Source organism: Schistocerca piceifrons, chromosome 1 (genome assembly GCF_021461385.2).
Source record: "Schistocerca piceifrons isolate TAMUIC-IGC-003096 chromosome 1, iqSchPice1.1, whole genome shotgun sequence".
NCBI lineage: Eukaryota > Metazoa > Arthropoda > Insecta > Orthoptera > Acrididae > Schistocerca > Schistocerca piceifrons.
Window position 1 is genome coordinate 1,241,211,834 of NC_060138.1, and position 144,179 is coordinate 1,241,356,012.

Consider the following 144,179-nt stretch of genomic DNA (forward strand, 5'->3'; position numbering starts at 1 on the left):
AAAGGAATACATCATATATCAAACGTTAAAATTTTGTGGAATGACATACTTGTGAAAAACTAACAGCTAGATGTAAACACGCAGAGAGTACAAGGATACCGCGCTGTGTTTTGGCGGCGGCACATACTCAAAGCAACAGTGAAGTCTGCGCGCCGCACAAGGCAGTCGTTGACCGCGAACAATTGCTTCCTACGTCACGCGCCTATAGCTGATCGAGCGCTCAGTGCGAATGCACTGACAGCCATAAACAAATACACAGTCTAATTTCTCCGACTAAATTCAGTATAAAGCTATAGTGACTTGATGAATTATGTTATTAACATTCAGTATTTTTCAGGATACGGTTCTATAAAATATTTAAGAACTTCAGGTAAATTCTGTGCGTGTCCGACGTTAAGACGACTTGCTATCGAGAAAATTTCAGGAAGAATGTAATTTCGAAGAAGAAACTAATTAACTAAAAAAGGGTAACTATTAATTGAGTTTATTTTTCAGGTAACATAAATTCACTTAGGTACGTACTTTAGACGTAATTTGCTGCTCGCGATTACGTGATTTATACTTTGTGCTAAATTTCATGTTCTATGAATTTACGTGTGAAGCGACGTGCTTGTGTACATTTACTGATTTTGACAATTATTGATTAATGAACAGGGTTGTTATTTGTATATACTATGCATCGCTTGGCTGCACTGCTTTTTCACTGATGTCATTTTTTTAATTATGTGCCTGCTGTGCTTATTTATTTAAATTATAATTGTAACCTGATTTATTGTGCTGACTGTGATTATGTATGTATGTTATACTTTGTGATTTATCTGCTTGCGCCTCCATGTTTACTTGCTAAGATTACATATGAACATTTATTTGCTTATGCTGATATGATGCTAATGACCTGTTTATTACGTAAGATATATGTTTGCTGCTTTTTGTATGGATTACATATTTACACATTTCTGTTTTGTTGCCATAACTACTCTTTAATTTAGTAGATAGAAATGCTGATATAAGGTGTACAAACATAGAGTTTAGGTCACACTACTGTATTAATTATAGATTGTTCGCTTGGCAGAGCCTCGTTGTAGGAATTGTGCTGCATCCACTTGTTGACATTCTGTTCTCTACTGGTATATTTAATCGCTATTGCAAGTTTTGCTTACGCTCAGTGCCTTATAGTTTTAAGATAAGAAAATTAACTGCTATAATTCGACGAACGACATTAGTACAAGAAAGTCATTGAAGTCACATGAGCTAAAGTTTTAGGGAAGCTGTATAAATTTATGCTAATAGGAAGGAAGCTAACGACGTGACAGACCAAAACTAGGTTTAGACCATTAACAATTATTAGACTGCATTTTTCGTAAGCAATTGAAATAGGAAGTGACACTTGACACAAGAAATACTCCACATGTTTGCTTCTGTTTGCCATAATTCTTGAAGTGGTGTACACACTGTGAAATATTATGATCATTCACACTCCGTAATCGTACTTAATTACTGAGAGTTATTCGAACTAAGTCTGTTAGAGGTCAGGTATGCATTTCTTTTATTTAATGATGGACAAGGAACCAAAATGTATCTTATAATTTATAATGAGTAGAAAATTTGGGTCAGATGGATTACACAGAGGTTGTGTGTGGACACTGTGTCTTCGGATTGTATGGGATGCTGAATTGAAGTTGCATTAGGATTTTATCTGTACTTGTTCGAGGAGACTGACTAGAGGAAAGAGTTGTTATGGAAGTGAAATGATATTGGTGCTGAGGTTTATATTTATCGACGTATTATTATAGGTATTGAGAGTATATGAAGTTGATGATTATTGGAGTTTTTGTGGACAAGAGATAAGGTAAATGATATTGATGATAAGAGTTATATGTATCGACGTATTGAAGAAGTATTAGTGACGTATTGAGATTATGTGATGCTGTTGATTATTGGAGTTTTGGTGGATAAGAGGTAAAGTAAGTGAGGAGCATATTTTTTTTGTTGGTCTTATGGAACAAGGAGGATGAAGATAGCAGACTAGAACATTAAAATAGAAGGAAGATAGTCTATACACATACTTTGTTAAATAACTAAGCAGTATATACTTTTTTTTGGAGAGAGGAAGTAATTGCATATCTTGGCTCACTGACAGTTGTTCAACAACAGTACATTTGATCTGGCTTGGCAAACATTGGTCTTGACATGATGACTATGACGTTGACTTAACTATTATTGACTGTTATACATTGCTGCCAGTACTACTTGATACACATGATGAACATCAGATTTAGACAGAATTTCATTTACACAATTAACACTATTCAGTTACACAGTAGTACTTAATGTGGATGAGAGATGAGTGAGTGTGTTCTGTGTGTTTTCCTTTCCTAATCCTACCCACCTATCTCCTAAATATTATTTTATTTGTTTGTAGTGGCTTGCACTGACACTTATAAATATTATAGGTTTTCTGATATTTGAGTATTTGTAATAGTTAATATGAAAATTATCTGACATCATTTGTGTGTTTGTTATGATTGATATGTTACTGTAAAAGCATTTGTATGTGCATTCAAACTATTGTTCATGCCTGAACTGTCTGATTAGTGAAGATAAATATTCTGAACTGTTACCTGCACTTTTCAACATGATGTGTGACATTTAGTCATGTTTAATTTCTGCTGATGAACTGTGTGATCAGTGATTGTAAAAAAAAAAAAAAATTATGGACTGTTACCTGTACCTTTTCTACATGATTGGTGCCACTAGGACATGTTTAATTTGTGCTCATAAACTCTGATGAACAGTGTGATCAGTGCTAGTGAGTTTGATCGAACTGCTTCTGCTGAGAGATGTGACTTTTTGCTGTCTGCACCTGCTCAATATTGCTGGGTGCAACTGATGGACTGCTTCTACTGAAATGATGTCACTTGTTGGTGTCTGCACCTGCTCTCAACATTGCTGGGTGCAACTGATGGACTGTTTCTACTGAAATGAAGTCACTTGTTGGTGTCTGCACCTACTCAACATTGCTGGGTGCCTCTGATGGACTGCTTCTACTGAACTAATGTGACTTGTTGCTGTGTGTACCTCTTGAACTTTACTGAGTGCCACTGTTAGAACTGTTTCTACTGAAATGATGTTACTTTTTGCTGTCTGCACCTACTCAACATTGCTGGGTGCCACAGATGGACTGTTTTTACTGAAATGGTATCACTTGTTGGTGTCTGCACCTGCTCTCAACATTGCTGGGTGCAACTGATGAACTGTTTCTACTGAAATGAAGTCACTTGTTGCTGTCTGCACCTACTCAACATTTCTGGGTGCAACTGATGAACTGCTTCTACTGAAATGATGTTACTTTTTGCTGTCTGCACCTACTCAACATTGCTGGGTGCAACTGATGAACTGTTTCTACTGAAATGAAGTCACTTGTTGCTGTCTGCACCTACTCAACATTGCTGGGAACCTCTGATGGACTGGTTCTACTGAACTAATGTGACTTGTTGCTGGGTGTACCTGCTAAACTTTACTGGGTGCAACTGATGGACTGCTTTTACTGAAAGGATGTCACCTGTTAGTATTTTTTTTTTGTATAAACTAATCATTGAAAGCATTTTATGTGAACATTTGTATAAACTGATTTTTTGTATATTGTGTAAACTATTATGTAAAGCCACGTGTATGAAAAGAATTTGTATTGCCTACTGTACTTTATATATTAGGTTAGTAAAAGGTCAGTGCAAAGCCAAAATTTTAACTAATTATGTGATATTTAGGTATTAATATTATCTTTTATTTTTGTCTGTATTTTGTGGACGAATTTGGTGGTATTTTCACCACCAATGCTGGCAAAAATACCATCAAATTCTGGCCTGTGGAGGAGGGGCATATGAAAGGTGGCTACACTGTGCCACTGCGCCAGAGATTGCGCCAAAGAGTACTATTAAGCCGCCTCCACAGTGCCTGTTTAGAGTTCGTAGTAGTCAGTGCTAGTTATGTGATCGTAGCAGTCAGTGGTTGTCGAGAGTTCATGGCAGAGTGATTGTCGAGAATTCATAGCAGTCAGTGCTAGTAGAGAGCTCGTAGAGGGCAGTGTGTGTTAAGAGTTCGTGCCGAGATGTGCTAGTGGGCACTGCTTGTCGTGAAGTCGGAGTAAGATGTTGTAGTAAAGAGTGTTGTTCCATGTTTTATGCAGTTATTTGATGGGAGAGATAGCAGATGTTATTGTGTGCATTTCGTCAATATATATGAAGGTAAAAACTACAATGTTCTTTTATTAATTGTGTGTCTGAAATAATGCGTCACTACAGGTTCAGTCAACAAAGCATCTGGCTTGTGTTCTTGGATTAGAGTGTAATTGTGATTCTCTTGAGTAATTATGGTATTTTTACTTTCTTTGATTAATTCAGTATAAATGTTAATTAAAAATTCTTGTCTTGTTGGAAAAGAACCGTGCCAGATGTGGACGTTGAGTCACACTCCCACATACAGAACAGTTACATTTGTGCTTGGATTTTGTAGGTTTTATAGTTGCTGGGGACTTAATTAATTAACTGTGTTTACGAAAATTTCCTTACATTGTTTGTTGCAGTCAGATTGCGTAATAATACTAGTCAGGGCCAACTGATTACGAGACATTGCGTAATCGGACATACAGCTACTAAAAAATCATTTTCAATCATATATATTAAATTAAGCCCCCATGCAATGTATGTTGTGGCAGTTACACAGAGATGAAGAGGTTTGCACAGGAAAGTCTAACGTGGAGTCTTCTGGCTGAAGACCGCAACAACAGCTACTACTGTGTGTTCTCCCACCGCTTCGCGTGTTTTTTTTTTTTTCAGATACTCGGGAATCTTGAGAAGAGCAATAGCGCTCCGGCAGTCCAGGGGCTGCGACGGGAGGAATTCGGGGGGCATTCTGGGCTGCCAGGTGAGGGCAGCTGCTATTTGTCCGTCACCCCGGGGGCTCGCTCATTGTGCGCGCCAGGCCGCCCCCGCACGTGTCTGTTTGGACCGCCGACCTCCCTCCGCCTCAGCTACCGATCAGCGCCCGGAGTAGCTGGGCCGGCTGAGGACACCCCTCGACCTGCACCACCGCTGGGTCCCACACTGGGAGAAGTGTGGAGGTTACTTCTAGCAGCAGGACACGGTACCAGCCAGCGAGAGTATTATGTCGTCCTCACACGGCACGTGATCAGACAAGTCAGATTTTTGCTTCATGAAGCGGAACGCGGCCAATTAGATGCAATACATTAAAGAAATACTCGAAGTAGGTATTAAAATCCATGGAGAAGAAATAAAAAATTTGAGGTTCGCCGATGACATTGTAATTCTGTCAGAGTCAGCAAAGGACTTGGAAGAGCAGTTGAACGGAATGGACAGTGTCTTCAAACGAGGATATCAGATGAACATCAACAAAAGCAAAACGAGGATAATGGAATGTAGTCGAATTCAAATGGCTCTGAGCACTATGGGACTTAACATCGTAGGTCATCAGTCCCCTAGAACTTAGAACTACTTAAACCTAACTAATCTAAGGACATCACACACATCCATGCCCGAGGCAGGATTCGAACCTGCGACCATAGCAGCCCCACGGTTCCGGACATCAGCGCCTAGAACCGCACGGCCACCGCGGCCGGCTATGTAGTCGAATTAAGCCGGGTGATGCTGAGGAAATTACATTAGGAAATGAGACACTTAAAGTACACTGCTGGCCACCGTAAATGCAACACCAAGAAAGACAAGAGGTAGCACAACAAAATTTATTTTGTAGATAACATGTTGACCAAGTGTCAAACGATTACGTTTACAGACGTCTGTGACATGTGGTTCCTGCCAGAATCAGTAGCCAGAGTAGCCGCCATTGTTGGAGATCACCACTGCCACACGTCTCGGCATTGAGTCAAAGAGACGTTGGATGTGTTCCTGGTGTACAGCAGCCCAAGCAGGTTCCACACGTTGCCAAAGATCATCTGGTGTGGCAGCTGGGGATGTAATCTGGGTCACTCGTTGAGCAACCATGGACCACATGTTTTCTATCGGCGAAAGATCCGGAGAGCGAGCCGGCCACGGAAGCACTTCAATCTGGTTATTAACGAAGAACCTTTGGACAATGCGTGCCACGTGTGGTCGAGCATTATCCTGTTGAAATACGGCTGTGGCCGAGCCCTGAAGGTAAGGAAGGACAACTGGCTCCAGCACCTCGGATATGTAGCGCCGGCTATTTAAAGTACCGGCAATGCGTACTAGAGGCGTGCGAGAGTAATATCCAATACCGCCTCATACCATAATACCCGGTGCAAGACCAGTGTGGCGGTGCATAATGCAGCTGTCCAGCATCCTCTCTCCACGGTGTCTCCACACTCGAATCCGACCATCGTGGTGCTGCAGACAGAAGCGTGCCTCGTCAGTAAAGACAACGTCATTCCATTCTGCCGTCCACATCCGTCTGTCATCACACCATTGGCGACGGAGACGTCTGTGGTTCTGCGTCAATGGTAAACGAAGCAATGGACGTCTTGCGGACAGACCACTCTGCTGTAAACGGCGTCGAACGGTACGCGCAGACACTGGATGATGCGTTACAGACGCAATGTGCTGTGCTATGGTTCGGGATGTCACTGAGCGATCCGTCACTGCCATGCGCACAATTTGCCTATCAGCACGTGCAGTGGTGCACCGAGGTGAATGTGATCGACCACGTCGGTCCGTCGTACCCTCCTGCATCCAACGGTCACATATCCGCATTACAGTTGTTTGGTTTCGTCCAACACGACTAGCGATTTCTCTGTATGATAATCCACAATCTCGGTAAGCCACTATCCTTCCTCAGTCGAACTCGGATACTTGATCAAAAGATGTTCGCTGTTGTCTACGAGGCATAACTGATCGTCCTGTGAAACAACCACAAGGTAAACACACGTGCCGAACGTACACTCGTCGAAATCGCCAAGCCTTAAATGGCGCTATGAGGTGGCGCCACAGGCGCGCGTGATGTGCGTCTGCGCTGAAATTCTAATCAGTTGCATATCTCATCGCTGCAAACCCATGGTGTAAATTTCACTTGATTCGGATGCTTCCTTCAGGGTGTTGCATTTACGGTGGCCAGCAGTGTAATAAAGGAGTTTTGCTAATTGGGGAGCAATATATTTGATGATTGTCGAAGTAGAGAAGATATAAAATGTAGACTGGCAATGGCAACGAAAGCGTTTCAGAAGAAGAGAAATTTGTTAACATCGAGTATAGATTTATGTGTCAGGAAGTCATTTCTGAAAGTATTTGTATGGAGTGTAGCCATGTATGAAAGTGAAACATGACGATAAATAGTCTAGATAAGAAGAGAATAGAAGACCCTCAGTAAAGTACACCTGTGGCAAAAAACAGTCAATACCGTCACTGCGCGATAGTGATGGAAATGTTACCGATGATGGTGCCACTAGAGCGGAGTTACTGAACACAGTTTTCCGTAATTCCTTCACGAAAGAAGGCCAAGTAAATATTCCAGAATTCGAAACCAGAACAGCTGTTAGCATGAGTGACATAAAAGTAGGTATCTTAGGTATTGCGAAACAACTCAAATTCCTTAAGAAAGGCAAGTCTTCCGGTCCAGATGGTATAGCAGTCAGGTTCCTTTCAGAGTATGCAGACACAATAGCGCCTTTCTTAGCAATCATATACAGCCGCTCACTTGGCGAAAGGTCTGTTCCTAAAGACTGGAAAGTAGCGCAGGTCACACCAATATTGAACAAAGGAAATAGGAGTAGCTCATTGAATTACAGACCCATATCACTGACCTCGATTTGCAGTAGGCTTTTGGAGCACACACTGTACTCGAACATTACTATTCACCGTGAAGAAAATGACTTATTGATACATAACCAACACGGTTTCAGAAAATATCGTTCTTGTGCAACACAGTTGGCTCCTTATACCCATGAAGTAATGAGTGCTGTCGACAAGGGATCTCACATCGATTCCATATTCCTAGATTTCCAGAAGGCTTTTGATACCGTCCCTCACAAGCGACTATTAATCAACTTGCGTGCATATGGAGTATCGTCTCAGTTGTGTGACTGGATTCGTGATTTCCTCTCAGAGAGGTCATAGCTCTTAGTGATAGACGGTAAATCATGGAGTAGAACAGAAGTAATATCTGGCGTTCCGCAAGGTAGTGTCATAAGCCCTCTGTTGTTCCTTCATAAATGATCTAGGTGATAATCTGATTGTTTGCAGGTGACTCTGTAAATTACCGTCTAGTAAAATCATCAGATGATAAATGCGAATTACAAAATGATCTAGAGAGAATTTCTGCATGGTGCGAAAAGTGGAAGTTGGTATTAAACAAAAAAAGAAGGCCATCCACATGGGTACTAAAAGAAATCCGATAAATTTTGGGTATACTATAAGTCGCACAAATCTAAGAGCTGTTAGTTCGTCTAAATACCTAGGAATTACAATTACGAGCAACTTAAATTGGAAAGAACATATAGATAATATTGTGGGGAAGGCGAAACAAAGACTGCGCTTTGTTGGCAGAACACTTAGAAGATGTGACAAACCCACTAAAGAGATAGCCTATATTACACCTGTCCGTCCTCTGCTGGAATATTGCTGCGCAGCCGGCCGCTGTGGCTGAGCGCTTCTAGGCGCTTCAGTCCGGAATCGCGCTGCTGCTACGGTCGCAGGTTCGAATCCTGCCTCGGGCATGGATGTGTGTGATGTCCTAGGTTAGTTAGGTTTAAGTAGTTCTAAGATCTACGGGACTGATGACCTCACATGTTACGTCGCATAGTGCTCAGAGCCATTTGCACCATTTGAACGGCTCCTGGCACCCGTAAAGCCTGCAGTGTCGCGTACTGTGACGTACGCAGTGCGGCCTGTCTTCCTGGTAGGCCTCGCTAACATCCCAAGTTAACCGCTTCTCGCCGCGCTCTCTAATGTACTGTAAAGGATTTTGCGTCTTCCTAATCTTAATTTTATTGCTTTCGTGACACATTTCAAAGGTTCCAAGAGGACTTGACATTTACAGACGTGTGTTCCCAACAAGACAAATGCCATACCTGGAAGCAGCAAGTTATTTGGGCTTTACAACTCCTGGACAAAGAATAGGCTTACATTGCGTGTAAACAGAAAGTCGACCAAATCCGAATAAGACTCGGGCACTGAGTGTTCTGTATATAGGGTGCGTCAAGAAAACGTATACACACTTTGAAGCGTCATAGAAAATTTATTTCCCGTTCTACAATGTTAAATTTCTGGAAATGGAAAGCTTGAAGTCCAATTGGAAAAATAAATGTACTTTGATGTGATTGATATTAAAACTGGTGGCCTTCAACATCAATACATTTCTGAGTACGAGTCACCACTGATTCCGTACATTATACCAAAGTGTCCAATGAGATTTCTGCACACGCCGCGTGAATCTCATTCCAAAGTGTGTCCAGGTTACGTGGTTTACGTTTGTACACCTCATATTTTACTGTGCCCATAAGAAGAAATCCAGTGGCGTGAGAACTAGAGAGCGTGCAGGAAACTCGATTTGTCGCCTGCGTCCTATCCACTGGGCTGGCACACTGTGCGGCGGGGCGCCATCTTGTTGGACATAAAACTCATCATTACCGTATAATGCACGAATGGCAGGGAATATGGAGTCTGCAAGCATTGTTAGGTGCGTTTCTCCAGTAACAGTACCTTCAAAGTGGAAAGGCCCAATGAGTCCCCTTGCAGACAAACCACACAACACATTTACACCAGACAAATTCACAGCCTTTTCAACTGTAATGTGAGGATTATCTTCAGCCCAGTACACACAATTGCGGCGATTGACAGTTCCATTGAGTTTGAATTAGGCTTCATCCGACCAAATTATGCTGCCCATAAATCTCAGTTCACGTCTCTCCATCTCCTGAACCAATTCACAAAATTCTAACCTTCGATCTGGATCGTCGTCACTTAGCTGTTGCACCAGACTTGCCTTTCTTCAGAATGCCTAGCACACTACTAGCACTTACATTACTCTCACGTGCCGCTTGCCTTGAAGATTTTTGAGGCGAACGCTGAAACAGTTCCAAGACCGCCGTTGTGGAATCATCACTTGTAGCTGTACGAGGTCGCCCTGATCGACCTTTATGCACAACACACACTGGTCCATGAATTTCGAATTTGTCTCGTAGACGTGTAATTGTTAACCTTGAAGGTGGTTCTGTACCGTACTCACTTCTCCACTGTCTTCGAACCGCATTTACATTCTCAAACTTCCAGTACCACTTAATTATCTGCTTCCGCGCTTCAAAACTCAAACGCACGTCCGACATGTTGCAGTTACTTCCTTGCCACTGCTTCCACCTGTTGAAGAAACATAACATTATTTTCTCACAGATATTTAACCTTGTAGAACGGGAAATAAATTGTCTATGACAGATACGTTTTTTTGACGCACCCTGTATAAACCAGGCGTGTTTTTTAAGTGGAGTCCATTGGAACACAAGTAAACAACGGAAGGTTATTTAAAAAAAGTAGATTTATTTTCAGAAAGTACATACTTCACTTTATTTTTCGATATAGTTGCCAAGTTTGTCCTAACACGTATCATAGCTCTCAACCAATTTTAAAATACCCTCTTCATAAAAACTTGTCGCCTGTTCCGATAACCAAGAGTTCACTGCCGTTTTCACGTCATCGTCATGACTCTAATGGCTCTGACCACTATGGGACTTCGCACGGTTCCAGAGTGAAGTGCCTAGGACCGCTCGGCCACTCCGGCCGGCATCGTGCAGTCATCAAGGGTACACGAGTCGGTCTTCAGCTCCGAAAGCCCACATCGATGATGTTTCCTTGAATGGTTGCACTTCTGTTACGTTGAACGATTTTCTTCAGTCGTCGTTGTTCCCGTTTTTGCAGGACCTTTTTTCGGCCGCCGCTGTGCTCCATCGTGCTTGCGCTGACTATAGCACCACGCTCAAACTCACTTAAATCTTGATAACCTGCCGCTGTAGCAGCAGTAAGCTATGTAACAAATGCGCCAGACACTTGTTGTCTTATACAGGTGTTGCCGATGGCAGCGCCGTATTCTGCATGTTGACGTATCTCTGTATTTGAACACGCTTGCCAATACCAGTTTCTTTGTCGCTTCGGTGTACAATTACTGTTTAACAAGTTTCAGGTATTTTGCTTTACGTTTTTATGTGATATAATTACAATTTAAAGCCGGCCGCGTGGCCGTGCGGTTCTAGGCGCTGCAGTCCGGAACCGCGGGACTGCTACGGTCGCAGATTCGAATCCTGCCTCGGGCATGGATGTGTGTGATGTCCTTAGGTTCGTTAGGTTTAAGTAGTTCTAAGTTCTAGGGGACTTGTGACCTCCCCCTCACTTATCGACCTTAATGACAGTGAAAAATTAAACCGCGTGTACCTAATGGAAATTTGGGAAAAGCAATCGTCACCGAAGTTAATCTGTCGGTAAAGAGGTAGGAAAGGGTTACATCTAAATGAAAGGAAAAATGCAAATGAAACTGGTGGAAATTAATTTTGAAAAGGGGTAAAGTTAATAAAGAAAGTAAATGTGCGGCCGTTACGTTAACAATTAACTAGCGGTAATTAGATATTTGAGATTTGGGGGAAATTACGGTCGCTAGTCCTATGGACAATTACTACAGTAACTGTAACTGTAAAAGAAAGGTTATTACACATATAATTAGCACTAGAAGCTTGGCAACTGAACACGTGTAGTGTGAAAACTGAAAGTTTGTCAGAAGTAATAAATTTCGCTACACTCTGACTTAATTTAGCAAAAGAATTAATAAAACCGAAAAATTGAAAGTTAATTTAGTGACTGAAATTAATAGTGAGATTTGTTTCTGAAGCACTACGAAATTCAATAAAATAAGGTTAGTCTTGGGCTACCTCAACAATCATTTCAAAAGCTACTTGAATCTACGCAACTTAGAAATAAGAAATTTAACTTTGAACTTGAATTAAATGATTCTGAACAATTAACAATAGTAACATTTAGTACGTACCAAGCTGAGCTGCAGTCACAGGCAAGCTAAAATATGGTAATAAAACCCGCACTTTTAATTTGTGCTTGTGTAATCTAAATATTGTAGCCAGCTATGAATACCTTAACTGAACTTTGAAATTAAAGCAGTGAAATGGAATGATATTACTTTACTGCTGGCGTCTGAATTTCAACGAGACTCGGGTTCATTTCGGAAAAGGAAGGGACCCTGCTTGGTAATGAAATTGGGACAATGAGCAACAAAGGTTCATGCTAAGTTGCTGTAATTTTGTGATGCAACAATTTTAAAAGCTGAGGGCTGCCATACAGTTCTAAAACTTTACGTGCTTCCAGTCTTCCTTGTTGGTTGATTGAAGGTTTGCAGTCGTCGATCGAGGAGGTGGCGACAGTCACTCATTGTCGGCCGTCGCTGTTGCAGAAGCTGGATGTTGGCGCGCCTTCTTCTCGACACGGTCACCAGGCGAAACGGGCTCTTGATGTGTGCCAGCTAATGCTTCCCGTCCGCGACACCGTGTCAGAAACTACGATAGCAAGTCGAGCGCAATTACATGCTGCCGAACCCCGAAAGCGCGGCAACTCGCGGGAGCGTCACATAACACACCTGCTCCACCGCCCTACCCCAGCCAGACTCTCTCTGCCCACGCTCCATGCGGCAGAGTTAACACTACCAAAGATCCTAAACACTTTGGTTCTCCACACGACTTATCGATGTATTCGTTCGACAGCATAGTTTTCCCTACGCCAGACCCAGCGTAAAAATACAAATAATCTTTATACAACAAACCAATCATACATCGACATAAATGCATATATATACAAATAGTAAAACAATTACAATATACAAAGACACAGAAACGTCATATCTTCAGGTAACAAAATAAGGAAAAAAAATTATAGTACAATAGATGGAAATAGGAGGATATGGATTTCCGGCGTTACAGACTGATGACCTAAGATGGTAAGTCCTATAGTGCTCAGAGCCAATTAACAATTTAACCTGTTTCAAATATTTTGCTTCAGTTGTACTTCTTGTCAAATTTTATGATTCGACGTTAACGGTAAGCACCCTACAGGTGTATATGAGTACGTTTGTGAGTGTCTAAATATGGGATATAAATGGCTATAGCTTCTGACTGGATTCACTCTGAAGCTTAAAATGTTTACACCTCCAGGGGATCCTAGACCTAGTACGTGACATGAATTCAAACTTGATACGTCCACCCCTTCCTGAGAAAAGGTTTTTTTAACAGTTTGACAGACAGACGGACGATAAAGCGATCCTGTAAGGGTTCCGTTTCTACCGAGTCAGGCATGGAACCCTAAAAATGTAAATAAGTTTAATTTTTTAAAATAAAAAGTTGTTTCAACAGTTAATACGCGAGCTGTGTTGAAGGAGAAAAACAGTTTCGATTGCTAGCGAAGAGTTCTCGGGCTTGCAGCCGGGTGGCGGTGTCTTTAAACTGCGACGTTTCAGTTGCTATTTTGTACTTAAAAAAAGACACGAATGATAAAGTAAAAAAGGGTGTACGTACTGCGTTTCATTTATTGTTTAATGTATTCGTGTAGAGGTGAAAGTCTATTTTTCATGTCTGTGTTTCTTCAGCAGATAAATATGTACTGAAAGAATTCCGGTTTGAGCAACCTTAATTATCTTCTATTTTCACCCGAACATGGTGCTGCACCATCATAAATGGATTCCATTTATTTTTGTGTGAAATAATAAGTAAAATGTTGCATGAGGGTACATATAGACTTAGCATTGTGGTCAGTATATTAAACACAGGCTAGAGGACAAATGTAAGGATGTAGAGGCCTATCTCACTAGGGGTAAGATAGATACCGCCTACAGGAAAATTAAAGAGACCTTTGGAGATAAGAGAACCACTTGTATGAATATCAAGAGCTCAGATGGAAACCCAGTTCTAAGCAAAGAAGGGAAAGCAGAAAGGTGGAAGGAGTATATAGAGGGTCTATACAAGGGCGATGTACTTGAGGACAATATTATGGAAATGGAGGAGGATGTAGATGAAGATGAAATGGGAGATACGATACTGCGTGAAGAGTTTGACAGAGCACTCAAAGACCTGAGTCGAAACAAGGCCCCTGGAGTAGACAATATTCCATTGGAACTACTGACGGCCGTGGGAGAGCCAGTCCTGACAAAACTCTACCACCTGGTGAGCAAGATGTATGAAACAGGCGAAATACCCTCAGACTTCAAGAAGAATATAATAATTCCAATCCCAAAGAAAGCAGGTGTTGACAGATGTGAAAATTACCGAACTATCAGCTTAATAAGTCACAGCTGCAAAATACTAACACGAATTCTTTACAGACGAATGGAAAAACTAGTAGAAGCCAACCTCGGGGAAGATCAGTTTGGATTCCGTAGAAACACTGGAACACGTGAGGCAATACTGACCTTACGACTTATCTTAGAAGAAAGATTAAGGAAAGGCAAACCTACGTTTCTAGCATTTGTAGACTTAGAGAAAGCTTTTGACAATGTTGACTGGAATACTCTCTTTCAAATTCTAAAGGTGGCAGGGGTAAAATACAGGGAGCGAAAGGCTATTTACAATTTGTACAGAAACCAGATGGCAGTTATAAGAGTCGAGGGACATGGAAGGGAAGCAGTGGTTGGGAAGGGAGTAAGACAGGGTTGTAGCCTCTCCCCGATGTTGTTCAATCTGTATATTGAGCAAGCAGTAAAGGAAACAAAAGAAAAATTCGGGGTAGGTATTAAAATTCATGGAGAAGAAATAAAAACTTTGAGGTTCGCCGATGACATTGTAATTCTGTCAGAGACAGCAAAGGACTTGGAAGAGCAGTTGAATGGAATGGACAGTGTCTTGAAAGGAGGATATAAGATGAACATCAACAAAAGCAAAACAAGGATAATGGAATGTAGTCTAATTAAGTCCGGTGATGCTGAGGGAATTAGATTAGGAAATGAGGCACTTAAAATAGTAAAGGAGTTTTGCTATTTGGGGAGCAAAATAACTGATGATGGTCGAAGTAGAGAGGATATAAAATGTAGGCTGGCAATGGCCAGGAAAGCGTTTCTGAAGAAGAGAAATTTGTTAACACCCAGTATTGATTTAAGTGTCAGGAAGTCATTTCTGAAAGTATTCGTATGGAGTGTAGCCATGTATGGAAGTGAAACATGGACGATAAATAGTTTGGACAAGAAGAGAATAGAAGCTTTCGAAATGTGGTGCTACAGAAGAATGCTGAAGATTAGATGGGTAGATCACATAAGTAATGAGGAGGTATTGAATAGGATTGGGGAGGAGAGAAGTTTGTGGCACAACTTGACCAGAAGAAGGGATCGGTTGGTAGGACATGTTCTGAGGCATCAAGGGATCACCAATTTAGTATTGGAGGGCAGCGTGGAGGGTAAAAATCGTAGAGGGAGACCAAGAGATGAATACACTAAACAGATTCAGAAGGATGTAGGTTGCAGTAGGTACTGGGAGATGAAAAAGCTTGCACAGGATAGAGTAGCATGGAGAGCTGCATCAAACCAGTCTCAGGACTGAAGACCACAACAACAACAACATATTAAACACAGTCTAACAGTCACAAACAGGTGTGTTACATGTGTCTTATTCCGTTGGTAATTATTTCCTGCTGCTAAGACTAAGTGTACCAAGTTCCGCTAAAGCCGTTCCCGAACTACGATGCAACATGTACACAAATCTGCACTTTTATGTAGATATACTTTACCAGTTTCAATCTAGACACGTTGATATTGTTATCCGAACATTGTTTTTAGCGAAGAGTTGTTAAGTACCTCCACGTAATTATTAGCTTTGGGTAATACAGTCGCGCATCTAATTTCAAAAGTTAAAAATTCATATAGAGAGAGCTTAATGCTTGGTTATTTTCCTGTCAGCGGCTCACGGGATATTAGTTAGCCCGCCCGCGTACATTTTCGCAGTGAAGTGCGCTATTCGTGGTAACGAGTGTCGTTTCGACCGCTCCATGCACCTGTTGCGCGCGCTGCACTCCGTCGATGCAGCTGCGAAGCCAGCGGTCCGCAGCCGTGTGTAATGTGATTCAGCTACTCCGATCACGAGAGCAGGGCGCAGACACCAATGCATTGCACTGACGAACATTCTACACTTGTGACAATCCGGTTCCATCTCGTAAAATGAAGAACAAACCGCCTTCAGTCACAAGTTGCGTTTATTTACTGCACTACGCATTTCGAGCCCTGGAGGCTCATCTTCGGGTGCTTTTTAGTGATTTGCATCAGGTTTTTTCAGTTGTTTGCCTGTTGATATTACATTTTTGTGTTACAACATGGGATATTGTAGATATAAGTTTAACAGCAAACTTGGATACCACCTGCCTCACACAGTGAACACAAACAAGCCAATAACACAACACGGTGGAATATATAAATTACAATGTAACAGTTGCCGTGCATTTTACATAGTAAAAACTGGAAGAACCTTCCACACACGGTATAAAGAACACATCGACGCCTCTCGACTAAACCACTTTGAAAAATCTACAATAGCTAACCACATGTATATTAATAAACACAGACTTGACAACATCCACAACAGCCTAACTGTACTTCACACAGAACCCAACAGTAAAAAACTTAATCTACTGGAACAGTTAGAAATAATGCTACACAAAGGAAAATATTCCGAAAGCTTGTTGAATTAACAGCAACAATTTTTTCTACATCTTTAAAAGTTTATTTTTTCCTGGGGAATCAAATCTAAAATAGTACAAACAGCTGACAACCTACAACATGGTGCCAAATAATTATTTTAATAATACCTGTGTACTAATAATACTGTATCATATTATCTTCTGTGAAACAAGAAAATCGATTATATTTGGAAGTAGAACACCTGTATGAACGAGAATCTTTGGCTTGTTTACGTTCTGCTACTACAATGTGTGAAAAAGTGTGTGACTATGTATATATCCCAGTATGTACTGCAAAATTAAAGATGTGTATTGTGTATACTAAGTGCACAACAGAAGCAGACATCATACAATGTTAAACTGTAAGTTATTTTCATATTATTAACGCTGTTAAACTTATATCTACAATATACCATGTTGTAACACAAAAACCTAATATCAACAGGCAAACAACTAAAAAAACCTGATGCAAATCACTAAAAAGCAGCCGGCCGTTGTGGCCAAACGGTTAAAGGCGCTACAGTCTGGAACCGCGAGACCGCTACGGTCGCAGGTTCGAATCCTGCCTCGGGCATGGATGTGTGTGATGTCCTTAGGTTAGTTAGGTTTAAGTAGTTCTACGTTCTATGGGACTGATGACCTTAGAAGTTAAGTCCCATAGTGCTCAGAGCTATTTGAACCATTTTGAACTAAAAAGCGTCTGAAGGTGAGCCTCTAGGGCTCGAAATGCATAGTGCAGTAAATAAACGCAACTTGTGACTGAATGCGATTTGTTCTTCATTTTACGAAAGTAAAACAGTCGTGGACGAAACACTGAAAAACAACAGATACAATTAAATCCGGTTCTCATTTTCAACAGTGAATCGTCACGAAGGCGCGTTCGTGAAGGGTGATGAGAATGGTCACAGGTTTGTCTGACAGTTGAACGATCGTGAGCAAATGGACGAGGACTTGGACAAAATTTCCTCTTGATGTAATGAATGGCGTCTCTGTTTAAATGTTAAGTAATGCTAGTTGCTTCATTTGGGGGAAGGCACCAAACAGCGAGGTCATCGGTCCCGCAGGATTAGGGAAGGATGGGGAAGGAAGTCGGCCGTGTCCTGTCAAAGGAAGCATCCCGGCATTTGCATGCAGCAGTTTAGGGAAATCACGGAAGACCTAACTCAAGATGGCCGGGCGTGGTTTGAACTTATGTCCTCCCGAATGCGAGTCCAGGTAAACCTAGGTAATACCTATAACAAAGAAGGAAGGGAACGAATCGTAAAGTACCAGACTGCAACAGTAATGATGGACATCTTGATCTCGTCGCATTGTAAAGGTACGAGGGCAGTTTAATAAGTAATGCAACACATTTTTTTTCTGAAACAGGGGTTGTTTTATTCGGCATTGAAATACACCAGGTTATTCCCCAATCTTTTAGCTACACAACACTATTTTTCAACGTAATCTCCATTCAATGCTACGGCCTTACGCCACCTTGAAATGAGGGCCTGTATGCCTGCACGGTACCATTTCACTGGTCGATGTCGAAGCCAACGTCGTACTGCATCAATAACTTCTTCATCATCCGCGTAGTGCCTCCCACGGATTGCGTCCTTCATTGGGCCAAACATATGGAAATCCGACGGTGCGAGATCGGGGCTGTAGGGTGCATGAGGAAGAACAGTCCACTGAAGTTTTGTGAGCTCCTCTCGGGTGCGAAGACTTGTGTGAGGTCTTGCGTTGTCATGAAGAAGGAGAAGTTCGTTCAGATTTTTGTGCCTACGAACACGCTGAAGTCGTTTCTTCAATTTCTGAAGAGTAGCACAATACACTTCAGAGTTGATCGTTTGACCATGGGGAAGGACATCGAACAGAATAATCCCTTCAGCGTCCCAGAAGACTGTAACCATGACTTTACCGGCTGAGGGTATGGCTTTAAACTTTTTCTTGGTAGGGGAGTGGGTGTGGCGCCACTCCATTGATTGCCGTTTTGTTTCAGGTTCGAAGTGATGAACCCATGTTTCATCGCCTGTAACAATCTTTGACAAGAAATTGTCACCCTCAGCCACATGACGAGCAAGCAATTGCGCACAGATGGTTCTCCCTTGGTCTTTATGGTGTTCGGTTAGACAACGAGGGACCCAGCGGGAACAAACCTTTGAATATCCCAACTGGTGAACAATTGTGACAGCACTACCAACAGAGATGTCAAGTTGAGCACTGAGTTGTTTGATGGTGATCCGTCGATCATCTCGAACGAGTGTGTTCGCACGCTCCGCCATTGCAGGAGTCACAGCTGTGCACGGCCGACCCGCACGCGGGAGATCAGTCTTGCTTGACCTTGCGGCGATGATGACACACGCTTTGCCCAACGACTCACCGTGCTTTTGTCCACTGCCGGATTACCGTAGACATTGTGCAAGCGCCTATGAATATCTGAGATGCCCTGGTTTTCCGCCAAAAGAAACTCGATCACTGCCCGTTGTTTGCAACGCACATCCGTTACAGACGCCATTTTAACAGCTCCGTACAGCGCTGCCACCTGTCGGAAGTCAATGAAACTATACGAGACGAAGCGGGAATGTTTGAAAATATTCCACAAGAAATTTCCGGTTTTTTCAACCAAAATTGGCCGAGAAAAAAAATGTGTTGCATTACTTATTGAACTGCCCTCGTAGTTAGCATTTTCGCGTAGATGGTCCTTCGTTGCCCTTTAAGGGCTTCTGTTAGACGGCGACGAACTCAGCAGGCACACACCTTTGAGTACCCCAACTGATGGACGAGCGTGTCAGCAGTACCAACACAGCAAATAAGTCCGCGAGGACTCCCAATTCGGTTCCACAAACAGTACTCTATGGCATCAGTCCCTTACATAGCATGCATTTTATATTTTATATTTTTGTATTGCATGAAGGGATGCTAGTGCTTTTTTGCACACTACAGTTACGTGTTCTGTCCTATTTAGATTTTCATCAATTATTACTCCCAAACTCTTCACTGAGGGAGAGAAGTTGATATTTGTTCCATTTAGGATTAGAGATGGTACGGATTCCCGATGTTTTGGGCTAATGAGCTTAGAGTGACCAACAAGTACCGCTTGGGTTTTATATGGGTTGAGTTTTAGTCCTATGTTCTGTGCCCATTTTGATAGTGCATCGAGGTCAGTGCTGAAATTTTCAATAGCTTTCTTAAGATTGATTGGTTTTGCACTTAGGTACAACTGAAGGTCATCAGCATACATGCGATATTTGCAGTAGGTCAGAATCGATCACACATCATTGACGTACAGAGAGAAGAGTGTAGGACCTAGTACTGAGCCTTGAGGAACGCCTGACACTACCTGCCGCCATTGTGATTTTATATTCCCGGACAGGACGTCATGTATGAGGGAAACCATTCCACTGCACTTGGAGAGAAATTTAGACCGCTAAGTTTGGCAAGTAAGATGTCGGAGTCGACAGTATCAAATGCTTTGCTGAAATCTAAGAAGCAAATGATATTCGCTTCTTGTCTATCCATGGCAAGTTTCAAGTCATCTGTCACCTTTATAAATGCGGATGTTGTGCTTCGATGATTATGGAAACCTGATTGGTATTCGTCTAGTAGGTTTCTAATAGTTAGGTAGTTGGTGAGATGGTTATAGATGATATATTCTAAGGTTTTCGATAGTGCAGGAAGAATGCAGATGTGGCGGTAGTCAGAGAGTGCTGTGGCAATGTCCTTTTTAGGCAGTAGCTTAATTTGTTTCAGTTTCCAGGCCTCAGGGAAAGCACTTGCAATTAAAGAATCGTTGAAAATGTCTGTTATAGAGGGCAGTAGTGGATCAGTAATAAGTTTTACCATCTGGACAGATCACAAATATCTTAACGCGTTTCCTGATTACTTGTGAATGGAACCATTCCATGGTCCTGTTGTAGTGGATGTTGGGTTTTCGTTTGACAATCTGACATCAACTGGCGGATCAGAGCACTCGAGCCACTGGTGGCCAGAGCAGAAGGGAGCGCGTGCGTTGTGCCGCGGCTGACTCACTGCCAGGGCTGAATTGTCTCACGCAGCCGTGTCGGCCGGCGGCTTATTTTCGATGCTGATGGCGGCGCTCGGCTCGGACACGCGGCCCAGAGCAGAGGCCAGCCCGGCCGGTGCTGTCATCGCGTCGCGCGACCTCAACAGCTGAGGCGGCTCGGCCGCGCCGCGGTGCGCGGAATCGATTTTCCGCGTCAAGGCGGTCCTCGGGAACCGGCTCCCAAAATTCCAGCTGACTTAATGCGGTGCGTGGGCGGTCGAGCCGCAGGTGACGGGAGGTGGCCCGCGGTCGCCTGCCTCCACAGCCGCTCTGCCGCTGAAGCACCTGACGCACGGTTTTGATCCGTACATTCTACATTTACACGATCGCTTGGCAGTTCACATTTAAGTGTGCTGTAGAGGTTCATATAACCATCTGTAGCGCTTAACTCTCGATTAGCATGGGGGAAAAATGAACACCTAAAACTTTCCGGTCGTCCCCCTTCAATCTTATACTACGTGGTCAAAAGTATCCGAACACCTGGATGAAAATGATTTATAAGTTTGTGGCGCTCTCCATCTGTAATGCTGGAATTCAGTATGGTGTTGGCCCGCCCTTGGCCCTTCGCCCGCCCTAATGACAGCTTCCAGTCTCGCAGGCATATGCTCAATCAGGTGCTGGAAGGTTTCTTGGAGAGTGGCAGCCCATTATTCACGGAGTGCTGCACTGAGGAGAGGTATCGATGTCGGTCGGGGAGGCCTGGCACGAAGTCCCCCTTCTAATAGCCGTGTACCGCAAGCCTCTAGAGGAACGGAAGGTTCGAAATGATTGGAAAAGAGCACAGGTAGTTCCAGTTCTCAAGAAGGGTCGTCGAGCAGATGCGCAAAACTATAGGCCTATGTCTCTGACATCGATCTATTGTAGAATTTTAGAACATGTTTCTTGCTCGCGTATCATGTCATTTCTGGAAACCCCGAATCTACTCTGTAGGAATCAACATGGATTCCGGAACCAGCGATCGTGTGAGACCCAATTCACATTTGTTCATGAGACCCAGAAAATATTAGATACAGGCTCCCAGGTAGATGCCATTTTCCTTGACTTCCGGAAGGCGTTCGATACAGTTCCGCACTGTCGCCTGACACACAAAGTAAGAGCCTACGGAATATCAGACCAGCTGTGTGGCTGGATTGAAGAGTTTTTAGCAAACAGAACACAGCATGTTGTTCTCAATGGAGAGACGTCTACAGACGTTAAAGTAACCTCTGGCGTGTCACAGGGGAGTGTTATGGGACCATTCCTTTTCACAATATATATAAATGACCTAGTAGACAGTGTCGGAAGTTCCATGCGGCTTTTCGCGGATGATGCTGTACTATACAGAAAAGTTGGAGCATTAGAAAATTGCATTGAAATGCAGGAAGATCTGCAGTGGATAGGCACTTGGTGCAGGGAGTGGTAACTGACCCTTAACATAGACAAATGTAATGCATTGCGAATACATAGAAAGAAGGATCCTTTATTGTATGATTATATGATAGCGGAACAAACACTGGTAGCAGTTACTTCTGTAAAATATCTGGGAGTATGCGTGCGGAACGATTTGAAGTGGAATGAACATATAAATTAATTGTTGGTAAGGCAGGAGCCACGTTGAGATTTATTGGGAGAGTCCTTAGAGAATGTAGTCCATCAACAAAGGAGGTGGCTTACAAAACACTCGTTCGGCCTATACTTGAGTACTGCTCATCAGTGTGGGATCCATACCAGGTCGGGTTGACAGAGGAGATAGAGAAGATCCAAAGAAGAACGGCGCGTTTCGTCACAGGGTTATTTGGTAAGCGTGATAGTGTTACGGAGATGTTTAGCAAACTCAAATGGCAGACTCTGCAAGAGAGGCGCTCTGCATCGCGGTGTAGCTTGTCCAGGTTTTCAGAGGGTGCGTTTCTGGATGAGGTATCGAATATATTGCTTCCCCCTACTTATACCTCCCGAGGAGATCACGAATGTAAAATTAGAGAGATTCGAGCGCGGACGGAGGCTTTCCGGCAGTCGTTCTTCCCGCGAACACGAACAGGAAAGGGAGGTAAGGACAGTGGCACGTAAAGTACCCTCCGCCACACACCGTTGGGTGGCTTGCGGAGTAAAAATGTAGATGTAGATGTAGAAGTCGGCGTTCCAAAACATCCCAAAGGCGTTCTGTAGGATTCATGTCAGGACTCTATGCAGGCCAGTCCATTAGAGGGATGATGTCGTGTAACCACTCCGCCACAGGCCGTGCATTACGAACGTTGCTAGATTGTGTTGAAAGATGCAGTCGCTATCCCCGAATTGCTCTTCAAGAGTGGGAAGCAAGAAGATGCTTAAAACATCAGTGTAGGCCTGTGCTGTGCTAGTGCCACGCAAAGAAACAAGGGTTACTAGCCCCCCTCCATGAAAAACACAACACCACCGTCTCCGAATTTATTGTTGGCACTGCACACGCTGGCAGATGACGTTCACCGAGAATTCGCCATACCCACAGCCTGCCATCGGATCGCTACACCGTGTACCGTCATTCGTCACTCTACACAACGTTTCTCCACTGCTCAGTCGTCCAATGTTTACGCTACTTACCGAGCGAGGTGGCGCAGTGGTAGCACACTGGACTCGCATTCGGGAGGACGACGGTTCAGTCCCGCGTCCGGCCATCCTGATTTAGGTTTTCCATAATTTCCCTAAATCGCTCCAGGCGAATGCTGGGATGGTTCCTTTGAAATGGCACGGCCGACTTCCTTCTCCATCCTTCCCTAATCCGATGGACCGATGACCTCGCTGTTTGGTCTCTTCTCCAAACAATCCAGTCCAATCCAATCCCAACCTTTCTTAGACCATTACCCATGAATTTACGCTACTTACACCAAGTACGGCGTTGTTTGGCATTTACCGGCGTGATGTCTGGCTTATGAGCTGCCGCTCGACCTTGAAATCCAAGTTTTCTCACCCCCTGCCTAACTGTCATAGTACTTGCAGTGGATCCTGATGCAGTTTGGAATTCCTGTGTGATTTTCTGGATAGATGTCTGCCTATTACACATTAGGACCCTCTTCAATTGTCGGCGGTCTCTGTCAGTCAACAGACGAGGTCGGCCTGTACGCTTTTGTGTTGTTCGTGACCCTTTACGTTTCCACTTCACTATCACATCGAAAACAGTGGACCTAGGGATGTTTAGGAGTGTGGAAATCTCGCGTAGAGACGTATGGCACAAGTGACACGCAATCACCTGACCGCGTTCGAAGTCGGTGAGTTCCGCGGAGCGCCCCATTCTGCTCTCTCACGCTGTCTAATGGCTACTGACGTCACTGATATGGAGTACCTGGCAGTAGGCGGTAGCACAATGCACTTAATATGAAAAACGTATGTTTCTGGGGTTGTCCGAATCTTTTGATCACATACTGTATCTGTTTGGGATCACTCAAAAATGGTTCAAATGGCTCTGAGCACTATGGGACTTTAACTTCTGAGGTCATCAGTCCCCTAGAACTTAGAACTACTTAAACCTAACTAACCTAAGAACATCACACACATCCATGCCGGAGGCAGGATTCGAACCTGCGACCATAGCTTTCGCGTGGTTCCAGACTGTAGCGCCTAGAACCGCTCGGCTAGGATCACTCACCGAGCAGCAATACTCCAGAATAGGACAACAGTAAATTTGTGTGACTTGTCTTGTAACTTAAAGTTAATGAAATTGTTATTAGTATATGTTTGGAGGATCTCATACTTTTTATTGTTCAGGACAAATTGTCATTTTTCACACCATCTAACTATCTTGTCTAAATCATTTTGCAGTTCGTTTGAATCCATTGATGGCTTTACTAGACACTAAACAACAGCGTCATCTGCAAAAAATGTAAGAGGGATTCTCAGATTGTTCCCTAAATCATTTACATCAGTGGTAGTCACTCTTCGTTACCTGTAGCCCTCTTTTGTATCTCTGTTAGTAGTAAAATTTTCTAACTGGCCACCGGTTCCACGTAGGAAATTTATAAAGCAAAGTTGCAACAAGGGAAAGCATATATTTATTATTACTTATCAAGTACTTATTTACGGACTTGCAGCATATTGCAGGTGAAATGTAGGTCGATTACTTGTTTTGTAATTGAAATAAATGGTTGTCGTTCCATCATAAGTTGCATTAAGAAGTATCCTTTTTTTCTTGATAGTGCCTAGTTTCGAACACTTACGTCCATTTCCAAGCCACGCGCGTCGTAAGTGTGACACTGCAGGCGAAAGCCCACGTTCAAAAACTGCCGCTTTGATCATCACTGCAGGGGCAGAGTTTTGCATACACTTTCGCCTGCTTTCTCACACTTACGACACGGCTGGTTTGAAAACGGACGTAGGTGTCCAAAACTAGTCACCATCAGTGAGTAAATAAGATGCTTTTCTAATGCCACTTATGACGGAGCTAGAACATTTATTTCATCATGTCAAAATTTTATGAAAACCTAATGAAAATGTTTTTAAAATTCCCATCGCCTACCGCCCACCTTGAAAGCTGCATTGCAGCCTAGTGGATGGTAGGGGCTGATATTACTACGGCTTAAGAACAGGGACGACTAATAGCACCTGTGAGGGGAATCCCAGTTTCAGTTACAACGGACTGTGACCTTTCTGACAAAAAAATACGTATCCAGTCGCATAGCTGCAACTTGTCAGAAACGGCGTCAAAAACCTTCTAGGCTCGCGAAATTCATTGACAGTAGTTAAATTTTCGCAAGCGCAGCGGAAATTTCATTAATGTGTTTCCGAAGAACATAGGTTAGTGAATATTAGCAAGGACTTCTGCAAAGCTAATGAATGAAGTCCATGTTGTAGACGAACACTAGCGCAATGAAAATGTATCTGCCATCTGTATGATCTCAAGCTACATACAAAATGAACTTTCAAACCGTAATAGGAACCCACCGAAATTACATAGAAAAGTGAGTCGAAGATATTGCTGCCGGCGTGTATCACAAACTGCAAGCCCCTATACTTACTGTGGAGCTGAAAATATTACATAAGAGAAGAGAATAAAGCATGTCGGTGCAAAGCGAGTGTATTACTTGTTGAAACAGAGCTGTTAAATGAAACCAAACATCACGAGATGCCCAGTACTGGTCGTGAATATGCAAAGCCACAAGGTTTCGTGCTCAAAATAAAGGTAAACCGTAATATAATGAAAACAAAAATAATGATTCTTTTGTAAGAATGACCTAATGCTCAAGAACAATAGTTATAGGACATGCAGTTTCATATGGGAGATTACAAACCGTCTCAGACAGAGCATAAAAACTGTCTAAGAGCCTAGTTTTACAGCACGAGCAAGAATTAACATAACCAAAGTAATATGCTTACTAATTGTTGAGACAGAGAGAGACTGAATGCCACGCTTGCTCATTGATGTGTGAAGCAGTCAGCTATCACTATAGTCATGGACGCGTGCCAGACCAACGTCCAGCGGCCGCACAATACAATATCTTACCCCAGATCCAGAGTGCTGTTTCCGCCTATCCAAGCTCCCACCTAAACGAAAATTCGCTCGCAAAGCAAAGCTCATGACCAGGACGATATACAGCGAGTGCTTGTAATTAAAATTGCAGATCCTCATGGATGTCCAGTATGAACTGTGATTATCGTACGGCACCGAAACTTGTTAAATATTCTAATGTGTCAATGTGGAACTGATTTACGCTAGAAAAAAGTTAGCCACTGTTTCTACCACCAGGTGCAAATCTGCCGATTTGAATGCAAGATAGATGTATAGAAATGTTTCCATATGTAATGGATTAGCAACAGGACGAAGGCGGAAAAGGTCAAACAAGTGAGAAAGGTATAATGATGATTTTATTATTAATCTCCGCTTGAATAACTTTTTAAATATGAGCACTGGAGACGTCGAGACCTGGTGTCCATAATTGGAACCAGCTTTTTCCCAGCGTAAATCGGTTCCGCATTAAGGCATTAGCGCAAACTTCACGTGTTTAGGGCGTGAGGATTGCGTGCAAGGCAAAGGATGGCCTGTCTGGGCGTTGCTCGGTCCCTCTCGGAAGTACCCGCAACAGAGCGACATTTCATTGAGTACTGCGATTTGGCATTTTTCGGTCGACACAACTCTCTTCAGTTTGGCTGAATCGTGGTGTCAGCACTGTTAAGCCATTGCTATTTGTTCATGATACGAAGGACGTGTGCGGATCTAGTAACACTTTGCACAAAAAGTGGCTGTCTACGAATATATCGTCGCAAACCTCTAAAAATGAAAGGGAACAACAGAAGACGGGCATGAGAATTCTCAGTATACATACTGTGAAGCGTCAAAGAAACTAGTATAGGCATGCGTATTCAAATACAGTGATATGTAAACAGGTAGAATACGGCGCTGCGGTTGGCAACACCTATACAGGGTGAGTCACCTAAAGTTACCGCTGGATATATTTCGTAAACCACATCAAATACTGACGAACCGATTCCACAGACCGAACGTGAGGAGTAGTTGTTTAATACTAACCATACAAAAATGCACGGAAGTATGTTTTTTAACACAAACCTACGTTTTTTTAAAATGGAACCACGTTAGTTTTGTTAGCACATCTGAACATGTAAACAAATTCGTAATCAGTGCCGTTTGTTGCATTGTAAAATGTTAATTACATCCGGAGATATTGTAACCTAAAGTTGACGCTTGAGTACCACTCCTCCACTGTTTGATCGTGTGTATCGGAGAGCACTGCAACATACATCGCGTTTCTACAGAATGATGTGCCAACGTTGCTCGAAAATGTCCCACTGGAAACGCGTCGACGTATGTGGTATCAGCATGATGGTGCACCTGCACATTCCGCAATTAACACTAGGCTGACCCTTGACAGGATGTTCGACGGGCGTTTGGCTCTGAGCACTATGGGACTTAACATCTGTGGTCATCAGTCCCCTAGAACTTAGAACTACTTAAACCTAACTAACCTAAGGACATCACACACATCCATGCCCGAGGCAGGATTCGAACCTGCGACCGTAGCAGTTGCGCGTTTCCGGACTGCGCGCCTAGAACCGCTAGACCACCGCGGCCGGCGACGGGCGTTTCATAGGACGTGGAGGACGCATAAATTGGCCAGCCCGTTCTCCTGATCTTACACCTCCGGACTTCTTTCTGTGGGGTACGTTGAAGGAGAATGTGTACCGTGATGTGCCTACAACCCCAGAGGATATGAAACAACGTATTGTGGCAACCTGCGGCGACATTTCACCAGATGTACTGCGGCGTGTACGACATTCATTACGCCAGAGATTGCAATTGTGTGCAGCAAATGATGGCCACCACATTGAACATCTATTGGCCTGACATGTCGGGACACACTCTATTCCACTCCGTAATTGAAAACGGAAACCACGTGTGTACGTGTACCTCACCCCTCATGGTAATGTACATGTGCGTCAGTGAAAAAGACCAATAAAAAGGTGTTAGCATGTGGACGCAATGTGCTGTTCCAGTCTCTTCTGTACCTAAGGTCCATCACCGTTCCCTTTGGAATCCCTACGTAATTCGGTGTTCTCCGATACACACGATCGAACAGCGGAGGAATGGTACTCAGGCGTCAATTTTAGGTTACAATATCTCCGGATGTAATTAACATTTTACAATGCAACAAACGGCACTGATTACGTATTTGTTTATATGTTCAGATGTGGTAACAAAAGTAACGGGGTTCCATTTAAAAAAACGTAGGTTTGTGTTAAAAAACATACTTCCGTGAATTTTTGTATGGTTTGTATTAAACAACTACACTAGCCCCTCTCCTGACGTTCGGTCTGTGGAATCGGTTCGTCAGTATTTGATGTGGTTTACGAAATATATCCAGCGGTAACGTTCGGTGACTCACCCTGTACAAGACAACAAGCGTCTGGCACCTTCCACTGTAGCAGCAGTAAACCATCTAACAACTGTGCCAGACGTTAGATCGGTTACTGCTGCTACAGTGGAAGGTTATCTGGATTTAAGTGAGTTTTAACGTGGCGTTATAGTCGGCGCAATAGTTATGGACACAACATCTCCGAGGAAGCGGGGATTTTCCCGTGCGACCATTTCACGAGTGTATCGTGAATATCAGGAATCCGGTGAAACATAAAATCTCCGACATCGCTGCGGCCGAAGATGAAAGATGCTGCAAGAACGGGATCAATGACGACTGAAGAGCGCAAACCTACGGCATATTACTGCAGATTTCAATGCTGGGCCATCAACAAGTGTCAGCGTGCGAACCGTTCTACGAGACATAATCGATATAGGCTTTCAGAGCCGAAGGCCCACTCGTGTATCCTTGATGGCTGCGTGACACGAAGCTTTACGCCTCGCCTGAGCCCGTCAACACCAACATTGGACCGTTGATGACCGCGAACATGTTGCCTGGTCGGACGAGTCTCGTTTCAAAAATGAATCCATGGACCCTGCATGTCAGCAGGGTACTGTTCAAGCTGATAGAGGCTCTGTAATGGCATGGGGCGTGTGCAGTTGGAGTGATAGGGGTTCCCTGATAGGTCTAGATATCACTCTCAAAGGTACGTAAGCATCCCGTCTGATCACCTGCACCCATTCATGTGCAGTGTGCGTTCCGACGGACTTGGGCAGTTCCAGCAGGACAATGCGACACCCCACACGTCCCGATGGCTCCAGGAACACTCTTCTGAGTTTAAACACTTCCGCTGGCCACCGGACTCCCCAGACATGAACATTATTGAACATATCTGGGAAGCCTTGCAACGTGCTGTTCAGAAGAGATCTTCACATCGCGTACTCTTACGGATTTATGAACAGCCCTGCAGGATGTATGGTGTCAGTTCCCTCCGGCACTACTTTAAACATTAGTCGAGTCCATGCCAAGACGTGTTGCGGCACTTCCGCATGCTCACGCGGTTCAAATGGTTCAAATGGCTCTGAGCACTATGGGACTTAACATCTATCGTCATCAGTCCCCTAGAACTTAGAACTACTTAAACCTAACTAACCTAAGGACAGCACACAACACCCAGTCATCACGAGGCAGAGAAAATCCCTGACCCCGCCGGGAATCGAACCCGGGAACCCGGGCGTGGGAAGCGAGAACGCTACCGCACGACCACGAGCTGCGGACTGCTCACGCGGGCGTTAGACGATGTTAGGCAGGTGTACCAGTTTCTTTGGCAGTGTATATTAGACATCACATAAGCGTCCAGTACTGCAGATTTGCTATGAAACGACATTACAATACCGTGCTGAAACAATTTAGAGATTTAGTTGAGAATGAATAAGCAAAAAATTACGACGATCGAAGACGAGATTCATTGTTTTGTACGTCAAGAAGCACTCTGTGCTAAATCTGGTAGCACGAACAGTAAAATTTCTGAAACCGTATTCATCACTGCACTGTCAGTAGCAACAGTTTTCGATGTGTAGGTACGCTGTTTTTATGTTGGTAACGTCACGTAGCGCTCTGTATTAGACTTGGCCGCTGTTTCTATGTTTCGATACAGTGTATCGATACGTGGAACTGTTTCAGTGTTTCGGAACGGCTGTGGTTCACTGTTTCTCTAACAGTGGTGTTTCATTCCGCCCCCGTCTCGGATAACCGCACCAGATTCGATCTCGAGCCAGACACAGAAACTGTATCGTTGTTTCAAAATAAGGCTGTTTCAGTCCACCTGTGCTTGGAACGGACTAATTGTATTGAAACAGTGATGTTTCATTCCGCTCTGTGTCGTACGAGATTCGGGTTCGGCACAGGTACTGAAACACAACATACCACTTCGTGAAACACTTTCAAGAGTGGCGAAATCTTTTGACAAGCAATAGCACGAAGCTTACGATATGCGAAGATAAAGCTTCGTTTCTAGCTGACTGTCCTATTACGAAATGGCGTAACATCTGCTTTATAAACACTAACCAAACAATAAAACAACGCGTACTATTCACATTCAAAATAATAAATATGTGAAAATCGCTCAGTTAAATTACACTTTTTTTATAACATACGCTTCTCTGTTCATGTACAGTAATCATATTAAGAAACGCAAGTAAACCTACAACATCTTGAATGAAAAAAAGGCGTAGAGTGACAGTTATTAGACATATACATAAATTTTATGTAGGTATAATTGCAAGCAATCTGTTTGACGTTATCACTGATAGTGTAATGGTGAACGGGAAGGGCTGGGAAGCATGGTGAATTTATAGTAACGGTTAGAAACACCGTGAAAGACAAAAATTTTTCTGTTATATTTTGTTATTTATTCGAATTATTTGGCGTTATTTGTGAGTCTATAGTCACTGTGCGTATTATCCCCAATGATTCCCTTAGTGTGCATGGAAATTAGCAGGATGGGTATATTACCCATACTAACGGAATGTGGGAATCCCAGTAGCATATCCGTTGTTTCTGCAGTTTGCTCCCACCTACAGTTCCGTTCGTGGTGGTTCTTTTGTCTTCAGCTATGGCTGTCCTCAGCCAACTGAAAAGTATGAAAGTCACACGACACGAAAGCAGCGCATTTGCTGCAGGAAATACGAAACTGCCAAGACGCCTAAGTGATAGTTTCACACTTTCTGCGACATGATTAGCACTCTCGCGCCTCATTTGTGTTTATATAGGCATACTTATACAGTAGACATTCAAGATGATAAAATGTGTAGGTTTATTAGATTACAAATCACAAACTGTTTCACTGTTTCGAAACACCGTATCGAAACATTACATTGTACTGTTTCATTTGTTTCGAAACAGTTACGTGTTTCAGTTTGCCCATCTCTACTCTGTATGAAAGTCACTGGCTGTGCTGTGTGCAGTCTGTGGCTGGTTGGCATTGTTGGAATATCCGCTATTGTAGTGTTGGGCAGTTGGATGTGAACAGCGCGTAGCGTTGCGCAGTTGGAAGTGAGCCGCGAGCAGTGGATGTGGGGAGAGAGATGGCGGAGTTTTGAGAGCGGATGATCTGCACGTGTGTCCGTCAGAGAGAGTAAATTTGTAAGACTGGATGTCATGAACTGATATATATATATATATATATATATATATATATATATATATATATATATATATATATATATATATATATATATATATAATGACTTTTGAACACTATTTAGGTAAATACAATTTTTGTTCTCTAACAAAATCTTTCATTTGCTAACTATGCCTATCAGTAGTTAGTGCCTTCAGTAGTTAAAATCTTTTATTTAGCTGGCAGTAGTGGCGCTCGCTGTATTGCAGTAGTTCGAGTAACGAAGATTTTTGTGAGGTAAGTGATTCATGAAAGGTATAGGTTATTGATAGTCAGGGCGATTCTCTGTAGGGATTATTGAAAGGCAGATTGCGTTGCCCTAAAAATATTGTGTGTCAGTTTAGTGAATGTCTGAGTACGTTCAGTTTTGCTCAGCTGTTTGAAAATCAAATAACGTAGAGGTTTTCCAGCACTGTCATTCATAAAATTTTTCTAAGGGGATTTTTCAGATGGAACTGACCGAAGAGTATGAAGACTTTGTATACAACTGCAAAGTACGTTGGTTAAGTCAAGGAACATGCCTGGAACGATATTACTTTTTAAAATGTGGTATTGTTGAATGTATGAAGGAGAAAGGAGTGCAGGAACGGAAATTAGAACATCTGGAATGGATTTCAGATCTCGCATTTTAAGTGGACTTGACTGCACCATCGCCACAGGTAGACACTGCAGCTTCTTCTGATATGATGGGATGCTTGTCGCGTTGTAAAATATACGGATTTAGACAAACGCAGTCCAGTTCCACAAGCTCACAGGCATTAAATAATACGTGAGAAATGAGAAATTCATTGTAGCCTTGAAAGATTTACAAGGATTCAATTTTAAACGTGGCTGCGTGGTCAGCGACCGTCTACAAACTATAATTAATGCAATAACAGCCCTCGGTCGCAAAAATTAAGTCTATTGACTTGGTTTAGGCACTACTATGAGTGCCTTCATCAGAAGCGAAACATTCAAACTGGCCTATAACGTAAGTAGAAACATAATTGGAATTCTTTTTTATATAAGTGTAAGTACTAATAGTACAAGAAAGAGACAATACTTACATGTCACATGTAAAACAAATATCAAGCGATAAAGCTTTAGTCACAAATTTTTTAAAAAAGAATAGAGGGAAGGCCAGCCACCATGGGCTGTTCACGCATGTCAAGCCACAGCTAGCAACAGACTGAGGCGCCCGCGTTAGTAACTGCGGGCAGGTGAACATTACATCTAGTAGCCGCAGATACAAACTGGCTACTTAACATTCAAAATATAGACAGATGAATATTATAGTGAACATTATTTAGTACACGAAGTAACACGCAATGTTTTATTTCACAGCAGCAGCTAAGGTAACATTTTGTCTATATAAGAGCTAAGAAGTACAGTTTAAAGGCTGATAACACCATTATAGAATTACGAAGGAGGGCTGAATAAAATAGCATGTAGAAAAACGATATAACACAAAATGCAGCCAATATAAACCATTTAATAAACAAAAAATTATGAGTCGACTTCGATAGAAAAAAACATTTCGGTAACTTCACGAGGGAAAACGAAACCAAATGTCAAGTAACGGCTTTATACCGTTGAAGAAGTTTCTATTGCGTAATTGTAGCTGCTCATTAAGAATGAGGTCACCATTTCGTGAAAGATGTTTAAAAATTTCTAATTTTTCGAGAATATTTAATCTACGCCCTTTCTCCTCGGTGTGGAAAACGTTGTTATCGCGAACAGCTTCAGGCGCGTAATCAAAAAGGTGGTCGCCAAAGGACGAATTTTGGCTGCTAGTCCAATTTTTCTTTAAAAATGTTCTTTGTATCTGATTGTAAAGGCGCCAGAGTTTTCCAGAGGGGAAGAATGCGTCGATTTTAAATTATGAATAAAATTTTTTTTCAAACTATTATTGGTTGAAAAGGCGACATTACAGCTGTGTTTATTACGAAGAAGGCGTTGAATCTGATGGAAGATGGGCTCCAAGAAAGGAATAGAAAAAAATTCTTTAGGTAGGATTCAATCATAGAGGTGCCGAGTGTAGTAACTCTTTTAACAGTTTTCTTTTTAAGGATGTCATCCACTATGCCAGGTTCATATTCGTTATTAACTGATATAGTTTTGATTAAATTAATTTCTTCATCAAATTTTTCTTTCGAGAGTGAAAGAAAGAGTTTTTATGAGATTGTGGGTGCATGGAAAACTCAGATACGATCTGATCAGTATATGTTTCTTTAAGAAAAACATTGAGATTTTGTTTTCTTCTACTGTAAGCGTCAAGTCAAAAAAGTTTAATTTATGGGCCTCGTTTTCGGGTTCACTGGTGAAGGTTACTTTCTTGTGAAGTTCATTAAAGAGATTGAAAATACGGTCAATGCCATCAGCGGGTCCTTTGTAGAGGACTAAAATATCATCAACATATCTGAAATAGGAGAGAATGCCTAGTGCTGTAGCCGAGAAACAGTTGAAAAACTTTTCTCCTAGAGAGGTAATGAAAATGTCTGCAACGATACCCGCGAACGGATTTCCTATACCGAGACCTCGGATTGCTGGTACACTTGTTCATCAAATTCAAAATAGTTGTGTTTGATTACGACTGTGATTAGATTCATAGTCAGTGATTTGTTCGTCTGAAAGTCCTTTTTTGAAACGACGTAATTTTTTTCTACGAGACTGTTTCTGGTACGGGAACGTGTGTATAAAGATTTTTGATGCCTAGAAGAAAACAACTTCCTATCTGGACTGCATTCTAAATCTTTTATTTTATGGACTAAGGCGTGACAACTGGGGAAGGAATAATTGTTCTGGAAGATGAATGATTTTTTCAGAGTTTCATGGAGAAATTTGGATAAATCATGGTACGCGCTATTCACACTATTAGAAATCGGGCGTATCGGATGGTTAGGTTTGTGAATTTTGAACTGAGTACGAAGTTTTGGGTGGCTGAGGGTTCTTGGCCACCCCTGCGTTAGCGTATCCACCAAGTTTTCCTAGCTTGCGGTAATTACTGCGCATACTGGACCCCGTGAGAAAAAACTAAACTAAAGTCTGCCTGATAAAGCCACGAAGGCCCAACGGTACCGACCGGCCGCCGTGTCATCTTCAACCCATAGGCGTCACTGGATGCGGATAAGGAGGGGCATGTGGTCAGCACACCGCTCTCCCGGCCGTATGTCAGTTTACGAGACTGGAGCCGCTACTTCTCAAGCAAAGGGTTCCTCAGTTTGTCTCGCAAGGGGTGAGTGCAACCTACATGCCAACAGCACTCGGCAAACTGGATGGTCATCCACCCATCTACATCTACATACATACTCCGCAATCCACCATACGGTGCGTGGTGGAGGGTACCTCATACCACAACTAGCATCTTCTCTCCCTGTTCCACTACCAAACAGAACGAGGGAAAAATGACTGCCTATATGCCTCTGTACGAGCCCTAATCTCTCTTATCTTTGTGGTCTTTCCGCGAAATGTAAGTTGGCGGCAGTAAAATTGTACTGCAGTCAGCCTCAAATGCTGGTTCTCTAAATTTCCTCAGCAGCGATTCACGAAAAGAACGCTTACTTTCCTCTAGAGACTTCCACGCGCGTTCCTGAAGCATTTCCGTAACACTCGCGTGATGATCAAACCTACCAGTAACAAATCTAGCACCTCGCCTCTGAATTGCTTCTACTGTATGTCCTCCCTCAATCCGACCTGATAGGGATCCCAAACGCTCGAGCAGTACTCAAGAATAGGTCGTATTAGTGTTTTATAAGCGGTCTCCTTTACAGATGAACCACATCTCCCCAAAATTCTACCAATGAACCGAAGACGACTATCCGCCTTCCCCACAACTGCCATTACATGCTTCTCCCACTTCATATCGCTCTGCAATGTTACACCCAAATATTTAATTGACGTTACTGTGTCAACCGCTACACTACTAATGGAGTATTCAAACACTACGGGATTCTTTTGCCTATTCATCTGCATTAATTTACATTTATCTATATTTAGAGTTAGCCGCCATTTTTTACACCAATCACAAATCCTGTCCATGTCATCTTTTATCCTCCTACAGTCACTCAACGACGACACCTTCCCGTACACCACAGCATCATCAGCAAACAGCCGCACATTGCTATCCACCCTATCCAAAAGATCATTTATGTAACTTCCTGGCAGATTAAAACTGTGTGCCGCACCGAGACTCGAACTCGGGACCTTTGCCATTCGCGGGCAAGTTTCATATCAGGGCACACTCCGCTGTAGAGTGAAAATTTCATTCTAGGAACAACCCGCAGACTGTGGCGAAGCCATGCATCCGCAATATCCTTTCTTTCAGGGGTGCTAGTTCTGCAAGGTTCGCAGGAGAGCTTCTGTAAAGTTTGCAAGGTAGGAGGCGAGGTACTGGCAGAAGTAAAGCTGTGAGGACGGGGCGTGAGTCGTGCTTGGGTAGTTCAGTTGGTAGAGCACTTGTCCGCGAAAGGCAAAGGTCCCGAGTTGGAGTCTCGGTCCGGCACACAGTTTTAATCTGCCAGGAAGTTTCATATCAGCGCACACTCCGCTGTAGAGTGAAAATTTAATTCTATCATTTATGTAGATAGAAAACAACAGCGGACCTACCACACTTCCCTGCGGCACTCCAGATGATACCCTCACCTCCGATGAACACTCACCATCGAGGACAACGTACTGGGTTCTACTACTTAAGAAGTCTGTGCTGGCTGCACTTTCATTATGACTATCCGGTACCACGCGCGATGCGGCAGCCTGACAGATGTTGTAGCCGGTAAAATTGGTTGATTTGAGGGGTGGGGAGCAAACAGTGATGTCATCGCTCCCATCGGCTTAGGGAAGGATGAGGAAGGAAGTCGGCCATGTCGTTTCGAAGGCACCATGCCGGAACTTTTCAGAAGGAATTTAGGGAAATCGCGGAAAACTTAAATCAGGTTAGCCGGGCGCGGGTGCGAACCGTTGTTGACCCGAATACGAGTCCAGTGTGATAACCACTGCGCCACCTCGCTCGGTAGCAGGTAAGCAATACGATACTTCGGAAAGTCAACGGACTGGCAAACTGTTCACTTGCGCGTTTATGTAGCCACGTTTATGTAGCCACGTTTAGGTCTACGAAACGCGTGGTAAATTGCGAGTGTCGTTTCAGTTGATCTTACGTATGTGACGGCAGAGCTCAGGCGAAAATGTTCGCATTTAAAACAATAGTCGGCGGGCCCTCCAGGACTCACGCTGCCGAGCCTGCAGCTTTGTCCCTTGTCCGTGCTTCTGTTGTCGCCCGGAGCTGGCGGAACGGCGCGACGCGAGGTTTCGGTTGCGGAGGGATTCACGGTTCGGCGGCGGCGGTGGCGGCGGGGGCGGTGGTGGCGGCGGGGGCGGCCGGCCGCACAACAGGCCGCTTCCTGTGGCCGGCGACGCCGCCGCCTACGCGCCGAGGCTCTCCCCAGCGCTCCACGCAGCGCGGCTCAGCTTTCGCCGCGTTCGCCTCGAACACGCACGCCAAGTAGCGTCGTGAAACAGCTAACTCCAGACGCCACTACATGGTAGAGCCGAGCTGCCAAGTAGCGTCGTGAAACAGCTAACTCCAGACGCCACTACATGGTAGAGCCGAGCTGCCAAGTAGCGTCGTGAAACAGCTAACTCCAGACGCCACTACATGGTAGAGCCGAGCTGCCAAGTAGCGTCGTGAAACAGCTAACTCCAGACGCCACTACATGGTAGAGCCGAGCTGCCAAGTAGCGTCGTGAAACAGCTAACTCCAGACGCCACTACATGGCAGAGCCGAGCTGCCAAGTAGCGTCGTGAAACAGCTAACTCCAGACGCCACTACATGACAGAGCCGAGCTGCCAAGTAGCGTCGTGAAACAGCTAACTCCAGACGCCACTACATGGCAGAGCCGAGCTGCCAAGTAGCGTCGTGAAACAGCTAACTCCAGACGCCACTACATGGCAGAGCCGAGCTGCCAAGTAGCGTCGTGAAACATCTAACTCCAGACGCCACTACATGGCAGAGCCGAGCTGCCAAGTAGCGTCGTGAAACAGCTAACTCCAGACGCCACTACATGGCAGAGCCGAGCTGCCAAGTAGCGTCGTGAAACAGCTAACTCCAGACGCCACTACATGGCAGAGCCGAGCTGCCAAGTAGCGTCGTGAAACAGCTAACTCCAGACGCCACTACATGGCAGAGCCGAGCTGCCAAGCAGCGTCGTGAAACAGCTAACTCCAGACGCCACTACATGGCAGAGCCGAGCTGCCAAGTAGCGTCGTGAAACAGCTAACTCCAGACGCCACTACATGGCAGAGCCGAGCTGCCAAGTAGCGTCGTGAAACAGCTAACTCCAGACGCCACTACATGGCAGAGCCGAGCTGCCAAGTAGCGTCGTGAAACAGCTAACTCCAGACGCCACTACATGGTAGAGCCGAGCTGCCAAGTAGCGTCGTGAAACAGCTAACTCCAGACGCCACTACATGGTAGAGCCGAGCTGCCAAGTAGCGTCGTGAAACAGCTAACTCCAGACGCCACTACATGGTAGAGCCGAGCTGCCACGTAGCGTCGTGAAACAGCTAACTCCAGACGCCACTACATGGTAGAGCCGAGCTGCCAAGTAGCGTCGTGAAACAGCTAACTCCAGACGCCACTACATGGTAGAGCCGAGCTGCCAAGTAGCGTCGTGAAACAGCTAACTCCAGACGCCACTACATGGTAGAGCCGAGCTGCCAAGTAGCGTCGTGAAACAGCTAACTCCAGACGCCACTACATGGTAGAGCCGAGCTGCCAAGTAGCGTCGTGAAACAGCTAACTCCAGACGCCACTACATGGTAGAGCCGAGCTGCCAAGTAGCGTCGTGAAACAGCTAACTCCAGACGCCACTACATGATAGAGCCGAGCTGCCAAGTAGCGTCGTGAAACAGCTAACTCCAGACGCCACTACATGGTAGAGCCGAGCTGCCAAGTAGCGTCGTGAAACAGCTAACTCCAGACGCCACTACATGGTAGAGCCGAGCTGCCAAGTAGCGTCGTGAAACAGCTAACTCCAGACGCCACTACATGGCAGAGCCGGGCTGCCAAGTAGCGTCGTGAAACAGCTAACTCCAGACGCCACTACATGGCAGAGCCGGGCTGCCAAGTAGCGTCGTGAAACAGCTAACTCCAGACGCCACTACATGGCAGAGCCGAGCTGCCAAGTAGCGTCGTGAAACAGCTAACTCCAGACGCCACTACTTGACAGAGCCGAGCTGCCAAGTAGCGTCGTGAAACAGCTAACTCCAGACGCCACTACATGGCAGAGCCGAGCTGCCAAGTAGCGTCGTGAAACAGCTAACTCCAGACGCCACTACATGGCAGAGCCGAGCTGCCAAGTAGCGTCGTGAAACAGCTAACTCCAGACGCCACTACGTGGCAGAGCCGAGCTGCCAAGTAGCGTCGTGAAACAGCTAACTCCAGACGCCACTACATGGCAGAGCCGAGCTGCCAAGTAGCGTCGTGAAACAGCTAACTCCAGACGCCACTACATGGCAGAGCCGAGCTGCCAAGTAGCGTCGTGAAACAGCTAACTCCAGACGCCACTACATGGCAGAGCCGAGCTGCCAAGTAGCGTCGTGAAACAGCTAACTCCAGACGCCACTACATGGCAGAGCCGAGCTGCCAAGTAGCGTCGTGAAACAGCTAACTCCAGACGCCACTACATGGCAGAGCCGAGCTGCCAAGTAGCGTCGTGAAACAGCTAACTCCAGACGCCACTACATGGCAGAGCCGAGCTGCCAAGTAGCGTCGTGAAACAGCTAACTCCAGACGCCACTACATGGCAGAGCCGAGCTGCCAAGTAGCGTCGTGAAACAGCTAACTCCAGACGCCACTACATGGTAGAGCCGAGCTGCCAAGTAGCGTCGTGAAACAGCTCATCATTTCGTTAATGGTCATAGTTCTAGTGATAATTACATGGACTAAGACACCTTGCGAAATGCGATGAAGTTTGCAGTGAAAAACTGAGGTTGCTATGATTTTGCGTTCGGTGCACATTCTGCAATATGGTGCTACATAAGAAATTTACCTAATACACCGAATTTTTGTTTAGATTTGGTTGTTGGTTTCTATCTATCACCAATCTCGAGAAAACTGATCTGTTGTGGCTCACTCATTTGTGATCGCGCTGCTCCAGCGATAAAGCCAGTGCGAAATATCCACAACGTTCCTTGTACTCCGAAAACGGGTTGAGATATCGAAATGAGATTTTGGCAAATTATGACACACAAAGAGCATTTTGCCACATTGTTATTACACAAAACTTCATTATCTGCCATATTATTCAACTATTATAGACTTTTTCGATGAAAGAATGTAATTTTTAGGCGCTGGTGAAACGAGTAATGATGTGGGTTTTGGTACAAAATAAGTAAACATACGAGGCGTATTTTTTAAGTAAGTACCGTTTTGAAAGTAGAAAAAGACGTGCTAAGATATCTCAATAATTTTATTTTTCCATGAAAGCCTGTACCTTAATCTACTTTTGTACATAATTTCCGTCAATACTGAGGCACTTGTTATAACGTTGTACAAGTTTTTGAATACCCTCCTCATAGAAGTCTGCTGCCTGACTTGTTAACCACTGCATCACCACTGTTTTGACTTCGTCATCGTCTTGAAGACGCTGACCGCCCAGGAGTTTCTTCAAGTGCAGGAACAGATGGTAGTCACTGGGCGCTAGATCGGGGCTTTACGGAGGATGATCCAGAGTTTCGCATCGAAAAGGTGTGATGAGATCTTTGGTCTGATTCACATGCGGACGGGCATTGTCTTGCAGCAAAACGGTGTCCTTGCTCAACTTGAACGGCGCAGATTGTGCAGTGCCTTACAGTAAGCTGCCGCACTTGAAGAAACACCTGGGCGGTCAGCGTCTTCAAGACGATGACGAAGTCAAAACAGTGGTGATGCAGTGGTTAACAGGTCAGGCGGCAGCTTTCTATGAGGAGGGTATTCAAAAACTGGTACAACGTTATAACAAGTGCCTCAGTATTGACGGAAATTACGTAGAAAAGTAGATTAAGGTACAGGCTTTCATGTAAAAATAAAATTATTGATATATCTTAGCACGTCTTTTTTTAATTTCAAAACGGTACCTACTTAAAAAACACGCCTCGTATTATACTTTTATCTTGTATCGAGGATGTGCTTTTTTTTCATAAGATACTGACCTTACCTTTCCTCAGTTCCTCACAACTTAATGAACCAATGTGTCAGAATTCTCTCGCAGTTGTCTCTGCGCAACATGTTAGTGAGGTGACAGTGTGTAAACTCCGCTGAGTTTTGGCAAAAGAAGCAAATCTTAACTTGACAACAACAGAAATGTGTACTTTTTACTCAAAATTCGCCACTCATGACGCTTCTCTCAAATTCAGATATGGTTAACAGGCTCGGTGAAAATAAATTGCTACATTTTCAGTGCAATTCATTTTAGATACTAAACGGGGCAGAGGTGACTTATGCTTTCGAATGGTCACCACGCAGATGTGGGTATAGAGGGGCTCTACCTGATATTTACAAAAAAATGGAGTGTAAGCTTCAGTCTAGACTGGCATTTCTCCTCTAGCGTTCGGCACAGCCGCTATTGCGTCTCCCAGTAACCCCCACACGTCTCCTGCCCATGCAGATCTTCCGGCCTCGGAGTTCTGCACGGACTCTACGCGCTTTTCTTAAAGCATAAGTGCATCAGCACTGTGTGACTGATTTGGCAACATACAAGCGACGCAATGACAATTTCAGTTCTGAAACTCCTGGAGTAATGACTGACAAACTCATTTGTCGGCCATGGCCTCGGCAACTGTTGGATATGTAAACACTTTCTAGCTAAAAAATGAAGCACGCAGATGACATGATGTGATGTCAGTGTAACTTCGTACACGCACGCACCATCGGCGATCATGTAAACGATTAGAGTTGCAGTTCTCTGTGACAGGCAGAACGACCACCTGAATGCAGTAGTGTTGTTCGTGTTTACTGTTGTTACTACGAGGCCTGATAGGGTATACAAGTATAAGGGACGTGAACAACTGTGAAGGGCACAGAGAAGCTGGTTACACGTGTAAGAGTGTTAGCACCGTACTGCAATGTTTCAGAGGGGTATACAGGGTGGTTCGTTGATCGTGACTGGGCCAAATATCTCACGAAATAAGCCTCAAACGAAAAAACTACAAAGAACGAAACTAGTCTAGCTTGAAGGGGGAAACCAGATGGCGCTATGGTTGGCCCGCTAGATGGCGCTGCCGTAGGTCAAACGTATATCAACTGTGTTTTTTTAAAAATAGGAACCCCCGTTTTTATTACGTAAAGAAATATGATTGTTTTAGTTGGACCACATTTTTCGCTTTGTGGTAGATGGCGCTGTAATAGTCACAAACATATGGCTCACAATTTTAGACGAGCAGTTGGTAACAGGTAGGTTCTTTAAATTAAATACAGAACGTAGGTACGTTTGAACATTTTATTTCGATTGTTCCAATGTGATACATGTACCTTTGTAAACTTATCATTTCTGAGAACGCTTGATTACCTGTAAATACCACATTAATGCAATAAATGCTGAAAATGATGTCCGTGAATCTCATTGCATTTGACAATACGTGCAGCGATATTCCTCTCAACAGCGAGTATATCGCCTTGCGTAATGTTCGACATGCATTGACAATGCGCTGACGCATGTTGTCAGGCGTTGTCGGTGGATCGCGATAGGAAATATCCTTCAACTTTCCCCACAGAAAGAAACCCGGTGACGTCACATCCGGAGAACGTGCGACGGGCTATGTATGGCAGCTCTGCCCCCCCCCCCCTCCCACCCGCTCAACCCCACCAAGTCATGAAAAAAAATCCTTACAAGTAAAATTCGTATACTGCCGCAACAAATGTATCATTTCAGTACCTGTTGGAAGAAAGCCTGAACGTGTAATGAATACTGATTAGTAGCAGCCGTACCCGTGGCCGTTTGTTGCGAAATTTCGGAACTATTTCATTTGTCTCAAAATACGCGAGGGCACTTTACGTGCCATTGTCTTTACCTCCCTTTCCTGTACCAGTCGCGTATGGTTCGCGGGAAGAACGACTGTCTGAAAGCCTCCGTGCGCGCTCGAATCTCTCTAATTTTACATTCGTGATCTCCTCGGGAGGTATAAGTAGGGCGAAGCAATATATTCGATACCTCATCCAGAAACGCACCCTCTCGAAACCTGGACATCAAGCTACGCCGCGATGCAGAGCGCCTCTCTTGCAGAGTCTGCCACTTGAGTTTGCTAAACATCTCCGTAACGCTATCACGCTTACCAAATAACCCTGTGACGAAACGCGCCGCTCTTCTTTGGATCTTTTCTATCTCCTCCGTCAACCCGACCTGGTACGGATCCCACACTGATGAGCAATACTCAAGTATAGGCCGAACGAGTGTTTTGTAAGCCACCTTCTTTGTTGATGGACTACATTTTCTAAGGACTCTCCCAATGAATCTCAACCTGTCACCCGCCTTACCAACAATTAATTTTATATGATCATTCCACTTCAAATCATTCCGCACGCATTCTCACAGATATTTTACAGAAGTAACTGCTACCAGTGTTTATTCCGCTATCATATAATCATACAATAAAGGATCCTTCTTTCTATGTATTCGCAATACATTACATCTGTATTTTACACAGAAAAAACCTAAACTAAGCATAAATAAGAGCTTAAATAGGCAAAGATGTTGTAATGAAAATTATTTCAACAGTGAAAGAGTCAGAATTATTTTAAGAGAAAAATAATTTCGATGTTATTTGTCGGATGAAGCAGAAAGGCACTATTTGTAGCCTGCTGGGTATTGTGTGATGTGTTTGCAAGTACATATTTTCTCGAGTCAATAAATGTCGTTGTTCTGAAACATTTGGATGACTCTTTTCCTATTCTTTCAGTTCTCAGAAGTCACCATACGACCTTTGACACGCAATTCCACTATGAATTCTGGTTTGGTCATTAATAAACTCTTTTATCATTGCTTATTCCTGCATTTTGTTCTTATATTTCAATTTTTTCGTAAAATGGATAGTACCTCATAACGTCACTTTCACCGTTTGGATACCAAACTGTGCAGAAGACAGCCTTCACAACACACGCAGTTTTGGCGCTTAAGTGTAAACGAAAATGACCTCTAAGAACAGACGAGACTCAGTACGGAAATAAAACGCCAGGGGCGGTGCAGTAGACTGACTTGTCTCGAGTTGTCAACTGAGACAAGACGATCGATGGTCAAAAGGTGCCTTATATACAGACGTATGACGCGCACCCCCAGCGATTAGTCGATTTTGGCGAGGAAGTCGCTCTTGTAAAACGGGCTTAACTGAGCGATGGCTTCTGCAGTAGGCGCTGCCGACCACTTTCACCGTAGACTCTTCCGCAGCTGTGCGGAGCGCAGCGAAACCGCGTCACATTTTGTGTGGAATGATGCGACTCTTCCGCGCCGCGCCACGCTGCGCCACTTTTCTCACGCATCTGAGCCTTACACACTCCGTGGCCTTTCCACGTGCAGCACGTGGCCCAGCCTTCCTGTTTGGTTCACTGCTGACCTTAAATTACGGTGTTTGTGGCAAAGCAGGCGTGATGTATAAACAAGTGCTACATGCAGTGCTTCAGAAACAGGTGGTGACGCAAATAATTCCAACCATCGGCTACACATGCAGTGCTTCAATTATAGCCAAAACATGCGGTGACGTAAGTAACTGCGACCATTGGCTACACATGCAGTGCTTCAGTTATCGCCAAAACACGTGGTGATGCAAATAACTGTGATCATCGGCTCCACATGCAGTGCTTCAATTATCGCCAAAACATGTGGTGTTGTAAGTAACTGCGACCATCGACTACACATGCAATGTTTCAGGTATCGCCCAAACACATGGTGATGTAAATAACTGCGACCACCGGCTACATACGCAGTGCTTCAGGTATCGCCCAAACATATGGTGATGTAAGTAACTGCGACCATCGGCTACACACGGAGGTCTTCAGGTATCGCCCAAACACATGGTGATGTAAATAACTGCAACCATCGGCTACACATGCAGTGCTCAGTTATCTCCCAAACACATGGTGATGTAAATAATTGCAACCATTGGCTACACATGCAGTGCTTCAGTTACCGCCAAAACATGTGGTGATGTAAATAACTGCGACCATCGGCTACACACGCAGTGATTCAGGTATCGCCCAAACACGTGGTGATGTAAATAACCTGGACCATCAGCTACACATGCAGTGCTTCAGTTATCGCCAAAACATGTGTTGATGCAAATAATTGCGAACATTGGCTACACATGAAGTGCTTCAGTTATCGCCAAAACATGTGGTGATGTGAATAACTTCGATCATTGGCTCTATTAGCTAGTTTTGACGTTGTTTAAGACAGGGATGCAGTCTTTCGCCTTTTCTGTTCAATCTAAATGCCGAAGGAGCGAAGAAGGGAATAAAAGAAGTGTTCAGGAGTGAGATTAAAATTTAGGATGAAAGGGCGTCAGCGATAAGACTCGCTGATGACATTGTCATCCTCAGTGAAAGTGGGGAAGAATTACAGGACATGCTGCGTGGAATGAAAAGTCTAATGAGTATAGAATGAACTTTGGGGCAAACAGAAGGAAGACGAAAGTAACATGAAGCAGCAGAAAATTGGCAATCAAAAAATATATGAAGTTAAGGAATTCCGCTATCTGTCCTGTAGAACACCCACCCCTCTGAACTTTCATATATCCCCGATTATTCTCCCCCTTCTCTCCCAATGTGCAGGTCACCTACTTCTAAGCCAATCTTATTTCGTCTTCAACCATCAGGAAATTGTAGCTCTTCAGTGAAACCCACCTAACAACATATCATCGGTGCACGACAGCAACACAACATCCTATTTCACGATATCTGTTCCCTCAGCTTCAACAAAACCCACTTTACCCATACCCCGTCTCAAAACCACATTCACTCGCTCATCCATTATGAAACTTCCTACAACCTGAGCACACAATACGCATTCACCTTACTGCTCAGGTAATACCTTCCCTATAGCCCCAAATGGAATTGCAACTGCGCACTTGCAACATATCCCCGTCCTGCTATATACCTTATTCAGCAAAACTGCTGAGAATCTCAGCCCAACCATTTACATCAAGAATCTTATAGTAACGTGAGTCACGACCTATATCCAGCCCCTTCGATATCCTTCCTCAGACATCAACCAGAACTCCCCCACCTAATTTATTGTCACCGTCCTTAACATCCATAGCTGTAGCCCTTTTGCACTTTAGCAGTTGTGTTGTTTAAGGTGACCATGCTCCCTTACTCCAACACACCCAATCTAAGAGCAGTCCCCCTACTTACAACATACTGACATTACATAAACTCCTTTAGGCATCACTTCTCAAGTCATCAATCCAACTGGAAGTGATCATCTTCTCATCATTCTGTCAATCCTCTGCGCCACACCAAACAGATACACCCTCCCTCAGAATTCATACATCACTCATAAAACATAAACTGGACTGCTTATTGGCACCCATCCATACCCAAACCGAAAGACACACTATCATGTTGCAAAATCCAGATCATATATGCCTTACTGCACCCTTCTTTCAAGACACCGAGTTTCAGATGATATCCAATCCCATCCCTACCTGTCTAACTTATTCAGTCCGCAGTACACTCACATGCACAATCATGAAATGTATTGATCCCTCCTCCGCAACCAAGATACACACTGCTGCTGGCTACAAGTCATACATCAATACCAAACTATTCATAAATGCAACAAAGTATTGAAAAACCTTCCACCAGCTAACTAGTGCAAATCCTTCTTCATACCATACCCTCCTCCACAACAACCATCATTACCAGAGAAGTTGAAGCAAACTTCTCATATCGAACCTTGAAGATATCCTCATTATTCCCAATGATTGGAGATTGAATGACTCCTTGACCCTCTTTGCCCACCAGCATTCCAATACAGCTCAATTCTCAATGTTTCCTCACAGCTTTTAATACTTTCACACAATGTCACAAACCAAATTAAACACTCCCAATTGCAGCACAAGACAAACAAACAGCACTGTCCAAAAAACGCGACACAGTGCCTGACCATGACCCCATTGGTAAAGTCCTACTTACTACAAACCCTTGCAACACTGTACAACGCTATCTAATACACTGGATTCTATCCAGAGCGTGAAAAACCAAGATATTCCTGTACTCCATTATCATCCTATCTATGCATTAGTCTTAACCCCTCTTCAGCAACGTGCTTGAATCATCCTGACTCAGAGCATCCACAAAGAGGAATACACCTAGCCCTCCAAACACTCTATGTGGCTTCCATCTAAAATACTCCACAGAATCAGCTCCTCAACCTCATCCCTTTCCCTGTCACTGCACAAATGTCGTACCTCCATGTTTGTTTGTCCGCCCTTGAAATGGTCTTTGACCAATTATGGCATTCTGATCTCCTTTTAGAACTACAAATATGTCCATTGGTAGCCAATTACACCTACCTTACAGGTTCCTTCCTGACACACTACCCCTGACTTGTTACTATTACCTGTTCCAAATCCTGCGTCTTCCATCCATCCACAGGAGTGCACCAAGGATCAGCCTCATCTGCCATACTCCATTTTTTTAAACAGCTGTTATGCCCCACCCACCTGACCCCAAGCATATACTTTAGTATTCTACCTTCCTTACCGTCCACTCAAACCTACAAGCTTTTGCCGTCTTCCATATCCTGGACTTCACAATCAATCCAATCAGAACACAGGCAATAATCATAAGACGTGTTTCCTATCAGTTCTGTCAACCTGACTTCCACCTCCCCTTACATAAACATCATTTCCATTTTATTAACACCTTTAAAAATCTTGAACAAACAATCAACTGTAAATTAACATGGTGACCCCATCTACCAACCATAAAAAAAGCTAAAATTGTTAAGAAGCTGTACATCGGTATTACATCCTTCCATAATACTTTGGACCTATATTCCATCCCCACTTTTGCCAATTTAGCCTGGATCTCTGTACCACCAAACTTTTCAGCTCTCCACACAAGTTCATGCGTTCCACTTTTCCTTCCATTTCTGCCTTACCTCTGCTCTATGTATCTTCTATCACTCAATACAATGTAACCCTCATGTTAAATTCCTTGAAAATATTCGTAAAACCTCTACATCCCACATAATTGAAAGTTATAACCTAATCATATACGTATGCTCTCCAATAGAAGGCTACTGTCACGCCTATAGCAAAATGTCCCACCCTTCCTCCATTGTCAAACCAAAATCTATCCAAAGGCAACTTTCTGACCTAGAAATCTACCCTGTCATCTACCCTGCCTACTAGCTGTAGCCATGGTGCCCATACCCACTCCTTATATCAAGGTTCCGATACCTCACCCAGTCTCCATTTATATGTTCCAGTTCCAAGGTCGACATCATCCATTCACACAGAAACTACTGGGAGCTGACCTCGAGGAACCTGCTCCATGCGTCACCACCACTATCACCGTGGCTGTCTGATCTCCTTAAGGAAATCATCAAAAGAAATCATTTTATTGAGTTATAAACGCATTATTTAATCTTTTAATTGTAAGGAAGAAAAATACTTATACTTTTATTAACATTTGGCTGAAGAACAGCAACATGGCTGCTGCTAGGCCGCTCAACATGGAAAAATTGTGGGCATGGAGGGGGCAAAGAAACTAACAATAAATAATAATTTTTAAAAAATGTGGAATAAGTCATGTAGTGCTTGTCAGCAATAGCCAGTAGCCACAACCTGAGGATATGGAGAAGTTGCCTTGAAGACATATTGTGGGATGTGTAAGTGATCCGGTGGCAGACCTGAGAGCTACGAGTATATTGATATTGTGACAGCATTGCTTGCCAAAAAGTCACTGATCTGTGTCAGTGTGTGGCTCGGGGAAATTAATGGATGATAGATAGTCACCGGATTAATGTCAATCGACATGAATATCTGCTCACGTTCATCGAAATATTACTTACAGAGATGCTCTGCATCAAGGGCATCGTTTCCAACGTACTTGTTTGGTCGGAAAAAAAATGCTGTGATTGTGGGTCGGTTCAAGAGCTTCAAGAGCTGGAAGAGAGATGGCTCATAGCAGATAAGAAACTGTGAATAAAGAAAGCAAAGTAAAAGTTGCGTATACTCTTAATGAATCTTACGCGAACAAGCTGTGAACAAATTTCATTCTACCACAGGTTAATATTTGAGGAAGTATTACTAGTTCAGTTAACAGATGATTTGTAGTAATAGTTCGTTGGCACAGTAGTGAGCAGAGGTTGAGTTCTAATATCTATGGAAACATTGGTGAGAAATGGCGGTCGTGTACTGAATTCCTAATCAAAGATTGTGGGGTGCCTGACTCCACGGTATCCGCTAAGGTAGAGAGATATCAAATGAACTATGTCGCTAGTATCTTGGCGAGCGTTATAACTTTCTGTTTCCTTTTCATTCTTCATAATGTTTCTGTGACCCGCCAGGTTAGCCGAGAGCGATAACGCGCTGATTCCTGGACTCGGGTTGGCGCGCCGGCCCTGGATCGAACCCGCCCGGCGGCTTAACGTCGAGGCCAGTGTGCCAGCCAGCCTGGATGTGGTTTTTAGGTGGTTTTACACATCCCACTAGGTGAATACCGGACTGGTTCCCACGTCCCGCCTCAGTTACACAGCTCGAAGACATCTGAACACATTCGCACTATTCCATGGATTACACTAGAGGCAGACAGTTGGGGTACACTAATTCCGTCCCGGGGGGTACGGGATAGCGGCAGGAAGGGCATCCGGCCACCCCTTAAATTAACCTTGCCAAATCCGTTGAACCTTGCCAACCCTGCGCCATTGCGGGAAAAAGGCACAAGCAAAAGAAAGAATTCTTCATAATGTTTCTGTCTGTTAAAATCCTGGAAATGTTAATTTACGAAACGGATTTTTACATCTGTTCGGGTAGAACGATCTGACTGCAATAAAATGTTAGTGAGAGAATGTGCGACGTGTTATCTTTAATTTGACCATTGAAAGCCCGGAGTCCTTATCTCTAAACCGTGTTCTTACATATCACCTACTTTGAAGAAGTATTCTGCTTACACGTACATACAGTCTGCTCTTTCTTACCTTCAAGATGACTGTGAGCTTCGTTTGAGTGCGTCGATCTTTACTTGGCGTTGCTTCTTAAGTGAATGATTGAATCAAACAATAGATCTACGATTACAGCTTGCAGAACTAGTCTTCCCTGTTTGTTTTTCGCCACCAGTTGTTGTTATACACCATAACCATTAATTGCACCACACTGTTTAACTATGCACACCACTTCGTTAAAATATAATTTGTTTGGTTATTTCGTTATTCAACAGTCACGGCCGGCCGAAGTGGCCGTGCGGTTAAAGGCGCTGCAGTCTGGAACCGCGAGACCGCTACGGTCGCAGGTTCGAATCCTGCCTCGGGCATGGATGTTTGTGGTGTCCTTAGGTTAGTTAGGTTTAACTAGTTCTAAGTTCTAGGGGACTAATGACCTCGGCAGTTGAGTCCCATAGTGCTCAGAGCCATTTGAACCATTTGAACCATCAACAGTCACGCCAATCTCACACCCTCAGTATTCTTTCTAAAACTGTTAATTATCTCCACATTTCTACAATACCCCCACATCGTTCGCTTTCCGTCCACCACTCTCGATGTCTTTGGCCCCTCTCCTTTGATCTTCCTATAGCTTACTGTTCCTGCGGCACACGGCAAACGTTGTGCTTTTCACCGGTTAAACCACATGGTTTTACATGATTTGCTGATGATTGCAATATTCTTCCAAACAGTTTTCTGTTCTTACCGTCGTTTTCTAGAGTTCCGCGCATCAGACCGTAAAAACGAAACCCTTTTAGAATCGTTTTGTTGTCTGTCTATCTGTTTGTCTGTCTGACTCCTCCCAACCATTTTTCTCAGGAGGGAGCACGCGCATCAAGTTGAAATTTATTTCACATACCGAAGTTGATGGTCCCTTGGCGATGAAAAACACCGAAGCTTCTAACTCAATGCAGTCAAAAGGTAGGGCAATTTATGTATTTTAATGTTCGGAGACTCACTCATCAAAACCTATAGGATACTTCCTGTTGGCATAGAATCATGGAATTTGCCGAAAGGGAACGTTTCATAGTACAATCATAAGAAAAAAATCCGAAAACTGAAAATTTGTAATTTTATCACATGAACAAATTTTTAGTCTTTCTTTACCTGACTGTTCGTCTGTCTAAACCCATATTTTTCATGAACGCGTAGACTTACCTAGTTGAAACTTATATCACATATTAATGACTACGGTCCTTCGCAGTATAAAAAAATTGAAGCTTCTAAGTCAATACCACCATATTTTGATACTCACAAAGCCACTCATCAAAACTTATGGGGTACTTCCCGATGACCTAGAAACATGAAATTTAGCAAGAAGCAAGGTTTCACAGTTATAAGCAAAGGAAAAAAATTCGAAAACTGTTAATATTGCACAAAAATATTTCTTTTGTCACTTGTTATACGACGTCAAACTCGAAATGAAAACAATCAATAGTTCTCCTTTCAGGCTGACGAAGTCACAATGGTTAAAGTCTAACAGTACGCAAGGAATGATTTTATTGCTCATTTTTATTTATTTATTCTATTTACTCGTCAAGTTCCGTAGGACCAAATTGAGGAGCAAATCTCCAAGGTCATGGAACGTGTCAGTACATGAAATTACAACATAAACATAATAACAGATAAAAATAAATGTTCATGAACCCGAAAAAAGTCAATCCATAAGTTTATGTAAACGTTAGCAGCAATACAATAAAAATTAGCTTAATTTTTCAAGGAACTCCTCGACAAAATAGAAGGAGTGACACATGAAGAAGCTCTTCAGTTTCGATTTGAAAGCGCGTGGAATACTGCTAAGTTTTTTGAATTCGAGTGGCAGCTTATTGAAAATGGATGCAGCAGTATACTCCACACCTTTTTGCGCAAGAGTTAAGGAAGTCCGATCCAAATGCAGGTTTGATTTTTGCCGAGTATTAAGCGAGTGAAAGCTGCTTATTCTTGGGAATAAACTAATATTGGTTACAAGAAACGACAATAAGGAATATACGTTTTGAGAGGCCAGTGTCAAAATACCTAGAGTCGTGAACAGAGGTCGACAAGAGGTTCGTGAACTAACACCACTTATTTCCCGAACCGCCCGTTTCTGCGCCAAAAATATCCTTTTTGAATGGGAAGAGTTACCCCAAAATATAATACAATACGACAATAGCGAATGAAAATAAGCAAAGTAGACTAATTTTCGTCTCGAACGATCACTCACTTCTGATACCGTTCCAATAGTAAAAATGGCAGTACTAAGTCTCTGAACAAGTTCTTGAACGTGGGCTTTCCACGACAGCTTACTATCTATCTGAACATCTAGAAATTTGAACTGTTCAGTTTCACTAATCACATGCCCATTCTGTGAAATTAAAACGATAGGTTTTGTTGAATTGTGTGTTAGAAACTGTAAAAACTGAGTCTTACTGTGATTGAGCGTTAGTTTATTTGCTACAAGCCATGAACTGAGGTCATGTACTGCACTATTTGAAACCGAGCCAATGTTGCACATAACAACCTTTACTACCAAGCTAGTGTCATCAGCAAACAGAAATATTACTACTTGAGGGCATATAATTTACATAAATAAGGAACAGGATTGGCCCCAACACTGATCCCTGGGACACCCCCCCCCCCCCCCCCACTTGGCAATATCCCACTCAGACCCCACATCAGAGCCGTTATCAACATTGTGAATGATGACCTTTTGCTGTGTGTTGCTAAAGTAAGAGGTGAACCAATTGTGAGCTACTCCCCGTATTCCGTAATGGTCCAACATCTGGAGCAATATTTTGTGATCAACACTATCAAATGACGCGTTTTGAAATTTATTCATCATCTGATATCCTCGAGCGATTGCAGCGCGTGGATATGACGTTCAAGTTGTATATGGAACAAACATTCGCAGATTAGTCTGCGAGACTCGATCCCGCGACTTGTTTCTTTCACGGGCAAATGCTCTAGCGTCCGAGCTGCCCAAACACGATACACGACCACTGCTCAGAGCTTTACTTCCGCCAGTACCTCGTCTCCTACTTTCCAAAAATCCCAGAAGTTCTCATTGTAACTTGCGGAACTAATGTTCCAGTGAGATGACAGCTAAGGTTTCCGAATATGGGGTACATTACGGTATAGAAATTTTATCTGCAGACTGCTGTGTATTGCGCCGCCGGCGGTGACCTTGGCGGCGCGTAGTCTTCAGCTTGGCTGTGGTGCGAATATTCTGGATGTGACAAGAAGTGGGTATAGCAGTTTCAATGGTAATAACTGCCCCTTTGAAGTAATGGCTCGTCTTACACGAATACGGTCGTTGTGATGCCTCTGCTCTAATACTGACCAACTAGAAGTAGCGACTTACTGTGAAACGTCCCCTTTGGAAAATTTATGAATTACTGTGCTGATAAACCCCTCCCCCCCTTACGTTATTTGATTTTCAAACAGCTGAGCAAAACTGAACGTACTCAAACATTTCTCTCTTTACTTATTCTGACCATCACTAAACTGACACACAATATTTTTAGCGCAACGCAATCTGACTTTAAATAATCCCTACAAAAGAATGGCCGTGACTAACAATAACCTATACCTTTCATGAATCACTTACCTCACAAAAATCTTTGATACTCGAACTGCTGCAATACAGTGAGCGCTACTACTGGCAGCTAAATAAAGGACTCTAACTACTGAAGGCACTAACTACTATAGGCATACTTAGCAAATGAATGATTTTGATAGAGAACAAACAATGTATTTACCTTAATAGTGTTCAAAAGTCATTATATATAAGTTCATGATATCCAGTATTTCAAATTTACTCTTGCTGAGGGACACACGTCCAGATCGTCCGGTCTCAAAATTCTGCCATCTCTCTCCCCACATCCACCACTGCTGGCGGCTCACCTCCAACTGCGCAACGCTACGCGCTGTTCACATCCAACTGCCCAACACTACAATAGCAAAAATTCCAACAATGCAAACCAGCCACAGACTGCACACAGCACAGTCAGTGATTTTCATACAGAGCGCGACATGGCGTTACCAACATAAAAACCTAATCAGCCTATATATATATATATATATATATATATATATATATATATATATATATATATATAGGGTGTCCCAGCTATCTCGTCCACCCAAAATATCTCTGGAACAATAACAGCTATTGGAAAACGACTTTCACTGGTATTAATGTAGGGCTGGGGCCCATGAATGTACATATTTGGAAACATTCTAAAACGAAAGCATATGTGTTTTTTAACACAAACTTATGTTTTTTAAATGGACCTCCTATATTTTTTCTTCAGCAATCCATAGCATGACAAAGCACATACACAATGGCGTTGATTGCATCGCAATATTCCCATTACATCCCGAGATATTGAGACGCGAAGTTGACGCTTGAAACACCCGACATGCGCTGCTAGCGCACGTCCTGAGGTTCAGGCGTGAACCCCATGCTGCCCGTAATCGCGATGTGATTGACATGCGTAATCACACTTCCATACTTATCAACATTTTTACCTAAACAACGGTAAAACTTTTAGTCCACTTGCTCGTTTCACTAAAACCATCAACATGAATTTTACTTTTACGAGTGAATGATTAACTGTCACTTGCGCTAGATCTGCAGTAAAGTAAAGTTCTAACGTTGAACGGCATTACCTTTTTAGTAACGGATTAACGATAAGCGAAATTAACTTCGTGACTAACGTTGCGGTACACGGATATGTTACAGAACCGCATCACTCCTAGCCTATGGGATAAATACCTGCTGGAATGTACGACGTTAATGCACGATGCAGCAGACCGTATTATTCGTTTCGGACCTCTTGATAAGTATGGAAGTGTAATTACGCATGTCTGTCACATCGCGATTACGGGCAGCATGGGGTTCACGCCTGAGCCTCAGGACGTGCGCTAGCAGCGCATGTCGGGTGTTTCAAGCGTCAACTTCGCGTCTTAATATCTCGGGATGTAACGGGAATATTGCAATGCAATCAACGCCATTGTGCATGTACTTTGTCATGCTATGGATTGCTGAAGAAAAAATATAGGAGGTCCATTTAAAAAAACATAAGTTTGTGTTAAAAAACACATATGCTTTCGTTTTAGAATGTTTCCAAATATGTACATTCATGGACCCCAGCCCTACATTGATACCGGTGAAAGTCGTTTTCCAATAGCTGTTATTGTTCTAGAGATATTTTGGGTGAACAAGATAGCTGGGACACCCTATATATATATATATATATATATATATATATATATATATATATATATATATACATATATATATATATATGGTCCTTTTTCGGCGGCTGGTTACCGTTGGTACCCAGCACTCGCCTCCTCCCAACCCAACACTTCCTTGGTCTCTGTCGGAAGCTCCTTCGCTGCTGTACCACAGGAAGGACAGAAAACAAGTCTCCGTTAGGTTTCCTCTTTTCCTCTAAGTTCAATTTCTGCACGAGGCCTTTAGCTTGTATAGATACCGCTACCCTTACTCATGTCTGCCGTATCAAATCTCACAGGTAGCGCAGGGACGCGTCGTCAGGTAGGCAGTGGGGCAAGATTCTGGCGCCTACAGAAAAGGCAGAAACTTATGTAATTTGTATCTACATCATATTTCGCAACCTGCCTAATGGTATGTGGCCGAGGGCACCTCTAACTGGTCCCCCTTAGCCCGTTCCACTCGTGAATGGCGCGTTGGAATAAGCCTCAATAGTGGCTCTAATTTTTCGAATTTTCTCTTCGTGGTCATTACGAGAGATGAATATGGGAGGAAGTAAATATTTCTTTCGAAATTTCAATAGCAAATCCTTCCGTGATGCACAATGCCTCTCTTGTAACATATGTCAATGGAGTTTGTTGAACACCTCGGTACCGTTCTTGCGTCGATTAAACGATCCCGTGACGAAACGCGCCGCTCTTCGGTCGATGATCTCTTCTATCAGTCCTCGTCGATAAGCATCCGATACTGACGAACATTACTCAAGAATCGGTCGAACAAGCCTACGTATAAGCCACTTCCTTCGTGAATGAGTTGCATCTCGTTAAGATTCTTCTTATGAATTTCAGTCTGGCATCTGCTTTTGCGGTTTTTTGTAGTCATTCCACTTAAAGTTGCCCGAGATAGATGCTCCTAGATACACTGAAGCGCCATAGAAACGCGGTACACCTTTCTAGTATCGTGTAGGGCCCCCGCAAACAGCAGAAGTGCCGCAACATGACGTGGCATGGACTCGATTAACGTCTGAAGTAGTGCTTATAAAGGCACATTTGCATGCCGTGCGTGAGTTTCCTCGGAAACGCGAAATCTTAATTAAATAATTAATCTCTGACAAATAAATAAAGCCTATGGCACAGAACTGCAGCGCTATGCCGCTGATAAAACAAAATACAATTATGACACTCTTATGTTTCATTAAGAAGGAGGTGGTCTTGTAGAATAGCTGAGGCTGGAAGCACGTATATTTTATTAACTGGCACACCGCCATATTTGATGTTATATAAGAACACTGCGAGTTGCAATCTTACTAGGCACTCGATTCTGTAAAGAATTTATATTTATGAAAGTAAGTTGAATTATTTAACTGTAGGCTTATTCGTTGAATATATCTGATTTAACTAACTGTGTAAACTTTTTTATGTTTAGTAGACAGTCACCTCTGTACGACGTATTGACATGGCTGGCAAATTATTCTAATATTGAGATTTAGATTTTAAGTCCGCACCTACCGCAGCAGTCTTTGGAAATGATTTAAATAAGAAGTCCAATTATTTGAGTCTTATTTCACGGTCAACTACGATTAACATTGCACTTACGAAAAAGCCATTGTCAAGCGTCTGATATCAAATAATTAAGCGTCCACGTTCCAGATAAGCAAATATTAATTACAACCAATCACTATAATACATAATTAATTAATATTTAATTTAATTTAATTAATTAATTTATTTTATATGCTGGAGGGAACTGACACCATGAATCTGGCACGACTATTCATGAATACGCAAGAGTGCGACAGGCTGGAGATCCCTTCTGGAGAGCACGTTGCAAGGCATTCCAGATATGCTCAATAATGTTCATGTATGGGCAATTTGGTGGCCAGCTAAGTGTTTAAACAGAGAAGAGCGTTCCTGGAGCCGCTCTGTAGCCATTTTGGACACGTGAGGTGTCGCACTGTCCTGTTGGACTTGCCCAAGCACATTCGAATGCAGAGTGGACATGAATGGATGCAGGTGATCAGACAGGATGCTTATAACGTGGCACCTGTGAGAGTCGTATCTAGACGTATCAGGGGTCCCATATCACTCCAACTGCACACGCCCCACACCATTAAAGAACCTCCACCAGCTTGCACAGCCCCTACAGACAGGGAGGGTCCATGGATTCATGAGGTTGCCTCCATACGCATATTCGCCCATTCACTCGATAAAATTTGAAACGAGATTCGTCCGACCAGGGCACATGTTTCCAATCATCAACAGTCCAATGCCAGTGTTGACGGGGTCAGGCGAGGTGCAGAGCTTTGTGTCTTGCATTCATCAAAGGTACACGAATGGGCTGCGGCTCCGAAAGCCCATATCTATGATGTTTCGTTGAATGGTTCGTCCACTGACACTTGTTGATGCCACTTCTTTGAAATGTGCAGCAATTTGCGGAAGGCAAACGTTTTGCCACGTTCAAAGATTCTCTTCAGTCGTCTTTGGTCCCGTACTTGCAGGATCTTTTGCCAGCCGCAGCGATGTCGGAGATTTGACGTTTTACCGGATTCCTCGAGTATAGATTTAAGTGTCAGGAAGTCATTTCGGAAGGTATTTGTATGGAGTGTAGCCATGTACGGAAGTGAAACATGGACGATAAATAGTTTGGACAAGAAGAGAATAGAAGCTTTCGAAATGGCTGAAGATTAGATCGGTAGATCACAGAACTAATGAGGAAGTATTGAATAGGATTGGGGAGAAGAGAAGTTTGTGGCACAACTTGACCAGCAGAAGGGATCGGTTGGTAGGACATGTTCTGAGGCATCAAGGGATCACCAATTTAGTATTGGAGGGCAGCGTGGAAGGTAAAAATCGTAGAGGGAGACCAAGAGATGAATACACTAAGCAGATTCAGAAGGATGTAGGTTGCAGTAGGTACTGGGAGATGAAGAAGCTTGCACAGGATAGAGTAGCATGGAGAGCTGCATCAAACCAGTCTCAGGACTGAAGACCACAACAACAGCAACAACAACACCGGATTCCTGATACTCACGGTAGACTCGTGAAATGGTCGTACGGGAAAATCCCCACTTCATCGCTACCTCGGAGATGCTGTGTCCCATCGCTGGTGCGCTGACCATATCACCACGTTCAGACTCACTTAAATCTTGATAACCTGCCATTGTAGCAGCAGTAAGCGATGTAACAACTGCCCCAGACACTTGTTGCCTTATATTGGCGTTGCCGACCGCAGCGCCGTATTCAGCCTGCTTACATATCTCTGTACTTGAATACTCATGCCTGTATCAGTTTCTTTGGCACTTCAGTGTGTTTTACGGTAGATACTGTTTGCAGCAGTTTCTCACCAATACCGTACTTGTACAGTAATGGGCCGGCCGGTGTGGCCGAGCGGCTCGAGGCACTACTGTCTGGAACCGCGAGACCACTACTGCTGCAGGTTCGAATCCTGCCTCGGGCATGGATGTGTGTGATGACCTTAGGTTAGTTAGGTTTAAGTAGTTCTAAGTTGTAGGTGACTGATGACCTCAGCAATTAAGTCCCATATTGCTCAGAGCCATTTGAACCATTTTTTAGTACAGTAGTGGCTTTCATTTCCTATGCATGCGCAAAATGTTACATTTATTTACGTTCAGGATCAACTGCCAGAGTGTGCGCTGTTCATAACTCCTCTGCAGGTCATTCGGCATTGCCACTTTGTTAAAGACAACCGCATTAGCTTTCAAGAGTCTTAAAAAGCATCCGACACTTTCTACTGGATCATTTACCTACATTGTAAACAATAATGACCCTGTCACACTTCCACGGGGTAGTCCGGAAACTGCCTTCACATATGTCGATTGTGTTCCGTTCAAAACGACGTGTTTAGTTTTATCTGCAACGAAGTCTTGCATCCAGTCGCATATCTGGTCCGATACTCGGTAAGCTCGTATTGTTTTCACTAAGCGGCAGTGCGGGACGGTGTCAAACGCCTCCCTGAAATCAAGGAACACGGTGTCAACCCGAGCGCCATTGTCTACTGTAAGGATCTCATGGAGGAACATAGCAACTGAGTTTCGCAAGATCTCTGTTTGCGGAATCCATGTTGGTTTTTATAGAGGAGATTGTCTTTCTCCAGACAAACGTCATAATTCTTGAGCATACAAAATATTCCATAATTCTACAACAGAGTAACGGCAACGAAATAGGTCCATATTTGTGCACATCCGTCCAGAGGTCCTTCTTGGAAACGGAAATGGCCTGCGTTTTTTCCCAGTCACTAGGTGCTCCGGTGATCTACCATAACCTGCTGCTAGATGCGGAGCAAGTTCTTTCGCATAATCTTCGTAGAACCTACTGTGTCTCATCTGGCGCCGTTACCTTACCACTACTATGCGACTGTGGTTGCTTTTCTACTCCGCGATCGGTTAGCTCAATGTCTACCATTTCGACGTTCGTGCGCTGATTGAAAAGGGGTATTGTGTTACGATCTTGGGCGGTGAAGCGATTTCGGAAGACCGAATTCAGGTTTTCAGCATTCTCTCCGTTATCTTCCGTTTCGGTGTCAGTATGGTCACTGAGTGAATAAATAGATGATTTCAAACCACTTACTGATTTTACGTAAGACCAAAACCTTCTATGTCTTTTGCTCAGACCAAATGAAAAAAAATTTACTTTCAAAGTCATTGAAAGCTTCCCTCATTACTGTCCTTATGTTCATTTTCATTTCGTTCAGCTTTCGTTAGTCTGCGCGTTGAGACCATCGAGCGAACACGTAAGAGCTGGGACGCGACTCCCGTTGTCGCAGTATGAACCAATATATTTTTATTTACGAATAATCGAATTTACAAGAACAGTGATTATCTCGAGCGATAAATGGGAACAGTGTTTGTTTTAATGTAAGCCGACTGGACTTCAGATGGATATATGGAGCATTTTCATTTTCATGAACTGGAGTTGTGTTAAACTGAATTTTAAATACAAACTCATGTAAAGATCATTTTTATTCACAGTGTATTTAAGTCAGTAGTATAATGCAGGAGTAGTAGGTGCAAGGTCATAGTAGTTATTACCCTGATACGTGTATCTCGGGCGTAAGGTTATTCGGTGATGCTGTCTACTGATAGTCTGATGCCGGGTAAAAGCGACGCCAGTCCATTGGTCAAGGAAATGAACAGTCCATAGAATCGCCATAACTACTGGGGAACTTACAAACTGAAACCGTCTTTGTCTTCTTCACGAAATTTCAAAGAGACAGTTTCGCTCTCACCTCCTGTCCGAGAAGGCGGCCATTATCCAAAATCGTCCCGGAAAGCAGACAGGGGCTGTGTGTCGTCTAATATGCGCCATGATGTTTTTCTGTCACATCTCTCTCTCTCCTTATTGGCTCTATTAAAACTATGAACAATGCATATGTAATTAAATTCTAATTTGAATGCATATGCAGATTGACTTGTTTATAATTTGGTTACAAATTACTCTAAGGAATTCAGCTATAAATATGTAATATTGTCTCGCTAGCGCATGTCTGGTTGTATGGCGGCGAACTGAAATGTTGGTTTCGCTACAGCTTTTAAAAACTTTGAAATATGGAGAAACAATACTGACACGTCACGTGAAGTGGAATGATAAATGAAATCGGTAGGTGAGAACGTAAATTTGTGAGTTACATTTGTCTGAAACACTTTTATCAGTGGAGGAAACAGAGCGAAGGGACTCGCTTTCGGAAAGACGGCGGTTCGAATCCCCGTCAAACCATGCAGATTTAGGTTCTTCCTGATTTCCCATAATCGGTTAACGCGAATTTCCGCTGACAATAATACGTACGGTTACCCTGAACGCCTTTCCATTATACGAGCGTATGCTCGGTTCTCGAACTGAGTACTATTTGGGAAGTTTTCCATACACGGAAGATGGATGGTAAAAAATTCAAAATATAACATGAATTACATCTATGAAACTTGTCTAAGATTACATACTGTATTATTATGTAAACTTATTTCAAAAGTTACATTGTTCCGTATACTGTTAATATGTTCAGATCATATTTTCAAAGAATGTTTATAGAAATATTGTTAACTCTACGTTCATGTGCGTAAGTGGAATAGATGTCACACAAGGTACAGTGTATACACAACGAGCAATGGGACTAGTGAAATGTGTTTACCTGTAGGAGTTTGAATGGCTGAAAATGGAAAAGGCAGGCCCGAAAGGACCACCGAATTAAAACACTACTCCATAATGCATCTGATGGTGTGTTAGATCAGATATCATTTCAGATCATGTCGCTTTGTTGAAACGTACTATGTTGTAAGTACTGTAGTACACGCAAGTGAACAAGCAGAGTCCGTCCACTCAGACTATTGAAACGTATTCAACACAGTACCTCGCTGTCGGCTGATAACCCAGACACGATCGTGGATGTATTTTCGTATGTATGCCACTAACTCGAGGAATTATACACTTTACTCGACAGTGAATGTTTATAGAAACTGTAGTAACATTGTATGCGTATCCAAGAGGCGCAATACCGTTAATTTCCTCTACGTGCATAAACAATATATGAATGACACCATCAGCTGTGTCACATTGTTCACAGGAGATGCTAATCGGGAAGATAGTCCACTGGGTGATCGGAGCGAGATGAAGAACGATTAGAAAGCATTAGGTTGATGCATAAGGGCGTAGCGTTTTTGTTTTCCTTGTTGGTATTCCGGATGCTACGGGTTTGTTAATCGACTGTCATTTTTTATTTGTAGTTCACTGTTGCTATTTGGGGCAATACATTGTCTCTTTGTCTTTCTGAGATAGTTGGAGATAGTAAGTGGAGTGCCAAGTGGAGAAATCGGAACATTTCCGACATAGTCTTCTGTTTGAGGTCAATAAAGGGGTGACAGCAGCGGAGGCAAGCAGAAACATTTGCGTCGTGTGTGGTGATAATGGCATTGGACAGAGCATGGCATGAAAATGGTTTTCTCCTTTGAACGTGGGTCGTTTTAACATTACTGACTCTGCACGTTCACGAAGACATTCGTAGTTTGATGATCGTTTAAACGCATTAATCCACAATGATCCGAGTCAGCGTATTCGACAACTAGCATTCTACTATCGTGCAACATTTGCATGAAGTGGGGAAGGTTCAAAAATCGGCTGTACGAGTACCGCATGCTTTAAGCCAGAAGCACAAAAATCAGCAGGTGGTCATATGTGCATGTGTGCTTGCTCGTCATTAGTTGGCTATGAACAACTCCGACCATTCCTATTCTGTATCGTTACTGGTGACGGAAACGGTGTCTTCCTGCTAACGCAAGGAAAAGGAAGGAATGGCTGAGCCTAAAGAAAGCAGCATCTTCCCGTACTCGCATCCAAAAAAGATAATGTTACGCATGTTGTGGAATAGCGACGATGTGGTGTACCACGAATGGCTTCCCAGTGGTGTAACCGTCATGGCTGACATTAATTGTCAACAACTGAGACGCCTTGCAGTCGCGATCCAAGAACAACGACCAGGAAGACTGCGTGTAGTAATGATACTCCACGATATGCCCTGCTCCATTGTGCTAGACTAGTTGGGAAGTCATTCCGCTCCCACCTTATTCACCTGGTCTTGCGCCCCCAGATTTTCATGTTTTCAACTTTTTATCGGACAACCTTCAAGGGACTTCTATCCGGGATGAAAATGCCCTCCGAACAAGGCACGACGAGTTCTTCTCCTCGAAACCACGTGATTTCTACAATCGTGGATTCGAAAAGTTGCCCCAACGTTGGCAGATTGTTGTAAATAGAAGACTATATTCTTGATGACTGAAGTGTCTGTTATGTGTATATGTTGTGTTTATTAAACTTGTAGAATAGCGCTACGAAGTTATGCACCAACCCGATAATTTATCGTTACATACTGGCTAAGCAGGGACGGCTAGAGGACAAACGTAACGATGTAGAGGCATATCTCACTAGGAGTAAGATAGATGCTGCCTACAGGAAAATTAAAGAGACCGTTGGAGAAAAGAGAACCACTTGTATGAATGTCAAGAGCTCAGATGGAAACCCAGTTCCAAGCAAAGAAGCGAAAGCAGAAAGTTGGATGTAGAGGGTCTATACAAGGGCGATCTACTTGAAGACAATATTATGGAAATGGAAGAGGATATAGATGAAGATGAAATGGGAGATATGATACTGCGTATGAAGAGTTTGACAGAGCACTGAAAGACCTAAGTCGAAACAAGGCCCCGGGAGTAGACAACATTCCATTAGAACTACTGATGGCCTTGGGAGAGCCAGCCCTCACAAAACCCTGCCATCTGGTGAGCAAGGTGCATGAGACATGCGAAATATCCTCAGACTTCAAGGAGAATATAATAATTCCAATCCCAAAGAAAGCAGGTGTCGACAGCTGTGAAAATTATCGAACTATCAGTTTAATAAGTCACGGGTGCAAAGTAATAACGCGAATTCTTTACAGGCGAATGGAAAAACTTATAGAAGCCGATCTCGGGGAAGATCAGTTTGGATTCCGTAGAAATATTGGAACACGTGAGGCAATACTGACCCTACGACTTATCTTAGAAAATAGATTAAGGAAAGCCAAACCTACGTTTCTAGCATTTGTAGACTTAGAGAAAGCTTTTGACACTGTTGACTGGAATATTCTCTTTCAAATTCTGGAGGTGGCAGGGGTAAAATACAGGGAGCGAAAGGCTATTTACAATTTGTACAGAAACCAGATGGCATTTATAAGAGTCGAGGGGCATGAAAGGGAAGCAGTGATTGGGAATGGAGTGAGACGGGGTTGTAGCCTATCCTCGACGTTATTCAATCTGTATATTGAGCAAGCAGTAAAGGAAACAAAAGAAAAATTCGGAGTAGGAATTAAAATCCATGGAGAAGAAATAAAAACTTTGAGGTTCGCCGATGACATTGTAATTCTGTCAGAGACAGCAAAGGACTTGGAAGGGCAGCTGAGGAAATGGATAGTGTCTTGAAAGGAGGATATCAGATGAACATCAACAAAAGCAAAACGATGATAATGAAATGTAGTCGACTTAACTCGGGTGATGCTGAGGGAATTAGATTAGGAAATGAGACACTTAAAGTAGTTAATGAGTTTTGCTATTTGGGGAGCAAAATAACTGATGATGGTCGAAGTAGAGAGGATATAAAATGTAGGCTGGCAATGGCAAGGAAAGCGTTTCTGATGAAAAGAAACTTGTTAACATCGAGTATAGATTTGAATGTCAGGAAGTCGTTCGTGAAAGTGTTTGTGTGGAGTGTAGGTATGTATAGAAGTGAAACATGTACGATAAATAATTTGGACAAAAAGAGAATAGAAGCTTTCGAAATGTGGTGCTACAGAAGAATGCTGAAGATTAGGTGGGTAGATCACATAATTAATGAGGAAGTATTGAATAGGATTGGGAGAAGAGGAGTTTGTGGCACAACTTGACTAGAAGAAGGGATAGGTTGGTAGGACATCTTCTGAGACATGCAGTTCTCTGAACAGTGTTCGCTCACTAATTTAGTACTGGAGAGCAGCGTGGAGGGTAAAAATCGTAGAGGGAGACCAAGAGATGAATACACTAAGCAGATTCAGAATGATGTAGGTTGCAGTAGGTACTTGGAGATGAAGAAGCTTGCACTGGACAGGGTAGCATGGAGAGCTGCATCAAACCAGTCTCTGGACTGAAGACCACAACAACAACACTGGATAGTAGGCAACTTTCAACTTGGACGAAAACAAGATATGCCCCTAAACAGAGAGAATGAATCTCGTAGTATCCACCTACACGATTTAAATTTCTGTAGCCTGCCACATCGTTATGTGAGGACACTGGACAGAAGACTGGTAACCTCCACATACAGCACGCTGATACCTTGCAACATTGCTTCTAGCCTTCGTAATAAGCTCCATATCAACGAAAACGCCAGGCCTCAGGTATGCTGTATCCAGCTGAAGCGACCCAGAGCTGACCAGATTCCACAAGATGCCAGTTTGCGCTGATGTTGACACCTACGTTTCAACTGCTCCTTAAAACAGTCCCAGAAATTTTCCGTGATATTTGGATCGGGTGATTTAGCGGGCCGGCCGAAGTGCGACTCACCGGACCACAGTACACGCGTCCAGTCTGCTACTGTCCAGTTTCTGTGTCTTTTGGCCAACTGGAGGTGCTCACTCTTACCTGCCGCAACGATTAATGACCTTTTAAGGGGGACCAGGCCTCTTACATACAGTTCTCCGAGCTGTGTTCGCTCGGAAACCGGTTGAGGTTACTATTTTGCTCCAAAACCTTTTGTCATTAACTACGCGCGACGCTAGTTGCTGGTCCATGTCGGTTAGGATCTTTTTACAACTAGTGCTCTTATTCCGAGTGACTTGATTGCTAGAGGTACATCATTCCTTGTAGACGTCGGATAATCCAAACGCTGATACAACAAACAGGGCAGCTTCATTCATATTGTGATCATAGTGACGTTCTAACGCGATAGCTTCTTTCTGCCCTTCTGTCGTGTGCGAGGGTCGTTTGGAAAGTCTGTGCAAAGTCCGAGAGATGGCACCACCGGCGTGTATCGAGGTCATGTTTAGTTAGTACCATCTTTGGAAAGAACGCACACTAATATGCAACCATATTAGTCTATTTCTTTATGTTTGGCATTCGTGTGAATCAAGGAAGTCAAGTGATTGTCAAAAAAATGGACGAAAAAGAATTTCGTGTGGTGATTAAGCATTACTTTATGAAAGGCAAAACGCCTCAGGAGACTAAAGAGAAGCTTGATAAACATTACGGTGACTCTGCACCTTCGATTAGAACAGTTTACAAGTGGTTTCAAAATTTTCGGCGTGGCCATATGGACACAAGTGATGCTGAACGTTCCGTACACTCTATGGAGTTTACGACTCCAGAAATCTTTGATAAAATCCATGACATGGTGATGGATGACAGAAGAGTTAGGTGCGTGAGATTGCTAGTGCTGTGGGCATCTCGAATGAACGGGTACACAATATTTCTCTTACACATTTGGACACGAGAAAGCTATCCGCAAGATGGGTTCCGCGATTGCTCACGCTTGACCAAAAACGGAATCGAGTGAAGTGTTGCAAGGATGGTTCGCAGCTGTTCAGGAAGAATCCTCAGACTTTAAGCGTCGTTTCGTCACTGTGAGTTGAACATGGATACATTACTATACTCCTGAGACCAAACAACAATCTAAACAACAGGTTACCGAGGGAGAATCTGCACCAAAAATGGCGAGACCATTCCTTCGGCAGGAAAGGCTGAGGCGACTGTCTTTTTGGATTCGCAAGAGATAATCATCGACTATCTGGAAAAGGGGAAAACTATTACAGGTGCATATTATTCATCGTTATTGGACCGTTTGAAAACCGAGCTGCAAGAGAAACGCTGGCGAGTGGACCGCAAAAAAACCCTTTTCCAGCACGACAACGCACCAGCACACACCTCAGCAGTTGTGGTCGCAAAATTAATGGAAATAGGATTCCAACTCGTTTCACATCCCCCCCTATTCTCCAGACTTGGCTCCCTCGTACTACTATTCGTTCCCCAATTTGAAGAAATGGGTGGCACGACAAAGATTTTATTCAAACGAGGAGGTGGTTGCAGCAACTAATGGCTATTTTGCAGACTTGGACAATTCCTATTATTCTGGAGGGATCAACAAATTGGAACAGCGCTGGACGAAGTGTATAACGCTGAAAGGATACTATATCGGAAACTAAAAAAGGTTTACCCCAAAGACAGTAGTAGTTTTTATTTTTGCACGGACTTTTAAACGCCCCTCGCATCTATGCCGATCCCACTTCCTGCGCTGATTCCATACGCGTGAGTGACACAAATACGCCGCCCATGGTGGCCGAGCGGTTCTAGGCGCTTCAGCCGCAACCGCGCGACTGCTACGGCCGCAGGTTCGAATCCTGCTTCGGGCATGGATGTGAGTGATGTCCTTAGGTTAGTTAGGTTTAAGTAATTCCAAGTTCTGAGGGACTGATGACCTCAGATGTTATGTCCAATAGTGCTCAGAGCCATTTGAACCATTTGACACAAATACCCACCACTTCACTACCACAACTTGCTTAAGGTGGAGAGTTACTTGAACGCCTGGTACCAGTGGCATATCATCTACGGCGCTCGGAAGCGACCAGCGTGCTCTGTTAAATAGCTGACATTTTGTTGAATGAAATGAGTACGTGACATCCAGAGCAGGGGAGGAGGGAGGGAAATTAAAATTTCTGTGAAGGATTCTGGAAAAGCGCCGTGCAACTGTAATGTAAATCTTTGTAGGTTGGTTGATTCGGGGGAAGGGACCAAACAGCGAGGTCATCGGTCCCATCGGATTAGGGGCGGATGGGGAAGAAAGTCGGCCGTACCTTTTCAAAGGAACCATCCCGGTATTTGCCTGGTGCGATTTAGGGAAATCACGGAAAACCTAAATCAGGATGGCCGGACACGGGTTACAACCGTCGTCCTCCCGCATGCGAGTCCAGTGTGCTAACCGCTGCGCCACCCCGCTCGGTGTAATGTGAATCGCATTACTGACGCAACTCTTCCGAATGCTTAAATATTTTGTTGACACCCACCAACGTAGGGAGAAATGATCATTATAATAAAATAAGAGAAATCAGGGCTCGAACGGAAAGATTTAGGTGTTACTTTTTCCCATGCGCCATTCTAGTGTGGAATGGTAGATAACTAGTATGAAAATGGTTCGATGAACCCTCTGGCAGGCACTTAAGTGTGAATTGTAGAGTAAGCATGAAGACTTAGATGTAGATGTATGTCCTCAATTACAGAACACTGTTTCATTGTTTGGAACCCTTATCAACTAGGTAGAACATCAGACACCGAAAGAATTCATATATAATCTCCAGTACATCTATTCATTTTTATTGCTGTGGTACACGAGTAACGACAGTCACACACCAGTGTACGCTGCTTAGACCCAACAATTTTGAATCAATTCACCCAATCCATCCGAAAGCATCCAGTGTGCGGTGCTGAGGTCATAAGATGTGTACTGAGCTCGTAGGAAAGTGTGACATTTATGCTCAAGGAACGTTTATAGGAGTCTGCATTAGAGACGATATTCATGGAGGTGTGTTCCGTCTATGCAACAAAATGAAAGGCAGCTAGTTTATTGCCATATGAGTTTCGCTTCTTTTATTTGTGAAGCATCTTCAGTGGCGATTTCTAGCGCTGTTAGCCCATGAGTATGGTTCTGTAGATGTGTTCATTAGCCTCCATACTCCACTCGGCAGATTTCCGGCGTTCTTTGACCGACATTAGTTACAACACATCACTTACATCACTTGCGCTGTATATTTTTTGATCAAGTTGTGTATGTTTGCGGTGTGTTGGAACAAATGTGTATGAAAGAACGCCGGAAATTGGCCAGGTGGAGCTTGGAGACTAATGAACACCTCTCCAGGACCACACACATGGGCTAACGGCGCTGGAAGTCAGCTTGAAGATGTTTCACAAATGAAAGAAGCGAAACTCATATAGCAATAAACAAACTGCCCTTCACTTAGTTGGATAGGCGGAACATACGTCCGTGAATTTTGAAGCAATTGAGAACGGAAAACAGAAAAAATGACGATAAAGACGGTCTTGTTCTTGAGAAACCGTGTTGGGTAAATTTAGTGAATCAGTTTTTGAGAAAGAATGTTCGATAATTTTATTGACTTCGTAGAATCTTTGCTGTAACGGAACGGAAAAATGACTAGTATGCTTCCGCATCTCTCCTCTCTGAGTACACTGCTGGCCACCGTAAATGCAACACCAAGAAAGACAAGAGGTAGCACAACAAAATTTATTTTGTAGATAACATGTTGACCAAGTATCAAATGATTACGTTTACAGACGTCTGTGACATGTGGTTCCTGCCAGAATCAGTAGCCAGAGTAGCCGCCATTGTTGGAGATCACCGCTGCCACACGTCTCGGCATTGAGTCAAAGAGACGTTGGATGTGTTCCTGGGGTACAGCAGCCCAAGCAGCTTCCACACGTTGCCAAAGATCTTCTGGTGTGGCAGCTGGGGATGTAATCTGGGTCACTCGTTGAGCAACCATGGACCACATGTTTTCTATCGGCGAAAGATCCGGAGAGCGAGCCGTCCAGGGAAGCAGTTCAATCTGGTTATTGACGAAGAACCTTTGGACAATGCGTGCCACGTGTGGTCGCGCATTATCCTGTTGAAATACGGCTGTGGCCGAGCCCTGAAGGTAAGGAAGGACAACTGGCTCCAGCACCTCAGATATGTAGCGCCGGCTATTTAAAGTACCGGCAATGCGTACTAGAGGCGTGCGAGAGTAATATCCAATACCGTCCCATACCATAATACCCGGTGCAAGACCAGTGTGGCGGTGCATAATGCAGCTGTTCAGCATCCTCTCTCCACGGTGTCTCCACACTCGAATCCGACCATCGTGATGCTGCAGACAGAAGCGTGCCTCGTCAGTAAAGACAACGTCATTCCATTCTGACGTCCAGATCCGTCTGTCATCACACCATTGGCGACGGAGACGTCTGTGGTTCTGCGTCAATGGTAGACGAAGCAATGCACGTCTTGCGGACAGACCGCTCTGCTGTAAACGGCGTCGAATGGTACGCGCAGACACTGGATGATGCGTTACAGACGCAATGTGCTGTGCTATGGTTCGGGATGTCACTGAGCGATCCGTCACTGCCATGCGTACAATTTCCCTATCAGCACGTGCAGTGGTGCACCGAGGTGAATGCGATCGACCACATCGGTCCGTCGTACCCTCCTGCATCCAACGGTCACATATCCGCATTACAGTTGTTTGGTTTCGTCCAACACGACTAGCGATTTCTCTGTATGATAATCCACAATCTCGGTAAGCCACTCTGTCGAACTCGGATACTTGATCAAACGATGTTCGCTGTTGTCTACGAGGCATAACTGATCGTCTTGTTCAAATGGTTCAAATGGCTCTGAGCACTATGGGACTTAACTACTGAGGTCATCAGTCCCCTAGAACTTAGAACTACTTACACCTAACTAACCTAAGGACATCATACACATCCATGCCCGAGGTAGGATTCGAACCTGCGACCGTAGCAGTCACGCGGTTCCAAACTGACGCGCTTAGAACCGCACGGCCACACCGGCCGGCGATCGTCTTGTGAAACAACCACAAGGTAAACACACGTGCCGAACGTACACTTGTTGAAATCGCCAAGCCTTAAATGGCGCTATGACGTGGCGCCACAGGCGCGCGTGACGTGCGTCTGCGCTGAAATTCTAATCAGTTGCATATCTCATCGCTGCAAACCCATGGTGTAAATTTCACTTGATTCGGATGCTTCCTTCAGGGTGTTGCATTTACGGTGGCCAGCAGTGTATTTATGAGACATAGAGAGGACAGATTAGGAAACGTACAGGTCATCTTTCCTTTCCATATGCGATCGGAATATAACAGAAAATCGCCAATATCGGTAGAAAACACGCTCTCCGGTGCACAACCGTCCGCTGCTGTGAAGTGGGGAGTGTTTCTCAGAGCAGTCTGGATTACGCTGTTGCTCTCCCACGTGGGCCCTGATGTTTCGACAGCCAGGCGAGGGCGACGGGAGAGGTGGTGATGGCCCGCCACCAAGTCCTCTTCGGTGCCAACTTCTTCATCTCAGAGTACCACTTACACCCTATGCCCGCAGCTGTTTATTGCATGTATTCCAATCTTTGTCTTCCTCTACAGTTTTTGCCCTCTACCACACATGTCCTATCGTTCTGTCCTTTCTTCACGTCAGTGTTTTCCGTATATTCCTTTCTTCACCGATTCACCCAATTTTCAACTTCTGTTACACCAAATCTCAAATGCTCCGATTTTATTATGTTCCGATTTTCCTACAGTTTACGATTGACTACGATACAATGCTACGCCGCAATCGTACATTTTTAGGAATTTCAACCTGAAATTAAGGCCTCCTATGTATGATAGTAGTAGACCTTGCAAGTAGGCTGTTTAGGTTTTTATGTTACCAGGCTGTTTAGGTTTGTATGTTGGTAGCGCCGCGTAGCGCTCTGTATGAAAATCACTGACTGTGCTGTGTGCAATCTGTAGCTGGTTGGCATTGTTGGAATATTCGCTATTCTAGTGTTGGGCAGTTGGATGTGAACAGCGGTCAGCGCGTAGCATTGTGCAGTTGGGGATGAGCCGCCAGCGGTGGTCGATGTGAGGAGAGAGATGGCAGAGTTTTGAGAGAGGAGGATCTGGACGTGTGTCCGTCAGAAAGTGTAAACTTGTAAGACCGGATGTCGTGAACTTTGAACACTATTAAGGTAAAAACATTGTTTGTTCTCCATCAAAATCCGTCATTTGCTAACTATGCCTATCAGTAGTTAGTGCCTTCAGTAGTTAGAATCTTTTATTTAGCTGGTAGCATTGGCGCTCGCTGTATTGCAGTAGTTTGAGTAACGAAGATTTTTGTGAGGTAAGTGATTCATGAAGGGTGTAGGTTATTGTTAGTCATGGCCATTCGTTTGTAGGGATTATTGAAAGTCAGATTACATTGCGCTAAAAATATTGTGTGTCAGTTTAGTGATGAATAGAATAAGTAAAGAGGGAAACGTCTGAGTACGTTTCAAGCAGCTGAGCAAAACTGAACGTACTCATACATTTCTCTCTTTACTTATTCTGATCAACAGTGAACTGACACACAATATTTTTTTTAGCGCAACGCCCAATCTGACTTTCAATAATCCCTACAAAAGAATGGCCATGACTAACAATAACCTATACCTTTCACGAATCACTTACCTCACAAAAATCTTAGTTACTCGAACTACTGCAATACAGCGAGCGCCAATACTGCCAGCTAAATAAAAGATTCTAACTACTGAAATAAATACAGTAGAAGAAGATTGGGTAGCTTTGAGGGATGAAGTAGTGAAGGCAGCAGAGGATCAAGTAGGTAAAAAGACGAGGGCTAGTAGAAATCCTTGGGTAACAGAAGAAATATTGAATTTAATTGATGAAAGGAGAAAATATAAAAATGCAGTAAGTGAAACAGGCAAAAAGGAATACAAACGTCTCAAAAATGAGATCGACAGGAAGTGCAAAATGGCTAAGCAGGGATGCCTAGAGGACAAATGTAAGGATGTAGAGGCCTATCTCACTAGGGGTAAGATAGATACCGCCTACAGGAAAATTAAAGAGACCTTTGGAGATAAGAGAACGACTTGTATGAATATCAAGAGCTCAGATGGAAACCCAGTTCTAAGCAAAGAAGGGAAAGCAGAAAGGTGGAAGGCGTATATAGAGGGTCTATACAAGGGCGATGTGCTTGAGGACAATATTATGGAAATGGAAGAGGATGTAGATGATGATGAAATGGGAGATATGATACTGCGTGAAGACTTTGACAGAGCACTGAAAGACCTGAGTCGAAACAAGGCCCCCGGAGTAGACAATATTCCATTGGAACTACTGACGGCAGTGGGAGAGCCAGTCCTGACAAAACTCTACCATCTGGTGAGCAAGATGTATGAAACAGGCGAAATACCCTCAGACTTCAAGAAGAATATAATAATTCCAATCCCAAAGAAAGCAGGTGTTGACAGATGTGAAAATTACCGAACTATCAGCTTAATAAGTCACAGCTGTAAAATACTAACACGAATTCCTTACAGACGAATGGAAAAACTAGTAGAAGCCAACCTCGGGGAAGATCAGTTTGGATTCCGTAGAAACACTGGAACACGTGAGGCAATACTGACCTTACGACTTATCTTAGAAGAAAGATTAAGGAAAGGCAAACCTACGTTTCTAGCATTTGTAGACTTAGAGAAAGCTTTTGACAATGTTGACTGGAATACTCTCTTTCAAATTCTAAAGGTGGCAGGGGTAAAATACAGGGAGCGAAAGGCTATTTACAATTTGTACAGAAACCAGATGGCAGTTATAAGAGTCGAGGGACATGAAAGGGAAGCAGTGGTTGGGAAGGGAGTAAGACAGGGTTGTAGCCTCTCCCCGATATTGTGCAATCTGTATATTGAGCAAGCAGTAAAGGAAACAAAAGAAAAATTCGGAGTAGGTATTAAAATTCATGGAGAAGAAATAAAAACTTTGAGGTTCGCCGATGACATTGTAATTCTGCCAGAGACAGCAAAGGACTTGGAAGAGCAGTTGAATGGAATGGACAGTGTCTTGAAAGGAGGATATAAGATGAACATCAACAAAAGCAAAACAAGGATAATGGAATGTAGTCTAATTAAGTCGGGTGATGCTGAGGGAATTAGATTAGGAAATGAGGCACTTAAAGTAGTAAAGGAGTTTTGCTATTTGGGGAGCAAAATAACTGATGATGGTCGAAGTAGAGAGGATATAAAATGTAGGCTGGCAATGGCAAGGAAAGCGTTTCTGAAGAAGAGAAATTTGTTAACATCCAGTATTGATTTAAGTGTCAGGAAGTCATTTCTGAAAGTATTCGTATGGAGTGTAGCCATGTATGGAAGTGAAACATGGACGATAAATAGTTTGGACAAGAAGAGAATAGAAGCTTTCGAAATGTGGTGCTACAGAAGAATGCTGAAGATTAGATGGGTAGATCACGTAACTAATGAGGAAGTATTGAATAGGATTGGGGAGAAGAGAAGTTTGTGGCACAACTTGACCAGAAGAAGGGATCGGTTGGTAGGACATGTTCTGAGGCATCAAGGGATCACCAATTTAGTATTGGAGGGCAGCGTGGAGGGTAAAAATCGTAGAGGGAGACCAAGAGATGAATACACTAAGCAGATTCAGAAGGATGTAGGTTGCAGTAGGTACTGGGAGATGAAAAAGCTTGCACAGGATAGAGTAGCATGGAGAGCTGCATCAAACCAGTCTCAGGACTGAAGACCAGCAACAACAACAACAACTACTGATAGGCATAGTTAGTAAATGAAAGATTTTGATCGTCCGCTATCGAAACTGTGCCATCTCTCTCCCCACATCCACCACTGCTGGCGGCTCACCTCCAACTGCACAACGCTATGCGCTGTTCACATCCAACTGCCCAACATACAATAGCGAATATTCCAGCAATGCCAACGAGTCACAGATTGCACACAGCACAGTCAGTGATTTTCATACAGAGCGCTACGTGGCTACCTAAACAGCCTGGTAACATGAAAACCTAAACAGACTACTTTCAACCTGTTTTGGCCATGAATGCCTTCTTTGCCTGTCCCAGTCAAAGCTTTACGTCGTCCTTGCTTAGTCCGTCATGGGTTATTTTGCTTCCCAGGTAGGAGAATTTCTTAACTGCGGCTGCTTCGTATCACCAATTTTGATGTCAACTTTCTCGATGTTCCCACTCCACGTAGCTTTTGTCTTTTCCGGTTTACACTCAGTCCACATTCTGTACTCTTTACAGTGCCCATTCCATTGAACAGGCACTGCATTGCTTATTCACCTTGACTGCTGATAGCAGTTTCATCAGGGAATCTTCTCATCTATATCCTTTCACTCTGAATTTTCATCTCAATCTTGAATCTTTCGTTTATTTCCATCATTCGTTCTTCGATTATAGATTGAGCAGTAGTGGTGAAAGACTGCATCCCTGTCTTATACCCTTTTTAATCTGAACACTTCTTTCTTGATCCTCGATCCAATCTTACGGTTCGCTCATGGTTCTCGCAGCTATTGTATGTTACTTGTATTTCCCTATAGCTTACTATTACTCTTCTTAGAATTTCGAACATCTTGCACCTGTTACTTTGATGACAATTTTTTTCCAAGTCGACAAATGCTGTGAATATGTCTTGATTTCTTTTCGAATCTTTCTTCCATTATCAACCGCAACGTCAGATCTGTCTCTCTAGTGCCTTTACGTCTCCTAAAATCAAACAATCCTCACCTATTAACTTCTCACTTTCCTCTTCTGTTCTTCTCGAACCTGAATGCATGAGTTGTTAAGGTGGTTGTGCGATAATTCTCTCACTTTTGGGCTTTCAATCTTCAGAATTGTGTGGATGATATTTTCCCCTAAAGTCTGATGGCATGACGCCAGTCTTACAGATTCTACACACCATCTTAAATTGTCGTTTCGTTGCCACTTTCCCCAAAGATTTCAGAATATTCGCTGGAATGTTATCTATCCCTTCTGCTTTATTTGTTCAACTGTCTTCCCGAACTACTTTAAATTCTGACTTTAACACGGGATCCCGTATTTACTCTGAATCTCCTCCAGTTTGTTCACGTATAAGATCGGCAGACAATGCCTCTCACTCATGGACGACTCCATTGTACTTCTTCAACCTATCTGCTGTCTTTCATGTATCGCGTCGCCTGAAAATCTTTCGGCCTCATAGAGGCCTCCATTGTACGAGGGGCGTTTGAAAAGTCTGTGCAAAAGTAGAAACTTCTTACGTGTTTGGGGTAAACCCTTTTTTATTTTTCGACATAGTTTCCTTTTAGACTTATACACGCCGTCCAACGCTGTTCTAATTTGTTGATCCCTTCCGAATAATATGAATTGTCCAAGTCTGCAAAATAGCTATTAGTGGCTGCAATCACCTCCTCGTTTGAATAAAATCTTTGTCCCGCCAGCCATTTCTTCAAATTGGGGAACAAATAGTAGTCAGAAGGAGCCAAGTCTGGAGAATATGGAGGATGTGAAACGAGTTGGAATCGTATTTTTATAATTTTGCTACCACAACTACTGAGGTCTGTGCTGGTGCATTGTCGTGATGGAAAAGGACTTTTTTGCGGTCCAATAACCAGCGTTTTTCTTGCAGCTCGGTTTTCAAACGGTCTAACAACGATGAATAATATTCACCTGTAATAGTTTTCCCCTTTTCCAGATAGTCGATGAGGATTATCCCTTGCGAATCCCAAAAGACAGTCACCATAACCTTTCCGGACGAAGGACTGGTCTTCGCTTTTTTTGGTGCAGATTCTCCCTTGGTAACCCATTGCTTAGATTGTTGTTTGGTCTCAGGAGCATAGTAATGTATCCATGTTTCATCCGCAGTGACGAAACGACGCTTAAAGTCTGTGGATTCTTCCTGAACAGCCGCAAACCATCCTTGCAACACTTCACTCGATTCCGTTTTTGGTCAAGCGTGAGCAATCGCGGAACCCATCTTGCGGATAGCTTTCTCATGTCCAAATGTTTATGCATAATATTATGTACCCGTTCATTCGAGATCCCCACAGCACTAACAATCTCACGCTCTTTAACTCTTCCGTCATCCATCACCATATCATGGATTTTATCAATGACTTCTGCAGTCGTAAACTCCACAGAGTGTACGGAACGTTCAGCATCACTTGTATCCACATGGCCACGCCGAAAATTTTGAAACCACTTATAAACTGTTCTAATCGAAGGTGCAGAGTCACCGTAATGTTTATCAAGCTTCTCTTTAGTCTCCTGAGGCGTTTTGCCTTTCATAAAGTAATGTTTAATCACCACACGAAATTCTTTTTCGTCCATTTTTTGACAATCACTCGACGTCCTTGATTCACACGAATGTCAAACATAAAGAAATAGACCAATATGGCTGCAATTTGGTGTGCGTTCTTTCCAAAGATGCTACTAACTAAACACGACTTCGATACGCGCCGGTGGTGCCATCTCTCGGACTTAGCACGGAGTTTCCAAACGCCCCTCGTACTTCCACTTATCCGCTGCGTGTTAAACACTTTATTATTGATAAAACTACAGCAGATACAGGTGAGCGTGCCTTTTATCGTTGGCCGCAGCCTGCCACCCATCCACGGTGTCCCCGTATCGGTTGTATAGTGATCGGGCGGCCGTCCCTGAAGGTGACGCACGCTGGTGCGCGGCATCTCGCTGACAAGGTGCTGAGTAGCGCTGTCTAAAGCTGGCGCGGCATTCTTGCAGGTCGGGGCTGCTGCGCTTAGCACAGCTGCTGTAGCTAGGCGAAGGCTTCACAGGATTCCACGGGCAGTCCGGCGGCGACGAACCTCGGTCCCCGAGGAGCGTGGCCACCAGCTGGCTGGAGGAGACACTGTATCCCGACACACAGCTGCGCTGCACTCTGTCGCCGAACTCTTCACTGACCTTGTTGTACCACATATCGATTCCGCCCCACGGGCGTCGAGAAGTTGGTAACAGAATTGCAAGTTTCCGTTAGACGCCGTTAGCAGTTCGCGGGATGCGGCGGATCCAATGGTCCGCGCCCGCTGAACCACGCGTCTAGCAGTTCCATAGCATGAGCGCCCTCTGCCGCCAGAATATAGGATGTCTGGTGGCATTGAAATATTCGACTTGCGCTCAGAGCCACTTTGCTGCCGGCCGGTGTGGCCGTGCGGTTCTAAGCGCTTCAGTTTGGATCCGCGTGACCGCTACGGTCGCAGGTTCGAATCCTGCCTCGGGCATGGATGTGTGTGATGTCCTTAGGTTAGTTAGGTTTAAGTAGTTCTAAGTTCTAGGGGACTGATGACCTCGGAAGTTAAGTCCCGTAGTGCTCAGAGCCATTTGAACCACTTTGAACCACTTTTCTACGACACCATCGATCGTGCTTGCTTCAGGGAGTTTTATCTTTGCTGACAACGATGATCTGCTGAAACGGTTAGGTTCACCTACTTAAGCTTTTGGGATTATTGCAAATTTTGGTAAATTAGCCTACCATGCCTATTTTCATTCACTGCTTTCATATGGCATCATATTTTGGGGCAATTCGTCATTAAGAGAGAAAGTATTCATTGCACAAAAGCGTTTAATCAGAATAACAGCTGGAGCCCACCAAGATCACCTTGCAGACATTTATTTAAGGAACTCGGGATATTCACAGTATCTTCGCAATGCATACAGGGTGTTTCAAAAATGACCGGTACATTTGAAACGGCAATAAAAACTAAACGAGCAGCGATAGAAATACACCGTTTGTTGCACTATGCTTGGGACAACAGTACATTTTCAGGCGGACAAACTTTCGAAATTACAGTAGTTACAATTTTCAACAACAGATGGCGCTGCAAGTGATGTGAAAGATATAGAAGACAACGCAGTCTGTGGGTGCGTCATTCTGTACGTCGTCTTTCTGCTGTAAGCGTGTGCTGTTCACAACGTGCAAGTGTGCTGTAGACAACATGGTTTATTCCTTAGAACAGAGGATTTTTCTGGTGTTGGAATTCCACCGCCTAGAACACAGTGTTGTTGCAACAAGACGACGTTTTCAACGGAGGTTTAATGTAACCAAAGGACCGAAAAGCGATACAATAAAGGATCTGTTTGAAAAATTTCAACGGACTGGGAACGTGACGGATGAACGTGCTGGAAAGGTAGGGTGACCGCGTACGGCAACCACAGAGGGCAACGCGCAGCTAGTGCAGCAGGTGATCCAACAGCGGCCTCGGGTTTCCGTTCGCCGTGTTGCAGCTGCGGTCCAAATGACGCCAACGTCCACGTATCGTCTCATGCGCCAGAGTTTACACCTCTATCCATACAAAATTCAAAAGCGGCAACCCCTCAGCGCCGCTACCATTGCTGCACGAGAGACATTCGCTAACGATATAGTGCACAGGATTGCTGACGGCGATATGCATGTGGGCAGCATTTGGTTTACTGACGAAGCTTATTTTTACCTGGACGGCTTAGTCAATAAACAGAACTGGCGCATATGGGGAACCGAAAAGCCCCATGTTGCAGTCCCATCGTCCCTGCATCCTCAAAAAGTACTGGTCTGGGCCGCCATTTCTTCCAAAGGAATCATTGGCCCATTTTTCAGATCCGAAACGATTACTGCATCACGCTATCTGGACATTCTTCGTGAATTTGTGGCGGTACAAACTGCCTTAGACGACACTGCGAACACCTCGTGGTTTATGCAAGATGGTGCCCGGCCACATCGCACGGCCGACGTCTTTAATTTCCTGAATGAATATTTCGATGATCGTGTGATTGCTTTGGGTTTCCGAAACATGCAGGAGGCGGCGTGGATTGGGCTCCCTATTCGCCAGACATGAACCCCTGTGACTTCTTTCTGTGGGGACACTTGAAAGACCAGGTGTACCGCCAGAATCCAAAAACAATTGAACGGCTGAAGCAGTACATCTCGTCTGCATGTGAAGCCATTCCGCCAGACACGTTGTCAAAGTTTTCGGGTAATTTCATTCAGAGACTACGCCATGTTATTGCTACGCATGGTGGATATGTGGAAAATATCGTACTATAGAGTTTCCCAGACCGCAGCGCCAGCTGTTGTTGAAAATTGTAACTACTGTAATTTCGAAAGTTTGTCCACCTGAAAATGTACTGTTGTCCCAAGCATATTGCAACAAACGGTGTATTTCTATCGCTGCTCGTTTAGTTTTTATTGCCGTTTCAAATATACAGGTCATTTTTGAAACACCCTGTATATTCACTTATGAAATTTGTCATAGTAACGCATCCCAGTGAAAAAATAACAGCGAAGTGCATAGCTACAACACTAGAAGAAAGGATGCTATTCATTATTCTGGATTAAATCTCACTTTGGCACAGAAAGGGCCGAATTATTCTGGCACAAAAATCTTTGGTCATTTGCCAAATAGTATTAAAAGTCTGACAGATAGCCAACCAACATTTAAAAGCAAATTAAAAGAATTTCTATATGACAACTCCTTGTACACAATATATGAATCCTTAGATATGAAGTAGTAACTGTAAAAAAATAATTATTTTGTGTAAACAAAATTTATGTTAAAGTGACACGTTCCACATCATTACGAAATGTCGTATTCATGATCTATGGAACAAGGATTAATACACTCCTGGAAATGGAAAAAAGAACACATTGACACCGGTGTGTCAGACCCACCATACTTGCTCCGGACACTGCGAGAGGGCTGTACAAGCAATGATCACACGCACGGCACAGCGGACACACCAGGAACCGCGGTGTTGGCCGTCGAATGGCGCTAGCTGCGCAGCATTTGTGCACCGCCGCCGTCAGTGTCAGCCAGTTTGCCGTGGCATACGGAGCTCCATCGCAGTCTTTAACACTGGTAGCATGCCGCGATAGCGTGGACGTGAACCGTATGTGCAGTTGACGGACTTTGAGCGAGGGCGTATAGTGGGCATGCGGGAGGCCGGGTGGACGTACCGCCGAATTGCTCAACACGTGGGGCATGAGGTCTCCACAGTACATCGATGTTGTCGCCAGTGGTCGGCGAAAGGTGCACGTGCCCGTCGACCTGGGACCGGACCGCAGCGACGCACGGATGCACGCCAAGACCGTAGGATCCTACGCAGTGCCGTAGGGGACCGCACCGCTACTTCCCAGCAAATTAGGGACACTGTTGCTCCTGGGGTATCGGCGCGGACCATTCGCAACCGTCTCCATTAAGCTGGGCTACGGTCCCGCACACCGTTAGGCCGTCTTCCGCTCACGCCCCAACATCGTGCAGCCCGCCTCCAGTGGTGTCGCGACAGGCGTGAATGGAGGGACGAATGGAGACGTGTCGTCTTCAGCGATGAGAGTCGCTTCTGCCTTGGTGCCAATGATGGTCGTATGCGTGTTTGGCGCCGTGCAGGTGAGCGCCACAATCAGGACTGCATACGACCGAGGCACACAGAGCCAACACCCGGCATCATGGTGTGGGGAGCGATCTCCTACACTGGCCGTACACCACTGGTGATCGTCGAGGGGACACTGAATAGTGCACGGTACATCCAAACCGTCATCGAACCCATCGTTCTACCATTCCTAGACCGGCAAGGGAACTTGCTGTTCCAACAGGACAATGCACGTCCGCATGTATCCCGTGCCACCCAACGTGCTCTAGAAGGTGTAAGTCAACTACCCTGGCCAGCAAGATCTCCGGATCTGTCCCCCATTGAGCATGTTTGGGACTGGATGAAGCGTCGTCTCACGCGGTCTGCACGTCCAGCACGAACGCTGGTCCAACTGAGGCGCCAGATGGAAATGGCATGGCAAGCCGTTCCACAGGACTACATCCAGCATCTCTACGATCGTCTCCATGGGAGAATAGCAGCTTGCATTGCTGCGAAAGGTGGATATACACTGTACTAGTGCCGACATTGTGCATGCTCTGTTGCCTGTGTCTATGTGCCTGTGGTTCTGTCAGTGTGATCATGTGATGTATCTGACCCCAGGAATGTGTCAATAAAGTTTCCCCTTCCTGGGACAATGAATTCACGGTGTTCTTATTTCAATTTCCAGGAGTGTATATGTATGTATGTATGTGTATGTATGTATGACATCAAGATTGCTTGACTTAAGTTCTTCTGCAGTATTTCTAATGTGTCTTTGTATGCTTGGTAAAAGTCAAGTAAATCTTCTGTTCACGGTGTTAACTTGTTCACTAGTCGTTTCTGCTCCTGTCCAGTTATCCTATGACGATAGTCGTCAGACCATTCTCTAGCCCACCTCTCCTTACCACTGTGTACGAAACTGTACACAAGAGACCTCTTCACTCACTCTCTCCAAACTTCACTGCTGGCAGCCCATCGGGATTGCCCATTTGTGGCATTGTCGAGTAGCATCTACCGCCAGTTAATGGAATGCTGCATTCATGAGTCGTTACCTGAGCCTTGTCACGCGTTGATGTAACGTGTGAGGCGTTTTGCAGGTCGCTGTCCCGTCAGCCACCTGCAATTGGGGCGGTAAGTAGATCACTGTGTCTCAGTGTTCCTCTGTTTTGTGGCATCCCGTCTGTACTGCAAGAATATCATAATCTGCAGCCAAACTCCAACGTTATACAAACAAAAACAGTACAATGTGTGGTGTCACCGCCAGACACCACACTTGCCAGGTGGTAGCCTTTAAATCGGCCGCGGTCCGTTAGTATACGTCGGACCCGCGTGTCGCCGCTATCAGTGATTGCAGACCGAGCGTCGCCACACGGCAGGTCTAGAGAGACTTCCTAGCACTCGCCCCAGTTGTACAACCGACTTTGCTAGCGATGGTTCACTGACAAAATGTCCGCCCCCGGTAGCTGAGTGATCAGCGTGACAGACTGTCAATCCCAAGTGCCCGGGTTCGATTCCCGGCTGGGTCGGAGATTTTCTCCACTCAGGGACTGAGTGTTGTGTGGTCCTAATCATCATCATTTCATCCACATCGACGCGCAGGTCGCCGAAGTGGCGTCAAATCGAAAGACCTGCACCAGGCGAACGGTCTACCCGACGGGAGGCCCTAGCAACACGACATTTCATACTGACAAAATACGCTCTCATTTGCCGAGACGTTAGTTAAACATAGCCTTCAGCTACGTCATTTGCTACGACCTAGCAAGGCGCCATTATCAGTTACCATTGATATTATGAAATGTACCGGCAACACCGACGTTCTTCATTAACGGATTAAAGTTAAGTATTCCACCAGCCACGTCCGTTTTTCTAAATTCTAATTTCCTTGTCCTGTTCCAGACCTCACGCCAGCCTGCGTGAACTAAAACGCGTGCCTTTCGGCTTCCTCTAGTAAAACGGAGTTGGCTCTCCTTCCAACCACAACACAATGTATCATGACGTCTTCGTAGTCGAGTACAGTACAGAAAGATGAATGAAAATCAGTACAAGACGTTGAGAGAAGGAACACATCATCAACGTTCTACACAGTTTAAAATCGAAAGAACTTGCTTCCATTCTAGCAACGAATGCTACCTACGCAGAGACTTTCAAAAATCGCAGGTCATTCCCGTTTTCAAAAAAGATCTTAGGATAGATACACACAATTATAGGCCCATTTCGCTGACCTCAAGTCTGTTGCAGAATTATGGAGCATGTTTGAAGCTCACACACTATGACGTTTACAGCGAACGAAAATCTTCTCTACAAAAACAACACCGATTCCGCAAACAGAGATTTTGGGAACCTCAGCTCATTTCGTTCATGAGATCCATGGCGCCACGAACATTTGTCTCCAAATAGATGCCGTTTTCCTTGATTTTCGGAAGGCATTTTGTACAGATGTACACTGTCCCACCTGTATTAATAATAAACCTGTTGTGTCTGTTTGCAAACTCTGATCTTCAAAACTACTAGACCAATATTCATGGGGTTTTTACAGTCACTCGAGCATACCTTAGGGCAAAATATGGACTTTATTTCATCAGAATCGAACACAGGAATAAACTTATCGTAATTTATAATTTTATCAAAAATCGTCTGTTCATCTTAGTAGTTCAACTGTTTAATCATCATAGCATAGTACACCAAGGATGGCGCTCGTAGTACACCAGGGAATCAACAGACAGTGTTGTTAGTGTTTTTGTAACTCACAGAGAGTTTGGAAGCTTACGACAGTGACAGAATTAAGCGCCACAATCATATCTTTACGAATACAAACTAACAGCGAATTTACTTCGCTATGGTACATTGATTTCCTGATTGTACCTTGTATATTAAAAACTAAACAAAGTTGCTTTCCTTCTTTCGATACATTTTATTTGTATACTTTGCTAGAAGAAGCCTGAAAGGAGTGTACTGGGGCACGCTTGTATGTGGCACCAGATTATGATAAGAATATTAAAAAATTAAAATGAAACTAGTATAGTATAAACAATGAATGTCTCTGATAGGCTCGATAATGTGGGCCACTGACTGTGCGCGACCGTAGAGCCAAAGATACTGCACTGCTTTGTTGGAATTAGAAAGCGCTTGGCGTACAGTCGTAGGTAGCTGTCTGTGAGGGAAAGACGATGGAGTAGGCAGTTTCTGTGGTGTGCTGTGTGAAGCCACCAAGAGTTAGATTAATGTCGGTACATCAATATTGTTGAACATGGAATCAGAAGTCTTCAGGTAAATAAGGTAAAAACGTTCAATAATTATGATTTCTATTTCTTACCAGCGCGTTAGTATAGATGAGATGGTTGATAATTGGTAACTGTTGAGTAAGCCCAGAGCGTACGTAAACGGTTTTGATAAAAAGGCTACTTAGATATCTGATTTTTGTAATCCTTTTCAGATTTGTCAACAGAGCTATGTTTAATTTTATGATTTACATTTATGTTGGAGCAAGGGTGGGATTCACAGGAGCACTGTCAGAAGAATTTGAGATCAAGACTGGTGTTAAACAGGGAGATGGATTGTCACCATTGTTGTTCAATATAGCACTGGACGAAGTGATCAGGCAATGGAGAGCAATAAACGAGGAAATGGGAATACCAAAGACCCATGCGGGCGACAAAAAGGACAACAGGGCTCAAGTGGACCGCCTAGCCTTTGCAGATGACATAGCAAGAGTAAGTGAGACGGTAGAAGACGCAAAGCCACAACTCGACAAGTGGAGGAAGGTAGCCAGAAAGGTGGGACTGAAGATCGCCTATAACAAGACAAAGACATTAAATACCAATGCAGACTGGGAAACACCGGAAGGCACTGTGCAAATGGTGAACATATTTAAATACCTGGGAGAATTTAGAACAGGAAGGAACAGGAGCAAGGAGGGAATAACAGAGAGGATAAAGAAGATGAGGTCAGCCTTCTGTACGACGAGAGAGATATACAGCGTGATTCAAAAAGAATACCACAACTTTAGGAATTTAAAACTCTGCAACGACAAAAGGCAGAGCTAAGCACTATCTGTCGGCGAATTAAGGGAGCTATAAAGCTTCATTTAGTTGTACATTTGTTCGCTTGAGGCGCTGTTGACTAGGCGTCAGCGTCAGTTGATGCTAAGATGGCGACCGCTCAACAGAAAGCTTTTTCTGTTATTGAGTACGGCAGAAGTGAATCGACGACGGTTGTTCAGCGTGCATTTCGAACGAAGTATGGTGTTAAACCTCCTGATAGGTGGTATATTAAACGTTGGTATAAACAGTTTACACAGAATGAGTGTTTGTGCAAAGGGAAAAGTTCTGGACGGCCAAGAACGAGTGATGAAAATGTAGCACGCATCCAGCAAGCATTTGTTCACAGCCTAGGAAAGTCGACTCGCAGAGCTAGCAGAGAGCTGCAAATTCCACAATCAACTGTATGGAGAGTCCTACGAAAAAGGTTAGTTATGAAACCTTATCGTCTGAAATTGGTTCAAGCACTGCCTGCAGCTGATAAGATTAAAAGAATCGATTTCTGTGATTTTATCCTTGCTCAAATGGGAACAGATGACTCTTTCGTTTCAAAGATTGTGTTTAGTGATGAAGCAACTTTACACACCAACGGGAAAGTCAACCGTCACAATGTCTGTATATGGGGCACTGAGAATCCGCGGGAAACAACTCAGTATGAATGTGAGTCGCCTAAGGTGAACGTTTTCTGTGCCATTTCAGCCAATAAAGTTTTTGGTCCCTTTTTCTTCGAAGGTGCTACTGTAACTGGACTACAGTATCTGGAGATGTTAGAGAATTGGCTGTTCCCTCAGCACGAACAAGAAGCACAACAATTCATATTTCAGCAGGACAGAGCGCCACCACATTGGTACTTATCTGTCCGTAACTACCTGAACGTCAACTACCCGAGGCGATGGATCGGCCGCCAGGCAGCCCGTGACAGAGCACTTCATCACTGGCCTCCGAGAAGCCCTGATCTTACGCCCTGCGATTTTTTATTATGTGGGTATGTTAACGATATGGTGTTTCGGCCACCTCTCCCAGCCACCATTGATGATTTGAAACGAGAAATAACCGCAGCTATCCAAACTGTTACGCCTGATATGCTACAGAGAGTGTGGAACGAGATGGAGTATCGGGTTGATATTGCTCGAGTGTCTGGAGGGGGCCATATTGAACATCTCTGAACTTGTTTTTGAGTGAAAAAAAACCTTTTTAAATACTCTTTGTAATGATGTATAACAGAAGGTTATATTATGTTTCTTTCATTCAATACACATTTTTAAAGTTGTGGTATTCTTTTTGAATCACCCTGTACAATAAAAAGAATATATCCACAGAGGCAAAGATAAGCCACTACAAGGTAACGGTGAGGAATGCAGTATTATATGCTGCTGATACGATGACACTAGGAAGAAATGGGGCAGAACAACTAGAGAAAGAAGAGAGAAAAATACTGAGAAAAATACTAGGTCCCAAAAGGGGTGGAGAGAGGTGGATGCGAAGACCTAGGGAAGAATTGTACCGGAACATGAGAACAATATCCAGGGAAATCAGACTGAAAAGGGCAAGGTTTGCCGGACATGTAGTTAGGATGAGTATGGACAGAATGACGAAGAGAGTGTGGGAAACAAGAGGGAGGACAAGGGGAAAGACAGGAACCAAGTGGGTTGTTGAACTTCGGAATGACTGGTTGGAATTGGGGATCAAGGTCGAAGGAAAGGAAAATTGGAGGAACAAATATACACCGCCGGAGATCAATGACAGAGAAGAATACAAGAAAAGGTTAGAGTGTCACCAGTGGAGCCGAGAGGAGAGACGGATACTGAAGATTTCGGAAGAAGAGCGGGAGAGAAGAAAAGAAAGAATGAAGAGGTTCTGGGAGAAGAAGAGGAAAATGCAGTCCAAGAAGGGGCTACCCGTGGTCCTACAGAGCCCGTAACGCAAGAAGAAGAAGAAGATGTTGGATTAATGACGTTACGTTAGATAATATTTGCTGTTTAAATTTCATTGTTTGTGAATCAATTGTGAGTAATTTAGCTTCAATTGTCAGATGTTTTTAAAAGCCAAAATTGACTTGCAATATAATTTTGCTATAACAACTGAGTGTTAGTAATTCACCATAATCAGTACCGCCTCCCAGTCCAGGTCGTATATTTTTTTAAGAAATTGAATTTTCTTAAATGTTCTCGTTTATAAGCCAAACGAATTTCATGTGCATTTCAAGTATGACGGCCAGCATTGAGCACTGCTGAGCCTGTAGCTAACATTCACATTTTTTATGAGAGACCAGAATATATCGCCTTACTTCATTGCTGCTTTAGAGGTAAGACAATTTAATTTATTTGTTGTTCGAAAAGGGCCACATGGTTCAGTGCCCAAGGGGCTGAATATATTTTGCAGTGACTGTATCTCTTTATTGTTATTGGGAATTGCGTAGCCCAACCGATTCGTGGAAAGTTTTTCTAACAATAACGCAGAATAAGCATGCCACATGCAGTTACAACACGCAACACGACAGTTCAAGTTTTGTATCCTTTCCACAGTTCAGACTTCATTCTACGTAATCGTAATCTTTCTCATTCATTATTAAAGAAGGTTACAAGCCATTTTATTAAGTTTGGTTTCTTATTTGGATGCGCTCTCATTACATTTTTATGTCGTTTTGTTAACAAATAAAAATGCCTAGAAAATGGACGAGTCTTTGTGAACACGCCAGAACAGATAAAAGAATGGGGACTGCGTGGCCTCGAGAGCTCAGTGAAGATCGTGCTGTGAGACTTGCTGCGGCCCGAAAACTCCAGGCTTTAATTCACTCTTTGGAAACTCTTTCCAAAAGCGAGGCGCGATGTTGCTCTGATCGAGGGCGTCGTGCTTTATCTCGCTCCTCAGAACACTTTCGCCCACAGAGCATTGAAGTTACGTCTCTCCAATGTAACTTCTTGGATGCGAGCATTCTGAAGGAAAGTGTGCACAGGCGAGTGAGTTTTTATACCCCGATGCTGTTTATTCCTAACAATCTACCAAATGCTTTAAACATTTCCAGTGAGCTTATGTTTAACAGTCTTCCATTTTGATTTAAACATGAATTATTCCCAGAGAGGTTATGTTCTGCCGTGACCATAAAGAAAGCGTGAGGCCAGACGACGCGTTTTGCCGGCATTAACCTTAGTCGCGTTTCATACGGCCACCTGTACATGTATCTGTCCCATGTTACTGAAGCAAACAAGTTTTTCGTTCATGTCTCCGAGCATACTTCCTCAAATGCTGTACACATAGAACCTTCATAAGTCAACAATAAATTATAAGTGTTTGAAGTCCCAGGCGCAGCTATAAATAAGTATCCAGACAACAGTGGAGTCCTCTGTTGGTAACGAATAAGATACACCTTTACCGATTATCGTACTGGATTTCGCAGTATCTTGGAAAAATAATTTAGCACAAAATCTATATGTTGTTGTTGTGGTCTTCAGTCCTGAGACTGGTTTGATGCAGCTCTCCATGCTACTCTATCCTGTACAAGCTTCTCATCTCCCAGTACCCACCGCAGCCTGCATCCTTCTGAAACTGCTTAGTGTATTCATCTCTTGGCCTCCCTCTACGATTTTTACCCTCCACGCAGCCCTCCAGTAGTGAATCGGAGATCCCTTGATGCCTCGGAACATGTCCTACCAACCGATCCCTTCTTCTACTCAAGTTCTGCCACAAACTCCTCTTCTCCCCAATTCTATTCAATACCTCCTCATCAGTTATGTGATCTACCCACCTAATATTCAGCATTCTTCTGTAGCACCACATTTCGAAAGCTTCTATTCTCTTCTTGTCTAAACTATTTATCGTCCATGTTTCACTTCCATACATGGCTACACTCCATACAAATACTTTCAGAAACGACTTCCTGACACTTAAATCAATACTCGATGTTAACAAATTTCTCTTCTTCAGAAACGCTTCCCTTCCCTTTGCCAGTCTACATTTTATATCCTCTCTACTTCGACCATCATCAGTTATTTTGCTCCCCAAATGGCAAAACTCCTTTACTACTTTAAGTATCTCATTTCCTAATCTAATTCCCTCAGCATCACCCGACTTAATTCGACTACATTCCATTATCGTCGTTTTGCTTTTGTTGATGTTCATCTTATATCCTCTTTTCAAGACACTGTCCATTCCGTTCAACTGCTCTTCCAAGTGCTTTGCTGTCTCTGACAGAATTACAATGTCATCGGCGAACCTCAAAGTTTTTATTTCTTCTCCATGGATTTTAATACCTACTCCGAATTTTTCTTTTGTTTCCTTTACTGCTTGCTCAATATACAGATTGAATAACATCGGGGAGAGGCTACAACCCTGTCTGACTCCCTTCCCAACCACTGCTTCCCTTTCATGTCCCTCGACTCTTACAACTGCCATCTGGTTTCTGTACAAATTGTAAATAGCCTTTCGCTCCCTGTATTTTACCCTTGCCACCTTCAGAATCTGAAAGAGAGTATTCCAGTCAACATTGTCGAAAGCTTTCTCTAAGTCTACAAATGCTAGAAACGTAGGTTTGCCTTTCCTTAATCTTTCTTCTAAGACAAGTCGTAGGGTCAGTATTGCCTCAAGTGTTCCATAATTTCTACGGAATCCAAACTGATCTTCCCCGAGGTCTGCTTCTACCAGTTTTTCCATTCGTCTGTAAAGAATTCGCGTTAGTATTTTGCGGCTGTGACTTATTAAACTGATAGTTCGGTAATTTTCACACCTGTCAACACCTGCTTTCTTTGGGATTGGAATTATTATATTCTTCTTGAAGTGTGAGGGAATTTCGCCTGTCTTATACATCTTGCTCACCAGATGGTAGAGTTTTGTCAGGACTGGCTCTCCCAAGGCTGTCAGTAGTTCTAATGGAATGTTATCTACTCCCGGGGCCTTGTTTCGACTTAGGTCTTTCAGTGCTCTGTCAAATTCTTCACGCAGTATCATATCTCCCATTTCATCTTCATCTACATCCTCTTTCATTTCCATAATATTGTACTCAAGAACATCGCTCCTGTATGGGCTTCTGTTTACTCTTTCCACCTTTCTGCTTTCCCTTCTTTGCTTAGAACTGGGTTTCCATCTGAGCTGTTGATATTCATGCAAGTGGTTCTCTTTTCTCTCAAGGTTTCTTTAATTTTCTTGTAGGCAGTATCTATCTTACCCCTCGTGGGATAAGCCTCTACATCCTTACATTTGTCCTCTAGCCATCCCTGCTTAGCCATTTTCCACTTCCTGTGGATCTCATTTTTTGAGACGTTTGTATTCCTTTTTGCCTGCTTCACTTATTGCATTTTTGGATTTTCTCCTTTCGTCAATTAAATTTAGTATCTCTTCTGTTACCCAAGGATTTCTACTAGTCCTCGTCTTTTTACCTACTTGATCCTCTGCTGCCTTCACTACTTCATCCCTCAAAGCTACCCATTCTACTTCTACTGTATTTCTTTCCCCCATTCCTGTCAATTGTTCCCTTATGCTCTCCCTGAAAATCTGTACAATCTTTCAGTTTATCCAGGTCCCATAGCCTTAAATTCCCACCTTTTCGCAGTTTCTTCAGTTTTAATCTACAGTTCATAACCAATAGTTTGTGGTCAGAGTCCACATCTGCCCCTGGAAATGTCTTACAATTTAAAACCTGGTTCCTAAATCTCTGTCTTACCATTATATAATCTATCTGATACCTTTTAGTATCTCCAGGGTTCTTCCATGTGTACAATCTTCTTTCATGATTCTTAAACCAAGTGTTAGCTATGATTATGTTGTGCTCTGTGCAAAATTCTACCAGGCGGCTTCCTCTTTCATTTCTTAGCCCCAATCCATATTCACCTACTACGTTTCCTTCTCTCCCTTTTCCTACACTCGAATTCCAGTCAGCCATGACTATTAAATTTTCGTCTCCCTTCACTGTCTGAATAATTTCTTTTATTTCATCATACATTTCTTCAATTTCTTCGTCATCTGCAGAGCTAGTTGGCATATAAACTTGTACTACTGTAGTATGTGTGGGCTTCGTATCTATCTTGGCCACAATAATGCGTTCAGTATGCTGTTTTTTTAGTAGCTTACCCGCATACCTATTTTGCTATTCATTATTAAACCTACTCCTGCTTTACCCCTATTTGATTTTGTGTTTATAACCCTGTAGTCACCTGACCAGAAGTCTTGTTCCTTCTGCCACCGAACTTCACTGATTCCCACTATATCTAACTTTAACTTATGCATTTCCCTTTTTAAATTTTCTAAGCTACCTGCCCGATTAAGGGATCTAAAATTCCGTGCTCCGATCCGTAGAACGCCAGTTTTCTTTCTCCTGATAACGACGTCCACATGAGAAGTCCCCGCCCGTAGATCCGAATGGGGGACTATTTTACCTCCGGAATATTTTACCCAAGAGGATGCCATCATCATTTAATCATACAGTCAAGCTGCATGCCCTCGGGAAAAATTACGGCTGTAGTTTCCCCTTGCTTTCAGCCGTTCGCAGTACCACAACAGCATGGCCGTTTTGGTTAATGTTACAGGGCCAGATCAGTCAATCACCCAGACTGTTGCCCCTGCAACTACTGAAAAGGCTGCTGCCCCTCTTCAGGAACCACACGTTTGTAATGTTGTTGTGTGTAATGTTGTTGCATTAACTTGTTCTGAAAGCGATGCTGTTGTTCAAGACCATAAAAGTGGGTTAAAAGCAGTGAGCTGTCTGGGGAAGTTAACCTGGCATTACTGAGCAACTGTTTCACCAGGTATCCAGTCTAGCTTACCAAATTCCCAACCAGACTGACATTAATTATAATCTTGTAATAGTTATACGACAACGGGTGATTTTTTATATATATATATATATATATATATATATATATATATATATATATATATATATAAGAGAATTTAAATAAAAAGAAATAAATCAGTTTACGTTTGGAAATTTATTTTAACATCGATCATTGAAATTTCAGCATATTAAACTTGATTCATAACTAAACTGGTGCCTTATTTAGGATTGTGAAAATGTGAGTTTGTAATCTTACGGAACAAATCAAATATGGAGCCAAGATTGACAGACTGCGTACAGCACTGCATTCATAAAATAACACATGAAGAACGTTGAAACATATGCAAGAGGAAATTAACCGATTCAATTTTCAACCAAAGGAGTTACGTTCGTAGCGCAATCCTGTCCGTCATGTAATTACCACACATTGGTGTACTAAATTCATACTAACTCTCTGTGAATCTTCCCGAAAAGAATAGCTGAGGGCTACTTCTATGATTACACCATATGCTTCACGTGGTCAACTTGGTTTACACAAAGAGTGTAACTCCACCTTAATTTTGATAATTAAAATAAATTAGATCGAAAAGCAATTTACGAAAGAAAAACCTCGAACTGGTTACTATCGTCTTACTATTAACCTGATGGGTCAAACAATTGTATAAGCACATGGTACTGGTCTCACAAAGTACACCCCACGTGGGTTGAACATAAAGAAAAGTTGCTATATTGAAAAATATTGTCAAGACGAGACGTTATAATCTCACGCACATTCGCTTTTAAGATTGATGCTCTTAGTTAGAGTTACTGATCAACACGTGGTTCCACTTTACTCCCAAAGTAGTGACACAGCTACTACTGGAAGATATTCTGAACTTCACACTCGTATTACACTGCTTTGCAATTTAAGATAACATTAGATATTTTAGAGCTAAACCTGAAATAAAGGTGATTAAATTTTCAGTTAGGCCGAACGTAAGAAATCCATTGTCCTACGGACTTAGCAGAGACGCGCTTAGCCGGAGATTTTACCACTTCAGACGCTTGCCACGTACAGACAGACGTGGTCCCTTCCTGAGGGTGGCTCACAAATACAAACGAAAGTGGCCAGAGGGGCAGCTTCCTATACCAACATGACAAGGGACGGACAGGACCATACTAAGGATAGAAACCTCTTTGCTTTTAGAAAGCGTAGCTACCTGTTCCGACGTTGGTCCTACTGTTCTCTAGCAGACAGGCTTGTTTGCTACCATCAAGCATGCAACTAGAAATACATTTGCTCACTCATCCTCTCACACAGAAGGGAAGGGGGATGACAGTATCTTATCATATACAGTATATCAAAGAAAGCGGATGTAGGTTCCGTATGAGACTGTGTGACATGAATTACATATAAACTGAGTTTTAAAGTGTAGTAGTGTGACAGATCGTTCTTGTTTATGAGTAAAAGTAACACGTTTCACTGCTCAGTCTTCTCCCAGATAGTCAGAAACACCACAGTAAATTTAGAAGAGGAATGTATGCCGTAAATGTCAACAGATTTAAGAAATTAACATGAAAGGAATCCAACAGAGACCTTTCAGGTTTGTCTGGCCTCTCAACAGATACCCCTCCGTTGTGGTTGCACCTGTGGTACGGCTATCTGTATCGTTGAGGCACGCAAGCCTCCCCACCAACGGCATGGTTCATGGGGGGAAGAAAATCGAGACATGTAATAGTAATTTCGTATATAGCCCAAGAGATCGTCCTTCGGCCACAACTGATGCAGCAGATATAGACTGAGGTGACAAAAGTCATGAGGTAACTATAAGCAAACATACAGATGGCGGCTACAACGCATGCACAACGTAGAAAAGGGCAGTGCACTGACGTGGTTGTCTTTTGTGTTCAGGTGATTCCTGTGAAAACGTTTCCGACGTGAGTGTGGCCAGGCGACGGGAATTAACAGACTTTGAACGAGGAAAGGTAGTTGGGACTAGACATAAGGGACATTCCATTTCGGAAATCGTTAGGGAATCCAATTTTACGAGTTTCACAATGTCAAGAGCGTGCCGAGGATATCAGATTTCAGGCATTACCTCTCACCATGAACAATGCAGTGGCCGACGACCTTAACTTAACGACTGAGAGCAGCGGCGTTTGCGCGGAGTTGTCGGTGCTAACAGACAAACAAAACTGCGCTAAATAACCGCAGAAGTCAATGTGGGACCTATGACGAATGTATGCGGTAGAACAGTGCTGCGAAATTGACTGTAATGGCCGACGCCTTTGTCTTTGCTGACAGCATCACATCGCCTGCAGCACCTGTCCTGGGTTCGTGACCTTACCTGTTGGACCCTGGACGACTGGAAAACCCTGACTTGGTCAGATGAGTCTGGTTTCAGTTGGTAATAACTGATGGTAGGATTCGATTGTGGCGCAGACCGCACAGAGCCATGGATCCAAGTTGTCAACAAGGCACTTTGCAAGCTGATGGTGGCCCCATAACTGTGTGAACTGTGTTTACATGGAATGGACTGCGTCTTCGGGTTATGATCGGCTACTTGGAGACCATTTGCGTACATTTATGGAGTTCGTGTTCCCAAAACAACGATCAAATTTTTATGAACGGCAATGCGGCATGTAACTGGGCCACAATTGTTCGCGATTCTACGTCTACATCTACATATATACTCCGCTAGCCACCAAGCGGTGTGTGGCGGATAGCTCAATTCGCGCCAGTCATGTTTCTCCCCCTCTGTTCCACTCGCGGATCGCGCGAGGGAGAACGACTGCCTTAACGCCTCAGTACGAGCTCTAATTTCCCTTATCTTTCAATGGTGATCATTACGTGATTTGAAAGTTGGTGCTAATAATATATGCTCTACGTCCTCGGCGAAGATCGGATTTCGGAATTTAGCGAGTAGCCCCTTCTGTTTAGCGCGTCGTCTATCTGCAAGTGTGTCCCACTTCAAACTTTCTATGAGATTTGTAACGCTCCCGCGGTGGATAAATGTAGCAGTCACGAAACTTGCAGCTCTTCTTTGGACCTTCTCAATGTCTTGAATCAGAGCCAACTGGTGAGGGTCCCATACAGACGAACAATAAGACTAGACGAACTAACGTATTGTAAGCAATTTACTTTGTTGAAGGACTGTATCGCTTCAGGATTATACCAATAAACCGCAATCTAGAGTTCGCCCCGCCCGTTACTTGTGTAATCTGTTCATTCCATTCGAGAGCATTTGGAATAGTCACACCCAGATACTTGACGGATGTTACCGCTTCCAAAGACTGGGCATTTATTTTGTACTCGTACATTAATGGGGATTTCACCTTGTTATACACAGTAGGTTACACTTACTAATATTGAGAGGTAACTGCCAGTCATTACACCACGCATTTATTTTCTGCAAATCCGCATTGATTTGTTCACAACTTTTGTGTGATGCTACTTTCCTGTAGACTCCAGCATCATCGGCAAACAGATCGTTTATGTAAATCGTAAAAAGCAGCGGACCTATTACGCTGCCCTGGGACACACCTGAAGTTACTCTTGTTTCTGTTGAAGTCACCTCATTGAGGACGACATACTGATCCCTGTCTGTTACAAAATTTTCTATTCAGACGCATGTATCATCGGATAGACCATAAGCGCGCACTTTTTGGAGCGAGCGACAGTGCGGAACTGAGTCGAAAGCCTTTCGAAAGTTGAGAAATATTTCATCAACCTGGGAGCCAGTATCTAGAGCCTGTTGCATATCATGCACAAAGAGGGCGGGCTGTGTCTCGCATGACCGCTGTTTCCTAATCCCCTGCTGGTTTCTGCAGATGAGCTTCTCAGAGTCTAGAAAGGTCATTATGTCTGAACACAAAATATGTTCCATGATTCTACAACAAATCGATGTCAGTGAAATTGGCTGGTAATTATGTGCATCCGATTTTCTTCCCTTTTTATAGATTGCTATGACCAAGGCCTTCTTCCAGTCTCGTGGAACTTCCTGCTATTCCAATTATACAGGGTGATTCAAAAAGAATACCACAACTTTAAAAATGTGTATTTAATGAAAGAAACATAATATACCCTTCTGTTATACATCATTACAAAGAGTATTTAAAAAGGTTTTTTTTTCACTCAAAAACAAGTTCAGAGATGTTCAATATGGCCCCCTCCAGACACTCGAGCAATATCAACCCGATACTCCAACTCGTTCCACACTCTCTGTAGCATATCAGGCGTAACAGTTTGGATAGCTGCTGTTATTTCTCGTTTCAAATCATCAATGGTGACTGGGAGAGGTGGCCGAAACACCATATCCTTAACATACCCCCATAAGAAAAAATCGCAGGGGGTAAGATCAGGGCTTCTTGGAGGCCAGTGATGAAGTGCTCTGTCACGGGCTGCCTGGCGGCAGCAGACATTGTGACGGTTGACTTTCCAGTTAGTGTGGAAAGTTGCTTCATCACTAAACACAATCTTTGAAACGAAAGATTCATCTGTTTCCATTTGAGCAAGGATAAAAATCACAGAAATCGATTCTTTTAATCTTATCAGCTGCAGACAGTGCTTGAACCAATTTCAGACGATAAGGTTTCATAACTAACCTTTTTCGTAGGACTCTCCACACAGTTGATTGTGGAATTTGCAGCTCTCTGCTAGCTCTGCGAGGCGATTTTCCTGGTCTGCGAACAAATGCTTGCTGGATGCGTGCTACATTTTCATCACTCGTTCTCGGCCGTCCAGAACTTTTCCCTTTGCACAAACACCCATCCTCTGTAAACTGTTTATACCAACATTTAATACACCACCTATCAGGAGGTTTAACACCATATTTCGTTCGAAATGCACGCTGAACAACCCTCGTCGATTCACTTCTGCCGTACTCAATAACAGAAAAAGCTTTCTGTTGAGCGGTCGCCATCTTAGCATCAACTGACGCTGACGCCTAGTCAACAGCGCCTCAAGCGAACAAATGTACAACTAAATGAAACTTTATAGCTCCCTTAATTCGCCGACAGACAGTGCTTAGCTCTGCCTTTTGTCGTTGCAGAGTTTTAAATTCCTAAAGTTGTGGTATTCTTTTTGAATCACCCTGTATCTGATAGATGGTGGCTTGACGAACGTTCTGGACCGTTCGAGAGAACGATTTGGTCACCCGGATTGCCCAACACGAATTCCACTCAACATTTATTGGACATAACTGAGAGGTCAGTTCGTGCCAAAATCCTGCACTGGCAACACTTCCGTAATTATTGGCTACTGTAGAGGCAGCGTGGCTGAGTATTCCTGTGGCGCACGGACTTCCAATGAATTGTTGGGTCCACGCCAGGTCGAGTTGTTGGATCGTGCCGGGCGAAAGGAGGCCCGGTACATTAGGAGGTATACCATGACTTTTGTCACTTCAGCGTAAATGATCTAGAATAAAATTTTGAAAGTTGAGTGAGATTGTTCATGGAATTTGTTGCGTCTTTAGCAGGAGACTGCAGCTAAATGCAGAGGGCCATGACTGTTACGGGGACAGGCAGTTGGATTTGAACATTAGTAAATGTATTGTATTGTGAAGAGACGCACTACTAGTTAGCTACCGTAATACACCTATGAGGAGCATCTCGAGCGACCTGCAGCGTAGCTAATGCGCGATACCAATGGTAATATAACCCATGACAGTACGACTAAAGCGGAGTTATTGACCACAGTTTTCCGAAATTTCTTCACCCAAGAAGACGATGTAAATATTCCTGTATTCGAACCAAGAACTACTGCCAACATAAGTAACTCAGAAATAATTACCCGAGATGTAGCTAAGCATTTTAAAGTACTTAATTAAGGCAAGTCTTCCGGTCCAGACAGCATGCCATTAAGATTCCTATCATGATATTCTGATTCACCAGCACCACACTTAACAATCGTATACAACCGCTCGGTCGATGACAGAGCGGTGTCACAAGGCTGGAAGGATGCACAAGTCATACCAATACTCAAGAAAGAAAATAGGTTCCAAAATGGGAGGAAGGGCAACATCTGTCGTAAATTTCTTATTCTGTTCATTATAGAGCGATTTCAACTTCTGGATAGTTGTCTTTAGTGCAATTATATCCAAGTCATGATGACCTATCGCAAATAAAATTGCACGTGCCACCACTTGATATTACCTATAACAAACACTTAAACTGTTTGTCATGATGCTTCATCGTAAATAAAACTGCACGTTGTGTTACTTGACATTACAGATAACAAACAATTAAACTGTTATCAGTAATATCAAGTGGTGCTATGTGCGATTTTAATTACGATAAGTCATCATGAGTTGGATATAACTGCACTGAAGATACAGTTACTTCACAGTAGCTGAAATCGATCGGCAGCAAACAGATAAAAAATTTACAACCGATCCTGCCCTTCGTTCTACCTTTGATCTGGAGTACGCTGCTCCTGACGCAAACAAACCTAAAGGAAATGGGAATAATCAGCTGACCTACAGACCCATGTCACAAACGTGGAACGGCAGTAGGATTCTGGAACGCATGTTGTGACTTCGAACATTATGCATTACCTAGAAGGTAACGGTCTATTGTCATATAATCAGCTCAGATCCAGAAATTCGTTCTTGTGAAACACAACTAGCTCTTTAGTCGCACGAAGTAATGAATGCTACATACACGGGATGTCAAATTGATTTCTTATTTCTAGATTTCCAGAAGCCTTTCGACACCGTTCTTCCCAAGAAACTTGTAATCAAATTGAGTGCCCATGGAGGATCGATTCACTTATGCGACTGGATTAGTGATTTGTTTTCAGAGAGGTCACAGTACGCAGTAATCGACGGAAAATCATGGAGTGAAACAAAAGTGATATCCGGCGTTCCCAAAGGAAGTGTTATAGGCCCTCTGCTGTTCCTATTCTACATAAACGTCCTAGGAGATAATCTGAGAAGCCCACTCAGATTGGTTGCAGTTTAAACTGTCGTTTACCGTGTAGTAAAGTCATCAGGTCAAAATCAATCGCAAAGAGATTTACAGACACGATATCTAAATGGTGCGAAAAGTGGCAGTTGTCTTTCAATAAGGAAAAGTATGAAGCCGTCCATCCCCATGAGTACAAAAAGAAATACTTTAAATATCGGTTACACGATAAATCATACTAATTTAAAGTCCGTCAATTCGATTAAATACCTAGGAATTACAAGCATCTTAAACTGGAACAACCACATAGATAACGATGCTGGGAAGGCGAACAAAAGTCGTAAGTAGGCTGTTTAGGTTTTTATATTGGTAACGCCATGTAGCGCTCGGTATGAAAATCACTGGCTGTGCTGTGTGCAGTCTGTGGCTGGTTTGCATTGTTGTTTGCTATTGTAGTGTTGGGCAGTTGGCTGTTAACAGCGCGTAGCGTTGCGCAGTTGCAGGTGAGCTGCCAGCAGTGGTGGATGTGGGGAGAGAGATGGCGGAATTTTGAGAGTGGACGATCTGGACGTGTGTCCATCAGAAAGAGTAAATTTGTAATATTGGATTACATGGACTGATATATATATTATGACTTTTGAACACTATTAAGGTAAATACATTGTTCTCTATCAAAATCTTTCATTTGCTAACTATGCCTATCAGTAGTTAGTGCCTTCAGTAGTTTGAATCTTTTAGTTAGCTGGCAGTAGTGGCGCTCGCTGTATTGCAGTAGTTCGAGTAACGAAGATTTTTGTGAGGTAAGTGATTTGTGAAACGTATAGGTTAATGTTAGTCAGGGCCATTCTCTTGTAGGGATTATTGAAAGTCAGATTGCGTTGTGCTAAAAATATTGGCTGTCAGTTTAGTGTTGATCAGAATAGGTAAAGAGCGAAATGTCTGAGTACGTTCAGTTCTGCTCAGCTGTTTCAAAATCAAATAATGTAAGAGGTTTATCAGCACAGTAATTCATTAATTTTTCTAAGGGGACGTTTCAAAGTCGAAAAAATTTAAAACAGGGGTAGCTCGTTTTGTATTATCGCGATATAGGGAAGAGCTTCGTGGATTTGATACGCGATATGGGATGACGATCATTAAAACAAAGGAGGTTTTCGATGCGACGAGGTCTTTTCACGAAATTTCAGTCACTGACTTTCGTCTCTAAATGTGGAAATACACTCCTGCAAATGGAAAAAAGAACACATTGACACCGGTGTGTCAGACCCACCATACTTGCTCCGGACACTGCGAGAGGGCTGTACAAGCAATGATCACACGCACGGCACAGCGGACACACCAGGAACCGCGGTGTTGGCCGTCGAATGGCGCTAGCTGCGCAGCATTTGTGCACCGCCGCCGTCAGTGTCAGCCAGTTTGCCGTGGCATACGGAGCTCCATCGCAGTCTTTAACACTGGTAGCATGCCGCGACAGCGTGGACGTGAACCGTATGTGCAGTTGACGGACTTTGAGCGAGGGCGTATAGTGGGCATGCTGGAGGCCGGGTGGACGTACCGCCGAATTGCTCAACACGTGGGGCGTGAGGTCTCCACAGTACATCGATGTTGTCGCCAGTGGTCGGCGGAAGGTGCACGTGCCCGTCGACCTGGGACCGGACCGCAGCGACGCACGGATGCACGCCAAGACCGTAGGATCCTACGCAGTGCCGTAGGGGACCGCACCGCCATTTCCCAGCAAATTAGGGACACTGTTGCTCCTGGGGTATCGGCGAGGATCATTCGCAACCGTTCCATGAAGCTGGGCTACGGTCCCGCACACCGTTAGGCCGTCTTCCGCTCACGCCCCAACATCGTGCAGCCCGCCTCCAGTGGTGTCGCGACAGGCGTGAATGGAGGGACGAATGGAGACGTGTCGTCTTCAGCGATGAGAGTCGCTTCTGCCTTGGTGCCAATGATGGTCGTATGCGTGTTTGGCGCCGTGCAGGTCAGCGCCACAATCAGGACTGCATACGACCGAGGCACACAGGGCCAACACCCGGCATCATGGTGTCGGGAGCGATCTCCTACACTGGCCGTACACCACTGGTGATCGTCGAGGGGACACTGAATAGTGCACGGTACATCCAAACCGTCATCGAACCCATCGTTCTACCATTCCTAGACCGGCAAGGGAACTTGCTGTTCCAACAGGACAATGCACGTCCGCATGTATCCCGTGCCACCCAACGTGCTCTAGAAGGTGTAAGTCAACTACCCTGGCCAGCAAGATCTCCGGATCTGTCCCCCATTGAGCATGTTTGGGACTGGATGAAGCGTCGTCTCACGCGGTCTGCACGTCCAGCGCGAACGCTGGTCCAACTGAGGCGCCAGGTGGAAATGGCATGGCAAGCCGTTCCACAGGACTACATCCAGCATCTCTACGATCGTCTCCATGGGAGAATAGCAGCCTGCATTGCTGCGAATGGTAGATATACACTGTACTAGTACCGACATTGTGCATGCTCTGTTGCCTGTGTCTATGTGCCTGTGGTTCTGTCAGTGTGATCATGTGATGTATCTGACCCCAGGAATGTGTCAATAAAGTTTCCCCTTCCTGGGACAATGAATTCACGGTGTTCTTATTTCAATTTCCAGGAGTGTATTTTATTGTCGCCAACCTACATAGGGATAAAAAGATCATAATTATAATGTAAGAGAAGTCAGTGTTCGTAGAGAATGATTCAAGCCTTCATGTCTCTCACGCGCTGTTAGAGACAGAAACGGTAGAGAAACAGTCTAAAGGAGGTTCGAAGAATCCTCTGCCAGACACTTGAAAGTAAACTGCAGAGTAGTCAAGAAGATGTAGATATAAAATGACCACATAAAATAAACAGTGGGAAAAGCTGACGTCGGTCTGAGATCCACAGGGAAAATCTTAAGGAAATGTAACTCATCCACGAAAGAAGTGGCTTAAATAAACACTCGTTTAGCCGATTTTTCAGTATTGCTTATTAGTGTGTGTGATCCTTTCCAAGTAGGATTGGTTGGTTGGTTAAGGTTTAAGGGACCAAACAGCAAGGTCATCAGTCCCTTGTTTCAAATATGCGCGATTCCGCTAATGGGACAACTCAGTAAAGTCAGAACAATAAAACGGAAAAAGGGAAAAAACGTAAAAAGGCAGTCATGTTGTCACTGGTAAAAAACAAAATGAGGGAAGTCGGCAAGAGAACGAACCCAACACTATGCTGAAGCAGCATAGGCAAGACCACCTGTGACTTAAAAGGTACAACTCCTATAATGTAGAAAGTACGTATGGGAATAGAAAGACTAACCAAGCCTTAAAAAAAAGGGTAAAAACAGAGTAAAAGGGGAAGAAAAGAGGAATTCGGTCAGGGGGGGTGAATCAGGAATCTCCGAACACTGCTTACAGTGGGAGACACCCAAACACTCACCGCCCTGCCCCAACACCAGAGAGAGATTAAAAACCTTAAAACTGAGAATAAAAACCACTTTCCCGGAGGAAACCGAGAACCAGAGAGACCATCCGGGAATCGTCAGCCAACATCAAAGGTAAAGTGTGGGGGAGCCTGTACTTAGCACGCAAAGCCAAAAGGAGGGGGCATTCAACCAAAATGTGGGCTACTGACTGGAGGGCTCCACAACCACATAGCGGGGGTGGCTCATCACGCAAAAGAAAACCATGGGTCAACCGAGTATGGCCAATGCGGAGACGACACAATGTGGTCGAGTCCTTTCGGGAGATGCGAAAGGAAGAACGCCACGGGCCTGGTGTCACCTTAATTGCACGAAGTTTATTAGACAGGGGAGTAGCCTCCCAAGAATTGGCCCATGACTGTGCGAAGTGGGATTTGATGTGAAGCCGTAAATCCGCTGCAGGAGGGACTACAGAAAACGGGGGGGTAAGTAACTGCTCCCCCAGCCAAACGATCAGCGAGCTCATTACCCGGGATACCCACATGGCCAGGGACCCAAAGGAAGTCAATAGAACAAGCAGCACGGTGAATATCAGCGAGATGGTCATGGATGGCAGAGACCAAGGGATGGCGCGAAAAACACCGGTCAATGGCAAGAAGGCCACTCATCAAGTCCGTGCATAACAAAACGCGGTTGTGTTGGGACTGTTTAATAAAGGTAAGGGCCTGGGAAATTGCCATCAATTCCGCAGTAAACACCCCACATGTAGGTGGCAGCAGATGACTTTCCGTTCCAACAGAGGACGTGAAGGCATACCCAACATGATCAGCAGATTTAGAGCCATCAGTGTAAAAAACAACAGCATCCCGAAACTCCCATAAAATTTGGCGGAAAAAGGAACGGAACACCACCGGGGGGATGGAATCTTTCGGACCGCGGCGGAGATCCATCCGAAGTCGAGGCCGAGGAACTAACCAAGGAGGAGTGGAGGGGAGGTAGCGAGGAAGACAGGACAAAGAAGGAGGCTGAAAATCACGGCAAAGAGACGCAAGGCGCAGCCCAACCGGTAAACCCGCCCGAGGGCGGGAGTCGGGTGGGCGACGTCCGTGGTCTGGGAACAGGATCCAAGTAGGATTAATAGAGGATTGAGAGAGAGAAAGATTGGTTGGTTGATTTGGCGGAGGGTACCAAACAGCGATGTCATCGGTCCCAGAGAGAGAGAGAGAGAGACAGAGAGTGAGAGAGAGAGAGAGAGAAGATTCAATGATGAGCGACGTTTTTCATCACGGTGTAGTTTACCCGGCAAGAGAGCGTTACCGAGATGCTACTAGGGAAGTGTTATAGTTCACAGAGAAATTTACTGTCGGATTTCGACTGTGCACTTCTGAAGAGGATCTGAGAAATACACTACTGGCCATTAAAATTGCTACACCAAGAAGAAATGCAGATGATAAACGGGTATTCATTGGACAAATATATTATACTAGAACTGACATGTGATTACAATCTCACGCAATTTGGGTGGATAGATCCTGAGAAATCAGTAACTAGAACAATCACCTCTGGCCGTAATAATGGCCTTGATACGCCTGAGCATTGAGTCAAAGAGAGCTTGGATGGCGTGTACAGGTACAGCTCCCCATGCAGCTTCAACGTGATACCACAGTTCATCAAGAGCAATGACTGGTGTATTGTGACGAGACAGTTGCACGGCCATTATTGACCAGACGTTTTCAATTGGTGACAGATCTGGAGAATGTGCGGGCCAGGGCGGCAGTCGAACATTTTCTGTATGCAGAAAGGCCCGTACAGGACCTGCAACATGCGGTCGTGCATTATCCTGCCGAAATGTAGCGTTCCGCAGGGATCGAATGAAGGGTAGAGCCACGGGTCGTAACATATTTGAAATGTAACGTCCACTCTTCAAAGTGCCGTCAATGCGAACAAGAGGTGACCGAGACGTGTAACCAATGGCACCCCATACCATCACATCCGGTGATACGCCAGTATGGCGATGACGAATACTCGCTTCCAATGTGCGTTCACCGCAATGACACCAAACACGGATGCGACCATCATGATGCTGTAAACAGAACCTGGATTCATCCGAAAAAATGACGTTTTGCCATTCGTGCACCCAGGTTCGTCGTTGAGTACACCATCGCAGCCGCTCCTGTCTGTCATGCAGCGTCAAGGGTAACTGCAGCCATGGTCTCCGAGCTGATAGTCCATGCTGCTGCAAACGTCGTCGAACTATTCGTGCAGATGGTTGTTGTCTTGCAAACGTCCCCATCTGTTGACTCAGGGATCGAGACGTGGCTGCACGATCCGTTCAGCCATGCGGATAAGATGCCTATCATCTTGACTGCTAGTGATACGAGGCCGTTGGGATCCTGTATGGCGTTCCGTATTACCCTCCTGAACCCACCGATTCCATATTCTGCTAACAGTCGTTGGATCTCGACCAACGCGAGCAGCAATGTCGCGATGCGATAAACTGCAATGGCGATAGGCTACAATCCGACGCTTATCAAAGTCGGAAACATGATGATATGCATTTATCCACCTTACACGAGGCATCACAACAACGTTTCACCAGGCAACGCCGGTCAACTGGTGTTTGTGCATGAGAAATCGATTGGAAACTTTCGTCATGTCAGCACGTTGTAGGTGTCGCCACCGGCGCCAATGCTCTGAAAAACTAGGCATTTGCATATCACAGCATCTTCTTCCTGTCGGTTAAATTTCGCTTCTGTAGCACATCATCTTCGTGGTGTAGCAATTTTAATGGCCGGTAGTGTATGTTACTTCCTGACACACGACATGGTAAATGATAACGACAAGAAAATAAGATAAATTTGAGCTTGTGCGGACAAGGGCCAAACGTTAATTTAGCAGGAGAGGGAATAAAAATACGGTGGTACCAGAAGCACACTCCGCAACACAGCTTATGACGGCTTGCGGGTTGTAGCTGTAGATGTAGATGCAGATGTAAATTAGATGTAGAGAGTTGTACCAGAAGTACCCTCCGTCAGACATCGCAGTGTGGCTCGCGGAGTGTAGACGTAAATGGAGATAACTAAAAGGAGAAAGAACCACCTAGTGCAGCTTCTACGAAGTGTTATGGCAGCAGGTGGCAGACACTCATAACGAGCCTTGTACGTTGTCATGTAGAACTTGTTGCGAAACTTAGCATCCTGTCGAGCAGGTAGAAAAAGAGAAACAGTCGTGGGTGTGTGGGTGTGTGCGCAGTGGCGGGGAAGCCGTCGCCGCCGCGGGAAGGTCGTTTCGCGGCAACAGGAGCGGAGTAATCGCCCGCATCGATTGGGAGCGGCTGTGTCTCCCGGTGGCGGCCAGAAATATGGGCAGCGGCGGTGAAAGTTCTAAATGAGGGCCGACCCGCTATTCCTGGGGCCGACACAAAGCGCCCACTGGACACGCGCCACCGTCTGTCCGCACCGGCGTCACGGCCGAGCCGGGCAAACACGTCCGCCCGACAGCAGGGTAAGCTGCAAAAGCGAAGTCCCGGCAACACGTGGTACGAGGGCTAATCTGAAAGTAAGGTTCGATCGGTCGCGAAATAGAAACCACTGTGGAAAATCAAAAATGTTTTGCTTTCAACAGTTATTACTATTAAAAACAGTCTTGATCACGATTTATTTAACAAGGTGACCGGTTTCGACCACTACTGTGGTCATCTTCAGGCCATTGAGTAGGAACCTCTTTCTGTTGGAGTAGTGATTCTCCAACAGAAAGAGGTTCCTACTCAATGGTCTGAAGATGACCACAGTAGTGGTCGAAACCGGTCACCTTGCTAAAGAAATCGTGATCAAGACTGTTTTTAATAGTAATTATTTATAAGACATTGATCACTGCTGTTCCCGTAATGCATTCAAAAGTAATTTCAACAGTTAGTTACACCTTCCAGGTACTGTGAGCGACGTGTGGATGCTAGTCTGTCATTCTGCGCAACGGAGTAATCTGAGATGTACCCTTTAGCCTGTGGCTCCTGCAAGATGCAATTTCCACCCCCACACTACTACAGAAGTCAGACAGACGCTCCTAACGTTCTAAAGAGAAATGCCGGAAAAACTTTCAGCAATAAATATCTTCTGGAGTCGTCCGCTGTAAGGAAATGACACAAAAATTCACAAAATTTCTTACGTAACTAGTGGGATAAAATGGCTCTGAGCACTATGGGACTTAACATCAGTCCCTAAAACTTAGAACTACTTAAACCTAACTAACCTAAGGACATCACACATACCCATGCCCGAGGCAGGATTCGAACCTGCGACCGTGGCGGTCGCGCGGTTCCAGACTGAAGCGCCTAGAACCGCTGGGCCAAAGTGGCCGGCTAACTAGTGGGATACTTGGCTACTGGAGTAGTGCTAGTTAGTGTAAGAAAAACATGAAACTAACGAAAATTATTATTTATTTCGCAAAGATTCTGAGAAATCACAATGGCACTTTTAGTTATGAATTGAACAAGGTATATCCTGGTTCTTTTCGGAATGTGAAGTTACCTCTCAAGGATAGGATTCGCTAATGAAATTTCTATACAAAGTTTAAGATTGTTATTGACTTGGCAGAATGGCTGAGAGGCGCGCCTACTCAATTAGAATAATTATCCTTTAGAATGTTGCTAGGTACAGTCGAGGCTGTTGCGTGTGAAATGCAGTGAACTGTACTGTTGTGGAGGAAATATGTGGCTCGCAAGAGCTGTAGCGCACAATACCATAAGCTGCGATGACTGCTATCTGCGCCGCTCGCTGCTGACTAATAAGATGACTCTCGTTCTATCTGGATTGACCTTCGCCAATCAAACTCTCCCTACGCCTTGATGAAGTCAAGGATTCCTATTCGCCCCTAGTCTAACTATGGGCGTGGTATATAGGTCAGATAACCAGTCCACTGTGATGCCACTTAAAAATTCGCTCATAGGCGTTTAAGTATAACTCTGTCCGTTTACACCGCACAATAAGTGTGGTGGCCAACATAGTGAAGCTGGCCGGGGTGGCCGAGCGGTTCTAGGCGCTTCAGTCTGGAACGGCGCGACCGCTACGGTCGCAGGTTCGAATCCTGCCTCGGGCATGGATGTGTGTGATGTCCTTAGGTTAGTTAGGTTTAAGTAGTTCTAAGTTCTAGGGGACTGATGACCTCAGTGTTAAGTCCCATAGTGCTCAGAGCCATTTGAACCAACATATGCCCGCAGCTTGTGGTCGTGCGGTAGCATTGTCGCTTCCCACACCCGGGTTCCCGGTTTCGATTCCCGGCGAGGTCAGGGATTTTCTCTGCCTCTTGATGGCTGGGTGTTGTGTGATGTCCTTGGGTTAGTTAGGTTTAAGTAGTTCTAAGCTCTAGGGGACTGATGACCATAGATGTTAAGTCCCATAGTGCTCAGAGCCATTTGAACCAACAAAGTGAACAACGCTCAATCGCAAGGACTCAATATAGAGTCGCACTCCGATTCGCTCTTGGCAGACGTGGTCTCCCAGTAAAGTACTGAGGGGAGACTTGTTCCTCGCTGTTTGAGTTCACGTACGAGCGCACACGCTCTCGTTACGTGTTCTCGCTCCAAGAGCGACAACGGAACGGCCCCTCTCCACGCCAGATGTGAAGGGGTATATCTCTTGGTCTCTCCCACTACTCCTTCAGCTCATGGCGTCAGGAATATCGTTGGCTGGTCAGCATTGCTCTTCTAAAACGGGAGAATGACATTTCGTTTAAGGCGACCAATCCGGAAATCTGTAGCATCAGCGTTTGGCGTTTGCTGTCTCCCTGTGAAAACCTCTGAAACTGCTTGCTATGTTTGTAAAGAATGCGTAGGCTGGGCGCTCCCACACAATGTAGCGGAATTTGCTTTCAAGTCGAACATGGGGTCGTTCTCCCTTTCACTCAGGCAAATGCTGTCTGCTCTACGGGCAGTCACCGGCCGATGTAGATAGGTTGACTCGTCCTCTGAAGGGTCTGGCCCCCTGCATGTGGTTTGCCTCTCCCGAACTAAAAGACCCTGCGACCGTCGTGTCTTTAATGTGTGTGTGTGTGTGTGTGTGTGTGTGTGTGTGTGTGTGTGTGTGTGTGTACGCCATCCTCGAGTATTTCAGCCTCGGTGAGCACTTGCGATTTACTGGTTATTTGCATATCGTTTACATGAAATCATACAACATTGACTTTATCTTATCGAGTTTGGGTTCGAACGAAGCGTCTTGATGTGCGGAATATGATTGTGAGGGCGGAATATGTAAGCAATGAAGGTCAGGAGACCACGACGTCTTACAATACTTGTCTACATAGTTGCCACTCAGACTTAGAAGTTTGTCGTAGCTCCGTATCAGAAGAAAATGATTAGAAAACCGGGTCAAATTTACAGAGAACATGGCAGAAGGAGGCTACTGATCAGTATTAAGTTGCACTCACCCTGGCCTGCTACTTCTGGGTAGAGTGTCATAAAGGCGTTGTGTCCTCTCTGGAGGAAAACTGCCCCACAACTGTTTTAAGTGGACCTCGACATTCTGGATGCTGACAATGGAACGAATTTGACGTCCAATCTCTTCCCAGACATGTTCTGCCAGGGGCAGATCTGGGGATCTTGCTACCTATGGCAGTAGTTCAACATCACGTAGACAGTTCGTAGAGATGTGTGCCACACATCGACCAGAATTGTCATGTTGAAAAATAGCACCAGGGTACCGTCGCGCACGTAACACATAAAGATGCAGCATGTCCATGATGTACCTTTGAATCGTCAGTGTTTCCTCGATCACCATCAATCATGAACTGACGTTATTCCCGACTGGTGTCCACACTACGAAGCCAGGAGTAACAACGCTGTGCCTATCTCTAACCATTGCAATAATCGAACTCCTCCCCAGATGGCCACCTTAGTCGTCGACAATGTTTATCTGGGGTAGACCAAAAAAATGGCTCTGAGCACTATGGGACTTAAGATCTGAGATCATCAGTCCCCTAGAACTTAGAACTACTTAAACCTAACTAACCTAAGGACATCACAACATCCATGCCCGAGGCAGGATTCGAACCTTCGACCGTAGCGAACGCGCGGTTCCAGACTGAAGCGCCTAGAACCGGGGGTAGTGCAGACCACGATTCATCTCTGAACGTAATGCGACGTCATTCATCAACAGTCCATGCTTCCCTGTTACAGCATCATCCCAAACGTAGCCATTTGTGCTGTGGTGTAATTGAGTAATCCAGCTGGTAGTGGTCTCCAGCCAGTGGTTCGGAATGTTGCAGGGCGCCCATTACTTTTTGTTGGATGCAGATGTAGATACAAAAGAGGTACAATTCGTCGGTTCTCTGTTGTGGTGGTCAGTCTGGGTCGACCTGTCTTCACATTCCTATGCAGTCCATCACCGAGCCACTGTCACATTCGAATGGCCCACAGATCTGAAAACTACGCTATTCTACCAACCAGCGAAAAGGAGACCTACAATGATGGCGATTTTGAACTGTGTCAGGTGCTGATACAACTATCTTACATGAGTGCAGGGCACCTTAGTGTCCATCATAGTGATCATATAACATCTGACGCAGTTCAAGCTCCTTTTACTCGTATATTCTACCAGGCCTCGGAACAACACTTATCCACGTTGGGGCCTTTCTGCCTATAACGAAGAATTGGAGCTCTGATCATTTACAGGCCTGCCTGATGATGATGATGATGATGTTTCATTTGTGGGGCGCTCAACTACGCGTTTGTCAGTATCTGTACAAATTCCCAATCTTTACTCCGTCAAATCTCGCCACTATCATGAATGATGATGAAATGAGGAGGACAACACAAACACCTAGTGCCTGTGCTCAGAAAATCTCCAACCCAGCCGGGAATCGAACCCGGGATCAGCCGGCCGAAGTGGCCGCGCGGTTCTGGCGCTGCAGTCTGGAACCGCGAGACCGCTACGGTCGCAGGTTCGAATCCTGCCTCTGGCATGGATGTGTGTGATGTTCTTAGGTTAGTTAGGTTTAACTAGTTCTAAGTTCTAGGGGACTAATGACCTCAGCAGTTGAGTCCCATAGTGCTCAGAGCCAACCCGGGATACTGTGATCCAGAGGCAGCAACGCTAGCCTCGAGACCACGAGCTGCGGACTCCCGATGATGTGTAAACGTACGATAGATTGAAGTTCGCCCCTGTCTTCTGGATGCTTCACTTCTTTCGTTAGTATCTGCCTAACTTTACATGCAGAGACGGCCGCTGTAGCAGAGCGGTTCTAGGCACTTCACTCCGGAACCGCTCTGCTTCTACGGTCGCAGGTTCGAATCCTGCCTCGGGCATGGCTATGTGTAATGTCCTTAGGTTAGTTAGGTTTAGGTAGTTCTAAGTCTAGGGAACTGATGACCTCAGGTGTTATGTCCCATAGTGCTTGGAGCCATTTGAGCCATTTTGTACTTGCAGATTTCCACCTCAAAGAGAAACGGCGTATAAAGAGCCTATCACAGCCAGATTCCTTACACTCTCCAGAGCAGTATCCCGCAATCAGACAATGCTTCTGTCCTCATGAGAGACCAGTAATTTCTTCAAAATGGTGACAACCATCAGAAGCCGATTAAAACTGGAATGGCTTCTCCTTCTTAAAAGAGTCGTCTCGTAAGGCAAACGTTCTCCCATGCGTCGTTGGGCGCCTAGGCAGGACGGGAAACCTCTGAGGAATGAAGCATTATCTGATTTCTGTGTCCACGCAGGTGGAAATTCGTCACAGACTTTTTCAGCAGATAGCAGATGACCTAGTTTTTTGCACCTTCAGTGCAGATGCACAGTTACGTTCGACTTCTTGCTTGAATCTCAAAGTAGCTTGCATGGAGACCGTCGGTGGGGACTGTGGATCATCATCATCATCATCATCATCATCATCAGGATTTACTTCCAGCGAGCTGGGTAGGAACTTTGTGATGCCTCCATTGGTTAGTCCTGGTATAGCTTTTTTCTCTCCACTACATCCCATGTTACTCCTCTCCTCTTGAGATCTTCCTCAACCTGGTCTGTCCATCTCTTTCTAGGCCGCCCAACTGGTGTTCTTCCTGGTACCTCAATCTCCAAATACAGGCGTGGAGTTCGAGTTAGATACATTCGCTTCACATGACCGAACCACTTCAGTCACGATGCACTCATCCTCTCCTCTGTAGTCAATGAGTCGAGGATGAGTGGTCCTCCTCCTCAGGGGGCACCGCCTTAACGCAACACTATCTGTGCGGGTGATGAGGTTTGCACGCGCTGGATCCGGAGGGATATGACGGCGGCACCGTAGCTATCAGCAGGGTTACCCCTGCCGGACAGGCCAAAGGGGAGGAGCCAGATGAAGTGTGTCCCACAACGACCTATCATTAACCTGTCTCCTATCCTGTCCTATCTTAAACCTTTCCTTTTTCCTTACCATTATCAATCCTTGCCAGGGATATGGCGAAGTCCTTAACGGCAGCTACGGCGGAGAAGAACATCTTTGGTACGGCGCAGCTGGCGGAGGGGGCACACTTTCCCTGCTAAGAGCAAATGAGGAGTGGAACCACTGCCTTGTGGTGAAAAGTGATCTTCAAACGCTGAGGGAGTAAACCGTGAAAGAAAATCCTCAGATGCCTTAAGCTTACGAAGCCAGCAGATGAGAAAAAGTTGTTATGGCTTTCAGTCAAAGAACGAGCCTCGGGACTGTGGATTTGTGGCACTAAGTGGGAACGTGGGTCGGATGGGATGCGTGCCGAGATAGTCCGCCCATTTGCGATAAGCACTGTGTCCGGATGGTGCAGTGGTTAATGCAACTGGCTATTAAGGAGGAGATCCCGAGTTCGAATCCAGTTGCCCCAACAATCAACGTGGCGCACGATCCTGCAGCGCTATCTCCCATTTCCAGCCGTCATGTACACGACGATCCTCCGCCGTGCAGCGCGTTCGAGGCACAAGGCCTGGAAGTCCAATGGTCGATGGTTCAAATGGCTCTGAGCACTATGGGACTCAACATCTTAGGTCATAAGTCCCCTAGAACTTAGAACTACTTAAACCTAACTAACCTAAGGACATCACACACACCCATGCCCGAGGCAGGATTCGAACCTGCGACCGTAGCAGTCTCGTGGTTCCGGACTGCAGCGCCAGAACCGCTAGACCACCGCGGCCGGCTTGGTCGATGGTGTCGGAGACTATTCATGCTCCTTTCCTTCCGTCTGTCGGCAGGGCGTTTTGGTACCACATTGTCGATGGCAATTTTCCCAACAAATACGCAGTGAAACGTCCCCTTTCAACAATTATACTTGACTGTCCTTAAACTGACACACAATATTTTTAGCGCAACGCAATCTGACTTTCACAACTCCCTACAAAAGAATGGCCCTGACTAACATTAACCTATACCTTTCACAAATCACTTACCTCACAAAAATCTTCGTTACTCGAACTACTGCAATACAGCGAGCGCCACTACTGCCAGCTAAATAAGAGATTCAAACTACGGAAGGAACTAACTGCTGATAGGCATAGTTAGCAAATGAAAGATTTTAATAGAGAACAAACAATGTATTTACCTTAATAGTGTTGAAAACTCATAATGTACATAGCAGTTCATGACATCCTGTCTTACAAATTTCAAAACTCCGCCATCTCTCTCCCCACATCCACCACTGCTGGCGGCTCACCTCCAACTGCGCAACGCTACGCGCTTTTCACATCCAGCTGCCGCTGCCCAACACTACAATGGCAGACAACAACGCAAACTAGCCACAGACTGCACACAGCACAGCCAGTGATTTTCATACAGAGCGCTATGTGGCGTTACCAATAAAAAAACCTATACAGCCTACTTACAACCGTATCGGTCTGGCTGCGTCGCCACTTTGCACAACTTGTCTATGCGAGGACACCGACGAACACCACCTTACATGCAGTACAAAACTCCACGTTTTAACGTCTGGTTCCTTATACAATGCATATTGGCCTACTACCTCTGCCACCCCAACTCCTCCCCAACTCCTACTTCCCCCACACATTTTTCATTCACACTCCACGCTTGATTTCTGGTTCACAGTACGCCCGAATGTTCCCCGCCGGCCGATGTGGACGAGCGGTTCTAGGCGCTTCAGTCCGGAACTGCGCCGCTGTTATGGTAGCAGGTTCGAATCCTGCCTCGGGCATGGATGTGTGTGACGTCCTTAGGTTAGTTAGGTTTAAGTACTTCTAAGTCTAGGGGACTGATGACCTCAGATGTTAAGTCCCATAGTGCTTAGAGCCATTTGAGCCATTTTGAACGTTCCCCCACATACTTTTGCCAACTATTTACGCAGTGTGACCAACAGTTCCCCCCATAGTTGGGGAGTACGCAACCTACTAAATTCTTGTCACGTAAACTATCATTCTGGAATGATGTGGCGTACCCACATGTCCAGGTTGCTGATCCAGGTTGCAGTGGGAACTGCACTACCAAATGCGTAATACTTTTTAAAATTTTCTATTTTTTTATTTTTTTTCCTGAACCGTAAGGCTCTCCCCCCTGCCCCTCCGCTCCTAGGAACGCTGACCCACTCTTGTTTCGTCGATATATATTTTAAAAAAGTACAAAAAATGAAATCAAAGCAACAAAATTAATAAAAATAATAAACAACTCATTGTCGTCGCTACCCTGACCTCAGTCCTTTCCCGTCACATCCGTCGCGACCAGGTCTCTGGCTACGTCCCCTGCCCTCTTCGCTTCCTGCCATCCCCGTCACGACTGATTTGTGGTAAGGAAAAAACCAGAAAAAAATCCTGGTGTGGCACATTTTCGCTCATCCCGACGGAGCTGAAACCAATAGTTCCCTCACCCCCCCCCCCCCCTCCGACAAAATCAACTTACGTTGAAGAACTCCGATTTCGTGTTAATTCGTCTGTTTTCAAGGGCCACAAGGAGATAAAAGGGTATTATATAGACACAGGCAGCTTATCAGCTACCTTATGTTTGTATGACTGAATTTTGTGAAGTTTTTAATTTATCACTGTCATCATAATTTTCTTTCCTCTTGCCACGCGGGGTAGCCGCGCGGTCTGAGACGTCTTGTCAAGGTCCGCGCGGCTCCCCCTGCCGGAGGCTCGAGTCCTCCCTCGGGCATGGGTGTGAGTGTGCTGTCCATAGCGTAAATTAGTTTAAGTTAGATTAAGTATTGTGTAAGCTTAGGGACCGATGACCTATGTAGTTTGGTCCCATAAGATCTTACCACAAATTTACAATTTTTTTTCCTTTCCTCTTTTATTATTTCGCCGGCCGCGGTGGTCTAGCGGTTCTAGGCGCTCAGTCCGGAACCGCGCGACTGCTACGGACGCAGGTTCGAATCCTGCCTCGGGCATGGATGTGTGTGATGTCCTTAGGTTAGTTAGGTTTAAGTAGTTCTAAGTTCTAGGGGACTGATGACCACAGATGTTAAGTCCCATAGTGCTCAGAGCCATTTTTTTTATTATTTCATAGAAATTACAGACAAATCTTTAATCTTTTAAAGAAAATAAAGCGTTGTACTTCCCTAATACATCACTTCGTAAAAATCTTTACAGATTAGGGTTGGTGCCATGCTGCAATAAAATGGATATCCGGCGATGACAAGTAACGGGCAAGGCAAACTGTAGATTACGGTTTATTGGTAGAATTTTGAAACGATGCAGTCCTTCAACAAAGGAAAATGCTTACAATGCGTTAGTTCGTCCAGTCTTAGAGTATTGTTCGTCTGTATGGGACCCTTACCAGTGCGGTCTGATTCAAGAGATTGAGAAGGTCCAAAGAAGAGCGGAAAGATTCGTGACTGGTACATTTAGCCATCGCGAGAGCGTTACAAATCTCATAGAAAGTTTGAAGTGGGACACGCTTGCAGATAGACGACGCGCTAAACGGAAGGGGCTGCTCACTAAACGGAAGGGGCTGCTCACTAAATTACGAAATCCGATCTTCACCGAGGATGTAGAGCATGTATTATTACCACCAACTTTCAAATTGTGCAATGATCACCATTCAAAGATAAGGGAAATTAGAGCTCGTACTAAGGCGTTCAGGCAGTCTTTTTTCCCTCGCGCGATCCGCGAGTGGAACAGAGAGGTGGGGGTGGGGAGGGAGGGTAGATGACTTTGGCGCGAATTGTGCACTCCACCACACACCGCTTGGTGGCTATCGGAGTAGATACGTAGATGTAGAGAAACTACCGTATAGACGAGGTGTGGCAAAGCCTTTCACAGTGGGCTTACACGCGTACCTTAAACCACGACACATGGTAACAGGTACAATATTGTCTCGCCTCAGTTGTACTAATTCTTATGCTATGTGCTTTTTGCTCGTTTCTGTCGGCATTTGTTAATACAATAGCATTGATATCTATTCTGATTTTCCATAATAAGCTATATTTCAAACCAATGAAAACTTTACTAATAAAAATTACTCCTTTTTTTATAAAAGGTTCACTTAAAACGAAAAATTTTGGCACCGCTGCTATGGCTAATTGTTATTTCGTTTTCTTTACTGGGTTATCAGTAACATATTGAAAACAGCTGTTATAATCGAGACCAAATAGATACCGAAAAATACTAGCTATTCAGAACTAAAATACCGATATCAATTTTAACCGGTCAGCTTTTCCCATCCCTACACCGCGCCACCTGTGACTCACAGTGCCGACTACCTCATACCAACTGCCTCGCGCGAAGTTGGCAAGTGCCGAACCGCTCCATATTAACGTAATAGGGCATCATCCTGCAATCTGTGAGCTTCAGTCTGACAGAGATGACCTAGTAGATAGTGTCGGAAGTTCCATGCGGCTTTTCGCGGATGATGCTGTAGCATACAGAGAAGTTGCAGCATTAGAAAATTGTAGCGAAATGCAGGAAGATCTGCAGCGGATAGGCACTTGGTGCAGGGAGTGGCAACTGACCCTTAACATAGACAAATGTAATTTATTGCGAACACATACAAAGAAGGATCCTTTATTGTATGATTATATGATAGCGGAACAAACACTGGTAGCACTTACTTCTGTAAAATATCTGGGAGTATGCGTGCGGAACGATTTGAAGTGGAATGATAAGGCGGGTACCAGGGTGAGATTCATTGGGAGAGTCCTTAGAAAATGTAGTCCATCAACAAAGGAGGTGGCTTACAAAACACTCGTTCGACCTATACTTGAGTATTGCTCATCGGTGTGGGATCCGTACCAGGTCGGGTTGACAGAGGAGATAGAGAAGATCCAAAGAAGAGCGGCGCGTTTCGTCACAGGGTTATCTGGTAAGCGTGATAGCGTTACGGAGATGTTTAGCAAACTCAAGTGGCAGACTCTGCTAGAGAGGCGCTCTGCATCGCGGTGTAACTTGCTGAGCAGGTTTCGAGAGGGTGCGTTTCTGGATGAGGTATCGAATATATTGCTTCCCCCTACTTATACCTCCCGAGGAGATCACGAATGTAAAATTAGAGAGATTAGAGCGCGCACGGAGGCTTTCAGACAGTCGTTCTTCCCGCGAACCATACGCGACTGGAACAGAAAAGGGAGGTAATGACCGTGGCACGTAAAGTGCCCTCCGCCACACACCGTTTGGTGGCTTGCGGAGTATAAATGTAGATGTAGAGGTGAGTAACGACAAGATTGGATACGTAGGAACTATATAGATATCTGTTACATTACAAACCCTTTCCGAAATTTCGCTGGACTGCCGGCCGAAGTGGCCGTGCGGTTCTAGGCGCTGCAGTCTGGAACCGCGAGACCGCTGCGGTCGCAGGTTCGAATCCTGCCTCGGGCATGGATGTGTGTGATGTCCTTAGGTTAGTTAGGTTTAACTAGTTCTAAGTTCTAGGGGACTGATGACCTCAGCAGTTGAGTCCCATAGTGCTCAGAGCCATTTCGCTGGACTATCTAACTACATCCAAGATACAATCATGATTTAACACCTTCAAAATTCCATCTCGTCGGGTTTCTGAAGTATGAACTACGTAGTCAACATCTTACAGACTTAGTTGCTGTCGGCAGAGTTGTAAGACAGCCTCGACTGGTTCAGGTTTTATGAGTGTAGCATGCAGGCGGATGGCAGTGGCTACGTGGAAAAATTACAGTAACTGACGCCGTTTCCATGAAAATAAATCAGATCTATTAGTTTCGGAGTGACCCTCGTAATATATGGTGCATTAAAGAGTGATTTGCAGACGAAGAGCGGGAGATATACTTTGGTCATGGTCTACTGTAATCAAGAGTCATTAAAACCACACATCTTCCTTCTGTGTGTCCAAATTGTTGATGTTTAGCAAGACTGTCGAAAGGAAAGAAATACGACTTGCGCAGAGGGTGGGGTACCAGCTAATGGCTGGGCAATTAAGATGTACAAGCAGCCAACGCTTTCATTAGCTTCCCAGCCAGATGGCAGCAGACATGCGACAAGGTCTACCCTGTCCGGCTCTGGTGTAAACCGCCGTGACTGAACTCGTCCACATCGCAGATAAGCCCAGCCGTCGTTGGCAGTTGGGCGGTAATAACAGCCCTCAGGCCTCCACGCTGCGTTTATGGCGCCCATGTTCCTCAGGCGCCCGACATGGGGCGATACCATCTCCGCTGTGTTTGTAAACACACAGTGCACAGTCCAAGAACTTCCGGCTACAAGCGACTGTTCAGCAAGGTCACAACCTCACAAGAACATCTCTTCCTTTGAATTTGATACTGAAGTGTTAACTAGAGGCCCGTCGTTCGTAAAGGAACGGATCCAAAAGAACGATTCACTAAATTGATCGGAACGACCGAGAATGACTTCTAAGTTCACTTACGTCGGTCTCGCTCCCACTTCGATCTCGTCCTTTTTGCATTCCAGTTCCATCACTCTACATCTACATCTACAGCTACATTTATACTCCGCAAGCCACCCAACGGTGTGTGGCGGAGGGCACTTTACGCGCCACTGTCATTACCTCCCTTTCCTGTTCCAGTCGCGTATGGTTCGCGGGATGAACGACTGCCGGAAAGCCTCCGTGCGCGCTCGAATTTATCTACTTTTACGTTCGTGATCTCCTCGGGAGGTATCAGTAGGGAGAAGCAATATATTCGATACCTCATCCAGAAACGCACCCTCTCGAAACCTGGACAGCAAGCTACACCGCGATACAGAGCATCTCTCTTGCACAGTCTACCACTTGAGTTCGCTAAACATCTCCGTAACGCTATCACGCTTACCAAATAACCCTGTGACGAAACTCGTCGCTCTTCTTTGGATCTTCTTTATCTCCTCTGTCAACCCGACCTGGTACGGATCCCACACCGATGAGCAATATTCAAGTATAGGTCTAACGTGTGTTTTGTAAGCCACCTCCTTTGTTGATGGACTACATTTTATAAGGACTCTCCCAATGAATCTCACCCTGGCACCCGCCTTACCAACAATTAATTTTATATGATCATTCCACTTCAGATCTTTCTGTACGCATACTCCCAGATATATTACAGAAGTAACTGCTACCAGTGTTTGTTCCGCTATCATATAATCATACAATAAAGAATCCTTCTTTCTATGTATTCGCAATACATTACATTTGTCTATGCACTCCCTGCATCAAGTGCCTATCCGCTGCAGATTTTCCTGCATTTCGCAGCAATTTTCTAATGCTGCAACTTCTCTGCATACTACAGCATCAGCCGCGAAAATCCGCATGGAACATCCAACGCTATCTACTAGGTCATTTACACTCCTGGAAATTGAAATAAGAACACCGTGAATTCATTGTCCCAGGAAGGGGAAACTTTATTGACACATTCCTGGGGTCAGATACATCACATGATCACACTGACAGAACCACAGGCACATAGACACAGGCAACAGATCATGCACAATGTCGGCACTAGTACAGTGTATATCCACCTTTCGCAGCAATGCAGGCTGCTATTCTCCCATGGAGACGATCGTAGAGATGCTGGATGTAGTCCTGTGGAACGGCTTGCCATGCCATTTCCACCTGGCGCCTCAGTTGGACCAGCGTTCGTGCTGGACGTGCAGACCGCGTGAGACGACGCTTCATCCAGTCCCAAACATGCTCAATGGGGGACAGATCCGGAGATCTTGCTGGCCAGGGTAGTTGGCTTACACCTTCTAGAGCACGTTGGGTGGCACGGGATACATGCGGACGTGCATTGTCCTGTTGGAACAGCAAGTTCCCTTGGCGGTCTAGGAATGGTAGAACGATGGGTTCGATGACGGTTTGGATGTACCGTGCACTATTCAGTGTCCCCTCGACGATCACCAGTGGTGTACGGCAAGTATAGGAGATCGCTCCCCACACATGCTGCCGGGTGTTGGCCCTGTGTGCCTCGGTCGTATGCAGTCCTGATTGTGGCGCTCACCTGCACGGCGCCAAACACGCATACGACCATCATTGGCACCAAGGCAGAAGCGACTCTCATCGCTGAAGACGACATGTCTCCATTCGTCCCTCCATTCACGCCTGTCGCGACACCACTGGAGGCGGGCTGCACGATGTTGGGGCGTGAGCGGAAGACGGCCTAACGGTGTGCGGGACCGTAGCCCAGCTTCATGGAGACGGTTGCGAATGGTCCTCGCCGATACCCCAGGAGCAACAGTGTCCCTAATTTGCTGGGAAGTGGCGGTGCGGTCCCCTACGGCACTGCGTAGGATCCTACGGTCTTGGCGTGCATCCGTGCGTCGCTGCGGTCCGGTCCCAGGTCGACGGGCACGTGCACCTTCCGCCGACCACTGGCGACAACATCGATGTACTGTGGAGACTTCACGCCCCACGTGTTGAGCAATTCGGCGGTACGTCCACCCGGCCTCCCGCATGCCCACTATACGCCCTCGCTCAAAGTCCGTCAACTGCACATACGGTTCACGTCCACGCTGTCGCGGCATGCTGCCAGTGTTAAAGACTGCGATGGAGCTCCGTATGCCACGGCAAACTGGCTGACACTGACGGCGGCGGTGCACAAATGCTGCGCAGCTAGCGCCATTCGACGGCCAACACCGCGGTTCCTGGTGTGTCCGCTGTGCCGTGCGTGTGATCATTGCTTGTACAGCCCTCTCGCAGTGTCCGGAGCAAGTATGGTGAGTCTGACACACCGGTGTCAATGTGTTCTTTTTTCCATTTCCAGGAGTGTATATGTATTGTGAAAAGCAATTGTTCCATAACACTCCCCTGTGGCACGCCAGAGGTTACTTTAACGTCTGTATACGTCTCTCCATTGATAACAACATGCTGTGTTCTGTTTGCTAAAAACTCTTCAATCCAGCCACACAGGGGGTCTGATATTTCGTAGGCTCTTACTTTGTTTGTCAGGCGACAGTGCGGAACTGTATCGAACGCCTTCCGGAAGTCAAGGAAAATGGCATCTACCTGGGAGCCTGTATCTAATATTTTCTGGGTCTCTTGAACAAATAAAGCGAGTTGGGTCTCGCACGATTGCTGTTTCCGGAATCCATGTTGATTCCTACAGAGTAGATTCTAGGTTTCCAGAAATGACATGATACGCGAGCAAAACACGTGTTCTAAAATTCTCCTGGTCCCACTTATTGGTTCCGCCATTCATCTTTCAGTACCGAGTTATATCTTTCGTTCACTGCGTTCGACCGTTATCGTTTAAAAATAACTGGTATCGAAATTCCGACTTCTAGTCTTTGCGCAACCTAGTAAGCGTAATTTGTAAATTTGTTATAATTATATGACCTATGTAGAAATTATAGACAACATACGCTTGGGTCAGGCAACGAAAAAAGACAAGTCTGTTTTTCTTTCGGTCGATTTAGTCGACTGTAGAGCATACTTCCTACAAAGCATATTTTCTTTTCTTTTTTTTTCGTACATTTCATGTTTCAACTGCTTGATGCAACAACAAATTATTAAGATGAAGTTTTAATTAGAAGCATTTCAGTAATTACCTTTTTTTTAAAATGTTGTTATTAATTGTTGTTCTGGTCTTCAGTCCGAAGAATGGTTTGATGCAGCTCTCCATGTTACTCAATCCTGTGTGGGCCTCTTCACCTCCGAATAATACTGGAACCCCTTCCGAATCAGCTTACTGTATTCATGTCTTGGTCTTCGATTTTTATACCCCACACTTCCTCCAATGCTAAATTGGTGTTTCCTTGACGTCTCATAATGTGTCCTATCAACCTATCCCTCCTTTTAATCAAGTTGTGCCACGAATATCTTGTCTCCCCAGTTCTGCCAGTACCTCCTCATTACTAACGTGATCTACCCACCTAGTGTTCAACATTCTTCTGTACCATCACATTTCGAAAGCTTCTGTTCTCTTTTTTGTCCAAACTGTTTCTCGCCCATGTTTCACTTCCATACATGTCTACACTCCTTACAAAAACTTTCAGAAAATCTTCGCGGTAAATGATAACAACCAGACAGTTGCAGGATACAGATTTATTGAATTCCTTGACCACAGTTTAGATATATCTAAATATACCTTCAACAGAAGCAAAAATACACCTGAATAGGAAGACACCTTCATTAGCAAAAAACTTAGCAACATAACTGAGATACAAGAAAAAAAAAAGGCTTATAGCTTTAAGTAACTATGAAAATTACCAAAGTATTACGAGCACAAAAACTTTCAGTCACTTACTAAAGTCACATCCTGCAGACGAGATGCATAAAACAATCGTGCCAAAGGCGGCACCAGTAGTTAAAATATCACCTCCATACGTACAGCATAATTATGAAGAGATGGTCGATGCGAACGCAGCATACTATCAGTACTTAGCCTGTGAACTGGCTTGAAGAGGGTGTGGAAGCTCTAGGGCAGGCAGTTTCACCGAGAGAGGGCAATTGTAGTATGCTCGAAACACTCGCGCACATTAAAAACTGCTTCTGATGAAGGTATATTTAGATATACCGAAACCGTGATCAAGGATTTCAATAAATCTTTGTCCTGCAACTGTTTGGCTGTTATCATTTACCGTGAAGATTTTTAATAGTTGCTGCTTCAGCCATGTTTAAAATTTTGACTTTCAAGAAAGTCTTCCTAACACTTAAATCTGTATGCGATGTTAACAAATTTCTCTTCTTCAGAACTGCTTTTCTTGCTATTGTCAGTCTACATTTTATATCCTCTCTGCTTCGGCCATCATCACTTATTTTGCTGCCCAAATAGCAAAACTCATCTACTATTTTAAGTGTCTCGTTTCCCTTCTCATAGCCTGATTTAATTCGGCTGAATTCCATTATCTTTGTTTTGCTTTTGTTGATATTCATCTTACATGCTTCTTTCACGACAGTGTCCATTCCGTTCAACTGCTCTTCCAAGTGCTTTGCTGTCTCTGACAGAATTACATTGTTATCGGCAAACTTCAAAGTTTATTTTCATGCATTCTCATTCCATTTTCCTCTCGCTATTTTTTTCGTTTTCCGCCATTCCAATTTGAAAAGAAGCAACAGGAATAACACATAATTTAAAAATGGACATTACTTCTGGCCGGTACTGTAGGACAGTCGGGTGACCGGTACTGTACGACAAAAATGTATTAGGATCTAGTCATAGATTACGTTCTGTAATAGAAATTATCATGAAACATTTGTTAGATGACCTTACCTGACAGCCGGCAAAGTGGCCGACCGGTTCTAGGCGCTTCAGTGTGGAACCGTGCGACCGCTACGGTCGCAGGTTCGAATCCTGCCTCGGGCATGGATGTGTGTGATGTCCTTAGATTAGTTAGGTTTAAGTAGTTCTAAGTGCAAGGGGACTGATGACCTCAGCTGTTAAGTCCCATCCCTTACCTGACACAGATAACCGAAATACAGCAACGAAAAACGGTTGTCATAGACTTCATCAGCAACGGCGGCAGAAGACTTTCGACTTAGGAAGTCACCCTCACTCTGCCAACGGCCTTGTCAAAGGGGGCGGATCAGCGGACAGAGGTTCAGGGCACTCTCTTGGGTTTGGGGTGAGAAACTGCAGCTAAAAGGCGGAAGAATCAGCAGTGATCAACAGCATGAGGATGAAGAACCCAACAGAAACCATTACATTGAAGATTTATAACAGTATCTACTGGACATGTGGCTTGCAACCGAAAAATTGTCGTAATGGTCTCTCCACTGGCATTCGGATCACCGGCAAGAGACTGTCAGTGGGGAGATGACTGTGAGAAGAAGAATAACAAACGGAAGGTGTCGTTCAACGGGTAAGGCGTCAACTGTCAGAAGTGTACAATGGTAGAGAAAGCAGAAAAACTGAAAAGGGAAATGCAGAGGCTGAAACTGATATAGTAGGGGGCCAGTGATGTGGAATGGAAAGAAGACAAGGATTTCTGATCAGATGAGTATAGGGTAATATCAACAGCAGCAGAAAGTGGTATTGTTGTGTAGATAGTTCCGCGTAGCCAAGTCCTTTGCTGTCTCTGATAGAATTACAGTGTCATTGGCAAACTTCAAAGTTTATTTTCATGCACTCTTATTCCATTTTCCTCTCGCTTTTTTCTCGTTTTCCACCATTACAATCTGAAAAGAAGCAACAGGAATAACACATAATTTAAAAATGGACATTACTTCTGGCCGGTACTGTAGGACAGTCGGGTGACCGGTACCGCACGACAAAAATGTATTAGGATCTAGTCATAGATTACGCTCGGTACGGGCTTTTGTTAAAGTTTTGAGAACATACCTTCACCGAAGAGTCAAGCAGTATGAAAGTAAATCTAATCTAATCTAATCTAATCTAATTGCTCCCTCCTACGTATATCTCGTGAAGATACCATCAGGATAAAATCAGAGAGATTAGAGCCCACACAGTAGCGTACCGACAGTCCTTCTTTCCACGAACAATATGAGACTGGAATAGAAGGGAGAACCGATAGAGGCACTCAAGGTACCCTCCGTCACACACCGTCAGGTGGTTTGCGGAGTATGGATGTAGATGTAGTCAGCGCGTACACAACTTTCCCACTAGAGCGCGCCCCGCTAAGCACAACAGCGCAGGCAAAGCGCTCGTCCGTCTCCGCACTACGAGATGGCGCTGCCTTAGAGATGGACCAAATTCTGCTTCCGCCAATCCGCGTATTAATATGTAATGCAGCCAATGAGATTGCTGCTAACATAGAACCTTTTCTCCTCACGGATCACACTCGCGCAGTGATACCTGAACGCGCAAGGTGGTATAACGAGTGTACAGACCTCCGATTAGTCAGTTTGCATTTGTCTGCACCAGTCTGCATTAGTCTGTACCAGTCTATCGTCAAGTTTCAGTCTGCGCCTAATAAGATTATCATATTCCTGTACATAGCCATGAAGATACATGTATAGACACTTTGTCAAGTATCAGAGATATGTGAGAATAAGTAACGTACCAAGACCAAAGGATCTTCAGATTGTCAATTATAAACAGCATCCAGAATCAAGTTACGTAATGTCTATGCTTTTTATTATTTTAATAAATGTGTGTGAAAGTTAATCAAGTTCTGTTTAAAGCTGGTCACCGTCAGTCTGCTAGTCTAAACGTGCAAGTGGCATTTCTATCGTCTGACCTAACGGCAGAAGATAAACACGCCACGATAAGACCACGAGACATATTGCTGACGCTCGCCTACTTCTTTAGAGCGACAAGTTGGGTCAAATGGCTCTGAGCACTATGGGACTCAACTGCTGAGGTCATTAGTCCCCTAGGACTTAGTACTAGTTAAACTTAACTAACCTAAGGACATCACAAACATCCATGCCCGAGGCAGGATTCGAACCTGCAACCGTAGCGGTCTTGCGGTTCCAGACTGTAGCGCCTTTAACCGCACGGCCACTTCGACCGGCAGAGCGACAAGTCAAATAATCTGATGGTGTTTGTACCGAAGGTCTTACAGTACGCACACCACAGGTGTAATGGGAGCAGGAGTCTTTATGAGTAGGAAGGTAGGGTAGAGAGTGAGTTATTCTGAACAGTTCAGTAATAGGGTTGTTCTCATCAGAATCGACAACAAACCAACATCGACAGTGATAGTTCAGGTATACATGGCGATGTCGCAATCTGAAGATAGAGAAAGGATATGAGGATATTGAAAGGGTATTACAGGATGTAAAGGGAGATGAAAATCTAATAGTCATGGGGGACTGGAATGCAGTTATAAGGGAAGGAGCAGAAGAAAAGGTTACAGAAGAATATGGGCTTGGGACAAGGAATGAGAGAGGAGAAAGATTAATTGAGTTTTGTGACAAATTACAGCCAGTAATAGCGAATACTCTGTTCAAGAATCACAAGAGGTTCAAATGGCTCTAAGCACTATGGGACTTAACATCTGAGGTCATCAGTCCCCTAGACTTAGAACTACTTAAACCTAACTAGCCTAAGGACATCACACACATTCATGCTCGAGGCAGACGGCCGAAGTGGCCGAGCAGTTCTAGGCGCTACAGTCTGGAACCGCGCGACCGCTACGGTCGCAGGTTCAAATCCTGCCTCGGGCATGGATGTGTGTGGTGCCCTTAGGTTAGTTAGGTTTAAGTAGTTCTAAGTTCTAGGGGACTGATGACCTCAGAAGTTAAGTTCCATAGTGCTCAGTGCCATCTGAACCATGTCCGAGGCAGAATTGGAACCTCCGACTGTAGCAGCAGCACGGTTCCGGACTGAAGCGCCTAGAACCCCTCGGCCACAGCGGCCGGCTAGAGGGAGTTGTAGAGGGTAAAAACTGTAGAGGAAGACAGAGACTGGAATACATCAAGCAGATAATTCAGGACGTATGCGTGTCCGAAGTAACATTACATTGTTCTTGTGAATACCACGGGCACTGCAAACCTCGTATCAGAAGTAATACCGTCAAACTTCACCCATGTGTATGATTTTTATTTTTACCTCCAAGTTAAAATATTTATTTGGAGGCTTTAAAATTAGTCTGCAACAGGAAACACAGCGGGAGTTGCACAACCAAGCGGATGCAACAACAGTTCACAGCATCGTTCATGACAAACTTTCAACATGGGTTTTTCAAAAAATGTTATCGTATGTGTGGTATACATCAAAATGCATTCCCGTAAAAGAAACGTTTTTAAATGCAGACCAATTTTTTCCCCCGAATCTATGTCTTTTAAGGAAACTGAAGACATGTAGCAGGTGAGTGAAAGAGTAAAAGCGATCAGAATAAAAGTTTTAATTCTTTAGTAATCGAAGTCGTTCGAGAAATTTTTCGCCTACCTTCTTATTATTCCCAATTGTTTTATTTGCTTTATGAAACCTCCCATACCTACCAATTTCGAAACAGAAAAATTAAATAAAAAACAAAAACTGCTGAACACAACTGGAAGTGAACATAGGTTCTCCGATACGCAGCTTTCGTTCAACATTTCTCACTTTATAAGCTGCAGTCCAGAAAGTTTCTTTCCTAGATTTTTAGGGAAATATGCGTTTGCTGACCCCTTATACGTTGATGGAAAAATAGTCAGTTTTCAAATGTCTTTGGATGCCGTTAGTTCTGAGTCGATTGCATGTCATGAACTTTAGGGGTAGTTTTTACAAAAACAAGGGGAGGGTGGGTTGTCAAGACAAAATATCTTAAAATCTTTAATTTTGGGTTTTACACAAGCGACCTGCTAAATATGAGTCGTATCAGTTAGCATATCTGAGGCCTTCCCCTAGCAAACAGCGATTGAAGCCGATCACGCTGAATCAGTATTAAGGAAGGCGAACGGGAGGTTTAGGTTGTTAATGGACACCGAATGAATTCAGATACGTGCTGGTTGGATCGTAGTTATACGAAACGAAAATGTGACAGAAACTCCCGGGGAACTTAATTGGTTATCTGTGGAAGAAAAATAATCCAGTTGTTACGAGAGCCTGTTGGTTAGATTTACAATTTAAATTGATACCTTGTGTTTAAATAAGGTTTACAGTTTTCAGTTTTTTGTATTATATGTGTCAGTCGCAAGTTTTACTCATAATACCGTGTGTAAAGAGAAAAAATCTGTACAAACAAGCTACTGTGTGGCAAAGACTTGGTGCTATATAATTACCTTCAAAGAACCTACTCATGTATGTCATCCTATATAAGTCATTTGTTTTTTCTTGAGCGCACATCATTTCCTTCATTAATTACTCTCCTCTTTTCCTTTTCAGAAGTAAGTGTAGTGTAACGAATTTTATGTTAATAATAACGGCACTTCAATTCAAAAACTAGTTTCATTTATTAAACGGAAGTCATCTGTTCAGTTTATGTGAAATTATCGGCCATATAAAAAAAACTGGGATCGGGTTATTAAGTGATTAAAACGATCCTGCGCCAGTTGCATACTATCGTTAAACATTTTCGTGTTTTTCACAAAGAACCTGCTAAAACGAAGACCGACTATATTTCAACTACTATTTCATTGCATGAGAATTTCAATCACTTATGTGGTCAGAATCCACTAAACAATAACTGAAGCCAATATTGCACATTGGCGTAATTCAGATAACAGCTTGCTATCGAAGTAAGTTTCATGTATCAGTTTTAATTTTCAATTGCATCGCTTTTGGAGCGTGTCTACTCGGTGCGACAGCTTATTGATCCGATAACTTGACGTAAATATTTCTATTCTTTGCGGTCGAGTACTTTAGAGATCAGATATGAGGTCATGAGGTCACTGTAAAATATAGACGGGAAGGTACGCTTCAGACTGTGCGACAATGAAGATCTCAGCATGCCACATAGGTAGCATAAGAATAAGTTAAGAGAGATCAGGGCACCTACAGAGGCAGATAGACATATTTCCTTCGTTAAAACCTAGACTGGCTTAAGGATAAATATCGATAATATTGTCCTCCTATATCCGTCGTGCGGTGGTGTGAGATGTACGTGTAGATATTATACAGTAATTAGTGCAAGCGCTCTATTTTCGTTATCCGTGCTGCATAGCTATAGACGCGTCGGTCTCCTTTTTTACAGAACACAGTTCCTTCCAAGTTCCACTGTTAGACCGCCCTGGGCTGTGAAATACCACCACTGGCGCGTTCCCTCACAGCCCCCGGGAAGGTCGCAGACGGCTCGGCGGGCTGGAGCGAGGGGACCCTTCCAGGCTGCAGCCTCCAGCTCCAGAGGAGCAGTTTTTGCCGAGACTGCCGGTCGCTACCTGGAGTCCTGGACAGCCACATTCTCCTCTGGCGGCGCATAAGGGGGCACAATGACGGGCCACAGCCTCCTTGGACACTCCACACTGTCAAGGTCACCGTCCCAGTACACTGGCAACTAGAAGAAAGAAGGGAAAAACATTAATACATAATCGCCACGTTTCTGGTGAAATGTGTGCAACGTAACATTCAAATGCCGGTGCTTCTAAGAAAAGCTATGTGAGCAAATCGGATAAACTTGAAGCCTCAAACGTGCGATTGAGCTACTGCATTCTGGTGTTCAGATCAGCCTTCAGAACTACATCTAGGTCAACATCAACTTGATTGCTCGGCAATTTACAATTAAGTGCCTGGCAGAGGGTCCATCGAACCAGCTTCAAGCTATTTCTGTGGGTGGTGTGACGTCACTCATCTCGTCGTGTTCTATGGCTTCCCGCAAACTACAGGGTGTTTATAAAAAATATAGGAGTTTTTACGCTTTATAATATTTATCATATTAAACTTACAGTTATAAATGATATGTCAAATGAAAGAGCAACTCAAACAGTTTTACCAAGAACCTTATAAATGTTCAATGAGAGCTCCATTTGTCACACGGCACACATCAAGTCTATAGTCAAGTTATTCTCAAACGTTGATAAGTGTGTCTTCAGTGATTGTAGCAACAGCTACTTCAATCAGGTTTCTTAATTCAGGGACGTCTGCTGGTAGTAGAGGCACGTACACACGATCCTTGATGAAGCCTCAAAGGAAAAAATCACATGGCGCTAGGTCGGGTCAACGTGGAGGCCATGCAAAGCAAGCCCTGTCATTGGGCCCCTTGCGGCCTATCCAGCGCTTGGGTACAGTGAAGTTCGACCAGTCGCATACCCCACTATGCCAGTCAGGTGGCGCACCATCTTGCTGGAAAATGAAGTTCTCTGGATCATCTCCTTCCAACTGAGGGAAGAGCCATTGCTCTAGTGTATCAAGGTAACAAGTTCCAGTTACAGTAGGTTCACCAAAAAAGAAAGGCCCATAAACTTTCCGTTGGGATACGGCACAAAAAACAGTTACTTTAGGGGAATCTCGTTGCATTTGTACCACCTCTTGAGGATTTTCTGAGCCCCAGATGCGCACATTGTGAGTGTTAACATGTCCACTAAGGTGAAAGGTCGATTTATTACTGAAGACAACATGATCCAGAAAATCTTGGTCGTCATGAAACAACATTTCGTTTGCGCAGTTGGTACATAATCCATGGACTGCCGGCTTTAGAGCCTGTAGTAGCTGTAAACGGTAAGGACGTAGTTGTACGTGTTTTCTTAAAACTTTCCAAACAGTCGACACGGGAACTTGTAATTGACGACTAGCGTGCCCGACTGATTTCTTTGAGCTAAGAGTGAACGAGTCTCTCACTCGCTTAACAGTCTCTCCACCAACTCTTGGTCGCCCTCTGCTCTTCCCTTTACAAAGGCAGCCGGTATCTTCAAACTGATGATACCATCTACGAATGTTATCGTCACTTGGAGGATCACAACCGAACTTCAGCCGGAACGCGCGATGCACAGTAACTACAGATTCGGTCTTTGCAAACTGCAAAACACAAAATGGTTTCTGTCACTAGTCACCATCCTTCGCTACTACCGCTGTCTAGCGGATTGCGGCCAAAAAATTGCGCGCTGCGCATGCGCACTGGTGCCTAACACAACTGTTTGAGTTGCTCTTTCACTTGACATATCATTTATAAATGTAAGTTTAATTTACTAAATATTATAAAACGTTAAAACCCCGATATTCATTTATAAACACCCTGTATTTGGCACACACTCGTTGCACTGCCGAAACGCTTCGTCCAACACCAGCAGCAGTTTTCCGGATGGAAGCACCACGTTCACTCACGGCAATAAAGCGCCCACTTTCTAAGTCTTTGATTTGGCGGTACGGTTCACGCATACGTCTGCGAAGTATCCTGCACATCTGCTCAAATCACTCTGCTCCATTTTACCGGTAAGTTGCGTTGCGCCATGATATCGATGTTGACCATGAACTCGTGGGCCGACATGGTTCAAATCCTAATCGTTTCTGCGCATATTAATGTACATGACCTTTGAATACGAACACCCTATCTCTAGTCTTCAAGGCGTTCTGTTGCAAGACGGTAAATGATAGCATCATCTGCAAACAATCTAAGAAGGCAGCTCAGATTGCCTCCAATGTAGTTTATGTAGATCAGGAATAGCAGACGGCCTCGAACACTTCATTGGGGAACGTAAGATATTACTGCTGTTTTATTCGATGAATTTCCATCAGTTACTGACCTGTGACGTCTATGACAGAAAATAACGAATCCAGTTGCACAACTAAGCCGATACACCACAGACGCGCAATTTGATGGAAATGGAAATGCCGTGTGGCTAGGGCCTTCCGTAGGGTAGACCGTTCGTCTGGTGCAAGTCTTTCTAGTTGACGCCACTTCGGCGACTTGCGTGTCGATTCGGGCGAAATGATGATGAGATGGACAACACAACACCCAGTCCCTGAGCGGAGAAAATCTCCGACCCAGCCGGGAATCGAACCCGGGCCGTTAGATATGACATTGAGCCGCGCTGACCATTCAGCTACCAGGGGCGGACACACAATTTGCTTAGAAGACGCTTGTCAAGAACGGTATCAAAAGCTTTTTGGAAATCTAAAGATATGGAATCAATTTGACATCCCCTGCTGATAGCACTCATTACTTCGAGAGAACAGAGAGCTAATTGTGTCTCACAAGAACGATATTCTCTGAATCCGCACTGACTATTTATCAATAAATTGTTCAAATGGTTCAAATTGCTCTGAGCACTATGGGACTTAACATCTGAGGTCACCAGTCCCCTAGAACTTAGAACTACTTAAACCTAACTAACCTAAGGACATCACACACATCCATGCCCAAGGCAGGATTCGAACCTGCGACCGTAGCAGTCGCGCTGTTCCGGACTGAAGCGCCTAGAACCGCTCGGCCACCAACGGCCGGCATAAATTTTTCTCTTCGAGGTAATTCGTAATGTTCGAACACAGTATGTGTTCCAAAACCCTAATGCTAATCACCGTTAGTGATATTGGTCTATAATTTAGGGGATTATTCGTATTTCCCTTCTTGGGTATTTGTGTTCCTTGTGCAAATTTCCATTCTCTAGGTACGGAACTTTCGAAAAGTTAGTGGTTGTACATGATAAGTATGGAGCTATCGAATCAACAGACTCTGAAAGAAACCTGACTGTTATGCAGTCTGGACCGGAGGCCTTGTCTTTATAAAGTGATTTAAACTGCTTTGCTTAACCGAGGATATCTGTTTCTAAGTTACTCATGTTCGCAGTTGTCGTAGATTCGAATTCTGGAATATTTACTCCGTCTTCTTTGGTGCAGGAGTTTCGGAAAACTATGTTTAGTAACTCTGCTTTAGTGTCACTGTCATCAGAGACTTCACCACTCGTATCACACAGTAAGGATATTGATTGAATCTTGCCGCTGGTATATTTTACATACGACCAAAATCTCTTTGGGTTTTCTGCTAGATTTCGAGACACTATTTCGTTGTGGAAACTATTAAAAGCATCTCGCATGGAAGTTCGCCCTGAATTTCGAGCGTCTGTAACACTTCACCAGTCTTGGGGATTTTGCGCTCTTTTAAATTTGGCATGCTTTTTTCGTTACTTCTGCAACTGTATTCTTACCCATTTCTTGTACCATGAGGATCAGTACCACAGCTTATTAATTTATGTGTTATAAATCTCCCAGTTGTCGTCGATACTATTGCTTTGAAATCAAAGTACTACACAAAGTGAATGAAAAATACTTACATATGCATTAGGGACGGAATCCCATTACTTGCTGATCCTACAACCTCTCTTAGAAGGTAGGCTGAAGAGAGGCTAAGCTATATATTTTAGCATTTTTAGATTTAAAGCTTTTGGAAATGCTGATTGGAACACACTCTTCGAAATTATGGAGGGGAGAAAGATTATCTACAACGTTTACAGAAATCAGACTTCAGTTATAACTGTAGAAGGATTTGAAAGGTAAGCAGTGGTTGAGAAGCGAATGAAACAGGGTTGTAGCCTCTCCTAGATGTTATTCAGGACTCCAAGGAGAAAATTGGAAAGGGGATTAAAGTTGAGGAAGAAGAAATAAAAACTTTCAGGTCTGCCAATGGCAGTGTTACTCAGTCAGAGATGGCAACGGGCTTTGCACATGATTTGAATGTAATGGAGGGTGTCTTGAAAACAGGTTATGAGATAAACATTTAAAAAAGTAAAACAGAGATAATGGAATGAATAAGGGAATGCGGTAGAATTAAATCTGGTGATGCTGAGAGAATTAGATTAGGAAATGGGGCACTCAAAGTAGTACTCGGGTGTTGCTATTAGTTAACGTCGAAACTTTAAACGTTCGGAAATAATTACTCTGGAGAGTATCTTTGTAAGGAAATGAAACTTGGACAACGAACAGCTCAGAGAAGAAGACAAAGATTTTGAAATGTGGTGCAACAGGACAATACTGAAAATTAGTTGCGTAAGTCGAGAAAGTAATGAGAAATACTGAAGCCGAAGCTAGGTGACAAATCGGATGAAGGTATATTGGACCAGAACTACTGTATTCTAATGTTCAAATCAATCTCCACAGCTATTAAACAGTGTATCAAAAATGTATATGCGGACTTGGCAGGCAGAATCCTACGCATACGCATCTGGTTGCTAAAAACCATTCAAAAGTCAAGTTCACAAGTTCACACAAAATAATTTTCTATTCAGGACAACCGGTTTCAACAGTCTTAGCTGTCATCTTCAGGTTTGAAACACTTTTTTGTAGTAAAATATGTTCATTTTCCACCGAACCTCGTGCGCAAGATGTCAAGCAGATAAAACTCAGCACATTACAAAGTTTGTCATCACTAAAATATTTTTTATTGAAGGCAACTAGTTTCAACAGTCTTAGCTTTCACCTTCAGGACTGAAACACTTTTCTGTAGTAAAATATGTTCATTTTACGCCGAACCTCACGCACAAGATATCAAGTGGGTGAAGCATCTACTTGCATACTCGCAGAGGCAGATCCACATTCCGAGTGCGAGGGTCACTGAGTTTTACTGTCTCCCGTTCGCCCGCCCCTCCCCCCCCCCCCCCCCCCCCCCCCACTTGCCGCCTTCTCGCACGTATAACTTTCCTGTCACAACCACTGTCAAGTGGGCACGGATGAGTGTTATATTTGGTAACGTCAAATTTAAATTTAAATGTTAAGAATTCTGGGATTTTTAATAATAATACCAATAAGATATAAAGACTAATATAATCATAATAGTTTGTTTACACCAGTGGCTAGCACAGTGTTTTTGTTTTTTGGGCAGGTCGATCCACGACCAGTTAACTCGACAAGCTATTGTATAGTCCAAGGCAGAGGGTACCCCACCAGCAGGTAGAAGAGGGAAAATGATTGCCTTCATGTCCTTACAACAAGCCTCATCTCCCTTCTGCCACAAATGCTGTTCTCTAGAGTTCCTCAGTAGCGTTTCACGAGACGGCCAACAACGACCAGTTCTATAAAATAGATTTCTGTGCAGCCTGTCAACAGTTGTTTTATTATCTGCGGATCATTCCTACTTACACAGTAACCATTCTCATAGAAACGAAACCAAATTTACACAGCGGTTGAAAGACTGAAAATCACAGTATTTTCTGGAACTGTACTTTCTAGAAATAAAGATGGCGGACCACTCTTCATTGCCAATTACGTAAACTTTTGAAAAGAAAAAGAATCACTAGTTCACTGCGGAATCAGGCCAACACTCGAAAGCCATTCCCTATGTCTACATTTAGAAGCAGCAAATAATGCAGTTTGTGGTGCAAGAGAATGAATAAAGTTACGTAGCACAGTTTTCCCCGTGCATGCTACGATGAAGAATGGAACAGAAAGAAGCGGGTTACGGCTGAAGCTAAAGGAAGGAGAAAAATAATTAAGTATAGCTCCGGTATCACTCAGAGCGTTCCTCTTTGGACTTCATTCCATTTTTGCGTTCTCAGATCAGTGTCCCCGATCAGCAGACGCCAGACGTGAAACACAAGAGTTTATCGCAGAGGACTGGAACTGAAATGTCAGACGTGTGGCGATCGTTGACAGAACTCGGGCGTGCCATGTAGCCGCAGCTCCCCACCGGATGTCATATAAACGCTCTCGGCAAACACATCAAACCAGCTTGAGTACCCTGCCGACGTAATTGGCTTTTAATGTTTTATACGGCTCGCCCATAAATGCATCCACCGTGCGAACAACAGCACTTGGTGGGCAGAGAAACACAACGTGTGGATTTCTCCTCCTGTGTGTGCGCCGCTATTGTGATGGCTAGCGTAAGGTAAGTCAATTAACTTTCAAATGGCAGTAAATAAAATCCAGTGATGGGAGCTATTATCAGAGTGGCGTGCTACTGTGATCACTAGTTTACCGACAAAAGGTAGATTTTTTTTTTTATATTTACAGAAAGTGCCATGCATGAGTATGTCTAGATTCCGCAATGCGCCCATGTTGGCGTTGTGTTTTTCAGTTTCCAGCAAACTATTTATTCGATTCCATACTCCTTCCTTGCACAGGAAATACTTGCTTACGGAATATTAGGTCAAGTATGAGTCAGCAATGAAGTACACTACTGGCCATTAAAATTGCTACACCAAGAAGAAATGCAGATGATAAACGGGTATTCATTGGACAAATATATTATACTGGAACTGACACGTGACTACATTTTCACGCAATTTGGGTGCATAGATCCTGAGAAATCAGTACCCAGAACAACCACCTCTGGCCGTAACACGGCCTTCATACGCCTGGGCATTGAGTCAAACTGAGCTTGGATGGCGTGACCAGGTACAGCTGCCCATGCAGCTTCAACTCGATACCACAGTTCATCAAGAGTAGTGACTGGCGTATTGTAACGAGCCAGTTGCTCGGCCACCATTGACCAGACGTTTTCAGTTGGTGAGAGATCTGGAAAATGTGCTGGCCAGGGCAGCAGTCGAACATTTTCTGTATCCAGAAAGGCCCGTACAGGACCTGCAACATGAGGTCGTGCATTATCCTGCTGAAATGTAGGGTCTCGCAGGGATCGAATTAAGGGTAGAGCCACGGGTCGTAACACATCTGAAATGTAACGTCCACTGTTCAAAGTGCCGTCAATGCGAACAAGAGGTGACCGAGACGTGTAACCAATGGCACCCCATACCATCACGCCGAGTGATACGCCAGTAAGGCGATGACGAATACACGCTTCCAATGTGCGTTCACCGCGATGTCGCCAAACACGGATGCGACCATCATGATGCTGTAAGCAGAACCTGGATTCATCCGAAAAAATGATGTCTTGCCATTCGTGCACCCACGTTCGTCGTTGAGTACACCATCGCAGGCGCTCCTGTCTGTGATGCAGCGTCAAGGGTAACCGCAGCCACGGTCTCCGAGCTGATAGTCCATGCTGCTGCAAACGTCGTCGAACTGTTCGTGCAGATCGTTGTTGTCTTGCAGACATCCCCATCTGTTGACTCAGGGAACAAGACGTGGCTGCACGATTCGTTACAGCCATGCGGATAAGATGCGTGTCATCTCGGCTGCTAGTGATACGAAGCCGTTGGGATCCAGCACGGCGTTCCGTATTACCCTCCTGAACCGACCGATTCCATATTCTGCTAACAGTCATTGGATCTCGACCAATGCGAGCAGCATTGTCGCGATACGATAAACCGCAATCGCGATAGGCTACAATCTGGCCTTTATCAAAGTCGGAAACGTGATGGTACGCATTTCTCCTCCTTACACGAGGCATCACAACAACGTTTCACCAGGCAACGCCGGTCAACTGCTGTTTGTGTATGAGAAATCGGTTGGAAACGTTCCTCATGTCAGCACATTGTAGGTGTTGCCACCGGCGCCAACCTTGTGTGAATTCTCTGAAAAGCTAATCATTTGCATATCACAGCATCTTCTTCCTGTCGGTTAAATTTCGCGTCTGTAGCACGTCACCTTCTTGGTGTAGCAATATTAATGGCCAGTAGTTTATTTATTCGATTCCATACTCCTTCCTTGTATAGGAAATATTTGCTTACGGAATATTAGGTCCAAGTATGAGTCAGGAATGAAGTATTTTTAGCAAAAAGAAATCGATATATTGTTTTCAGCTCAGAGACAGATGTCGAATATCCTGCGACAGCCTATTTAAAATGTTTCAACAACCAGTATTAACCAAAGAATATGGGAATATACTAAAAGCCCCCTCACATCGTTCTCGTCATCATCAAGAAGACAACATTAAGCAAATAGTAAGTAGCGTGAATTAAAGGTCGCTATGTGCAAGAAGCGTGAAGCGCACTTTGGATGTATCCTGATGGCTAAAAGAGCCACGTGCACTTTGAATAAGAAAATGCTATCTGACATTGAAATCAACGTAAAAGATTGTGTCGCCACCAACTCTAGCCACACGAAAAATAAGAGGTTGTGCTGAGTCGGAAAATTACTTAATTTATTCAGAAGAAAAACTCACAAAACAACGTTAATTGTAAAGTCACTGATAATGAATGGGATGTAATTATTAGTATGATCCAGGCATTGTTCACGTGAATCAAATATTGATTAAAGTAAAGAGTCCATGAACACTGTGCATAAGTGCAGCTTGCAGTAACATTCCTGAAAATAAGATCTATTCCAAAGCATTTGTTTTAATTAAAAAAGGGACACTAATTATTGGACCTGTGCGCATGGAAACGCTATGGATGAACTAACAAGGAAAACTACAAGGTAAATGGCGTAGGTAACAGAGGCATAACATCGGTACACTGGGTAAGATTGGAGGCAAAATTATTCATTCCTTAAAGCATTGATGTGATGCATCTATAGAACTGCTGTTACCTGGTAACTAAGTACAAGTGCTTGTGAAACGCCATACAACAGACACGTGTGTCCACGTGGTTCGTGGAGACACAATTTCTACATACCGTGGCCAAACTTCAGTAACATCAAACCACGCAGTCGCGGACAATTAACATTTTACATAGTACACATTTGAATAGACGAAGGATAATGGCAGAGGGCCAACAAACTTTAATATTAACCCATCTACGTCTACCTATATACTCCGGCGGAGGGTACCCTGTACCACTATTCGTAATTTCCTTTCCATTTATGTGCCTCCGTATGCGCCATAATTTCTCGTATCCATTGTATGCTGACGGCAGTAGAATCGTTTGGCAGTGAACTTAAAATGTCGGTTCTCTAAATTTTCTCAACTGCGTTTCTCGAAAAGAACGTCGCCTTCCCTCCAGAAATTCCAGTTCCCGATGCATCTCCGTAACACGTTTGTTCCAACCTCCCGGTAACAAAGCTAGCAGCCCGCCTCCGAATTGTTTCGATATCTTCCTTCAATCCAATCTGACACAGATCGCAAACACTCGAGCGCTACTCTAGAATAGGTTGCACAAGCGTCCTAAATGCGGGCTCTTTTACAAGTGAACGACTCTTTCCTAAAATTCTCCCAAACACTTTTATTTTTGAATACTTTATTTATTTACAATTAGATATTTTGCCCCCTTGTACTTTATCAACAAAATTTATTTCGCTTGCAGCATGTAATCACCTGGACAGCAGTGTGGAGGTGTAGTGTTTCTAAATATGGTTGTAGTTGTTGAGGTGTAAAGGCGAAGTCTGAGCTCTCGACGTCCAGCTTTTAGATTCCACCATCTTCATCTTCACCTGTGGACTCGGGAAACAGAAGACGGAGTGTTCCATACCGACTGATATTGTATCTAGGAAGACCTTTAACATGACATGGACATACAGAATTTATTTTCACTGGTGCTCTAATTAGTGTAGTCTAAATTTCTCATACGTAGCTGATATAGACTGCTTCTCGTACCCTACAGTTTGGAAACGAAAATATTTTTAGTTTCTAAATGTGTTGTTAACAGCGGAGAGTGAACTGTCAATAACCCAATGTCACAGGTAACATAATGCTAGCTGAGCAATCGAAACAATCTAAACAAAAAGCACATTTTGTAGTTTTCAGGCTTAAAAAAGAAAAACAACCATGAACTTTGTACGATATTTTACAGAAATGAATTCAAATCCACAGAAAGTGACACGTAAGTGTCGAAACATGTCTGCATACAGAAAAAAACAACTAACTTGTATTTTGTATAAGGTGGATTTGAAAAAAAAAACTAATTTAATTCGCAAGTGCGAAAAAAAAGGTAAACAGGAGCTTCAACTCGAGCAGGATGATTCAGCATTGTTCTTATAAAAGTTAATAAATGTAACAGTGATAATACTGAAAAGATTATCTGAATGTATAATGTCCGTAGTAAAGTATCGCTTCTTATGAGTTAGCTAGCATTAGAACCAGTATCTTGATACGAAAGCATCAAGTCGAATAGTCATCAAGCGTACATAGTGCACGTTTGTGGTGCTACTTTTGTAATGATACTGGTTATGACCGTGACTAATAAATATTCACCCTGTAAGTCCACCTAATTTTCACCATTCTTCTATAGCGCCACATTTCAACCGCTTCGTTTCTCCTCCTTTCCCCCAATCCATGATTAACTTTCATACAATGGTATTCTCCAAACGCACATGCCCACAATTTCATTCCTCAGATGAAGGCCGATGTTTGACAGCACTGGACATCTTCTCGCCAGCAATGCCCCCTTTGCGTGCACTGTTTTTCATATCCTCCTTATTACGCTGTCATGTGTTGCTTCTAAATGATTCAAATGGCTCTGAGCACTATGGGACTTAACATCTGAGGTCATCAGTCCCCTAGAACTTGGATCTACTTAAACCTAACTAACCTAAGGACATCACACCATCCATGCCCGAGGCAGGATTCGAACCTGCGACCGTAGCGGTCGCGCGGTTCCAGACTGAAGCGCCTAGAACCCCTCGGCCACAACCGCCGGCACGTTGCTTATTAAAAAAAAAAAAAAAAACAGAATTTGTTGTTATGTTTATCGCTAATCTCATCTCACTTATCCCTGATTATTTACATATTACTTCACGCTCAACTCGTAGCCTGTGCTCGTTAGTCGGTTAAACTTATTTAACAGGTCCTGCTATTCTTCACTGAGGATATCAGTGTCATCAGTGAATCTTATCATTGATGTCATTTCACCCTGCATTTGAATGCCACTCCTGAAGCTTCGTGTTATTTCCGCCATAGCTTCTTTGATGTTTCGATTGAATACTAAAGGCGAAAGATTACGTCTCTTTCTAATCCGGGCACTTCGTCTTGATATGACATTGCCGTTTTTCCCTTTTGGTTCTCGTACATATTGTGTAAAACTCATCTTTTCCTAGAGTTTTCACGAGTTTTCTTGAGAATCAAATAATTAACCTTAGATTACTAAATCTTCGTAAAATTTACGATTACAGTTGGTATCTCTTCGCTGTTCCCGCCAATTAAGACGCATGAACGCCACGTGCTCTCGAGTACCTTCATAACAAACATTGTTGCTAACAGCGGCTGAATCGAAACGTCCTCGCAGATTAGAACTGGGTGCCGGATCGAGACTCGAATTCGAAACCTTTGCCTTTCGCGGGCAAGTGTTCACCAACTGAACTATCCGAGCAACACTCATGTCCCGTCCTCACAGCTTTACCTGTGTCGGTACCTCGTATCTTACCTTCCAAACTTCAGGCCTTGGGTAAGCCACGTTTGGGCAGTATCCTTTCTCCCATGAGTGCCAGCCCCGCAAGTTTCACGGGAGAAGTTACGTGAAGTTTGGAAACGAGGTACTGGCGGAAGTATAGCTGCGAGCTAGGGCCGTGAATCGTACTTAGGTAGCTCACTGGGTGAGCACATGCCCGCAAAAGGAAAAGGTCCCAGGTTCGAGTCTCGGTCCAACACACAGTTTTAATCTTCCAGGAATTACATTTCAGGGCGCACCCTGGTACAGAATTAAAATTCCATAACGACTGGATTTTTTGTTGCTTGATTCCAGTGGTTTGCTGGTACTGGTTTAGTAGCAATGTAACAGTCCCCTCCTCCCCACTCCCAAAAAATGGCTTAAAAGGTTGAAACCGGATCTGGTGTTATAAAATAACACTGTAGCTTAGGCTGTGAATTGTTTCCAGTCAGTTGTACACTTAATCCGAAAAGGGCAGCGACATGGCAAAAAAGTGGTCACGCTCTGCTGTAGCAGAACACTGTACTTACAGAGTGGGAAAAAACTGCAACACCAAGAAGGAGTTGTGTCACATAAACGAACGTTGGAAGGGGTGTTTCTACTTCTGAAAGATGATGTCTATTCGAATATCGCGCCAGTCGCATATGAGTGACGGAAGTAACATCTTCACGAGGATGCAAATCACGTTTGCTTTAAACACACGCTGTAACGGATGTGAGCGTAAGTTACTTTCGAGATGGGACGTGATGATTTGACGTTAAACAAGAACGCCTTTAAGGCGACGAAGGTGCCATTATCGACACCTCACCGAGTTTGAACGAGGCCGTGTCATAGGATTACCAGAAGCCGGATATTCCTTCTGCGATGCTGCAGAAAGGCTTTGCAGGACTGCAGCCACTGTGTATGGTTGCTGGCAGCGGTGGCCTCGCGAACGTGCGGTCGCTCCGGACGGCCACGTTGCACTACCGAGAAGGAAGACCATCGTGTTCGGCGTATGTGTCTGGCGTTTCGTGTTGCATTTGCAGCAGCAGTCTGAGCAGCAGTTGGTACCACGATGATACAACGAACTGCTACAAGTCGGCTACTTCAAGGACAGGCAAGGGCCTTGCCGCAGTGTATACACCGGTTCCAGTCAGATTACCGAAGTTAAGCGCTGTCGGGCGTGGCCGGCACTTGGATGGGTGACCGTCCAGCCGCCATGCGCTGTTGCCATTTTTCGGGGTGCACTCAGCCTCGTGATGCCAACTGAGGAGCTACTCGACCGAATAGTAGCGGCTCCGGTCAAAGAAAACCATCGTAACGACCGAGAGAGCGGTGTGCTGACCACACGCCCCTCCTATCTGCATCCTCAAATGAGGATGACACGGCGGTCGGATGGTTGCGATGGCTTTACTTCAAGGACAGCTTCGAGCCGTTCTACTGACCCCCAAACCTCCGCCATTTGCAACTTCAGTGGTGCCAACCGAGAGCTCATTGGAGGGCAGTGTGGAGATCTGTTGTGTTTTCTGATAAAAGCTGGTTCCGCCTCGGTGCCAATGATGGCCGTGTGTTGGTTAGAAGGAGACCAGTTGAGGGCTTGAAACCAACCAGGCTGCGTGCTGTACACGGCACCTACACCTGGAGTTTAGCCGGCCGGTGTGGCCGAGCTGTTCTAGGCGCTTCAGTCTGGAACCTCGCGACAGCTACGGTCGCAGGTTCGAATCCAGCCTCGGGCATGGATGTGTGTGATGTGCTTAGGTTAGTTCGATTTAAGTAGTTCTAAGTTACAGGGTACTGATGACCTCAGATGTTGAGTCCCATAGTGCTCAGAGCCATTTCAGCCAGGAGTTGTGGTCTGGAGTGCGATTTCGTATGACAGCAGGGGCACTCTCGTGGATGGCCCAAGCATCCTGACAGCAAGTTTTTCGTCAGCCTGGTGATTCGACATGTTGTGCTGGCATTCGGGAAGAGCTTTTCAGGGGGTGTTTCCCGATAGGATGACGATCGCCCACATACCACTGTTGTAACCCAGTATGCTCAACCGAGTGTCTACATGCTGCCTTGGCTTGCTCAATCACCAGATCAGTCTGCAGTCGGGCATCTATGCGACGTCATCGGACGGCAATTCCAGAGTCATCCGCGAGCAGCATTAACCGTCCGTGTATTGACCGATCGAGTGCAACAGACGTAGAACTCCATCCCACGAACTGACATCCGGCACCTGTACAACACAACGCATGCATGTTTAAATGCACTACGGTCGCAGATTCGAATTATGCCTCGGGCATGGATGTGTGTGATGTCATTACGTTAGTTAAGTTTAAGTAGTTCTAAATTCTAGGGGACTGATGACCTCAGAAAAAATGGCTCTGAGCACTATGGGAGATAAATTCTGAGGTCATCAGTCCCCTACAACTTAGAACTATTTAAACCTAACTAACCTAAGGACATCACACACATCCATGCCCGAGGCATAATTCGAACCTGCTACCGCAGCGGCCGCACGGTTACAGACTGTAGCGCCTAGAACCGCTCGGCCATCCCGGCCGGCGATGACGTCAGAAGTAAAGTCCCATAGTGCTCAGAGCCATTTCAACCATGTTTGCATGCTTGGAGTCAAATTATGGCAGTTATACTGATTATTGAAGTACTAGCATTTCACATCTGCAATGGCTTATCTCGCCCTTACATTAACCTTTGATCCTACAATGTTAATCACTGAAGGGGGGTTTACTATCTTTTGGTTCAAAAAAATCGATTTTAAAAAAATGCATTTTTTGGATCCATAAAAGTGTTTAGAATCTATCCGTGAAACGGTTTTTCTGAATACGGAACGGAAATGTTTGTTATTCGTGGTTGAACAAAAAAATGCACCTGCCTGAAATCTGCCTTTTTCACGCACTAGTCTTTTTTTTCAGTAATTTCGACTTTTTAATCTCGAAAAATTATTCTATGTGCTTGCCCAAGGATCATGTGATCAAGGAGCTTGCGGCGTACTACGGTTTGGCAACCCGACGGCATTCCAATTCGGTGGAACAGATTATGAAGGCAATTTGGGCAACCTATTTCGACAAGTGTTCGACGGATGACCACCCACAACACCAAAATTGTCCGGCTGGGGAAACTAGTTGGTGCAAGTGGCGCACTGCAGGGGCTGCCGGACATCTGGACGAATATCAACACGACCAGCCGCTCTCCAAAGAAGATCGAAAAGTGATTCGTCCGATCTAGGAGGCCCTTTCGGTGGACGAGTTATTGTACCGGTGCTTGGGAGGAAACAGACAAAATTCAAATGAAGTTTGAATGCATGTGTTTGGAAGTTAGCCCGCAATTATTTGCATTCTGGTGCGAAGACTGTGGAGATTGCGACTTTCCAGGCAGTGAGCAGCTTTAACGAAGGGTACTCAGCGATTCTGAAGACAATGACTCTATTCGACGCAGTACGCCAAGCATTTGGACGACCACCGGACTCAAGTGGCCGAAAACCGCTTGTCACCGACCATACGAGCTGCTCTGGAGCAGCGCGGGATGGCCCAGATCGAGCAGAACGCCCTCTATGCGGAAGACGACTAGTTTATGGACACGGAAAAGCAGATTGAACGTAAGTTGCGTAATATTGCATTTATATGTAGTCAAAACTTCAAACGCGTTTTTCTCGAAATGATCTTTTTTTATCACGCGGTATGGTAACTTCAAATCTGCTTAACCGAGTGGCATGATTCTTTGTTTCCGACGAAGCTAACTACGTTGTCTAGGAGTTGTATCACTTTTATTCCTATCCATCAACTATAAATAATTTTACTTGGCCGACGAAGTCGAAAAATTGATGAAAAAAATCATATTTTATTTCAAATGGCCGCCATTTTGTTTCCTATGGGCCAAATGACTTAAGAGAGGTACAACTCCTAAAGAATCTTATATATTTCGCTAACGTCAACTCAATTTTGATTTCAGATGAGACGGCAGACCTGTGACATACCGCCTTGGAGGTCTACATCGAAATTTTGTTTCGTTCCGACGGGATTTCCGCCTTCGCTCTTCGACATTTCCGGTTGAAAAAATTCCAGTTTGTAGAGGAAATATTAATAAACATTTGGACCAAATTTGACACTGAGATCTATAACAGATCCGGAGAAAAATATTCTCAAAGAACATGCTTCTTACGGGCCAAAGTTAGTAAACCTTACCCGAAGTATGTTAACTAGACGAATGTATTCCCGGATTTTAATTACTCTACATTAATTATTTTTGGGTGCTGTGATTTTTTTCTGGCAGCGTATTTCGTGTCAGAATCACACTACGTGTTACTGTAGATTACGAGTTTCGATTTTTCAGCGAAGTATCTTCATATTCGATCATTCCTTCCATTATGGCAGTAGTATGTCTCATCGTTGAGCATGTTGTATGGGACGCTGTGTGAAACCAAAACTGGTACTCAATAAAAACTTACATAATGATCCAATCAGATTACAGATGCTTAGTTAAAATAAGAAGAAACTGTACTGCCACCAAAAAGGATCGCCGATACTAGCAAAAGAGTTCCCACTTGCAGGTTGAGAGCGCTAATGCAATAACGCTAGTACTAAAGAAGCGCACATTTGCTTGTCTACATTCAACTGATGCCGTATGACTGCCCCGTTACTCTACATTTGCTTCGAAGTGGGAACATGACGTACGGCGTCTTCACGGATGTACACCTGACGAGTCTTACGCACAGCTGGAAGTAACGACGTTCACGATTTTGCCTCGCAGTCACGACCACGGCGGCTGTGTCGGAGCAGAGGAGCGTCTCTTGACTTTCTACGGATTTATGCAACAGACCGAATGGCGCAAGCCGTCCTGTAGACCTCTCGTTATTCCATTCCGTTTGGCTCCGCTG